This window comes from Leucoraja erinacea, chromosome 6 (genome assembly GCF_028641065.1).
Source record: "Leucoraja erinacea ecotype New England chromosome 6, Leri_hhj_1, whole genome shotgun sequence".
In the NCBI taxonomy this organism is placed as follows: domain Eukaryota; kingdom Metazoa; phylum Chordata; class Chondrichthyes; order Rajiformes; family Rajidae; genus Leucoraja; species Leucoraja erinaceus.
In genome coordinates, this window is record NC_073382.1 from 46,733,092 (window position 1) to 46,877,270 (window position 144,179).

At 42.5% G+C, this 144,179-nt stretch overlaps 2 protein-coding genes across 3 annotated transcripts; one reads left to right on the forward strand and one right to left on the reverse strand.

The window, feature by feature from the left end:
* Positions 1-23,281: 23,281 nt before the first annotated feature.
* On the reverse strand, positions 23,282-43,731 carry si:ch211-140b10.6 (protein POLR1D-like). Its single transcript, XM_055636902.1, has 3 exons — positions 43,557-43,731; positions 27,777-27,851; positions 23,282-24,272 (listed from the first exon to the last, which is right to left on the reverse strand). Exons 1-3 carry the CDS (start codon positions 43,580-43,582, stop codon positions 23,987-23,989), a joined length of 387 nt encoding a protein of 128 aa, XP_055492877.1. The 5' UTR covers positions 43,583-43,731; the 3' UTR covers positions 23,282-23,986.
* Positions 43,732-43,805: 74 nt separating this feature from the next.
* lnx2a (ligand of numb-protein X 2a) lies at positions 43,806-110,667 on the forward strand. 2 transcript variants are annotated; one of them, XM_055636901.1, is made up of 11 exons: positions 43,806-44,314; positions 63,772-64,280; positions 78,000-78,241; positions 86,403-86,537; positions 93,288-93,487; positions 94,191-94,559; positions 94,668-94,817; positions 99,729-99,906; positions 104,070-104,301; positions 105,613-105,771; positions 109,548-110,667. In XM_055636901.1, the coding sequence occupies exons 2-11, from the start codon at positions 63,880-63,882 to the stop codon at positions 109,681-109,683; spliced, it is 2,202 nt and encodes a 733-aa protein (XP_055492876.1). In that variant the 5' UTR covers positions 43,806-44,314; positions 63,772-63,879; the 3' UTR covers positions 109,684-110,667. The 2 variants fall into 2 exon arrangements, with proteins under 2 accessions (XP_055492876.1, XP_055492875.1); XM_055636900.1 differs by having other exon boundaries at positions 43,806-44,309.
* Positions 110,668-144,179: the final 33,512 nt, after the last annotated feature.

Consider the following 144,179-nt stretch of genomic DNA (forward strand, 5'->3'; position numbering starts at 1 on the left):
GCCAAACAAGCTGTGATGCAACCCAACAGTATGTTTTCTATGGTGCATCTGTAAATGTTTGTAAGAGTCACTAGACAGATGCTGAATTTCCGCAGTCACCTCAGGAAATAGAGGTGTTCGTGTGTCCTCTTGACTGTCACATCAACTGTAATGTCCATGTAGACGAGCAGCTTCTTCCCTAGAACCATCAAGCTATTAAATACTACAACCTCCAAATAGGCTCTGAACTACTGTATATAGACTTTGGGACATTATTTTTGACTTTGCACTACTGTTGTCTATTATTTGTCTTTTTTTTTAAATATATACTGAACTTTTTTTTAATTATGGATTTTACAGTAATATTTTGTTTACATATCAGTTGGGCTGCTGCAAGTAAGAATTAAATTGTTCCATTTTGGAACATATGACAATAAAACGCTCTTGACTCTAGATGTGTTTGATCCCCAACAAATTGTAGGTAATACTAGACTAAGTGAGACCCGTTGGGTCCCAGCATCACTCAGGAAGTCTGGTCCCCCAACGCAATATTCCACATCTCCATGAATTTCAATATTGGTGGGCAGTGGAGGGGTAGGGGCTTTCTGGAGCACTAGTATGGATGTTGTGGGCTGAAGGGACTTGTTTCCAGAAGGCTAGTATGGACATTGTGGGCCGAATGGATTCTTGGACTGGGGGCTCAGTCACTCAAGCCTGTTGTGCTGGCAGCTCACTCACTCACAGCTGGTGGGCTGTTCCTTGAAATTCCATTTCAAGCAGGGTGCAAGGCCACCAAATACAAATGCAGTTTCTTACCACTTCAAGCAGGTTGCAAGGCCACTAAAGACAGCGAGCCGTGACCTCTCCCTCCTCCATCTTGCAGAGACTGAGCCAAGCCCACACTTCGGGGTTTGATAGTCCCTCCCAACTCCCACCAGAAGGGGCGTGGCCTTCATGGCATGATTGACAGGAGAGAGAATCTGAACATTTTTAAACACTAATAACTCTTTTATTTTTCTCGATGGGAAAAATCCTCAGCACCTGATCAAACTCTGAGTAAGATGGCCAAAAATCACAGCCATTTTTTTCTAAAATCAATATAAAGCGCAAACAGGAAGTGGTCAAGATTAGACTTTTAATTATATAGAAGGCAAGGCAACTTTAATTAGGCAAGGCAACTTTAATTAGGCAAGGCAACTTTAATTAGGCAACACAGCTTTAGGATTTCAAAAACCAAAGGCAACACACCTTTAACATTCTCAGACTGAGACACATGACCCTCTCACTCCCCCATCTTGCAGAGACTGACTGAGGCACTCAACTCTTTCGGGTTTTATAGTCCCTCCGGAAGGGGCGTGGCCTTCAGGAGAGCGAATCTCAACATTTTTTAAACACTAATAACTCCTTTATTTTTCATCGATGGGAAAAATCCTCTTGTCCTGCACAGCGGAGGGGGACAGATGTCCAAAAATCACAGCCGTAAGTGGCAGCGTTTTTTCTAAAATCAATACCAAGAACAACAGGAAGTGGTCAAGATCAGACTTTTAGTAATATAGATTAAGCCCTAGCAACATAAAGATCTCAATCATTTCCACTTGGGCGCCATAGATGCTGCATAGAACAGGTTTAGAGGGATATGGGCCGAACATAGGCAGGCATGACTAGTGCTGGGGGGGGGGGGGGGGGGGGGGGGGGGGGGGGGGGGGGGGGGGGGGGGGGGGGGGGGGGGGGGAAGGGGGGGGGGGGGGGGATTGCAGCTGTTACTTGAAATTAGATAAATTAAGATGCTGCTTCACCCATTTAGTTTCTCCAGCACTTTGTGTTTTCCCCAGATTCCAACATCTGCAGTTTCTTGTGTGTTTTTGATAAATGCAGCATTGCTTAGAAAGCTCGGCATGTTCCCATAAGCTCTCGCCAACTTCTACAGATGTGCCGTAGAAAGCATTTTATCGGGATGCATCACAGCATGATTTGGGAACAGCTCCATCCAAGACTGCAAGCCATTGCAGAGAATTATGGATTCAGCCCAGACCACCACAGAAATAAACCTCCCTTCCATTGACTCCACTTCATGCTACCTCGGCAAGGTCACAAGCATAATCAAGGACTAGTCTCACCCTGATCACTCCCTTTTCTCCCCTCCCCCATCAGGCGATAGGTACAGAAGTGTGAAAACGCACACCTCCAGATTCAGGGACAGTTTCTTCCCAGCTGTTATCAGGCAACTAAACCATCCTATCACCAACTAGACAGCAGTCCTGATCTACCACTTACCTCATTGGAGACACTCGGAGTATCTTTAATCGGACGTTACTGGACTTTTATCTTATAATATACATTATTCCCTTTATCCTGTATCTGTACACTGTGGACGGCCCAATTGTAATCATGTATAGTCTTTCTGGTGAAGATAGACCCAGAGTGCTGGAGCAACTCAGCAGGTCAGGAGAAAAAGATTGGATGACGTTTTGGTCGGGACCTTTCTTCATACATTGACTTTCAGCTGATTGGATAGCAAACAACAAAAAGCTTTTCTCTGTACCATCACGGTACACATGACAATAAATCAAACACAACTCAACTGTGACTCTAAGTGTGCCATTCACATACTGCCTCTGAAACAGAGGTTCTCAAAGTGAACACTAGTAAGAAAGGGTCAGTGTAGCCATTGGGTGCAAAGTGAGGCTGCTCCCCAATTTGGCATGAACTTTACATGTATACATTTTTAGAAAGCCTCGCCCATTCCACCATAACAGCAAGAATGGTAGGATGTACAACTCTCTTGCCCACCAGAATTATGCACAATCCGCAGACCATGATGCCCATGAACAATGTTAACCTGATGTGTTGGAAGGAACTGCAGATGCTGGTTTAAACTGATGATCTTGCTGCCCATTTGGGCCACGGCAGGGGTACGTTAAACTTGCTTGGAAGCAATGCTTTTGTTGCGACTGTACGGAGTACCAGCACCTCTAAAAGTTAAATAGATTTTCAGATTTTTAATATTACATAAAGATGATGAATGTTTAAAAAATAAAATGCATTAATTAAATTAGGCCGTCAGGCCCTTATACAATTTTTTAAAAAGGACACAAAGTGCTGGAGTAACTCAGCAGGTCAGGCGGCATCTCTGGAGAACATGGATAGCTGACGTTTCAGATCAGGGCACATATGAAGAAAAGACCTGACCCGAAACATCACCTTCTACAGATGCGCCTTAGAAAGCATTTTTTCAGGATGCATCACAAAATGGTTTGGGAATAGCTCCATCCAAGACCACAAGAAATTGGTCCGCAGAGAATTGTGGACACAGCCCGGACCATCACACAAACCAACCTCCCTTCCATTCACTCTGTCTATACTTTATGCTGCCTCGGCAAGACCACCAGCATAATCAAGGACCAGTCTCAGCCCGCACTCCCACTTCTCTCCTCAAGCAAGAGATACAGAAGTATGAAAGCATATTTACTTCCAGATTCAGGGAGATTCTTCCCAGCTTATCAGGCAACTGAACCATCCTATGAACAACTATAGAGCATTCCTGAGCTCCCACCTACCTGGCTGGAGTGCCTCGGACCTTCTTTAATCAGACTTTACTGAACTTTTATCTTGCACTAAATAATAATAATAATAATAATACATTTTATTTTTGGGCGCCTTTCAAATCTCAAGGTCACCTTACAAAGATTAAACAGAAGAGAAAAAAAACATATAGTCGGAGAAAAATAAATAATAAGGACATCATCAATACACAAATTAAAGATAGAAATCGCTCCAAAGACACAAAATCAAAAAATCAAAAAAAAACACAATGTGAAGAGAGAGCAGCGGCTGCTAAAGCGCGCCAGCGTCCACTCTCTCTTCCGACAGCCATCTTGGACAGACTAACAAAGTACCTTACACACAGAAAAATCATCCCCCCACAGTGGTCACCACTGTGGGGGAAGGCACAAAAGTCCAGTCTATTAAGTTCACCCAAAAGTCAGGCCTATTAAGGCCACCGCTGTTGCCTCAACGGAGGCCCGATGTTCCTGGCCGTTCTAGCCGGGTGGTCTTGCCCCGACGTCAGGAGAGTCCTCACAGCGGCTGGGCCACCTGGAACGGCCGGTTCCTAGCAGGGGATTGTCGGCTTCCGAAGCCGACAAGGACGCACCGAGTTGGAGCTCCCAGGCTCCCGATGTTAATGTCGGCGCCGCCCGCTCCGCTCCGCAGACCCGCAGCCCGGAGGTGTTGCTCTCGGCGGTCCAGCTCACCGGAGCTCCAGCGCGTCGATCCAGCGCGGCGACCCAGGCAAGGCATCGCCCGCTCCGCGATGGCGCTCCAGCGCTGTGCCGCCACCGAAGCCGAGGTGCTGGGCGGTCCCCACCAGGAAACGGCGCTCCAAGCCCGCTGGTAGGCCACGAGGACGGGTCGACGGGCAGCCCAGAGAAAAAGCTGCCTCACCGACCAGGTAGGGACCTAGAAGTAAGGTTACCTCCTTCCCCCCACAATAAGAAGTCCATTTCTCCGAAAAAACGACGAACAAAACTAACTAAAAACTGAAAAAAAAAAAATGAATTAAACGGACGGCTGCTGGTTAGCAGCCGTTCCCCAAGATGGCTCCTCCTCCTTAAATGTTATTTCTATGTCAGTACACTGTGGATGGCTTGAATGTAATCATGTATAGTCTTTTTGCTAACTGCATACCATGCAGAAAAAAGGTTTTCACTTTACCTTGGTATATGTGACAATAAACTAAAGTAAACTGAACTAAAACTCTACTTTCCATGTTCTCCAGAGATGCTGCCTGACCAACTGCGTTACTCCAGCACTTTATGTCCTTTTATAAAACCGACATCTGCAGTTCCATATGTCTCCTGAAATAGCTTAAGCAGCAAGGAATGATATACAAACCAGCATATTTTTTGTCCACCGCTTGGAAAGATCAGGGTGACTCCTTACTACCCACACTATATATCTGCATTCAAATTATTTGCAGTTAATTTTCAGTTTTGTTTAATATAAAGTTAAAACCATAGATTCATAGAAGCACAGAACAGCTGAGAAACAATCCCTTCAGCCCAACTTGCACATGCCAAGCGAGATGCCTCATCAACGTTAGTCCCACCAGCCCGCGTTTTACCCTTATGTCTCTAAACCTTTCTTATCCATGTCCCTATCCAAATGTCCTTTAAATATTGTTATAGCATCTACCTCAACTGCCTCATCTGGCAGCCCATTCCATGATCCCACCACCCTCTGTGTGATGAGCTGTTTCCTCCCATATCACAAAGACGTTAACATACTGCAGTTTATTTGGCCTCTGCAAAATTGCCTCTAGTGTGCAGGGAGTGGATGAGAAGGTGGGATAACATAGAACTAGTGCGAACAGGTGATCAATGGTATGAACGTGGTGGGCAGATATAAGCCTGTTTCTATGCTGTCTTTAAAGTAAAACTAAAACAAATTTTGTGGGTGACATACACATGGTCAAACTGTTTTTCAGAACCCCAATGCCTGCAGCACTTTGCTGCTTCACTATATATCAAGTGATTTTTTTTTAAGTGTAAAGTGAGATTAAATATGTTTATATTTGGGGCTTGTGTGTCTGAAATTCGTCTCTTCGGAATATTAGAAATGTATTAGATTTATTAGTCAAAATGGTGAAGTGTGATCATTGCATTAAATTACAGCAGGAAATCTGTTCTCCGGCATATTTTGCAAGATTTTTTCATCATGAAAATCATTCCCTAATCACGACAATCAGAAAAATGAAGAGGATATACATGAGTTTTTCACAAGGTTTTCCAATTTTGGAAAAATCTACATACATACAACAGAAAAAATTCCTAATAAACTTTGGTATTATCCTGAATTCACATTTATGTTACAATTCGATGGCCATTTTTTTTAGTAAGCATTTTTTCCGTGATATATATATATATAAGCATATATTCCTCAAGATTTTTATTGTATTTTTGGTCTTTTGTCTGAAAATTTGCTACATTCATCGATAAGTTACTATTGGTCATACATCTTTGACTTTTCTGCTTATATCTGCATTAAAGCTGTCATTTACGGCTGTTTCTTTCCCTCTGTATTTGACAGCACTAGCTTTCATTAGCTTTTATCTTTTTTCTTCACATTATGATGTAATCTGTGCAAAGTGGCCTGGTTCTTCAGTTCTGATTTGTAAAATTTGCAACATTTTTTCGAGACGGGTCAGTGCCCATTTTTGGTTCCTTTCTTTACTGAGTACCGTGCTAAAACTTTTTTTGCAGATGCCGACTATTCAGGAGCAGTCTGTGGCTACACGCAGAGATGTGGAAAGAAGAAAAGACCTTTCCATTTTCTGATTACCATAGTAACTAGAACATTGCCCATTGCTTGTCACTTAAATGGGCAATAGCAAGTTAATATAGTTTCCTGTGCAGTCAAGCCCTCTACTGGAGATTGTGGCTTGCGTGACATAGGGTTACTGAAAGGCCAATATGGTTGTTTCAATTAAAATCGAGCATTTTGCTTAAAATAATACCCATTTGTATCCATTTTTGTTCACTATAAAACAGCTGCTGTATTCAAGATGACAACGTGGTTGTTTAAAGTGCATCATGTGATAAATTGAAAATGAATTAAAGAATGGTTTCAATCTGATGTTAGATCAGGAAACCCTAAAGCAATTAAAAAAAAGACACATCGTGCTGGAGTAACTTAGCGAGTCAGGCAGCATTTCTGGAGAACCCTTAAACAATATTATGTGCAAAGACAAAGACGCACATTCATATAAACATTATGCACAACACTTAGTTTAGAGATACAGCAGGCCCTTCGGCCCACTGAGTCCACGCCGACCATCGATCACCAATTCACATCAGTTCTATGTTATCCCCCATCTTCTCATCCTACATACTAGGGGCGATTCACATCAGCCAATTAACCTACAAGACAGCACCTCTTTGGGATGTGGGAGGAAACCGGAGCATCCGGAGAAAACTCACGTGGTCACAGGGAGAACGTTCAAACCCCGCACACAGACAGCACCCGAGATCAGGATCGAACCCAGGTTTCTGGTGTTGTGAGGCAGCGGCTCTATCAGCTGTGCCACTCTGCTTAAAATTAAACTTGACACAAAATAGAGGCATTATTTCCAATAGTAAACAGTTAGCTATTTTTGAACTAATTGGTATAATGTAATTATGCCAGATTGCTATAGTTCACCATCTTGTCATTTGAGAATAACAAAATTATACTTCTACTTCAAGCGATCGAATAAACAAACACATTTTACTATTACCTATTTTTCTACATTTTAAGCAAGCAAGTAAACCGGGATACAGATGTGTGGAACAGAGGTTGCTTTTCACACATCACAGACCATTCAGCTACACGAACATGAACATCAAACATGAACCTAGATCTTATATTCCAAAGATACACACAAAATGCTGGAGAATCTAAGCGGGGTAGGCAGCATCTGGAGAAAAATGATCGGTGACATTTCCGATGGGAACCCTCCTTTAGACAATTCAGATTCTCCTTATCATCCAAGTCATTTTTTTGAGATTCATAACTTGCTGAAAATCAAATAATAATTGAAGATGAGAGGTGCAAGATTTAATATGAACCTGAAGGGGAGATTTTTCACTCAAAGGGTGATAGTACATGCAACGAACTGCCAGAGGAGGCAGTTGAGGCAGGTATTATAACAACATTTAAAATACATTTGGACATGTAAATGGATAGGAAATGTTTGGAGGCTATGGACCAAATAGAACTGGTGTAGATGCGACATCTTGGTCGGCATGTTGGGCCACAGCGCCTGATTCTGTGCTGTATAACTGTGATTTATGAAAAACAAATTAATATACTTTTAATTTTCTGTAGACAATAGCAATAGACAATAGCCAATAGGTGCAGGAGTAGGCCATTCGGCCCTTTGAGCCAGCACCGCCATTCAACATGATCATGGCTGATCATCCACAATCAGTACCCGTTCCTGCCTTCTCGCCATATCCCCTAACTCCGCTATCTTTAAGAGCTCTATCTAACTCTCTCTTGAAAGCATCCAGAGAATTGGCCTCCACTGCCTTCTGAGGCAGAGAATTCAACAGATTCACAACTCTCTGGGTGAAAAAAAAATTTCTCATCTCCGTGCATCTCTGGAGAATGTGAAGCAGGTGCCTTTTTTGGTCAGGACCCTACCCAAAACATCACCTATCCATGTTCTCCAGAGATACTGCTTGACCCACTGAGTTACTCCAGCAGACAAAATGTGTAGGAAGGAACTGCAAATGCTGGTTTATACCAAAGGTAGACACAAAATGCTGGAGCAATTCAGCGGGTCAGGCAGCATCTCTGGAGAAAAGGAATAGGTGATTTTTCGGGTCGGAACCCTTCTTCAGACTGAAACATAGAGAAGGCCAAAACAAAACAGGGACAGCGACAGACGATCTCAGGATGGCTGGAGTTAATAATGGCCCATTGTTGACTGGGGAAGATGGGCTAACAACAGGGATACAAGGAGGCAAACAGTGGAAGCAGTAGAACAACTAGGGTGGGGGAAAGGAGGAGAGAGAAAATGGAAATGAATACAGGAATTACATGAAATTAGAGAAATTAACGATGGGTTGTAAGATGCCCAAGAGAAATATGAGGTGCTGTCCCTCCAATTTGTGTGTGGCCTCACTCTGACAGTGGAGGTTGCCCAGGACAGAAAGGTCAGCATGGGAATGGGAAGGTGAATTAAAATGTTTGGTAACTGGGAGATCGCGTAGTCCAAGGTGGACTTACCCCAGCACTCTGTGTCAATCGTTGAAACTAGGTTGGTGACTAGGTTTTGATCAGTTAATTCATCATAGACTATCGAGCAAACCTTCTATAGTCTGAACCTCTATTGGTTCCCATAATCATTGCCTTCATCACCTTAGCAATTAATGTTTCCAGCTTTGAAGTATGGAATTCATGCCATCATAGCACACAAAGTGCTGGAGTAACTCAGTGGTTCATGGGGAATCTCGGGAAAACATGGATAGGTGATGTTTCAGTTTGGGTCTGAACAAGGGTCTCGACCTGAAACGCCACCTACCCATGTCCTCCAGAAATGCTGCCTGACCTGCTGAGTTAATCCACATTTTGCTTTTTTTTTTGTAAAACGTGGCCTTTATATCTTACATAAACTTTGCCCTTCTCACTGTAAAGCTTTGGCCTCTAGTATTTGATAATTCCAGCCATGGAAAATGGTTCTGAGTTTCGACCTAATGGATGCTTCTCACGATATTATATACTTCTGTCAGGTTTCCCATCAGCATTCGACACTCCAGAGAAGGGCTTAATTACTTGCTGAATCTTTCAATCAATCAATCAATGACTCCACCATGGACATATACCTGTGAAAAGGAAAACTGCTGCAAGTTAAAACTCAAGGCTTAAAAAAAACTGAAACAAAAATAGGGAAGATATAATTTCAAGGAATAAAATCAAAACTGGAGGTCTAGATGTGTAACAAATTCAACAAAAGACACAAAGTGCTGGAGTAACTCAGCGGGTCAGACAGTATCTCCGGAGAACATGGATAGTGACGTTTCGGGGCGGGGTCCTCCTTCAGAATTGTATAGGGGAGAGATGGGGGGTAAAATACTTAGTTGGAACATGGAACATGTAAAATTGAAAGCAGGTCAAAGGATATAAAATGGAAATATTACAGTTTCGTAATCAGGAAAACCTTAATTGAAAAATAATGATTTTCTATCATATGTTTTTCCACATTTTTAATAAAATAAAAAGAGCATGGGCAGATAGTAACATAATAATTTAGTAACCATTCACTTTTGCTCAGAACCCTCTGTAATGTTTTGCAGGACAAGAAACTGCGGATGCTGGAATCTGTAGCAATGAATAGGAGATCAACTTGAGGAATTCGGGAGGCCGGGCAGCATGTGTAGAAGGAAATGGTCCAGTTAACATTTCACAATGTTGACTGTCCATTTCCTTCCACAGTTGCTGTATGACCAGTTGAGTTACTCCAGCTGTTCTCTTTATTTATCCCTATTAAGTTAATTAACCATTTAAGACTTTCATTTATTAGAACTTGTATTTTTGCTCCGTTTACTTAGTTTAGTTTAATTTAGAGATAAAGCGCGGAAACTGACCCACCGAGTCCATGTGTTGACCAGTGATCCCAGTACACTATCCTACACACTAGGGACAATTTACTATCTTTACCAAAGCCAGTTAACCTACAAACCTGTACGTCATTGATGAGTGGGAGGAAATTGGAGCACCCAGGAAAAACATATGCGGTCATGGGGCGAACGTACAAACTCAGTACAGTACAGGATCGAACTCTGGTCACTGGCGCTGTAAGGCAGCAACTCTACCTCTGCTCCCCCGAGCCTCCCTACTTCCTTAGTTCTGGATCACAGCACCACACATATATCATTCTTCCTCATCCATATCACTTGTTTTGCATAACTGACATTAAAATACTGTATGTTAAAATATTGACAGCGGAAAATCAAAATGCATTGTGTTTTGTTTACTTTAGTTTCGAGATACAGCATGGAACCAGGCCCTTTGGCCGACGGATCCGCGCAGACCATCGATTATCTGTTCACAATAATTCTATGTTATCCCACTTTCTCATCTACCTACACACTAGGGGCAATTTTACAGATCTATTTTACAACCTGCAAACCTGCAAGTCTTTGTGATATGGGAAGAAACCGGAGCACCCGAGGAAAACCATGCAGTCACATAGAGAATGTGCAAACTCCACACAGACAGCACCCGAAGCCAGGATCAAACCCGGTCTCTTGCGCTGTGAGGCAGCAGCCATACCAGCTGTGATGTATCTAGTTTTGATGTTTTACACTTTCTTTGGCTCATTTAAGTAATTCCATTCTGAGTTTCAAAAAGAATGACAAATTCCACAAATGAATCACAAATCAATCACAATCACATATAAAAAATAACAGATTAAAGCCAGGATTTTTTTTGATCTTTTCTCAACTCTATAGTCACAGTAACCCAGATTATAATATAATTTTAAAAATGTGTCAGCTCAGAACAATCTGTTCAGAATGATCTTCATACAAACATTGAATTCAAAGTGATGTGTAAATGTAAAGATAGGGTGAAGGGAAGTTTTAAAAGGAAAGACAATGAGTCCTTTGTGGAAACCAAAATCAGGGGAAACTCGTGTTAGTCTTATATTACCAAGACTGCTCTTTGAAACACAGTATACAGTATAGTTTATTTTAACAGATCCAATGATTAATTTTGAAGTTTGCTTGACCTTTTTTTTAAATAGAAAACAGCTTCACCATAGTGAAATAGGGGTCCCAGCTGATATAAGCCTTTTACTTTCAAGTGATTATTTTACAAAATGTGATTGTCTCATATATTATTGATTATTTTGTCACCTGCACCAGTTCAGGTTATTATCTGTTATACTATCTGATTATTTTTTCCAATTATATGTGCTAGGAACTTATTCTGCGATTCCAGTCACTCATGTAACACTGGGCTGTTCAGTTTGTTTCCTCTGTATTGTTGCCATAGATACGAGGTTGTGGAACTCCTGATTTAAATCATTTTAATACTGTACTGGATTGGGCTTATTGTTTAAAGTTGTATTCACCTAGTGTTTTGAAGATTTACATTTTTAATGGCTCATTTATGTAATCCCATAAATAAAACACCAGAAAAAAGCACCCTACACAAATGAACGTGAATTGGGGTTTCAAAAGCTGTCGGAACAGGTCACAGAGGGCCTCAGCTGCTGGGCCTTGTTTGGTATGGACTACGAAACCACTATGGCAAGAGACTTAAGACCACCCAGTCAGCCAAAATGGTGATTTACCGAGCAATAGTAGGATGGTACTATAGTTCACTGTCTCTTTTTAAAAAAAGAATATAGAGTTCTGCAGCAAAAACCATTGCCACCTAAAACCCTTTTACTTACTGCTTTGACAGCTGCACATTTCAATCCTAAATGCAGACGAACAGCTCTTGTTTTTGCAGACTTTAATTTTTATTTTTAAGGTTCTAAAAACGCTCAGTGGTGGTTATTCCTTATTAACTTGTATAATTATAGTTTATTAGTCACCTGCTGAAGAAGATTATATGATGGAAGTATAGATCTCTTCCAGTAAATAACTTTCTTCATCATTAGACAACATCTTCTTTGTACTCTTCTTTTATTATCCTGGAAGTGTGAAAATGTATTTAATAATTCTTAATAAGTGTTTTAAATCACAATTATTAATGATAAGTTTAACCTGCTTTTATTTGATGCAATATAAGATTTGTTCATTATTCTTGACAGCACATCTAATGTGAACTTGCAGAGTTTTAATTTGGAATAAAATATTGCAAGTATTTCAAAAACTAAATGTATCACCAAGCAACAATTCAAAACTAAGTATTGAATCACTTAAAATTTCCAACATTTTACTTGACTAACACGGTATTTTAACTGCATTCACTTTAACAACATTTATTTGCAGAACCAAAGTAAAAACCTATTCTATTCCTCAAATCGTGCCTGACAGTCAATTTGCAAGTTAAACATGTAAATATAAATGCATACACAAGAAATTTAAAGAGGATATGATATTCTGCATAAGAGATATTTCCTTATGTTACTGATTTTTTTTAGTCTAGTTCAGAGATACAGCATGGAAACAGGCCCTTTGGCCCGAGTCCGCATCAACCAGCGATCACCCTAATTCTATCCTACACACTACTGGCAATTGGCAGGTCAAATAACCTACAAACCCACATGTCTTTGGAATGTGGGAGGAAACCGGAGCACCCGGAGAAAAACTCATACGGTCACAGGGAGAACGTACAAACTCCGTAGACAGCACCCATAGTCAGGATCAAACCTGGATCTCTAGCGCTGTGAGGCAGCAACTCTTCCACTGCTCCGCTGTGCTGCCCCAAAAGCTAATTCATAAAATATAGGAACAGCATTCGGCCATTCGGCCCATCGAGTCTGCTCTGCCATTCTCCTTAAATTTTTAAAGAGAATTTAAAGGCTGCAGAAATTATTTTCTGGGTACGCAGTATGGTAATTTTCTCCTGAAAAACATGTTGGGCGGTGTGGGCAAGGTGGGACGAAGGGCCTGTTTCCATGCTGTATAACTATAACTATTAATTGTAATGATATTGAATTATATAACCTTTTGTATCTTCTCCCCGACTGCCTGGATTTTCTCTGACTGTTCCAGTTTCATCCCACACTCCAAAGACGTACAGGTTTGCAGGTTATTTTGGCTTTGGTAAAACTCGTACATTTTCCCTAGAGTGTAGGATAGTGCTAGTGTGTGTGGTGATTGTTGCCAGCACGGATTTGGTTGGCCAATGGGCCTGTTTCCGTCTGTATCGCTAAAATTAAACTGAAAAAAAAACTACAGTGCCCTCCATAATGTTTGGAACAAAGGTCCATCATTTCTTTATTTGCCTCTGTACTCTACAATTTGAGATTAGTAATAGAAAAAAATCACGTGTGGTTAAAGTGTACATTGTCAGATTTTATTACATTATACATTTTGGTTTCACCATGTAGAAATTACAGCTGTGTTTATACATTGTCATTATACACTGATATCCGGTAGGTGGCGCGGCTCTGGCCAGCAGCGGCCTCTGCAGCCTGTCCGCGTTTTTGTTATTTTTTGTCTGTGTTTCTGTGTAGTTTTTGTTATTTTATGTTGGGGTGTGTGTGTGGGGGGGATGGGGGGGGGGGGGAAACTTTTGAATCTCTCCCTGCACTGGAGACCCGACCTTTTCTCGTCGGGTCTCAGGTGTCGTTGAGGCCGCAACGAGGAGCGGCCTCCAACGGGAAGAAGCCGGGGACTCTGGTGCCGACTTACCGTTGCCGTCGCGGAGCTGGCCGAGACTGGAGCGGGTGGAGCGGTGGAGGAGCGCTGCCGCTGCCGCTGCTGCTGCTGCCGATGCTGCTGCTGCTGCTGAGTCGGAGGCTGCTACTGCGGGTCTGCGGACGGCGGGAACCGGGAGCCCGCGGCTCCCTGGAGAGAGACCGCTTTTCGGGCTCCTGCAACGGCGAATTCTCCCGCCCGTGTTGCGGGGTCGAAGAGCTCCTGGAGCGGGGCCTAACATCATTGCCCCGCGCGGCTGGAATGGCCACGGGACTTTGCGAGCGCACACCAGGGGCTCCAACACCAAGACCCGGTGTGCGACCTCGCTCCGCCCGGCGTGGCTTCAATGGCCGCGGGACAATCGCCATCGCCAGCCGGGGGCTTTGACTTTGACTCTGACATCGGGGGCGGGGGAGAGTGCAGTGGAGAGATAAGTTTTTTTTTGGCCTTCCATCACAGTTATGTGATGGATGTTTATGTTAAATGTAATTATGTTGTGTCTGGGGTCTATTTGTGTGTAATGTATGGCTGCAGAAACGGCATTTCGTTTGGACCTCCAGGGGTCCAAATGACAATTAAATTGACTCTTGACTCTTGACATAGGGCACCATAATTATTCAGGGCACCATATTGTTTGGGACACATGGCTTCACAGGTATTTGTAATTACTCAGGGGTGTTTAAATGCCTCCTTAATGCAGGTATAAGAGAGCTCTCTTCACCTAGTCTTTCCTCCAGTCTTTCCATCACCTTTGGAAACTTTTATTGCTGTTATCGACATGAGAACTAAAGTTGTGCCAATTAAAGTCAAAGAAGCCATTATGAGACTGAGAAACAAGAATAAAACTGCTAGAGACATCAGCCAAACCTTAGGCTTACCAAAGTCAACTGTTTGGAACATCATTAAGAAGAAAGAGTGCACTGGTGAGCTTACTAATCGCAAAGGGAAGACCTCCACAGCTGATGACAGAAGAATTCTATCTATAATAAAGGAAAATCCCCAAACCCGACAGACCAGAAACACTCTTCAGGAGTCAGGTGTAGATTTGTGAATGACCACTGTCTGCAGAAGACTTAATGAACAAAAATACAGAGGCTGCACTGCAAGATACAAACCACTGGTTAGCCGCAAAAATAGGATGGCCAGGTTATTGCCATGAAGTCCTTAAAAGAGCAACCACAGTTCTGGAAAAAGGCCTTGTGGACAGATGAGATGCAGATTAACTTATATCAGAGGGATGGCAAGAGCAAAGTATGGAGGAGAGAAAGAAATGCCCAAGATCCAAAGCATACCACCTCATCTGAGAAACACAGTGGTGGAGGTGTTATGGCCTGGGCATGTATGGCTGCTGAAGGTACTGGTTCACTTATCTTCATTAATGATACAACTGCTGATGGTAGTGGCATTATGAATTCTGAAGTGTATAGACACATCCTATCTGCTCAAGTTCAAACAAATGCCTCAAAACTCATTGACCAGAGGTTCATTCTACAGCAAGACAATGAACCCAAACATACTGCTAAAGCAACAAAGGAGTTTTTCAAAGCTAAAAAATGGTAAATTCTTGAGTGGCCATCAATCATCCGATCTGAACCCAATTGATCATGCCTTTTATATGGTGAAGAGAAAAATGAAGGTGACTAGCCCCCAAAACAAGCATAAGCTAAAGATGGCTGCAATACAGGCCTGGCAGAGCATCACCAGAGAAGATACCCAGCAACCGGTGATGTCCATAATTTACAGATTTCAAGCAGTCATTGCATGCAAAGGACATGCAACAAAATACTAAACATGAGTACTTTCATTTACATGACAGTGCTGTGTCCCAAACATTATGGTGCCCTGAAATGGGGGGACTATGTATAAACACTGCTGTAATTAATACATGGTGAAATCAAAATGTCTAAAAATGGCCTTTATTAAAATCTGACAACTAAAATCACTTTAACCACATGTGATTTTTCTATTACAAATCTCAAATTGTGAAGTACGAGGCAAATAAATAAATGATGGGTCTTTGTCCCAAACATTATGGAGGGCAATGTAAACTAAATGTCTCGGAAGGGACACAGAAGGGGGAGGAGTCTAGATAGCCTGGAGGCGGAAAACGACCTCACACCCATGGAACGCTGTCACCAAAGCCCAGGGTTGGTACGATGTGTTTGATCTCTTCGCTCTTTGTTTTTCCATCAGTGGTAGAAACTATTGTCAACATGGACCCAAGAGCTGAATTTTGGAGGTAAGGCAAAAGTGACTCTTCATGACATTAAGGTGGTATTTCACTGTGTGCCCCATCAAGATGCCTGATAAAACTGAGGACAATATGACCTGCCAAATAATAGAATGGATGTGGAGGGGATGTTTCCAGTAGTGGGAGAGTCTAGGACCAGAGGTTACAGCCTCAGAATAAAAAGATACACCTTTAGAATGGAGATGAGGAAGAGTTTCCTTGGTAAGAGGGTGGTGAATCTGTGGAATTCATTGTCACAGATGGCTGTGGAGGCCAAGTCATTGGGTATTTTTAAAATGGAGGTTGATGGGTTATTGATTAGGAAGGTCGTCCAAGATTAGGGGAAGAAAGTTGGACATGAACTTGAGAAAGATAGACCAGTCAAGATCAAATGAGCAGACTCGATGGGCAAAATGGCATAATTCTGATCCTTTGTCTTATGATCTTTTGAGTGAGTTTATCAAAGGGAATACATTCCAGTGGTTGATTCATACCTTACACACTTTCTCAAAAAAAGAATGTGCCCAAAGGTTGTCTGGGTTTTGTTGCATGCAGGTGTGGGCTCTGTCTATTGCGGAGGGGTTGTGCATTGTCCTTCCCTGAATGCAGCAAGATCTAGAGAACCATCAGGTGTGGGCTGATAAATGGCAATACACCTGGTATCCTGTGGCAAGTCATCAAGTCATGGAGCACCAACACAGACCCTACACACTAGGGGAAATTTTACTGAGGCCAATTGACCTACTACCCACATGTCTTTGGGATGCAGGAGGAAACTGGAGCACCATGCTGTTACAGGAAGAACATGCAAACTCCACACAGGCGACACTCGATTCTGGGTGTTCTTTGGTTTGCAGAAGGGTGTCAATGCGAAATGTCACCTCTCCCTATGCTCCACAGATATCTGACCTACTGCGTTACTCCAGCATTTTGGGTCATTTTGAAGATTGTTCCAGAAACCATTTACATTTCCTATCAGTAGGTTGGATGGGCACCCACCAGATAAAAGTACAACAGAAACATAGGATGGAGACTTAATGTATCTTTGCTTGCATTGTAAACTATTCTAAGGCTGATTATGAATATAGTATAGAGAGAAAGATTTTCAATTTCAAGAACAGCATTGTTGAGTGTCTTTAACATTAAATTGAAGCTGACATTGTTGATTTCAGGACACCTATTGGTTTGTCTCTCTAGCCTCAGAGTGTGGTACAATAGGTGCAATCTTCACAGCCATTTCTTAAAGGGACACATTACAATAAACAACATTTTAAGCTACCATTGTACATGCAAATGAGATTCAACAATTTTCAGACCAGTGAACTTTAAACGCCCACTGCAAATCAACTGATCCAAGATGGCGCCACACCCAGGCAACTCTTTATATGCTCGTCCCAGAAATGGATCTGCATTCATTCATTACAATTGCTCCACTCTTTTAAATCTTTATTTCATCAGCAGCATTTCTTTCTCTAATTATGCTCTTCTTAATCTCCTCTCAGATGTCGATTATTCATTATTCCCTTTTGTCCTGTATCTGTAACGCTGTGGGCGGCTTGTTTGTAATCATGTAGTCTTTTTGCTGATGGATAGCACGCAACAAAAAAGCTTTTCATTGTACCTTAATAAACTAAACTAATAAACCAAAACTAAACAGATTAAAAGTGTTGGTTATACAAAGGCACAAGAAACTACTGATGCTGGAATCTTGAGCAAAAAACCACGAATCTTCTGGAGTAACTCAACGAAACAGGCAGCATCTGTGGAGGAAAATGGACAATGTTTAATTTTTTATATGCACCGGTAACGGAACACTGAAATATTTACTTGCTGCGACTTTACATGCCCATTAACGAAGAACTCCACAGATGCTGCCCCACCAGCTGATTCCATCAGCAGTTTGTTCATTTTGTGTTTGCTATACCGCAGATAATATAGATTTAGTGGAGTTCCTGGTAAAAGGTGCCCCCCTGGGAACAAATAAATCAGGCTGATAAATGAATCAGTGTCATACAGCAAGGATAAATGCCAATTGCCCCTTCAAGCACCCATTTACATGAATTCAATGCAAACCCATTTTATTCTCCACATATTCCCATCAATTGCCCTACGACTGTCACTAATCTACACACTAGGTGTCCCAATTACCTGGGTCAACATTTTCTGCAGATATTTCACATTATGAGGGGAAAATAGATCAGCCATGATTGAATATTTTATATTATGAAATATTCAATCATGGCTGATCTATTTTTCCCTCAACCCCATTCTCCTACCTTCTCCCCATAACCTTTTACACCCTTAAGGGCCTGTCCCACTTACGTGTCCTTGGCACGCAAATTACGCAACCTCGTGGGCACGTTGAGCCGCGACGGTCCCGCGAAGGTCGCACGCGACTTCATTCGACCGCACAGCAGCCTGGAGCGCGTGACGTCATTTGAAGATAGACACAAAATGCTGGAGTAACTCAGCGGGACCGGCAGCATCTCTGGAGAGAAGGAATGGGTGATGTTTCGTGTCGAGACTCTTCTTCAGTCTGAAAGAACGTCACCCATTGCTTCTCTCCAGAGATTCTGCCGGTCCCGCTGAGTTACTCCAGCATTTTGTGTCTATATTCAATTTTCTTGGCTCTGCTCTGGGAGTAGAAGTGGGGGCGGATCCGGACCTCAAAGGTCGTGAGCCCCAGGCCGAATTCGACGATCGTTTGCCTGCTTCTGCTGCTGTTGCAGGCGAGACGTTGCGTCGCGCCAGGGTCTTGGGCCTGTCCCATATTGGCCGTCAGTTACGCAACAGGCCGTTGGCGAGCGTAAATTTCATTCGCTACAAACATTTCAGAGCCCCACGCGATGTCGCGCACTACATACCCCTCCGCGCTTCTCAGTGGGACCGGCCCCACGTGGCCACACGATGCCCGTATGCCTCAACGAGACCACGAGGTTGCGTAATTTGCGTGCCAAAGACACGTAAGTGGGACAGGCCATTTACCAACTAATCAAGAGCCTATCAATCTCAGCTGTAAAAATACCCAATGTGTTGGCCTCCACCGCCATCTGTGGCAATGAATTCCAGACTCACCATCCTCTGGCAAAATAAAAATCTCATGTCTATTGTAAAGATTTGACTTTCATTCTGAGGCTGTCCTCTGGTCCTGGACTTTTTCACTACTGGAAACATCCTCTCCACATCCACTATCTAGGCACTCTATCTAGTTCCTCTGGATTAAAAATGGCTTTGACCCACCTCAGCTCTCTGGGTTCACTGGAGATCGATGAGGCCAATGAAGGACAGTATACGGTGCCACAAAAGACATATTATAGGTGAGATGGGTGACTGGGTTAAGTGAGGACATGCTCCTTTTATTATATACGCCTAGCATTGACATGCTCCAGATGAAGGGCCTCAAGGTTCACATGCCAAAGGCTCCTGTAGGTAAGGGGTAGAACTGGGTTAATGGTGATTGAATGGGGAGATGGAAGACAGGATATTGGGAGGATAAGTGGATAGGGATGGAAAAGGAAGAAACAGAGTTAGGAGGACAGAGTTGTTGGGAATGGGTGTCTGGAAGAGAATCAAGGTACTGTGGGGATGCAAGGATGGGAAGGAATGGGCACTGCCTTGTCTCCTGTGCATTTTCTTTTTATATTCATGGTTAGCCATTATCTTCTACAAGGACAAAAGATGGAACATTATGGTTTCAATTATAAAAGTGCAAGTAGGCAGTGGAAAAGTGGAAGACATAGCATTAGCTTGATGTTAGACACCCGCACTCCAATCTTCTACTGTGCAGAAAGCCCAATTTATTATGGGCAGAGCAGGGGTTACATTTCTATAAAAGTCCTTTCCTTTGTAATTATCACAGAGGAAGTGCACTAGGGGGCAGGTTGGTATTGGGCCAATTGGTAGAGAGGGCTAGCGTGGGTGAAAGGGAAGAGAATTGCGATGAAGAGAGACTGCTAGGAAAGCCGATGAAGAAACTCTTCCAGGGATAAAGCGGAGAGATGGGTCAGCGGGTGTGGGGGCAGTATTGGTGGAGTTTGGGGAAATGATTAGGAGAAGCAAAAGAGATGACAAGGCAATTGGAGGAATGAACTGAGATGATAGCGGTGTGGAGTGGGGCGATTTAGGGGGTTGAGATGTGATATTGAATGCGTGAGGACTTAACATATTTTGGCCAATTATTATTCTTTCCGAGTATACAAGGATCAGGCAAGAAAAGGCATTAATTGCTGGAACCATAAAAAAATTTGATTGAAACTTCCTTGGATGGTCAGAAAGATGGATCCATAATGAATGGCAATACAACAGAATTCCTGTTGCCAGTGCCCTCGATGTGTTGCAAATTGCCATGAAAAAGGCAAATGAGACCACGGGGAGGTAGAGGTTGGATCAATCAGTGTATTAGAGCAAGCACCTGACCTAGAAAACTCCATGTGACTTAAATATTGCTGACACTTCCAAAGAGGAGAATCCTTAATTTTTCTTGTCAACCAAGCTGTGTCGATAGAGAAGACAACCAAGCTGTTTCGATAGAGAAGAAACAGACAGGCATTGGACTCCATCAACCTAGAGTTAAAAAACAATCCTACTATAGATCCAAGGTCCTGGTTAAAACTTATTTCTAGCTCAGACTAGCATCATACAATTTATCATTCATCTATAAAATAGCCTTGGTGTCTAAATCAAGTTACTGAATTCCAAGCTTCGAATATCTTGACTTGCCAATGAGATAAACTAGACTCCAACCTGCAGTTCAAAAAAAATCAATCTTTCCTGATTTGGGGAAATGATTTTTTGTGCAACCTGTGGGATACCATAACACATGCATTTCCTTTATAACACTCACATTATTATAAATTGACATAGGCTTTGGCCCGCTATCAGTAATGCCATGTGAGATCAGTGCTGTCCACAACTGATTGTCCGGCACCATTGGTTCCAGAGACTTGCTGGATTATCCATTTAACTGGACCAACAGAGGTCAAGGCCACGAGTGGCCGAGATACCAGCCCACAGTTGGCATTGGAAGTCGGCTATGAGAACGGATCTGCAGGCTCCAGCCAGGCCGGAGATCGAGCCTTGGCCACAAGGGGCAAATTCGACCCGCCACAGAAATTCCAATGAGGTCGTGGTCGGCCACCTCTCCCAGATTTGGCGCCAAATTTCCGGGGACTTCCAGGGTGTGGGTGGGGATTTTAAGTGCGCACTCATAATTTTGTCTGGATTATAGGAGGTGCCAGACCACCAGTTGCCGGAAAATCAGTGCCGGACTTGTATATATTTTTTAATCCGCAAGGTTGTCTATATGGCCTTCAGTAATGAAAGTCCGCTTCCTTAAAGTTGCACACATGCTTCATAATACTACTTTTTGGTAACCACTTAAGGAACTCTTGATATGACCATTCATTAATATTGTATTGATTAAGGTTTCCAAAAATATATATGAATATATAATTGGCTTGATGATAGGAAGCAGAGGATAATGGTGGAAGTTTGTTTTTTTGGACTGGAGGCCCATGACGAGCAGTGTGCCTCAGGTATCAGTACTAGGCCATTGATGTTTGACATCTACGTCAACAGTTTGGATGAGAATGTGCAAAGCAAATTTGCAGATGACACCAAAATACATAATATCAAAGATGTAAAGAAAGTTATCAAGAATTGGAGCAGGATCTTGGTCAGTTGGGTAAGTGACCCGAGGAATGGTAAATGGTATTTAATTCAGATGAGTGCAGGATGTGACGTTTTGGGATGCCAAAACAGAGTAGGATTTTCAGTGTACATGGAGGCCCTGGGAGTGTTGTAGAACAGTGGGACCGAGGAGTATAAATACTTAATTTCCTGAAAGTAACATCAATGGTTGAGGGGGTGGCAAAGGCAGCTTGTTAGCATGCTGGCCCTCATCAGCAATGATAGTTGGGACATGGGACATATTGTATTCAGTTGTGATCACCCTGCAAAAGGAAACATACCATTATCCTGGAAAGAGTGCAGATTTGCGAGGATGTTGTTAGAACTCGAAGTACTGAGTTAGAGGGAGAGGCTGAGCAGGCTGAGACCTTTTTCTTGGAGCATAACAGACTGAGACTTGATCATACAGAGATGCACAAAGTCATAAGGGGTACTGATTGGTGAATGCACACAGTCTTTATCTCCAGGGTTGGGGAATCAAGAATTAGTGGGCGTTGGTTTAAAGAGGGGAAAATGTAATAGGAACCCGAGGGACAACCTTTTCCACATAAAAGGGTGGTACATATATGAATGAAGTTGCCATCATATAACTACTGTGTGTGTATGTGTGTGTGTGTGTGTGTGTGTGCGTGTGTGTGTGTGTTCATATGTGATTCACATCTCCTCGAAAACCAGACGCGGTAACGGTGACATTTTTACATATTCCGGTAGATTTACCTCGTGATTTCAAGAATCCCCTCATCTGAAAATTTGATTCATTATTTTCCGTTTTTTTTTTACTAAAATTGTTCACCAATCTTTCATATTTTTAAAATCTAACGTGCTGAAACGAGCTGGATGATGTCACAATGCCTTTGCTCCACACGGCAAGCTGCGCAGAGTTTTCAACGCAAAGCCATGAGCTGCGAGTTACGTGGCCCAGTCGTCCTAACCCCACCCCTGCTCTGGATTTAAGCCGTTGAACACGTGATCAAGTCGTGCAGCATGCTCCGCTGGGCTCCTTCAAGTTCTACAACGTGGCGGCAGCGGTTGGGAGGAGAGGGGGGGTAGGAAGGAGAGGGGAGGAAGGAGAGTGGGGGGAGGAGAGGGGGGGGAGGGGAGAGATCCTCCCTCTATGCCCCATTCCTCTCTGGCCCCCTTCCTCTCTGCCCCCCCAGGGGTAAAAGGAGTGAAAAACAGTGAAAGTGGTTGAGACGGGCAGCATAACATTTGAAAGAAATTTGGAATATGGATAGGAAAGGATTTGTGGGATATGGGTCAAAAGCAGGCAAATATGATCACTGTACATGGCAGTTTACTGTGCATGGACGAATTGAGCCAGAGTTCTGTTTCTGTATTATATGACTGTTTATATATGGCTCGTGCACAATTGAGGGTGGGGGAAACGAAGGAGGATTTTTCTTCTGAAGTGCAGTAAAGTGAAGTGCTCTGACATTTAAAAAAGACTGTATATTTGAGACGCGCAGTCTAAAGACACCACATGTTCAAGAACAAATCTTCATTTTGAAAAAGGTACTTCGTTCCACATGAATAAATTATGATTTATCTGTAAATATTTAATGTTTTGGTATAGTCAGTTTCTACACATCAAACCTTACCAGACTAGCAAAGTTATCCTCAGTTTTGCAACAAAATATAAATCATAACCAACAATTGAAAGCTACTCAATGGCTTGAGCTTCTTACTTTAATATTGACCAGCTCACCATTTTTTCTGTTAGAATTTGTAAGGAAATTGCATAGAAATCACTAAAACCCATCTGGTGTGTGGATGAAAAAAATGTTTCTCTCCCTGGTAAAGCCACTTAAAAGAGCACACAAGTACCATAAAATAACTATAAAAATAATTATCTGTATATTTAATAATCACTATCATATTTGTAGAATGCTATGAATTCTTTATACTTCTGTATTTTATTGCATTATCTCCTTCTATCTCCAAGTATTACTAATGTAAAAGCAATTGAACACTCCAATACTGTATTAATAATTCTGTGTGGGACATTGTTTACCATTGCCACAATTATGTATAACATGGAAGATTTGTACAAAGTGTTATTTAGATATTACAGTGTGTATGCTAAAAGCTCCCCGTAAAGACATTTGCAAGTTGGTCCTGTTTTTAGGACTAAGTCTGAGGTTTTTTTTTTAAACAAATGCTTACTTTCTAATAATTTGAGCACGCTTTTATCTTCTAATCATTTTAGTCACTCATTTGATTTATATAATTTTCAATAATCATTTGTACTCTTGTATTTTTTAGTGTTTCTTTTTGAGTCACTTTCCCTCGGAGATGGAGACCTGTTAGATTTCACTCGAGATTTTGATCCATGTTTATAGGGTTGAAAACTGTTTTTGTGAGTCTTTTCTTTTTTTCTTCGTTCATTCTCATTTAGATTGGAATCCTTAACCTCTTCCCTTTGTCTCTGCTCATATGTTGGCTTTCGAGATGGTATTGTATTCTTAATAGTATTGATGAGAAACCGTTTGTTAGCTCCTGGAAGAGGACACTTCATCCTGTTAAAGCAAAATATAAAGTATTTCACTATTCAGAATACAAGAGAAAAAAAAAATCAGTTAAGAATTAGTCAGAGAATTTAATGGAGCTTCCACTTCAAATCATTAAAGTGAGGCATTGTATAAATTCAGTCGGACTGTCAGTGCTCACAACAAATCAACTGTGAGAAGAGAGTATGAGTTTACACTGGTATAGCATCATTTATATCATGGAAGGTTTTAAACAGATAAACAAAGAACGTAATGGGGGCAAATGGCAGTTTTATAGGATATTGGATAAGTTGCAATTGGAGTATTGCATGTAGTTCTGGTTGTACCATTGCAGAAAGAAGGCAGCAGCTTTGGAAAACAAGCAGAGGTGGTTCACCAGAATAATGCCTGGATTAGGGGTATTAGCTTCACGACTTGGATTGTTTTCATGGAACGTTAAAGGATGCTAGAGACCTGATAGAAGTATATGAAATAATGAGAGGCATAGATGGGGTAGACAGTCAGAATCTTTTTCGCAGGGTGGAAAAATAATTATAAAGAGAATAACTTTAAGGTTATGCAAATTTTAAAGAGGTGCGAGGCAAGTTGTTTTTAAAAATAAACAGAGGTGGTAAGTGCCTGGTACGTGCTACCAGGGTTTGTGGTTGAGGCGGATACAATAGTGGGATGTAAGCCATTTTTGCATAGGCACACAAATGTACAGGGAATGGAGGGATATGGATTTTATGGAGGCAGGTAAAAGTTAGCCTTAGTATCATGGGCTGAAGGTCTTGTTCTTGTGCTCTACTGTTCTATGCAAACTGCTTGGCAAACTCTATGCAGCCCTACTGAACTTCTTACAGTTCTCTTGGGAACAGTGGAGCTTCACAGTTCCTCTTTCCAGCCTAGACCATGCTGCACTGGTCTCACTGAATTGCATGGGAAGTTACATGACCATACTTACACAAGTTGATGACTATGGGGAAACTGGTCAAAGATGTTTACGCCGATGCAGGTTTTGAGAAGACTGATGTAAAAAGGTACTGAAGATTTAAGGAACTAATAGATTAAAAAAAAAAGGGTGTCATATAACCCACGTGTTTCCAGACATTTTGTTGAAAGAGCATAGGTCATGGAACTGGAAAAAAATACCAAAAAAAAGCAGGCAACCAGTGAAGGGATATTAAGTCTGTCCTAGAATTCTGAATTCAAATGTTGAAGGGATTAAAAAGCATGTGAATCCAGAGGGGCCTGGAGTGATGGCATCATATTTTGGATGTAGAAAATACAACCATTTATTGTTCTGATTATTTCATTGTTTAGAAAGGCTCTCTTTTAATATTTAAATCCATATTAAAATATATAAATGTTTCTACTTAATTTTATTCAATAGAAATTACCAAGGATACATGATCATCTTAAAATGTCACAGTGTACATAATATTAGCAATTGTCCTTTTGATTAAGTAGTGGCACACCAAGTCATTAATGCAGTATCCATCTGAAGACTACCACTTGATTGTGATACACAATAATCAGGTATAATCCCTGTGAAATGCAAATTTTGACATTTACATATGAAAATTACAAATCATAAATTATGGTTCAATAAACTTCAATAGCTCTCACGTTTGGTGGTGATAATACAATACAAAAGTTAACATGCTGCGAAAAGGAGTCCCAAAAAGTATAATTACATTTCTGAAAATATGTATTCTAACTGCAGTGAATAGCTCCACATTCAAGTAATATGCATTATTAACAATCAATTTGTGCGGGAAGAAGTTGTTAGGAATTTTGATAGATTTTTAATTACATGTTTGATTCCTTTGTGTAAAAATTTACATGTTAACTGTAATAATGGATCTTGTAATTGTACTTTTCCAAAAATGGAGTGAGGGCAAATCTGGAGAATCATGCTAATTTATTTTCTCAGGCTCATGTTTCATGGGTTCTTCATATACGTTAGTAAATATCAATCTTTGTAGTTTTGCTGTTTTATGAGCTAGTATAAAAAACCCTGGAATAGTTAATAGGTACATCAAAGCTGAAAGGTTTGCGCAACTTCTTGCCAAATACAAAAATATCCCCTGGCTCCAAAACTAAGCAGGTAGTTTCCTGATGTTGCTTTTTACATTAGAATGTTCAAGATTGGAACTTCTCAGATGAAAATAAATGATGTAACCAGATATACCTGTTGGACATGAACCAGTCCTCACCAAGAAAATAGGGATGAAATAAATAATTTTGGAATTCACACTTCATTAATGTTTATGGGGAAAGTGCGAATGGTGTCCAAATATCATCCTAGTGGCTGTTCAAATCAAAGGTGCTCACTTGTGGATGAACCTACCAATTTAATCTTTAGAAATGTTGAGATGACATGTTCAGAGAATAAGTGCGTAGAATGATTACCAGCATGTTATGATACCAAACAGATGCCCCATGGGCTTCTGGTAGGCACAGGGACACTTCACATTTTCAGTAGCAGGCAAAATATCTTCCTTTGGCAGATGTGTTGATGGCAGCTTTCCATCCCAAAAGAAAACATAACTGTAAATTGTCAGTGGCATCACTAAAAAATATAAACTATTACTCAACTGCACTGCTGAGTAGTTCTTTGGAAGTATCTCAATGATAGTATACCACTTGTTATGCTGTGAAGGGCAGTATATCATTATGATGAAAAAACTCTCTTTGTATGTTTCTTCTCACCAACTATTTCTAGGGGATTAAAATACTCCTATGACCATGGGGACCTATTATTTCAGGGTTTGAAAGATAGATGTCATCTAACTACCATTCAGCAAGACACTGTTCTTGCATTTTACTGTAAGGATTGGCCATCGTCCAAAGCAAGTTAGAACTAATCCATGGGGTGATCCTTGCTTGTATCCATTTCAGCACCACCTTGACTTTACCACAATCCAGTAAAGGTCTTGATGCAAGGATTATCTATCCAACCCACCTCCCCCTCGGCAAATTTATTATTGCTCCCAGCATTTATTTTCCTTTTGTCTTGGGTTTAATTCCTTATTCTATTAAATCAAAGATTGCTGATTAGTTTAAGATATCTTTAAAGCATTCAGAATTATTGATCATTTTCCTTCCCAATTGTAGCATCCATATCTCTATAATTATAAAAGTCTGATCGCGTGCGTGTGTGTGTGCCTGTGTATATAATCACATCTTCTTGAAAAATCGTCGCGCTGACGGTAACATTTTTGCATATTCCAGTAGAGATTTATCCTTTGGACTCTGAAATCGTCTTATCTGAATAGTTCATGCATTATTTCTCCAGTTATTAATCAAAATGTTCACAAATCTGAAATAACTTTGAATCTAAACGAGATGGTCTCGCTGATGACGTCACAATGGGTCTGCTGCGCGCGGCCTATGCTGTTTCACGTGCTGCGAGTAGTGCCAATGTTTCTTGTACATTTCATTGTCATGTTATACAATACTTTGAGAATGCTATATAATTTTAATTATTTTGCAACTGGCAAATTTCTTTGGTTTTAAATATATGCTTACCAGCCCATGGGTCCCATTGTTTCAGCCCTGGCTTTTCCACGTTTTGCTTCTGTAAGAAGTTCTTCCACAGCTTTCCTATTTTAAACAAAAAATATTGCTTTTATTGATTAAAAATAGAAAACAGTAAATCTAAACCTATACAATTAGTTTCTTATTACCTTCCTTCTAGCATGTTTCCAACTCCAAAATGCTTGATGCACTTTTTAGTACTAATATTATTCAGCATATTTCAATGAGAAAGTGCAATGTTATACAGTGCCCTCCATGTTTGGGACAAAGACCCATCATTTATTTATTTGCCTCTGTACTCCAAAATTTGAGATTTGTAATAGAATCTTTATACATTTTTTATACCATTTTAATCCATTTTGGTTTCACCATGTAGAAATTACAACTGTGTTTATACATAGACCCCCCACTCACTCCATTTTCAGGGCACCATAATGTTTGGGACACATGGCTTCACAGGTGTTTGTAATTGCTCAGGTGTTTTTAATTGCCTCCTTAATGCAGGTATAAGAGAGCTCTCAGCTTTCCTCCAGTCTTTCCATCACCTTTGGAAACTTTTATTGCTGTTTATCAACATGAGGACCAAAGTTGTACCAATGAAAGTCAAAGAAGCCATTATGAGACTGAGAAACAAGAATAAAAACTGTTAGAGACATCAGCCAAACCTTAAGCTTACCAAAATATCATTAAGAAGAAAGGCTTCTTAGGCTTCTAGGCTTCCAAACCTTAGGCTTAATGGAATATCATTAAGAAGAAAGAGAGCACTGGTGAGCTTACTAATCGCAAAGGGACTGGCAGGACAAGACCTCCACAACTGATGACAGAAGAATTCTCTCCATAATAAAGAAAAAACCCTCAAACACCTGTCCGACAGATCAGAAACACGCTTCAGGAGTCAGGTGTGGATTTGTCAATGACCACTGTCCATGGAAGACTTCATGAACAGAAATACAGAGGCTATATTGCAAGAAGCAAACCACTGGTTAACTGCAAAAATAGGATGGCCAGGTTACAGTTTGCCAAGAAGTACTTAAAAGAGCAACCACATTTCTGGAAAAGGGTCTTGCGTACAGATGAGACTAAGATTAACATATCAGATTGATAGCAAGACCAAAGTATGGAGGAGAGAAGGAACTGCCCAAGATCCAAAACATAACACCTCATCTGTGAAACACGATGGTTGGGGTGTTATGGCTGGGCATGTATGACTGCTGAAGGTACTGGCTCACTTATCTTCATTGATACAAATGCTGATAGTAGTAGCATAATGAATTCAGAAGTGCATAGACACATCCTATCTGCTCAAATTCAAACAAATGCCTCAAAACTAATTGGCCGGCAGTTCATTCCACAGCAAGACAATGATCCCAAACAAACTGCAAAAGCAACAAAGGAGTTTTTCAACGCTAAAAAATGGTAAATTCTTGTGTGGCCAATCACCCGATCTGAACCCAATTGAGCTTGCCTTTTATATGCTGAGGAGAAAACTGAAGGGGATTAGCCCCCAAACCAAGCAAAAGCTAAAGATGGCTTCAGAACATCAACAGAGAAGACACCCAGAAACTGGTGATGTCCATGAATCGCAGACTTCAAGCAGTCATTGCATGCAAAGGATATGCAACAAAATACTAAACATGACTACTTTCATTTACATGACATTGCAAACAGTCATGCTCAAAGGTGGAGGTCTACTGTATGTGCTAAGGGAGCTGCTCAAATCAGTTGTGTGCAGCTGAGGACATAGTTTAAGCCATTCCTTCCATTCATGTAATGTGGCTAAATTATATTGTGCAACCCCATGATGTATTTGATTTAAGATTATAAGAGAATAATTTATGAGGTGTTAATGTTAAGTAACGGGAATAACATGACTTGTTTTAAATATGTTGACTTGAATATTCTGTATTGCATTTTTTAATGATTCAAATATATCTGGAAATTTATAAATATGAAATATGAAAAATACAAAAACATCTTTATCAGTTATCCAATCATACATAATCATGGATTCTGTTATTTTTCAAGCTGAGGGCTAAGGAATTCTCAGTGTAAAGTACAATACCTTCCATAATGTTTGGGACAAAGACCCATCAATAGACAACAGGTACAGGGGAAGGCCATTGCGCCCCTTCGAGGCAGCACCACCATTCATTGTGATCATGGCTGATCATCCCCAATCAGTACCCCATTCCTGCCTTCTCCCCATATCCCCTGACGCCACTATTTTTAAGAGCCCTATCTAGCTCTCTCTTGAAAGTATCCAGAGAACTGGCCTCCACCGCCCTCTGAGGCAGAGAATTCCACACTCACAATTCTCTGTGTGAAAAAGTGTTTCCTCATCTCCGTTCTAAATGGCTTACCCCTTAATCTGAAACAGTGGCCTCTGGTTCTGGACTCCCCCAACATCGGGAACATGTTTTCTGCCTCTACCGTGTCCAAACCCTTAATAATCTTATATGTTTCAAATAAGATGCCCTCTCATCCTTCTAAACTCTAGAGTATACAAGCCCAGCCACTCCATTCTCTCAGCATATGACAGTCTCGCCATCCTGGGAATTAACCTTGTAAACCTACACTGCACTCCCCCAATAGCAATAATGTCCTTCCTCAAATTAGGGGGCCAAAACTGCACACAATACTCCAGGTGTGGTCTCACTAGGGCCCTATACAACTGCAGACGGACCTCTTTGTTCCAATACGCCTCTTGTTATGGAGGCCAACATGCCATTCGCTTTCTTCACTGCCTGCTGTACTTGCATGCTTACTTTCATTGACTGATGAACAAGGACCCCCAGATCCCATTGTACCTCCCCTTTCCCCAACTTGACACCATTTAGATAATAATCTGCCTTCCTGTTTTTGCTACCAAAGTGGATAACCTCACATTTATCCACATTAAACTACATCTGCCATACATCTGCCCACTCACCCAACCTGTCCAAGTCATCCTGCATTCTCATAGCATCCTCTTCACAGTTCACACTGCCACCCAGCTGTGTCATCTGTGAATTTGCTAATGTTACTCTGAATCCCTACATCTAAATCATTGATGTATATTGTAAATAGCTGCGGTCCCAGCACCGAGCCTTGTGGTACCCCACTAGTCACTGCCTGACATTCTGAAAGGGACCCGTTAATCCCTACTCTTTGTTTCCTGTCTGCCAACCAATTTTCTATCCATGTCAGCACTCTACCCCCATTACCATGTGCCCTAATTTCGCTCACTAATCTCCTATGTGGGACCTTATTAAATGCTTTCTGAAAGTCCAGCTACACTACATCCACTGGCTCTCCCTTGTCCATTTTCCTAGTTATACCTCAAAAAATTCCAGAATATTAGTCAAGCACAATTTCCCCTTCATAAATGCATGCTGACTCAGACTGATCCTGTTGCTGCTATCCAAATGTGCTGCTATTTCATCTTTTGTGATTGACTTCAGCATCTTCCCCACCACCGATGTCAGGCTAACTGGTCTATAATTCCCTGTTTTCTCTCTCCCACCTTCTTTAAAAGTGGGATAACATTAGCTGCCCTCCAATCCACAGGAATTGATCCTGAATCTATAGAACATTGAAAAATTATCACCAATACGTCCACGATTTCTAGAGCCACTTCCTTAAGTACCCTGGGATGCAGACCATCAGGCCCTGGGGATTGATCAGCCTTCAGTCCCATCAGTCTAAACAACACCATTTCCTGCCTAATGTGGATTTTCTTCAGTTCCACCGTCATCCCAGATCTTCTGGCCACTGGTACATCAGGATGTACATCAGTGCAGCAAATTTATTTATTTGCCTCTGTACTCCACAATTTGAGATATGTAATATAAAAAAATCACATGTGGTTAAATGGCACATTGCCAGGTTTTAATAAAGACCCATTTTTATACAGTTTGGTTTCACCAAGTAGAAATTACAGCGGTGTTTATACATAGAGAACCCCATTTCATGGAACCATAATGTTTGGGACACTGCAATGTAATGTAAATGAAAGTAGTCATGTTTAGTATTTTGTTGCATATCCTTTGCATGCAATGACTGCTTGAAGTCTGCAATTCATGGACATCACCAGTTGCTGGGTGTCTTCTCTGGTGATGCTCTGCCAGGCCTGTATTGCAGCCATCTTTAGCTTATGCTTGTTTTGGGGGCTAATCCCCTTCAGTTTTCTCTTCAGCAAATAAAAGGCATGCTCAATTGGGTTCAGATTAGATGATTGACTTGGCCACAAGAATTGAGCATTTTATAGCTTTGAAAAACTCCTTTGTTGCATTAGCAATATGTTTGGGATCATTGTCTTGCTGTAGAATGAACCGCCGGCCAATGAGTTTTGAGGCATTTGTTTGAACTTGAGCAGATAAGATGTGTCTATACACTTCAGAATTCATTATGCTAATACCATCAGCAGTTATATCATCAATGAAGATAAGTGAGCCAGTACCTTCAGCAGCCATATATGCCCAGGCCATAACACCCCCACCACCGTGTTTCACAGATGAGGTGGTATGCTTTGGATCTTGGGCAGTTCCTTCTCTCCTCCATATGTTGCTCTTGCCATCACTCTGATATAAGTTAATCTTCGTCTCATCTGTCCACAAGATCTTTTTCCAGAACTGTGGTTGCTCTTCTTGGTAAACTGTAGCCTGCCATTCTATTTTTGCGGTTAACCAGTGGTTTGCATCTTGCTGTGTAGCCTCTGTATTTCTGTTCATGAAGTCTTCCGCGGACAGTGGTCATTGACAAATCCACACCTGACTCCTGAAGCGTGTTTCTGATCTGTCGGACAGGTGTTTGAGGGTTTTTCTTTATTATAGGCAGAATTATTCTGTCATCAGCTGTGTATGTCTTCCTTGTCCTGCCAGTCCCTTTGCGATTAGTAAGCTCACCAGTGTTCTCTTTCTTCTTAATGATGTTCCAAACAGGTGATTTTAATAAGCCTAAGGTTTGGCTGATGTCTCTAACAGTTTTATTCTTGTTTCTCAGTCTCATAATGGCTTCTTTAACTTTCATTGGCACAACTTTGGTCCTCATGTTGATAAACAGCAATAAAAGTTTCCAAAGGTGATGGAAAGACTGGGGGAAAGACCAGGTGCTGAAAGCACTCTTATACCTGCATTAAAGAGGCAATTAAACACATCTGAGCAATTATAAACGCCTATGAAGCCTTGTGTCCCAAACATTATCGTGCCCTGAAATGGGGTGGGGGGGCGACTATGTATAAACACAGCTGTAATTTCTACATGGTGAAACCAAAATGTATAAAAATGGCCTTTAATAAAATCTGAGGTAGACAAAAATGCTGGAGAAACTCAGCGAGTGAGGCAGTATTTCTGGAGCGAAGACATAGGTGACGTTTCGGGTCGAGATTGAAGCAGGATCTCGACCCGAAACATCACCTATTCCTTCGTTCCATAGATGCTGCCTCACCCACTGAGTTTCTCCAACATTTCTGTCCACCTTTGATTTTTCCTGCATCTGCAGTTCTTTCTTAGACATCTTTAATAAAATCTGACAATGTGCACTTTAACCACATGTGATTTATTTCTATTGCATATCTGAAATTGTGGAGTACAGAGGCAAATAAATAAAAGATGGGTCTTTGTCTCAAACATTATGGAGGGCACTGTGGATTCTTGATTAGTACAGGTGCCAGAGGTTACGGGGAGAAGGCAGGAGAATGGAGTTAGGAGGGAGAGATAGATCAGCCATGAATGAATGGTGGAGTAAACTTGATTTGACAAATGGCCTAATACTGATCCTATCACTTATGATGTTATGATCTTATGAAGAACTTGGAACATCAGGATGTCTTGGGTAAACCAGAGGTCATATTTCACTGCACTGACCATTTCCCAGCAGCATCTGTTTGCGGCTTACTAACTTTTACATCATTTCAGGACAAACCCCCACTGGATCCAGTGTCCATTGCCCTGATAACATTTCTTGCAGATCACTGACTAATTGATTTGTGATCAAAGATATTCTGTTGAATAATGTATCCTACAAGAGACATGCTGCAGGATGGTATAACTGAACAAAATGTTTGAAGGCAATGTAGCCAGATCTATTCTTTGCAGCATTGGAACAGACAGAACATATTTCATATGTGGAGAATTTCCAAACACACAGGTTACATCCAAAATATCACGTAAGATACCTCTATTTCAGGCCTTTTACCATGTAACACTTTTTTTTTGAGGGAGTAGGGTACAAAGAAGATATAAACTGCAATGGATATTGCATTAAATGTTTAAAAGATCTAACAGTGAAACAGGTAATTTATCAAAATATCACTTTTGAAGAATAAAAAACAGATTTGTTCATATTTTATAATCACGTTTCTAATATATGCAACAATTATTACAGTGATTGTTGTTAATTATAGCAACTAGCAGTTAATCAATGAGTCAAAAGATGCAATAAATAAACTTAGACAAAACCAACTTTCACCTACACTGTGATCATGCATAACAGAAAATAATTTTCAGAATTACAATAGCAACCTGTCACTCGCTTGGTTAAAGACAGGTTCTGTAGACTAACAGTACCAATCACAAGAGAATATTTGTAGATTAAATTTGAGATCTTATGATTCAATGAACCATTCATTTTACTTTAGTCATCACAAACTTTGCCAAACTTGCACTGCACTTGCTCTATGGAATTATTTATAACAACTGCTAAAGAGAGCAGATGTTTTACCAACATAAAAATCTGATTATGATGGAGCATTTAGTTGTCTTGTGATGAGTAACTATCAGGGGTAACAGCAGTGAAACATATGGTATCCCTGGAACATACAGTAAAAGGTTTCCCACAGACTGTAATTGGTAGCTTGTAAAACTCATATTGTTCATATTGTAGTTTCATTGACTTGCCTTTGTCAATACCAGATAAAGCACAACACAAGAACGGGAACAGGAGCTTGCTCTGCTACCTAATCTTGGCCTGAACTCTACCTTCAGTCTACTCAACCCTTCCTCAAAAGGCAACTCCTGCACTCCAGGAACCGATCAAGAGAACCTTCTCATAACTGCCCCCAATTGCATGTATATACCTCCTTCCATAAAAACTCCAAAACTGTACACAGTACCTCAGGTGGAGCCTCACCGATTTCTATATATTTGAAGCTTTCATACACCACATCCCATTTTAATAAAGGCCATCATTCCATTTACCTTTCCAAATACAGGTTATCCCCATGTAATAAACGGGTTCCATTTCATAGACATCCATTAGTCAGTTTTCTCCATTAGATAGAAACTATACAAAGATCACTCAATATGGCATCTATACCTCCACGGTATTGTAATGAATGGTATCAAAAATAATTTCTAAAAGTAGAGAAAGAGGACACTAGCTTGCTATTTGTAACAATATGTATGCGTCTCACTTTTGAATTTAAGAATATATAACCATATAATATAACCATATAACAATTACATCACGGAAACAGGCCATCTCGACCCTTCTAGTCTGTGCCGAACACGTATTCTCCCCTAGTCCCATACACCTGCGTTCAGACCATAACCCTCCATACCTTTCCCGTCCATATAACTATCCAATTTATTTTTAATGATAAAAACGAACCTGCCTCCACCACCTTCACTGGAAGCTCATTCCACACAGCCACCACTCTCTGAGTAAAGAAGTTCCCCCTCATGTTACCCCTAAACTTCTGTCCCTTAATTCTCAAGTCATGTCCCCTTGGTTGAATCTTCCCTACTCTCAGTGGGGGAAAGCTTATCCACGTCATCTCTGTCTATCCCTCTCATCATTTTAAAGACCTCTATCAAGTCCCCCCTTAACCTTCTGCGCTCCAAAGAATAAAGCCCTAACTTGTTCAACCTTTCTCTGTAACTTAGTTGCTGAAACCCAGGCAACATTCTAGTAAATCTCCTCTGTACTCTCTCTATTTTGTTGACATCCTTCCTATAATTAGGCGACCAAAATTGTACACCATACTCCAAAATTGGCCTCACCAATGCCTTGTACAATTTTAACATTACATCCCAACTTCTATACTCAATGCTCTGATTTATAAAGGCCAGCACACCAAAAGCTTTCTTTACCACCCTATCTATATGAGATTCCACTTTCAGGGAACTGTGCACAGTTATTCCCAGACCCCTCTGTTCAATTGCATTCTTCAATTCCCTACCATTTACGTCCTATTTTGATTTGTCCTGCCAAGATGTAGCATCCAATATTATGGGAGCTTCCTCAAATGTAGGAGTGTGCATATATCGTGTTTGTAACTCAGAGACAGACTGTGTTTGCCGTTTCCACATGCTATTCCAGAAAGTGTTTCCACGTCTCAACATTTTTTTTTCCTGAAATAGATTTCCAAATTACCTGGAATTTGATGATATTTTCTGGCCCGGTAAGCCTTCCCCAACTGCGCACACGCGGATATTGGGCCCTCTACGCATGTGCATCTCAGTTGGCATCTCTATCGTGTCACTGGCACCATTTTCAATTGTAACGTGACTGACGGGCCTCCCCCAACTGCACAGGCATGGATGGTCGTAAATATACAGGCACATACTTTTTTTTCCGCAAATCATCCCACGGGTCTGATTGGACCCTTTGGCGTCTCCCCGCGCATATGCAGTGGTCCCAGATACCGCGCGTGCACAGTTGGGGCAGCAGTCGCACATGGGTTGGAGAAGGCTTACTGGGCCAGGAAATTCCCCGAAATTTGTTCATTTCCCTAAAATTACCCGAAGACAACCGGAATTTCCCGAATTTCAGGTAATTTCCTTCAAAGTGGAAACACTGAATCCAGATTCCCCAGAGCAACATCATACAATATTCTCTCTCCATTTAATATTCTTCTTCCTGCAAATGTTGATGGTCTCGCTTTTCCTCACTTCATCAGAATACTGAACAGTCTTCTCAGGAGATAAGGCTGTAATCCTGATCTTTCAAACCACCTCATTGCAGCCCTTGCACTTTTTTTAAGCCTACATTTTCTCTATCTCTGTAATGCTCTAATGTTGCAACACTATATTCTGCACACTGATATTTTTCTGTTTATACCTGTACCTGTTGTACTTGTGATTTGCTTGATTATTATACTCATGTATAGCATGATTTGACTGGATAGCGTGCAGGCAAAGTTTTTCACTATATTTCAGTACACATGACAATAATAACCACTAAACCATCCACCAGATGTTTGTCTACTCAACCTATCCACCCCCCCTTTGCATATAATGCGTTCTCTTCACAATTTATTTTCCTCACGTATCTTTGCAATATTGAATACCATACATTTGGTGGTGGAATTGTGGCAGAAATCCCTTCATGCAATGTGGTTCTTAATTTGATTCAAAACACACTTATTTGCACAATTATTAGTACCTGGAATAGCCTAAAGAATAGAACGGTGAAACCATTCAAGTAGTAGTTAAATGCTGTGAAGATAGATATACATTTGCCCTTCATCCTGCAGGTGATGTTTAACTTTTAATATTATTCATATCTCCTTCATACATGTATACATTTTCAAGCTTGAGAGAATTGGGTTTTTTAAATCTATCATCCCACAAGGAATTACCATTGTGATGCTTCTCTACACCTCAAAGTTTGATTTTCTAGTTCTATTTAATATTGATGTTGAAATCTGACAAAACAATGGAAAACAAAGTGCTGGAAGAACTCAGCAGAACTTGGACACCCTCTGTCAGCTTTTCATCAATTGCCACTGTAACATCGACCATCTCAACTTCTCCACTCCTTACCCACTCCAATCTTGCACTCTACAAATGCATGGTCCTCCACTCAACTCAGTACCAATCCCAATATTGTCATCAAACCCGCTGACAAAGGCTGTGCCACTGTAATCTGGTGGACTGACTTCTACCATGCCATGGCCAAGCATCACCAGCCATCACCTCCTAAACCACAGATTTTATTGCCTCTAGCAATCTCCGCTCCTTAGCCTCAAACCTTATAGTTACCCAACCCAGCACTACCCGTATCTATCTCCTTCCCAAAATGCAAACAGGACTGCCTTGGAAGGCCCATTACTTCAAACTCATCTCCAGAAACCATGATTCTATGTTGTACCCCCCTGGTCTAGTCCCTTCTCACCTACATCCAGGACACTTTATAAGCTCTTCACTACTTCAATAACTTCCAATTCCTTGGCTGTCATTGCCTTATCATTACCATTGCTATAAAGTCATACAGCACGCAAACATGTCCTTTGGCCCAATTTTCCCCTGCTGATCATGACATCCGATCTGCACTAGTCCCACCTGCCAACGTTGGGCCATCTATCTATCCATACATAACTAAAACTCTGATCTTGTGCTTCCGGTTTGCGGGGTTTTTCTATATGCGCAAAAACAGTACAAGATAGCGCTACGATTTTTTAGCCAGGTTACTCACTGTTCTCTTGTGCTGCGAGTGCAACAAGTTTCATTCCGATCGGTGGTATATTGTAAAGGTTATCGAGGTTTATAAATCTTAAAAACCGCGCATGCGCAATTCCACCAGTCATCGCCACGCAGATTGGTTTCTTCTCCTGTCAGTCAATGCCATGGCAGGGATGGCGACGCCCCTTACTGCCCCACCGGCGGCAGCCTGTCCCGCCTCACTCACAAACTCCTCTCTCCCCTCCTCAAAGTAACTTGTCTATCGTCTCCCCCACCACCGGCGGCGGCCGCCGCGGGGAGGGGGTTCAGTGGAGGCCCAGTAGAGGACCTGGTCCCGTTTCTCTCCCTCATCACTCATCCCTCTCCCCCACCCGCCCTTTGAGGGCAGTGAGGAGGGATAGTGGGGGGGATAGGGGGAGGTGAGGAGTGGGAGATAGAGGGATAGGAGGGGGGTAGGGAGGAGAGAGCAGTTATGGAGGGAGGGAGGAAGTGACTGAGGGTAGGGGAAAGGAGAGAGAGGGAGATGTGAGGGAGGGTTTGGGGGTGCGGAGGAGGAGAGGGGAAAGATGAGGGAGGGTGAAGAAGAGGGGGAGGGAGTGCTGGGGGATGAGGGGAAATGAGCCGTGCCTGCGCAGTCGGGGGCCATGCGCGAGTGGTGCAATATTGCGTTGGAGGGATGGGCTGCATTGGGGGAACGGGTGAGTGGTGGAATATTGCATTGGGGAACGGGTTGCGTTGGGGGGCCTAGGCCTCCCCTGTGACAGGGACCCAACGGGTCCCACTTAGTCTAGTATCCCTTTAAACCTTTCCTATCCATGTGCCAATCCGAATGGCATTTAAATCTTATCATCCAGTCCCTTTACATTTCCGTTCTCCGTCAGTAAGACTTTGGGGCTTCCAATTCTTCCTTGAACAGGGACCCAACCAGTTCCTGATAACTAACACTCTCCTCCACCTGGCAGAACTTGTCCTCAACAACTTTTCTTATTTCCCTCAAGTCAAAGGTAGCCATGGGCACTAGCATGGGCCCCAGTTATGCTTGAATTTTGCTGTCTATGTTAAACATACTTTATTCCAAATATCCGCTGGTACTGTTCCTCAACTCTTTTGCACTACATTGTTGACTGCATAGGGGCTGCCTCCTGCGCCCAAGCAGAACTTGTTGACTACATAAACTTTCCTACTAACTTTCACCCGTGCCCTCAAATTCACTTGGATTATCTCTGACATTTATTACCCCTCCCCTTCTTGATCTGTCACCATAACTGGGGACATACTATCTGCTGACGTGTATTACAAGCTCACTGATATCTACAGCTACCTTGACTGCACCTCCACCCTGCCTCTTGCAAACATGTCATCCCTTACTCTCAATGTCTCCATCTTCACCAAATCTGCACCAAGATTAAACTTTCCATAACTGGATATCCAAGATGTTCTTTCTTCAGTTAACCAGACTTCTGTCTGCTGTTGGGGATGGAGCTTGCACATATCTCCCACAATTCTGCTCTTATTCCCCCTTCCACAGACAGAACAAGGATACATTTCCCCTGGTTTACACCTTCCATCCCACCAGCCTCCACGTACAACACACTATTCTCCACCACCTTCAAAATGATCCCACCAGTCACATCTTCCTGTTCCCATTCTTTTCCACTTTCCGTACATACTCTCTGCCTGGTTTTGATGTTTCATACATAATTTTAATTTTATTAAAACTTCTCTAGTCACAGTTTTCAAACATCTCTATTAGATGCATCACCTAAGGACTAATCAAAATACATGGTGGAGATGACTCTAGTATATGAAGGGCCAGCTTGACCAGTTCTCCGTATAAGGTGCAGCCTAAAGGAGCCTGAAAACTGTAACATCCAGGTTCAGGAACAACTTCATCCCTACAGCCACCAGGCTATTAAAACACTACAACCTCCAAATAAGCTCTGAACTTAGGGGCAATGGTTTTGTCATTTTGCACTATTATTATTTGTTTGTTTTTTGTGTGCGTGCGTGTGTGTGTGTTTATATACACACTGAACTGTCTTTCCTCTTGTTTATTATATTGTTGACAATATACTATGTTTATATATTCTGTTGTGCTGCTGCAAGTAAGAATTTCATTGTTCTCTCTGGGACGTATGACAATAAAACACTCTTGACTAAAGCAAGCATGCAAGCACTAAATATGGTAGCAGGTCAGATCCAAGATGATCTGATGCAATAGAGCTACATGAAATATAGAAGCACACTGAAAGAATTGGTAGGAAAATGCAAGCTCACTGATGGTGAGCTTGCATTTGGTGAAATGCAGTCAATGGTGAAAATCAGTCAACATCTTTCCATCCAATCTTTCTCCACTTTCCACACAACCACTCTGCCTATTTTAAATGTTTCATAAATTATTTTAATTTAATTAAAAATGAGGACAGTATTATTTTATTGTGCCTATGTAAGATTTTATTATAATATGCAAGGTCAAGAAAATGGAATTAGCTGACTGCTAGCAGTTCCGTAGGAATCGGTGAACTCTAACCGCTTAATGGACCTATGTTTTTTGAAAACCACACACTGATGCCAAATGTGGAAGTGTAAACCAGTGCTTCTTAAACTATTTCATGTCATTCACCTTTGAGTCTTTATCACAAAAATTTCATTCACCCTCGACTAAATTTTCTTGTGTTTTTTGATAATTTTCGTCTTATTCTCCCTTGTGTATAATATATAATTAATTTTGTCACATGAGCAAAAAATATAAATTAACTAATTTCTTAAGTGTTTATTTTATTAAACTTTTTGAACATTCTAAAAATATTTAAAGAAAACTAGGAGTGAAAAAAAAAGTTTAATTACCACTGGAGTTGGAAAATCATTCTATTAGAATGATAAAAAAAAACATTCCAATGTTGGGGTACCAGGCCTCCCGCGGGGGCTATGAGTGAGTGGTGGAATATTACGTTGGGTGGAATATTGCCTTGAGGAACGGATTGCGTTGGGGGACCAGGCCTCCCGTGTGACAGCGACCCAATGGGTCCAACTTGGTCTAGTAACTTTCTATAACTCTCCCCGACGAAAGCTCACAATACCACCAAATATCAACTTTGGTAGCTAAATTGCCACAGAAAGTAAAGTTACAGTTCAACAATTGTCTACGGCGATCCTCCAGTGATGCCATTTAAAAATGTATGATCCCACTAGCTCGTCTGATCTTCCCTAAAATTTTATATTACAGTAAATTTGGGAAATATCCTGCTATGTTGAAATTAGAAAACCATACGTAGAGAAAAGAACATATCCAATTTCCAGCTCCACTGCCATTAAAACTAATAAGAGCTTACTAACCACTTTAATGGCAATGCCATTTTTAAGTATAGAAAAAATATATACATATCTGAATAAATTAAGTCATTCACCCTTCATTCACCCCTCTAGTTCGTTCACCCCAAAATAATTTCATTTGCCCTAGGCTGAACCATTCACCAGTTTAAGAAGCACTGGTCTAAATTATCTCAAGATTAGATGTTGGAGAGCGAAGCAGGATGAACTTCACATCCAGCTGCTCAGCTTTATACCAGGATATTTGAATGAGGTCACACTTTCTACAGTTTATAAGATAGATTCCTTTGCTGTGAGGTGAAATATTTTAAATGTTTTAATTCTTGGTTAACATTTTACAATGGTCCTATTCACTTATTTTACACTTAATGTAAGTGTTTTTATATGTTTCCATCAGAGATGTTTAAAAACAGTTTGAAATAAGGCAAAATGTCAGTCATCAGGGCAGCGCATCAAAAGTCAACACCCTGCCAGCAGTCAGCTTTGCTTCATGAGAATCACTAGGGTTCAGAGGGTTAAGTACATTGGCTCTCAGCAATCAGAAATGAGCAAGAGGCCAGAATTAAAATGATCCAGCCCCATAATATTCTACATACCAGCAAAGAAATTGAGTGAATATTATCATAATTTATAAATGAAACAAAAGTTGAGGGTATACAAAATTTTGGAAAAGCGCAATTTGAAATGGATACATTAGCAGAATTGGGAAGATTTACAAATGCTATTTAATGTTTAGAAACAACCAATGTGGCCTAATGCTTACTTAGAGAAAATTTATGGGGAGGTTAGAGAATGGGGTTAGGTGGGAGAGATAGATCAGCCATGATTGAATGGCAGAATAGACTTGATGGGCCGACTGGCCTAATTCTACTATTCCTTATGACATTATATTGGCTGCTTTCCCCCAGGGTAGCGTTGAGTGTAGATTAATAGACAATAGGTGCAGGAGTAGGCCAATCGGGGCCTTCGAGCCATTCAATGTGATCATGGCTGATCATCCATAATCAGTTCCCCGTTCCTGCCTTCTCCCCATATCAACGACTCTGCTATCTTTAAGAGCCCTAACTCTCTCTTTAAAGCATCCAGAGAACCGGCCTCCACCACCCTCTGAGGCAGATAATTCCACAGACTCACAACTCTCTGTTCTCCCGTTCTAAATGGCTTACCCCTTATTCTTAAACTGTGGCCCATGGTTCTGGACTCCCCCAACACCAGGAACATGTTTCCTGTCTCTAGCGTGTCAAACCCCTTAATAAGCTTACATGTTTTTATAAGAATCCCACTCATCCTTCTAAATTCCAGAGTATACAAGCCCAGCCGCTCTATTCTATCAACATATGACAGTCCAGCTATCCCGGGAATTCAATGATGGGAGTCTGGGCGCCTAATAACAGAGGGTAAGAAATTGTTCCTGGCAAGCTAAGTGAGGCAGGCCATACCAATGTGAATGAAACAATGGCATAGGCATCAATTTCTGGTATATAAATTCCCTCTTATTTCGTTGGCATTTAGCTCGATCAAATGTAAAACATTGCAAATGGCACGAAGTGGAAGACTGGAAATATTGATCCTCCCTTGCCCCACAGATGCTGCCTGGTCTACTGTACATTTCTAGCCTAGTTTTACAAGACATTGACCGACCAAAGGTCCAGCGCTGAGGCTGGGACATGTTTTGTGAGGTGGGGGAAACCACCACAGAAAGAGACGCAACGTCACGCCATGCCACCCAGCAGGGACTGAGGTATATATAGATATATAAATACACATAAATGAAGAGATTCAAATAGGAACAAGTCAAGCGATAAGCGGCCTGTGACTGGGAGACAAACGCAGAGCAGGTAATAATAAGGAAGCGTAGCGACCCGAATCGTCTCCTGTCTAATTTCCCTCCACAGATTCTGTCGGATACTTTCCAACACTTTGTGTTTTGATCGAGGAAAAATTGCAATCGTTTTGGGAGGTAACGGGAAGGTAGGAAGAGGCCCGATCAGGCCGCTGCCCGCGTTAACATGGTTCCCATGTCAAGGCGGCCGACAGTCAGTCAGTCACACGCGTTTACCTCTCGAGCTCGCCATCTTTCTCCATGACAACCCTGCGCGGCTTCGGCGGCCGTTTAACCGCCCGCCGCTGGTTCGGTTGCTTTTCAAACCGGCCTGACGGTGCGCGCGGCTTCCAGCAAAGATCCTATAGCTTCCAGCACCAGGCGCGCGCCAGGACCGCTGAAGACCGGAGTGTCCCCGCCCCCTCTCTCTCCTCTCTCCCTCCCTCCCTCCTTCTCTCTCTCCCTCCTTCTCTCCCTCCCACTGAGCAACAAGATGGCACATCTCCCCTGCCTGATCACAAATAAAACGCGCAATGATTCAAACGCCTCCTGTTGTCAGAGCGGGAAGGAACTAAAGCTCCTTGGGGAAATATTCCCTTTCCTTCCCCGCCCCTGAATCTCCTTCTTTCATTCACACAGGCGACGTATGAAGACATAAAGATTCCCTCACGCCAAATTCACCCTGACTTGTTGGAGGAGGCGGGCCCAACGCCTGCCGTTCTGCTCTATGATTTGATGTTCTCCCCTTTTTCGTCATCTAGTGGGCGGGTTTACGAGGGCACATTGCGTTGCCATTGGATGCGTCCCCTGTCATTCTGCGGTGGGAGCGCCTCAAACCCAGCAAGTTTGCCTGACTGGTAATCTTAAAGGATTGAATCGAAGTTCTCGACAATAACTGTTCAGTCTTCGTGAGATATTTAGTTCCTTGCTTGCTTGTAGGCAAGAATTTGAAGTGAAATCGTCCGCCGATGCTATTTACATCAACAGAAGGTAAAGTATGTATTCTTTAAAGGAAAGAATGCCTCATATTTAATTTGCCGTTAGTTGCATCTTGACAGCAGAACCCGTGGGAGTGGAAGCGTGCGAAAGAAAAAGCGAAGACTCTTGTATTTCATTCGCAGCCCCCTCCTCCCAACCCACTTCTTGCTGTTTTATTGTGGAATTACCCCGCTCGGTGAAATGCACCTCCTCCCATAAACAGCGATCGGATGAAGCGGGGTCGAGATTTAAAGCGCCATGCAATGTGTGTTTGTTAAGAGTCCGTGGAGTCGTGGTCGATTTAATGGCATGTGAAGAGAACCCCTTTTGCTCAATTTTTAAGGGATTCTTCATTGGCTGTTTTAATATTTGACATCGTGCGTCTGAATATGTTTAGGTTCATGTTTATTATTGTCATGTGTACTGATATACAGCGAAAAGCTTTGTTTTGCATGTTATCCAAATCAAATCAGATAATACTATATATAAATACAATCACGCTAAACTTGGCGAGCATTCAGGAATATTTAGTGCCCTGGAAATTGAATCTCGGCTAACGGATTTAATGGTATTTTGGAGACGCAAGGAACTGCAGATGCTGGAATCTTGAGCAAAACACAGGGTTGGAGGAACTCAGCTGGTCAGGCAGCATCAAAGATCCTAGAGGAGCTCCTCTATAAACTTTGGGCAGCATCTATGGAGGGAATGGACAGACAACCATCTTCCGGTTGATTGTAGTAGGAGGGAGAAAGCTGGAAAAGAGAGGTGGAGGTGGGACAAAGATAACCTGGTTAGACTATACTACCCAACGGTATGAACATCAAATTCTCCAATTTTAGGTAACTATCCATTTCCCCAACCCCTCTCCTTTCCCACTCCCTCTCTCCCCTGTGCCCCCCTTGGACTCTCACCTATTTATCTCCTCCTCTTCAACCTAATTACTTTTTCTAGCTTGACATTTCACAATCTTCAATTATTTTCCGTCTTTTATAGCTAGAGGTTGGACAGGCGGGGACAATATTCGTTCGAGTGCAGAATGATGCGGGGTGATCTTGAAGGGTGTATAAGGTAATGAGGGGAATAGATAATATGTCTTAGCCGGAGTGGGGTGATCAATAACCAGAGGACATGGGTTTAAGGCGAGAAGGAAAATAACAGGAACCTCGGGGCAAGTTTTTCACACAGAGGGTGGAGGACATGTGGAATGAGCTGCCAGACGAGGTAGTTGATACAAACAATATTTAAAAGACATTTTGACAGGTACATGGATACAAAAGTAGACCTAGAGGCTTATGGGGCAAATGGAGGCAGGTGTGACTAATGGTTGGAATGGGCAAGTTGGGCTGAAGGGGCTGTTTCCGTACTGTATGACTAACTCTAAATAAGAGAGATGTTTCCTTCCATGCAGTCATTAATTGGAGCTTTGGGGTACAACCTACGACCTTAGCTGAGCACTAGCGGAATAAGTGTTGATCAAAACACAAAGTGCGAGGAAAAGTATGCAGGCTAGGCAGTATCTGTGGAAAGAAATGGACAGTCGACTATTTGGTCTGGGACCTTCCTTCAGGCTTTAGGTGGGTTGGTTAGGAAGTTTTCAGACTGCACAACAAATGATAGATTTGTGGACAGTGAAGAAGGCTGTTAAAGCATACAGCACGATTCAGATCATTTATGGATATGGGCATAAAAATGACAGATGAAGTTTAATCTGGGAAAGTGTGATGCTTTGCTCTTTGGGAGATCAAATGTAAGGGGTAAGTATATAGTTAATGGTAAGACTTAACTGCAATGATGTACAGCGATTTGGGGCCCAAGTCCATAGCACCATAAAAGCAGCAACATAAGTAGATAGAGAGGTAGAGATATGCTTGCCTTCATTCACCAGGAAGACATGTTGCAGCTTCATAAAACCTTTTGATTCGGCTGCATTTGGAGTAAAGAATGCATTTCTGGTCACCCCTTAACAGGAATGATGTGGATGATTTGGAGAGGGCACATGAATGCTGCCTGAGGGAATTAGCTATAAGGAGAAGTTGAACAAATTTGGATGTTTGATAAAGAAAGGCTGGAGGAAGCTTGAGTGAAGTTTAAATGCTGGCATGAAAAGGTTGTGCCGATTCACATACTTTTGTACTACATATTCACTATAATCCAATTAAAATTTGTCATTAAGAATGTTGTTGAATGTACAAGTTCAGAATGGCTCAGTAGAGCATTTGGGCATTTAGCACCAACATAGTTGAGTGATTGGGAGATGAGTTACGAAAGAAGGTGAACTGAATGTAGAAAAATAAGTTTAGGGTCGGAAATAATTATAGGGGGGTTGCACGTAAGGTCACTGGGTCATAGGGCTTGACGCACGGAGCCGCTCAATCCATCTGGAGGACATCCGTAACTTCCGGTATATGTTATTAATGCAAGAAATGCGTACTTTCCTACCTGTTAAAAACCGCCAAAATGTTGAATTTTTGCGCTGAAAAAAATTGTGGAAGTCGGGGTAAGTGTGAGAGGCATGTACCCAACTTCAGAATTCCAAAAGTGAAGCGAAATGAAGGTAAAGAGAAGCAGAGCTGAAGGGACCACAGCTGCTAAAGTGCTTGGTGAACATTGGCTGTGCAGATATCGAAATTGAAAATATTGGGAATTATCGCGTTTGCTCACTGCATTTCATCAACAGTAAGGCATTATTTGTGTTTTTTCTTGATTCCTTTGGTATCTAAAAAGTCTCAGAAGTGATAAATCTGGCTGTAAATTTTTCTTCAGATGCGTTTTCATTTTGTATGTAAAAACCCAATTGAGAACCATGGGCGATTTAAAAAATTCACAGCCAGATTTATCACTTCTGAAACTTTTTAGATGTCAAAGGAATCAAGAAAAAACACAAATAATGCCTTAGTTGATGAAATGCAGTGAGCAAACGGCCAATGTTCGCTAAGCACTGGCTGTTGTTGTCCCTTCAACTCTCGCTTCTATCTATCGTCATTTCTCCTCACCTTCGGAATTCTGAAGTAGGCTAAATGTCTCTCATGCTTATCCCTATTTCCATAATTATTTACAGCGCAAAAATTGACAATTTCAGCGGGTTTTAACGGGCCCGCTACGCTGGAAACAATGGTAAGTGCTTACCTGCAGTTCATCGCGTGTACTCCATTTGGAGTAGCGTAGCAACAGTACGGGTCATGATCGTGACCCGACTGCCGTGAAACCTCCCTATTGAATTAATAATGAGAGTACATTTAAAACTATTCACGACTCCGTATTCATATTGTTTACAGTGTACTATGTTTACATATTATGTTGTGCTGCTGCAAGTAAGAATTTCATTGTTCTATCTGGGACATAGGACAATAAAACACTCTTGACTACTATTGGGTTCTAGATAAGGAAGGTTATTACTAATCATTAGAAGTTATTACATTGTTAAAGGATAATGGTTTTATAAATAACTAGATTTGGCTTCCTATGGCAAATTTAATGAAAATTATTTTGTAAATTCAGCAACTTTGTGAGAATTGCATGATGATTAAGCACATGATAATGTTATCACAAGGTAGTGCAAACACCTAGAAATTTATGGTTATAATTTAAAGTAAGAAAGCACTTTATGTTGTGGGGTGAGGGGATTATTAGAGCCAACGCAGATGGGATGGAATCCACAGTTGTCAATAAAGTTCCCAAAAAAAAGAAACTAATGAGATATAGCCATATATATGGGGAGACAGAGAGGGGGAACAAACAAAAGGAATGGTTACCTGAAATTGTTAGATTTGGATAGATTTAGACCAGATCCAAAAAATTGTAGAGCACTCACTTTCTGTATCTCATGAGCCTCCACTGAGGTTAAGCAGATATGGATGATAAAGTTCACCAACGGATTCAGAGTACCATAGCCTATGGCAACTGAATAAAAGTGTGCAAAGAGTAAGAGTTCAAACCCAACACCAAGGTTATGGTCAACAGAGCAAGAGTGATTCCTGTCCTCTTTTATTCTTAGAGAAAAGAACATCCTACAGCAGGCACCTCAAAACGTTGAAAACGTGCAAACAATACTTCTCCATAAAGTCCTCCAAATTAATTGAGAGGATAAGCAAACCAATGTCAGCGTCCTCTCTCAGGCCAACCAACATCCACAGTTCTCATAATTCTCAACCACTTGTGGGCTTTCCACATCCATCATGTGTCTGGCAATGGCCCCAAAACAAACATACAAGCACTCTATTTTTGAGCTCTATCAAGACAAGAGATTTAAAGAAATTCTCAAAATCTACTTGATAAAATTACAGCCAACCAAACTCGAGGGAATCCCTGACCCATGACTATTTGAAGTAGCCCCAGGAAAGCATTGTACGCATGTCTCGATAGAGGATGTACACAGAGCAGGGGCATAAAACGTAGAAGAACAGTGCAGCATTTCAAATAACCCAGCCACACACCTTGTCATGACTCAACCACAGGAGATCGCACACAGCAGACTTTAACCATACAGATCTCACTAGAGAGGGTTATTCAGTCTCAACTCTCCCAAGGGTAAGAAAAAAAGTGGCATTCTACGACATTAATCCATTGCTATTCTCATTCATCACATTGTAAAATTTCCCATATTCTTACAATGAGAATTAACTGTAAAATATTTGTTCATGTGAGGCCATTGATCCTGCTGATTGTGTCAATTACTATACAAGCTCATACTATGGATCATTGATCCGCTGAGTGCTTTTAGTATTTTCTGTTTTGTTTCAGATTTCCTGCATCAGCTGGTTTGTTTTGCTCCAATGATGGTGAACATTGACTGTTTTACAATCATTAAATAAAATTGTGTTGGGCTGTAGAACTGCCCCTAATTTTGTACTGATATAGTTTTGTTCAGAGCATGAAGATTATAGAAAATCTTCCAAATGCCATTGGTGGACAGTGTGGCATGAGTTTGAATCTTTTTTTGGAAATATTGGAAGGAGCTCATTTTTCATGTGACATATGAATCCGAGGTGCTCACAGAAAGACCAAAACATACGAAAATTCAATTCTTCCATTTGTTGCAAAAGTTATCAAACTGAATATTATGGTTAAACAGTGAAATAACTTTCCATTCGCAACCAATGCCTTTGTATTGTTGATTTACATTTTAAATGATAGGCCAATATATCAAATCAATTCTTAACTTGCCATTATAGTTTCTGTTTAAGGCCAATTTGAAACTGCACCAAAGATAAAGTATTGTTCCATATCATTGGTAGCTCCTCCCCAGGTATGGCAGGGTTCCGTGACTGAGAACTGTTTGTCATCTGAACTGTTCATGTTGAAAATTTGTCCACAAACCATGTTCTCATATGGCAGAGGATGCCTGTAGTGATGGGTTGTCCCACAGGAAGAGATAGTCTGCAGAAGCATTTTAAATATCATTTTGCCATTCTTAATAATGAAGCTGAGCCTATCTCTGGCTAATAATAATATTATTTTAAAATATTTTACAGCAGTCAACCTTTAAGTGCTGTTGATAGGCATAAAAAGGACACCACTACTGGGCCTGGATGGCACATTTCTAGATGGGATTCACAAAATAAACATCAACCTGTTAACTGGAATGTATTCCACTTGTGTTTGACGTGGCAAAAGTCCCGTTAGTGTCAAGAACTGTCACCTGCAGCCCTGACAGCAGCCATCAAATTCATCCTGCTGGTCTCCCAAATGCTCATTCATATGTGCAGGCTGTACATAAATTGGGTGTTCTTAAGCTGGTGAAAGCCTATATACTGTTGCAACTGCATTGGAGTTAATTTGCACACAGTTTGTTAGATTAAAATTGAAAACTGCAAACAAAAATCCAGAGAACCCATTAAGGCATTATCATGCTGCAAAATACAAAATTATTTAGTGTTCTAAAATGTTGTTGGATTCTACGTTTAATTGCAGAATCTTTTGTAATTTTATACTGTATCAAAGCACCATGAATTTGTTTTATAAAAATAGTAATGTTAGAAACCACACTAATCTGATTTAGAAGCATTATAAAATTAATTACAGTAATAAATGTTTTGGATTTCTCACCTGCAAAGCGGTATTCAGTGAGCACATCAATGATCAAGGACCATTTATTAAAACAAGAAGCACAGAAACCAGTCTCAGAAATATTATTTAATCCCTTCACTAATCTTCCTTGGTTAATGATGAGTATAATTTTTCTTACGCTAATTTCCTTTTTGGCGCTCTGCCAAATTGTTGCAGCCGTTGAGCTTGTAGGAAAGGTGACTATTTTATTGTAGTAATTGATGAATCGAACAGTTATGAGCATTATATTTAGCATGAAAAAGTCAAATGCCACAATTGATATATAGGCCAATTCTGTGTAAATTGATTGCATTGCGAGGAGCAACATTGGACAAGTGAAAATTATAATTAAGAGACTGAATCGGCAGTCCCCATACTTTGAATGTTGCATCTTTTACTGAAATTGATCTTCTGCACTAATATTTATTCACCATTTCTCTCAATTAAATGCAGTATTGCCTGGTAAATTACAGATCTAATCCAAGGAAGTAGATGAATTAGTGCCAGGTTTAATTGCTGTTTTACCTAAAGGTGGTCACGCTGGTTATCATTTCTGGATGACATTGTGACCGTGACAAAATTAAACCGGGCACTGCTGTGAGCAAACCATGGTTGACATTTTCCAGCTATCAAGTACACACTTAACAATGCCACTATTTGCAGTGCACCCATTTCTGGGCTTAGTGATGTGAGCTCGGAGATGCAGCCTCAATTGGAATCACATTTTGTTCGTATTTTCTGTATTTGTCATTTAAAGGGGTATTTATCTGACATAAAGAGACCAGATTAAACAGCTTGAGAACTGTCTACAGATTGCTCTAACATCTCCCAAAGATTATGCTGTAACTAACGGGGTGCTTTTCCAGTATTTCTCTGCTTAGGTATTCGTGCAATGGCTATTTGAATAATGACAATCTCAGACATAAATAGGTCATCGTGTGATTCACACCTTATTTTGGGGATTTCCGTGGCCCGTCCACGTTGTCTTGTTCAGTGATGCGCAAATGCCAGGGATCAAAGGATCTCCCTGTCAGGCCTTTGGGTGTAATAAGGAACAAGTTCCAGATAATTGGAGTCTGGATCTCTTCAGTCTTCAGTCTCCAGTCTGATTTCAGTTCCATGTGCAGGGTCATCTAGTGCGTATCCTCTGGAGTGCCTGCTTCCTCCATCAGATTTTGCTTTGCTTGTCCAGTGCGACATTTCAGGTTCTAGAAAGCTTAATTCGCCGTCTGAGGAAACGTTTCCAGCGGGATCCTCGAGGAGGAATGGCTCAGTATGAGCTAGAACTGAAAGATACTCACAGCTACTGTAACTATGACCCTCACACAAGAGAGCTTGCAAGAAGAGTCATAGTTTTAGTAGTATCACAGCTAGCAACATTCCACTCCAGCACTAGAGGTGACACTGTCTATAAGTGGTCACTCATGGTACTTCAGCTGTTTGGAGCAGGAGGCAAGGGCATTCCTCTTATCAAAGGGCATACTAGAAGAGGGCCTTTGGACCTTTCAGGGCAATGTATTTCCAAGCTCAGGTTTTCAAAGGTTGCCAACACAGAGATTTGAAATGTTGTGAGATGACCTTTGGCCATGCTCTCAAGTCTGGACTGATTACCCCCCTGAAGGCTATGGTCATGTTAACTTTCAGCTTCCTCACCACATGGTCTTGTGCATCTATATGAAATCTCCTCTCAAGCACCTTCTGCTTCATGGAGAGGACAAATCCTGCTTCTCCAAGGGAAACGTTTATAGTGTACCTTTCTGATATAGAGAGTCATAGAGTCTTATAGTGTGGAAACAGGCCCTTTGATCCAACTTGCCCACACCTGCCAATATGTCCCATCTGCATTAGTCCCACCTGCCTGCATTTGGCCCATATCCGTCTAAACCCGTCCTTGGGTCCATGTATCTGTCTAAATGTTTCTTAAACATCACAATGGTCCCGGCCTCAACTACCTCCTCCGGCAGCTTGTTTCATACCCACCACCTTTTGCGTGAACAGGTTACCCCTCGGGTTTCTATTAAATCTTTTTCCCCTCACCTTAAACCTGTCCTATCTCCCATCAAGAGACTGTGCATCTACCCAATCTATTCCTCTCATGATTTTGTACAAATATATCCCCAGGGCTGCCAACATTGGGTGAGAGTTGAGAGTGGGAAATTGCGAGGGAGCGTAGGGACCGAGGGGGGGAGGGTGTGGGAGGGGGGAGTCCTCCCACGGTGGGAAGTTTTTGCATTTTTCAGCTTGAAATCTGGTGCATTCTGTAGCGAGTCTTTTAACTTACACTTGAATGCAACATTTATGCTTCAAATTAGATTAGGTATGAATAAGGTTAGGCTAAATTACATTCCTAATTACATTCCACAGTAGAGCAAGGCTCTGATCAACAGGTGCAGCACATGAATGACCTTAGTATATTAATGTATGGAAATAAATGATTGCATTTTTTTTCTTGAGGGTGGGGGGAATGAAATTAAATGTATGATTTCTATAACTTTCAATAGACTTTAAGGAGTTCTTTGTACTGATTTAAATTGCTCCTTTTTTCTTCACCTGCTTTTGGCAGCACAGGCATCCTCATGGCTGCTGCAGTTACAGCAAGAGCTGCAAGTTCAGCTTTTCTTCCTGTTTTTTTTAACCCCCTCTCCGCTAAAAAAAATTCCAAAGCATCGACTTTCCATGATATATAATCTTCCAGCTTCATATCTTGGTACTTTGAATCGGCCATGACAAATAGAAGCTTAAAAAAAGACAAAAAATCGGACCCAAAGTATACTCACTGTATCTATAGCGCTGAGATCTATTTACCATTATAGCTTACTACCTTTGGCAAATCCCATGATTCCTTTCGTTTTTTGGAATACCAAACTCGCTTATTTTTTTATCCCTGATTTTTATGAGGTCAATAAAATCCTGCTGTACTGACTCTCAGCGTGAGAGACCATACCCCTGCTGCACATCTCTCTGGTGATCTTCAATTTTTCTTTCTTGGTATTTGCGGCAGGCTTCTTCCCACTATAACAGCCATTTTTATACATCTGCAGCAGCTTACAATCTCCAGCATGTTGTTCAGTATTAATCCATTTAATTTAGCCATGTCCAATTGTTCATTTTTCTTCCTTTGCTTGTGTTATTGCAATTATTTTCAGAATCCATGAAACTTCATTGGAAAATATAATGTTCTTTTACATCATGGAACTGAAATTGAATTGTATGATCTTTACTGATGCAATCATAAGGAAAGCCCATCAATGCCTCTATTACCTTAAGAGATTGAGGAGATTTAGTATGTCGGCAAATAGTCTCTTGAACGTCTACACGTGTATGGTTGAAAACATATTGACTGGTTGCATCATGGCCTGGCTTGGAAACCTGAATGTCCAGGAGCAAAGAAGATTACAGAGAGTGGGAGATACAAATCCGATCCCTCGTTCGTACGGACCTCCCCACCATCAAAGGGATCTACAGGAGGCTCTGCCTAAAAATGGCAGCCAGTATCATCAAAAACCCGCAAAGCCATGGCCACACTTTCATTTCACTCCTACCATCCTACCAAGGTAAAGGAGTCTGTAAACTCTGACCACCAGGTTCAAGAGTGGCTGCTTTCGAACACCCATCAAGCTCTTGAACACTACACAATGCTAACCTCAACTGTGAATTATGGACTGTTTGTGGATGCACCAAAGACTTTGAGTTTTTGTTTTATTACTTGTACAATAGCTCTGACAAATGGGATACAGGTAATCCTGGGTTTGTCATCTGTTGGTATTCCTTGCACCACCCCATTTCCCCATCACTCCCATTATTTTGGGAAGTTAAAGTTCAGCACATTTATCTCTTCTACCCTTTTCAAGTGATTTTAATATCATACCTCCGATCTATGTCGGCCAATGCTACTTTGTAAATTACCTTTTCAGTTGCTTCAAAGCAATTAAGGCAAAAGTGTTGCACCATTTAAAAAAAATCATCATTGGATATTTCCCAGTAGAACAGTCATAGGGACCATATGCTTAGCATTTGCCAATTAATGGAGAGAACCTGTACCTTTTAACTCTGATGCAGTACATTAAAATACTGCATTATCTATCATTAAGCTTGACATTTGAATGTTTATAAATATATAATTTTATGCTGTACTGTAATTCTAATCATTGCAATGTTAAGAGGGAGTAAAGATTTGAAACTATTAAGTCAAATAAGGTTTATATTATTAATTAGTGCACTAAACTATATCTGCTAAAGGAATTACAAGTGGGCAAGAGAAAATTATTAGGGGAACATCCTAAAAATGGAAAATAAAAGGTAATTATGCATGAAACCAAAAAAATAAAATCATTAATAAGTTTTTTGACTGGGAAAAGCCAATACTTATGAAATGAAAATATAACTAGCCTGGGTAAACAAAAAATAAATTGGTAAATTAGGTATTGCTTTGTAAAGGTATGTGGGTGGAAAGAAAGAGCATCTAAGAAGAAGGGGGCAAAGATAAATGGTAATCATTTATTGAGATTCAGCAAAGAATAGTATATAGTATAGCAGTGTACCAAATGGACTGCTATACTATAAAATTATCATTTGATTACCATGCCTCCCTGAACTATTTGTACAATTCTACTTTTACAAGTTGATTTTTAGTGTGAAAATAATGCCAGTTAAAGCAATGTTTGCTATTGGGAATCATTTGAGGTGCACCATATTATCATCTGTATAGATAGACCGGTGCGATGACTGCCAGTGCTGAAAATAGAGGGGAAATATTCACTTTTCTGGAAATGAAACATTGGACAGAGCAACAAAGCCGCAATATAACTTGATGTGACCATGCTTGTGTCTCGTGATCCATCTGTACCACTTAAACATTTAGATATGTTTGTGAAGCAGTTTTTGTTCCTCTTCTAAAAGATGTATTGGGAAGGAAATGCATACTGTCTAAAGCTCTTCAAACTGTGTTAGCGCAGAAATCTACAATATAATGCTTATACTTCAGTGGATCAGATTCACTGAACTAGCTGTGCTTTGGGAGTGTGCGGCCTCCAATGTGGCTGAACAAGAGGTTTTCCATGCACCCCATCCATTGCTAGATGCCTCTGTTTCATCAGCAAGCACTGCAAATGAAACTAATCATATTCCTTGATTATAGCCGTGAGCCTGCAATGCCCCACATTAGTATAGGCTATCCCCAGGTACGTTCTGACTTGTGAAATCTCAACTTTAAAAGAATTTCACAACAATTATTTGAAACAAATTAAGCTTCCCTAAATTTATAGCAGAGTTTCTTCACTGGTGAGTTGGAGATTTTAGAATTAGCCAGTTCAACTGACTGTGTAGCTGTATGCTGCCAAAGCGGAATTAGTGTTTTTTTAGGTGCTGCAATGGCAATACGCATTTCACTACACCAATTGGTGTATGTGACTAATAAATAACTTTTGAACCGTTGAACCTTTGAACTACTGTGCCAACTGTGCTGAGATCTGTATGGGGCAGAACATGTCAGTGAGTTTTTTTTGAGTATTGGGAAGTATTTCCTGGGCATTTGAGAGACCGGGGGGATGGATGTGGATGGATTTGCCGGTTGCCACGGGACTACATGCATCTTATGCCAAGTGGGAACGTGGCGTTCCCATTGCTTTCTCGCCACCCCCAGCCCACAGGCCACAACAATCCGAGCTGGCTCGAGCCAAGCAGAGCTGGGTGTTTCTGTGATCTTCTCCCATGTATTGTTTTTGTTCACTTCCAACTTACAAAAAATCCAGGTAACGAACAGTTCCTCGGAATAGAACCCTTTTGTAACCAGTGGATTAATTGTAGTGGAAATAAATGTTTACTCAGATAAAGGCCTCCATTTGAAGCATGATTCAATTGTTTTAAAAAAAAGTCTAAAAAATATTTGTCTTTAATTCTACATCATCTTCAATATCTCTCTGAAGAAGGGTCTTGACCCTTTCACCCATTATTTACCTTCAGAGATGCTGCCTGTCCCGCTGAGTTACTCCAGCTTTTTGTGTCTATCTATAAAATATTAAAGTGGTTTAAGCTATTCACCGCCTTCAATGATTGCAACCTTCATGTGGTCCGCCCTGTTTCGACGAATGCAATCAACCTGGCATGCACAATCAAATAAGATCAAATAGAACAAGTTGTCCTACAACTTTAGGCCATACGCAAGAAGAAGTAGCTATTCACCCCTCCCCCCTTTCCACTCAACCCAATTAATGAAAGTAAGGGTGCTAAAGCTTACCCCCCTTAGTCTAGTTCAGTCAAACACCAAGTCGAGCACTGGAACGCTAAACATTATTTTTTGAAACAATGACGAATCCCCTATACAATACCTAACCACCGCGGGTTCGGTTCCAAGCCCTTCAGCCTTAGATACCTCCAAACAGTCACAGTCCCAAGCACCCTTCCAGAAGATGGACAACGATCCTCATGGGGACTACCTTTTATAGGTCAAACAAGGCTTCACACTTCAGCCAATCATCAAACAGCGGTACAAACATCCTGCAACATTAATAACAGTATTTACAATCCCTTTGCAGCCTACCAATCCCGATAATGCAACACCTTTGAGGTCCTCTGCAAAGTCCTCATACATTTTAACAATAAAGAGGACATCTGGATCTTTCCCCATCCTGCATATCAATCTAGGGCTCAGACTAGCTGGCGCCATTCACAGCCTGTAACTTTCCACAGACAGAGGCCAAGCAGGCCTTGCAGATGCAAAGATCCTCCATATTAACAAGGACCCAATTTTTATTTTCCGCGTCTCATCCATAATTATTTGAGTTGTTCCTGTAATTTAGCTAGGTACTAATTGTCAGATTATTTAATATATTCCATTAGATTATTTCTTGTAATTTTGTTGATATAAAATAGACATATTATATAAAATATTACAACTATACGACATGTTTAAATATCCCTGTTGATCAGGAATGGAAAACAATGGGTGCAAAAGCACAGCAGCCTATCTCATTCGGAGAGAGACTGGGGAATAATTAATAATTAATCCATCATCACATCTTTTTGCAGAATTTCTTTAAGTACTTTGCAGTAACCCAAGTATTGGTCGATATTATTAGCAGTGGGTCAGAAAAAAAGGAGGCTGGGTAGATCCCAACATTTCTACCTCTGTGAGCATTTGCTTTTAACTTGTCATCGCCTCTTATGCTGTCTAAAATGATAACAGATAACTAAAAAAGAAAGGACACTGAGATTGGCACATTATCTGTACATTGTTCCCATGAGCATAAAGCTCTATCCATCCCTGTCTTGAAGGGCCTGCATCTTATTTTGAGGATGCATGTTAACTTTTAGTGATTTAGGGACAAATACACCTGCATTCTTTTAGCCTTACATTTTTCCACATCACATTCCATCTACTGTGCACATGCCTATTTACTAAACTTGTCCATATGTATCAGAACTTTCTTTGTGTCTGCATCATGGCCCATACACTCACACACACTTCATCATCAGCGAACTTGTATATATTATATTTGATTTTATCCAAGTTATTGATGGCGATTTTGAACAGATGGGACCGCCAGCACCAGTCTCTGTGACATCCCTTGGCTGAACATGACCCATTTATTCCTACTCTCTATTTTCTGCTTGTCAATCATCATCAGTCATCAGCTGATGCCAGTATATTATCCATAATACCATGGACCCTTAATTTTGTTTAATGATCTATTTTGTAGCACCTTACTGAAAACTTCCAAATAATTTGTACATCCAAATACTCCCCATCAACTGGTTTGTGCTTATCTATTCTGCCAGTGACAATCTAAATGAAATGATCAGTAAAAAAAACTCTCACTGACTTGTCGAATATGATTTCCCTTTAATAAATCCACTTTGAATCATCCTGGTCCTACTATTATTTATTAAGTGTCCTGTTATTTAAAAATAGTTTCCAATATTATCCTCACTACTGACGTCAGGCTCATTGATTCACACGTCCCCATTTCCATCTTTGTCTCCAACTTTAAAAAAAATAATGGGGTCACAAATATCTATCCTCCAACATGAGGAAGCCATTCTGGAATGTGCGGAATTTTGAAAGTAGTCTATCATGCATCCATTATCTCCATGATTACTTCCTTCAGAACACACTTATCCAGGTCATCAGGGTTTTTTTTGCTTTTCAATCTCATTCATTTCTTAAATACTAATGTTTTACAAATGTTAAATTTCTTTGAACTAATTATTGCCGTTTACACTTGAAGGTCCCCACTGCGACCGAGATATGTTGTACCTGCATCAGTAAAGAAACACAATATATGTGTATTTTCCTATTCATTTCTTTATTTTTCATGTTTCCTGCTTTAGTCTTTAAGAGACGCACACTAAAGCCCCTGTCCCACTTAGGAGACCGAAACAGCAACCTCTGGTGATCTTGCCCGCCACCCAAAAAAAAAAATCAAGGTCGAGGTGACCTGCAACCTCCTACCACCACCCACGCATGCATATGTTGAAAACCTTCCTTGACTATGAAGAAAACCGGCTTTGACTAGACCTGCGACTAAAAAACTAGCGATTTTTAAAATGGCAACCTATTTTTAGTCTAGACCGGTTTTAATCATAATGAAAAAATAGCAACCTAGATGAAGCTTCGACCATTACCATTAGGGAGAGTGGCCAAAACCTCCGGTGACCTCATGGAAACCTTGGGTGGCAGGCAAGGTCACTAGACATTGCTGTTTAGGTCTCCTAGGTGGGACAGGGGCTTAACTCTATGTAAATATTTCCATTTTCCATTTCTAATGAAGCTTTTACAATATTGTAATGTTTCTAGATGATGACTCTTATCTACTATCCTATTTCTTCTCGCAGCCATGGTTATCCTTTGCTGATTTTTTCCAGTCCTCAACCTTGCTGCCTCTGTCAGCTACATTAAATTCATTTTGATAGAATACTGTGAACTCCACTTGAAATCCATAGTTGGTCATTTCTCTTATTATTTTTTTTGTGTATTGGAGGGATGTACAGTATATGACTTGTAAACTATGATTTATTTAAAGGTTGTCCATGTTTTGTTATGTAATTTCTCAGTTGACATAGCCAACTAATAATACATCATGCCTTATAGTTTGTTTTATTCAGATTGAAGATCATAGTTTCTGATGGAGCAAATTGTTTTGAATTTTTATATAAAATTCAAACTGATTATGATCACTACTCCCTAAAGACCCTTTGACTACCAAATCCTCAATTAAACCTTTCTCATTACGCTAGTCTGATTCTTCATTGATCCTCAACATACCGATTTAAAAAAAATATCTGTTATACACTCCATGAATTTGTCATCCACACTAATACTGCTAATTTGATTTGTCCAATTACTATGTAGTTTGAAATATCCCATGATGATTGTTCTATCCTTGTTGGTGTTTGATAATTTAGACCTCAATTCGAAGACTTGCAGTGTGCAGGGCAGCTATGATGCTTGCCCTCCTGTACATTTCTGAGACTTGCACTAACTACTGCAGAACCACTGGAAAAATATCATTAATGTTATCTCTGCAACATAGAATATAGAATAGCAATATGATTCACTCAGAGTGTGAGGCATAAATCACGATTTGTCACTTAAAGACTAATCTATTTATTGTGGCTAGTACATGCATTGGGTGTACATCAAACATTGATACACATTGTACTCTTGATAAGACTTAAACTGTAGTTACTATGGAAGGAATTGTAAGTCAAGAGTTTAGATGACTAAGTGTAGGGCTTGATGAATGTTAGCAAAATGTGGTTGAATTATGCATTTAGATCATCACTCAATCTTTTATCAACATTGAAGGTATTCAAGCTTTTTCTCTAAATAGAAAGAACAAGTGAATTACACCTACAGTAATCATTAAAATGCTCAAATAGCGAACTGTGAGAATGTAAAGGCATTTCACAGTGTAAACACGGTATTGAAAATGCTCAAACATGTGATTGCATTTGATTGAGACTCGGGACCATTCAAATATTTGCAGCAGCAGTACTCGTACTAATTTACTGCAAAGTAATGCTGTGAGGCAGTTCACCCCTTCCTGTCACCCCCTCCCTGTTCCTCCCCCTTCCTGTCCCCCCTTCCTGTTCCCCCCCTCCCTGCCCCCCCTCTCTGTCCCCCCCTCCCTGTTCCCCCCCCTCTCTGCCCCCCCTCCCTCCCTCCTCCCCCCCCCTCCCTCCTCTCCCCCCCTCCCTCTCCCCCCTCCCCCCCTCCTCCCTCCCTCCCTCCCTCCCTCCCTCTCCCCTCCCTCTCCCCCCCTTCTCTCTCTGCCCTCACTCTCTACCCCTCCCTCCCCTCTCTAAACGTGCCTGCGAGTTGGGGGCTATGCGTCAGTAGATAGGCCGATTATGGGGTAAAAAGAGTAAATTAATAATATTAATATATTAACAAGGGGGGGTAGTTAGCGTGTGTGCGGGGGGGTAGTTAGTGTGTTTGGGGGGGGGGGGGTGCATAATGGGTGTGACGCCACATGCCCCCCCCCCCCCCCCCCCCCCCCCCTCAACTGCCCTTTGGGGGAACAGACGGGTCTGCACTTGGTCAACGGGTCTGCACTTGGTCTAGTATCTATTAAAACTCTGTGTGTGTGTGTGTGTGTGTGTCATTTTGCCTTTGAAATGTATCTCCTCGAAAACCAGATGCCGAAACGGAGAAATTTGTACATATTTCAGTAGAGATTTTCCTTGCGATTTTAGAAATCCACTCCTCTGTACATTTGGTACATTATTTTCCCGACTTTTTAAATTAAAATTGTTGACCAATCTGACTTTTACTAAAAATCTGACCGCTGCCCAGCTGCTGGCATTACAATAACAGTGACATTTTTACATCTTCAGGAAGAAAATTTCCGTATGATTTCAAAAATCCAATCCTCTATAAATTTGGTCGATTATTTCCAGAGATATTTACTAAAATTTATCACCAAACTGACATTTAAAAAAAATATTAAGTTTGCCCAGCTGCTGACTTCACAATGCCTTTGCACCTGGCCCACTGTCTGCTGCCCAACCCCCCCCCCCCCCCCCCCCCCCAGTCACTGAAAAAAACCCAAAAAAACTACGACCAAAAAAAAACAAACCACTCTAACAAAGCCACTCTCTAACACTACCAACACCAAAACACAAAACACATCTGCCAAACCAATACCCCAACTCTCTACTAACCCCTACCTCTAAAAAACAAACAAACAACCCAAAAAAAGCTAAAAACCTAACCCTAAACTCTCTAACTAACAACCACAAACTAATAAAACTAAAAACAACTAACCTCTAACACTACTACTCTCTACGAAAATCTAAAAAATCGAAACCTACAAAACCCGTAACCATAAAACTATGTTGTAGATTCCATTGGTTTTCATTGAAATTAATTTAATTATTTGTCACTTAACATCACTAATTCTTAACATTAACTTTTAATTTCAGACAGTTTAAAAAAAAATAAATTGCTGTCTTCATTGACAGCTTAAATCGGACCCGCTGTGTGTGTGTGTGTGTGTGTGTGTGTGTGTGTGTGTGTGTGTGTGTGTGTGTGTGTGTGTGTGTGTGTGTGTGTGTGTGTGTGTGTGTGTGTGTGTGTGTGTGTGTGTGTGTGTGTGTGTGTGTGTGTGTGTGGTGTTGGGGTGGTGTGTGGGGGGGGGAGGGAGTAAATTTTAAAATCAAAACTGCTGCGTGAGTCACAGTGCCATCTCACAGATGTACAATCACAATGGATGGGACAGGGGTGGGAGATCTCTTGAACCCTCCCTCCCACCCTTTCACAACTGCTGCGTGAGTCCCGTGCCTTTCCCCCACTGGGAGATCTCCCCCCTCCTCCCTCCCTCCCTCTCTCCCCCCCACTCCCCCCATTCTCTCCCTCCCCTTCTCTCTCCCCCCCTTCTCTCTCCCCCCCTTCCTCTCTCCCCTCTCTCTCTCTCTCTCTCTCTCTCTCTCCCCCTCTTCCCCCACCCCTCTCTACCCCCCTCACCCACCCTTCCTCTCCTCCCCCCTCTACCACCCCCTTCCGCTACCCCTGTCTCGCCCTTCACCCTGCCTGCTCTCCTCCCCTCCCCCATCCTCATCCCCCTCTCTCTCCCTTCCCCCTCCCCACTCTCTCCCCCATCTCCCCCCCCCCACTTTCTCACCATCTCCCCCTCCTCACTCTCTCTCCATCTCTCTCTCCCCTCCTCCCCCACCCTCCCCCTCACCCACCCACCCTCCCTCCACCCCCCCCTCTCTCCCTCTGTCTCTTGCCCTTCTGTCTCTGCCTCTCTCTCTCTGTCGCTCCGCATTCTCTCTCTGCCCTCACTCTCTACCCCCCCCCCCCCCCTCTCTAGACGCACCTGCGAGTTGGGGGCTATGCATCAGTGGATAGGGCGCGGTTATGGGGGGTAAAATGAGCAAATTAATAATATTAATATAATATCAAGGGGGGTAGTCAGCATGTGTGTGTGGTGGTGGTAGTTAGTGTGTGTGATGCCACATGCCGCTTCCCCCCCCCCCCCCCCCCCCCTGCCCCGCCCCCCCACTGCATGTCATAAATACACTCCTCGTTAAATTCAGTCAATTATTTCCCCAGAACAAAAAAAACGCACTTTTCAAAATATATATAAATCGTCGCTTGCCAGCTGCTGACATCACAATGCCCACATGCCCACCAATCCAGGCCCACCTGCCTCCTGGCCCCACCGCTGTGGATTAAAGACGCAGAAAGATCGAGAAAGTTCTGCAGAACAAAGATTCTACAGCTCCGTTCTGCTATAGGATCTTTGTTCAGCAGTCTCGGGGCAGCGGCCCTCTCTTCCCCCTCCTCTCTCTCCCCACTTCACACCCTCTCTCCTCCTCTCCCCCCCCCCCCCAGCCCCCCCCCCCCCCCTCAGTTAAAAAATAACTGTAAATGCATTATTTTTTTTTTAATTGCAATCCTTGTAGAAGTGATCAACAGAAGATCTTTTGTGCCACTCTGTGCCGAGGAGGTGCAGAAGACTATATGAACCAGACACAATGTACAGGATGTGGAGCAACATCCTCAGAAACAGGAGCAAGTGCAAGATAAAGGATAGTGATGCCACCAGATTTATGATACCATCTCTTCAACCTATACTTATGATGTAATTCTATGACTATTTGCCCACATGTTCTCACTTCCCCACACCTACTGATAGCCAGACAGTAGTAAAATCTTCCATGAAGCAAGTACAATTTTGCTTAATTCTCCACACAATTCCATATTAGACCTCTTGAAGAGAATGGTAAGCTACTTGGATGTCAGCAAGAGCAATGCATCCATTGAGAGATCACCTTTAAATGTTTTTATTCTTTAATGAAAGCATTCATGTCTGACCCCCATAAATTTATCTTCCTTAGTAAATGAATAAGGTCAAAATAATTGAATAAGGAAGCTATATGCGTTGTTGAAAATTAACGTTATGATTTTTTTCTTCCCCCACAGAACAATGAGGCTCTGGGATTGCTGGGACAAGGGTAGATTTAATGTGAATATCTGACCATGAACTGATGACTAGACGAATAACTGATAGCTGTGCCAAATTTAGTTACCATGAGTACTACCAATGGTGACACTGATGTAGTGGAGCAGGAGTCCACTGTAAACCCATTATGTTTTGCATGTGGTCAGCAGCACTGGACTCAAGAGAATCATCTGTACAATTACCAACATGAAGTGGATGATGACCTCGTCTGCCATATTTGTCTCCAGCCGTTGTTGCAGCCACTGGATACACCCTGTGGACATACATTTTGCTATAAGTGCCTCCAGAATTTTTTGAGACAGAAAGACTTCTGTCCATTAGACCGCAAACAGCTTCACTTTAACTTGTGCAAAAAATCCAGCATTCTTGTTCACAAACTTCTCGATAAACTCCTGGTGTCCTGTCCCTTTGAAAATAATTGTCATGAAGTGATGCAGCGCTGTGACTTGGAAGCACATCTCAAATACAGGTAAGATAACTTGAAAAACAGAAAACAGATTGGTAAAGTCTGTAAATTCTTCAGTGGCAGAAAAACCATATTAAAGCAATGATTCACAGGTGGGTAATGTATGTTTATGTGTAGCTGCTGAAAACTATATTTTGCACTCTGTATCTCTCCCTATTTGTACTGTGTTTGAACTAATTGGATCAATGAATGGTATATCTGATCTGTTTGGATAGCCTGCAAAACAAAGATTTCCACTGTACCTTGGTAATAATAATACTAAAACTAAAATAATAATACTATTAACAATAATAATACTAAAACTAAACCTGCTCTATAGGGCCATAATTTTGAAGTAAACAATTAATGAAATTAATTCGAAGTTAATGTATTCAAGCACTCTTGCAAAAATCCATGCAATAACTTTGATTAAAACGGATACTCATGGCACTTTAATTATCATGTGAATTCTTCGTGAGCAGCTTATATTCTTTTTAATGTCCTCAATATTTGAAAAGTAAGTTGTAAGAGTTCAGATAGGTGATCTGAATTATTAATCCAGAGTGGATGTGTGCAAACATGGCTGTAATCATGGAAAATATTTGCCATGGTTCGTTGATCTTCTACAGACTGATTATCCCAAAGGAGGTTTTTAATCTGTTACAAAAATAATACAAGAATTATTATTTTATCAGGTCCCAAGTTTCACTTGCCTCGTGGCCTACTGAAACCTCATTTGAACCCTTCCCTTTTGTAACTTTATTTTCTGTCGGGTTTTTTTAGTTGTCTATTTTCATGGAAGCCCTGAGTAATTATGGCGGAGAGGATTCATGTAACTACCGCACTCAGTCTGAAGATAATTATTTTTGTTGAGATCCAATTAGCATGTGTGAATGTGGATGCTGTTGGCATTGGAGCGATTAGTTACTCACCCACCCAGGAATATATCCATTAAAATTGGAGGGGAATTTGCCTGGTGATGTTTTATGTTGCATGCCCTTTTGAAATGTGGCATTGCCAGTTGTATTATCAGCACAAAAATTAGCTACTTATTTTCCAGATAATTTTCGTTGCTTGAACACGAGGGTCCCTGTCGTGATAACTTGGTGTAAGATGGACAATTGCATAACCAACTTCCACAATCAATGTCTCACAATCACCAATGCAAAAATCATTAAATAATCTATATTGATGTTGGTTAAGGAGTAAATGGTACTTGGGACACCAGCAGAACTCTGCCTTATCTGAATTTAAATGAAATTGGAGGAAAGCCAAGTTATGTGCCTGGAGTACATGGTCAACACTCTAAATTCTAAGCATGAATCTCAAATCGACGCATCAATGGAAGTCCCTTCAAGAAGTTTAACATCCCCTATAAAGATAAATCTTTTTTCAAAAAAGAAAATATAACTGGAAGATTCATCAATAGACAATAGTTGCAGGAGTGGGCCATTCAGCCCTTTGAGCCAGCACTGCCATTCAATGTGATCGTGGCTGATCATCCCCAAACAGTACCCCATTCCTGCCTTCTCCCCATATCCCCTGACTCCGCTATTTTTAAGAGCTCTATGTAGCTCTCTCTTGAAAGCATCCAGAGAACCTGCGCTATAGTGCCATAATTTTGAAGTAAACAATTAATGAAGTTAATTCGAAGTTAATGTATTCATGCACACTTGCAAAAATCCATGCAATAACTTTGATTAAAACGGATACTTATGGCACTTTAATTCTCTGAGGCAGAGAATTCCACAGACTCACCACTCTGTGAGAAAAAGTGTTTCCTCGTCTCCGTTTTAAATGGCTTACGCCTTATTCTTAAACTATGGCCCCTGGTTCTGGACTCCCCCAACATCGAGAACATGTTTCCTGCCTCTAGCGTGTCCAAACCCTTAACAATCTTATATGTTTCAATGAGAACCTCTCATCCTTCTAAACTCAAGAGTGTACAATCCCAGCTGTTCCATTCTCTCAGCATATGACAGTCCTGCCATCCTGGGAATTAACCTTGTAAACCTATGCTGCACTTCCTTAATAGCAAGAATGTCCTTCTTCAAATTAGGGGACCAAAACTGCACACAATACTCCAGGTGTGGTCTCACTGGGGCTCTGTCAACTGCAGAAGGACCTCTTTGCTCCTATATTCGATTCCTCTTGTTATAAAGGCCAACATGCCATTCACTTTCTTCACTTCCTGCTGTACCTGCATGCTTACTTTCATAGACTTATGTACAAGGACCCCCAGATCCCATTGTACTTCCCCTTTTCCCAACTTGACGCCATTTAGATAGTAATCTGCCTTCCTGTTTTTGCTACCAACGTGGATAACCTCACATTTATCCGTATTAAGCTTCAACTGCCATGCATCTGCCCACTCCCCCAACCTGTCCAAGTCACCTTGCATTCTCATAGCATCCTCCTCACAGTTCACTCTTCTTCCTGATGAGACTGAAGAAGGTCCATCTGTCTCCTCAGATCCTGGTGAACTTCTACCGCTGCACCATCAAGAGCATCCTTACCAACTGTATCACAGTATGGTATGGCAACTGCTCTGTCTCCGACCGGAAAGCACTGCAGAGGGTGGTGAAAATTGCCCAACGCATCACCGGTTCCTCACTCCCCTCCATTGAGTCTGTCCAAAGCAAGCGTTGTCTGCGAAGGGCGCTCAGCATCGCCAAGGACTGCTCTCACCCCAACCATGGACTGTTTACCCTCCTACCATCCGGGAGGCGCTACAGGTCTCTCTGTTGCCGGACCAGCAGGTCCAGGAACAGCTTCTTCCCTGCGGCTGTCACACTACTCAACAATGTACCTCGGTGACTGCCAATCACCCTCGGTGACCCCCCCTCCCAGACACTCCTCCCACAGGAAAAACACTATGACTGTATGCATGTAAATAGATTTATTTATTGAAATCATATTCTATGTCGCTCTTCCAGGGAGATGCTAACTCCATTTCGTTGTCTCTGTACTGTACACTGACAATGCCAATTAAAGTTGAATCTGAATCTGAATCTGATGTGGAGAGATAAAGAACAATGAATGAAAGATATGCATAAAAGTAACAATGATAAAGGAAACAGGCCATTTGTAAGCTGTTTGGAGGGTGAAAATGAGGAACAAGTGCGACGGGTGGGGGAGGGATAGAGAGAGAGGGAATGCTGGGGCTACCTGAAGTGAGAGAAATCAATACTCATTCCCCTGGCCTGTGAGCTGCCCAAGCGAAATACAGTGACAATACGCTACAGAGGCAAATAAATAAATGATGGGTCTTTGTCCCAAACATTATTGAGGGCACTGTATGAGATGCTGTTCCACCAATTTGCATTTAGCCTCACTCTGACAAGGGTGGAGACCGAGGTCATAAAGGTCTGTGTGGAATGGGAAGGAGATTTAAACTGTCCAGCAACCGGGTGATCAGGTTGGTTCAGGCGGACTGAGTGAAGGTGTTCCGCGAAACGCCCAGTCTACGTTTGGTCTCGCTGATGTATCAAAGTCCACATCTTGAACAACGGATACGGTAGATAACGTTGGAGGAGGTGCAAGTGAACCTCTGCCTAACCTGAAAGGACTGTCGGGATCGAGGGAGGAGGTATAGCAACAGATGTTGCTTCTTCTGCGGTTGCAGGGTGGCAGGGTGTGGTTTGGGTGGGAAGGGATAAGTTAACCAGGAAGTTGCGGGGGCAGTGGTCTCTGCGGAAGGCGGAAATGGGTGGTGATGGGAAAATGTGGCTAGTGCTGGGATCCCGTTGGAGGTGGCAGATATTTCGGAGGATGTATGCTGATGGGGTGGAAGGTATGGACTAGGGGGTATAACACTAGGGGAAGGGGGAGCAAGGACGGAGCTGCGGGGTACCAAGGAGACACGAGTGAGGGCCTCACCTATGATGGGAGAGGGGATACCCCCGTTTCCTAAACAATTAGGACATCTCGGATGTTCTAATATGGGACACCTCATCTTGGGCGCTGACGGAGAAATTGGGAGTAGGGGATAGAGTCTTTGGAGATAGCAGGGTGGGAAGAAGTGTAGTCGAGATAGTTGTGGGGGTCAGTGGGCTTGTAATAGACGTCAGTCAATAGTCTATTTCCTGTGATGGAGACTGTGAAATCAAGAAAGGGGAGGGAGGTCAGAGATGGTCCAAGTAAATTTGAGTGCAGGATGTAAATTGATGGTGAAGTTGATGAAGTTCATGAGTTCTGCATGGGTGCAGGAGGTAGCATTGATGCAGTCATCAATATAATGGAGATAGAGTTCGAGGATAGGGCCAGTGTACGCCTGGAACAGGAATTGTTCAACGTATCCTACAAAGGGGCAGGCATAGCTGGGGCCCATGCAGGTGCCCATTGCTACGCCTTGGAGGAAGTGGGAGGAGTCAAAGAAGAAGATGTTGAGGGTGGGGATCAGCTCCGCTAGGTGGAGTAGAGTGTTAGTAAAGGGAAATTGGATGGTTCTGCGGTCGAGGAAGAAACGGAGGGCTTTAAGGCCTTCCTGGTGGGGGATGGAGGTGTAGAGTGACTGAACATCCATGGTAAAGATGAGGGAGTGAGAGCTCGGAAAGCTGAAGTTATGAAAGAGACGAAGGGCATGTGAGGTATCTTGAACATAGGTCGGGAGATTGGACCAGGGGGGATAGGGTGGAGTTGAGGCACGTGGAAATCATTTCCATGGGACAGGAGCAGGCAGAAACAATCGGCATGTTGTGTTTGTGGAAGGTGAAAACGGGCTGTGCGGGGCTGGGACACTATAAAGTTGGAGGCTGGGGAAGGCAGACACCCAGAAGTGATTAAATCAGTAATGGTGTTTGAGATTAAGGCCTGGTGCTCATGTGTGGGATCATGGTCCAAGGATAAGTAGGATGAGGTGTCTGAGAGTTGTCACCTGGCCTCAGCCCGGTCGAGGTCAGAGTGCCAGACTACCACGGCGCCTCCCTTGGCGGCAGGTTAGATTTTCAAAATGTAAAGAAATTCTGTTTTTCAGTTTTGTGTATTTTATTTATTAACTATTGATTGCAGATTTACAATCAGAGCCAAGTTTAAGATATAATGGCAAGGTCATTTAGCACAAGACACATAAAAGCATTGTGAACATTATCAATAACTGGCATTTCATTAGGGATTGCTTGTCATCCTTAAAATACTTTTGTTTCCTTGGACTTCAGAGGTACAGAAGGAGATAAAGTATAACTTCACAACATTATTGTCTATGACTAACACATCAAACATCGTGCACTGGATCTATGAAACATGGTGTTAAAGTTCACACTGCTACCCAGCTTTGTGTCATCTGCAAATTGCTAATGTGACTTTGAATCCCTTCATCTAAATCATTGATGTAAATTGTAAATACTGTAGCTGCGGTCCCAGCAGCGAGCCTTGCGGTACCCCACTAGTCACCGCCTGCCATTCTGAAAGGGACCCGTTAATCCCTACTCTTTGTTTCCTGTCTGCCAACCACTTCTCTATCCATGTCAGCACTCTGCCCCCAATACCATGTGCCATCATTTTGCCCACTAATCTCCTATGTGGGACCTTATCAAATGCTTTCTGAAAGTCCAGGTACACTACAACCACTGGCTCTCCCTTGTCCATTTTCCTAGTTACATCTTCAAAAAATTCCATAAGATTAGTCAAGCATGATTTCCCCTTCGTAATTCCAGGCTGACTCGGACCGATCCTGTTACTGCTATCCAAATATTCGGCTATCTCATCTTTTATAATTGACTGCAGCAGCTTCCCCACCATCGATGTCAGGCTAACTGGTCTATAATTCCCTGTTTTATCTCTCCCGCCTTTCTTAAAAAGTGGGATTACATTAGCTACCCACCTATCCACAGGAACTGATCCTGAGTCTATAGAACATTGGAAAGTTATCACCAATGCATCCACGATTTCTAGAGCCACTTTCTTAAGTACCCTGGGATGCAAACCATCAGGCCCTGGGGATTTATCAGCCATCAGTCCCATCAGTCTATCCAACACCATTTCCTGCCTAATGTGGATTTCCTTCAGTTCCTCTGTCACTCCAGATCCTCTGGCCACTACTATATCAGGAAGATTGTTTGTGTCCTCCTTAGTGAAGACAGATCCAAAGTACCTGTTCAACTCATCTGCCATTTCCTTGTTCCCCATAATAAATTCACCTTTTTCAGTCTTCAAGGGTCCAACTTTGGTCTTAACTAATTTTTTCCTCTTCACATACCTAAAGAAGCTTTTATATCCTGCTTTATATTCTTGGCTAGCTTACCTTCATACCCCATCTTTTCTTCCCGTATTGTCTTTTTAGTTATCTTCTGTTGTTCTTTAAACATTACCCAATCCTCTTGCTTTCCGCTTGTCTTTGCTACGTTGTACTTCTTCACTTTAACACCATGTTTCATAGATCCAGTGCAAGATGTTTGATGTGTTAGTCATAGACAATAATGTTGTGAAGTTATACTTTATCTCCTTCTGTACCTCTGAAGTCCAAGGAAAGAAAAGTATTTTAAGGATGACAAGCAATCCCTAATGAAATGCCAGTTATTGATAATGTTCACAATGCTTTTATGTGTCTTGTGCTAAATGACCTTGCCGTTATATCTTAAACTTGGCTCTGATTGTAAATCTGCAATCAATAGTTAATAAATAAAATACACAAAACTGAAAAACAGAATTTCTTTACATTTTGAAAATCAAACCTGCCGCCAAGGGAGGCGCTGTGGTAGTCTGGCACTCTGACCTCGACCGGGCTGAGGCCAGGTGACAACTCTCAGGCACCTCATCCTACTTATCCTTGGACCATGATCCCACACATGAGCACCAGGCCTTAATCTCAAACACCATTACTGATTTCATCACTTCTGGGTGTCTGCCTTCCCCAGCCTCCAACTTTATAGTGTCCCAGCCCCGCACAGCCCGTTTTCACCTTCCACAAACACAACTGCCCTGGCATGCCGATTGTTTCTGCCGGCTCCTGTCCCATGGAAATGATTTCCACGTGCCTCAACTCCACCCTATTCCCCCTGGTCCAATCTCCCGACCTATGTTCAAGATACCTCACATGCCCTTCGTCTCTTTCATAACTTCAGCTTTCCGAGCTCTCACTCCCTCATCTTTACTATGGATGTTCAGTCACTCTACACCTCCATCCCCCACCAGGAAGGCCTTAAAGCCCTCCGTTTCTTCCTCGACCGCAGAACCATCCAATTTCCCTTTACTAACACTCTACTCCACCTAGCGGAGCTGATCCCCACCCTCAACAACTTCTTCTTTGACTCCTCCCACTTCCTCCAAGGCGTAGCAATGGGCACCTGCATGGGCCCCAGCTATGCCTGCCCCTTTGTAGGGTACGTTGAACAATTCCTGTTCCAGGCGTACACTGGTCCTATCCTCGAACTCTATCTCCATTATATTGATGACTGCATCAATGCTACCTCCTGCACCCATGCATGCAGAACTCATGAACTTCATCAACTTCACCATCAATTTACATCCTGCACTCAAATTTACTTGGACCATCTCTGACCTCCCTCCCCTTTCTTGATTTCACAGTCTCCATCACAGGAAATAGACTATTGACTGACGTCTATTACAAGCCCACTGACCCCCACAACTATCTCGACTACACTTCTTCCCACCCTGCTATCTGCAAAGACTCTATCCCCTACTCCCAATTCCTCCGTCAGCGCCCAAGATGAAGTGTCCCATATTAGAACATCCGAGATGTCCTAATTGTTTAGGAAACGGGGGTATCCCCTCTCCCATCATAGGTGAGGCCCTCACTCGTGTCTCCTTGGTACCCCGCAGCTCCGTCCTTGCTCCCCCTTCCCCTAGTGTTATACCCCCTAGTCCATACCTTCCACCCCATCAGCATACATCCTCCGAAATATCTGCCACCTCCAACGGGATCCCAGCACTAGCCACATTTTCCCATCACCACCCATTTCCGCCGCCTTCCGCAGAGACCACTGCCCCCGCAACTTCCTGGTTAACTTATCCCTTCCCACCCAAACCACACCCTGCCAATGTACCTTCCCCTGCAACCGCAGAAGAAGCAACATCTGTTGCTTTACCTCCTCCCTCGACCCCGACAGTCCTTTCAGGTTAGGCAGAGGTTCACTTGCACCTCCTCCAACGTTATCTACCGTATCCGTTGTTCAAGATGTGGACTTTTATACATCAGCGAGACCAAACGTAGACTGGGCGTTTCGCGGAACACCTTCACTCAGTCCGCCTGAACCAACCTGATCACCCGGTTGCTGGACATGTCAGAGTGAGGCTAAATGCAAATTGGTGGAACAGCATCTCATACAGTGCCCTCAATAATGTTTGGGACAAAGACCCATCATTTATTTATTTGCCTCTGTAGCGTATTGTCACTGTATTTCGCTTGGGCAGCTCACAGGCCAGGGGAATGAGTATTGATTTCTCTCACTTCAGGTAGCCCCGGCATTCCCTCTCTCTCTATCCCTCCCCACCCAAGTCGCACTTGTTGCTCATTTTCACCCTCCAAACAGCTTACAAACGGCCTGTTTCCTTTATCATTGTTACTTTTATGCATATCTTTCATTCATTGTTCTTTATCTTTCCACATCAGATTCAGATTCAGATTCAACTTTAATTGGCATTGTCAGTGTACAGTACAGAGACAACGAAATGGAGTTAGCATCTCCCTGGAAGAGCGACATAGAATATGATTTCAATAAATAAATCTATTTACATGCATACAGTCATAGTGTTTTTCCTGTGGGAGGAGTGTCCGGGAGGGGGTGGGGGGGGGGGGGGGGGGGTGACTGGCAATCACCGAGGTACATTGTTGAATAGTGTGACAGCCGCAGGGAAGAAGCTGTTCCTGGACCTGCTGGTCCAGCAACAGAGAGACCTGTAGCGCCTCCCGGATGCTAGGAGGGTAAACAGTCCATGGTTGGGGTGAGAGCAGTCCTTGGCGATGCTGAGCACCCTTCGCAGACAACGCTTGCTTTGGACAGACTCAATGGAGGGGAGCGAGGAACCAGTGATGCGTTGGGCAATTTTCACCACCCTCTGCAGTGCTTTCCGGTCGGAGACAGAGCAGTTGATTCAGATTCAGATTCAGATTCAGGTTCAATTTTAATTGTCATTGTCAGTGTACAGTACAGAGACAACGAAATGCATTGCCATACCATACTGTGATACAGTTGGTAAGGATGCTCTTGATGGTGCAGCGGTAGAAGTTCACCAGGATCTGAGGAGACAGATGGACCTTCTTCAGTCTCCTCAGGAAGAAGAGACGCTGGTGAGCCTTCTTGATCAGAGTTGAGGTATTGTGGGCGCAAGAGAGGTCATCGGAGATGTTGACCCCCAGGAACCTGAAGCTGGAAACACGTTCCACCTCCGTCCCGTTGATGTGGATGGAGGTGTGTATGCCGCCCCTAGACTTCCTGAAGTCTACAATGAGCTCCTTGGTCTTCTTGGAGTTAAGGGCCAGGTTGTTGTCAGCGCACCATGCTTCTAGGAGCTGGACCTCCTCCCTATAGGCCGACTCATCGTTGTTGCTGATGAGGCCAATCACCGTTGCATCATCTGCACACTTGATGATGGTGTTAGTACCATGTACAGGTGTGCAGTCGTAGGTGAAGAGGGAGTAGAGGAGGGGGGCTCAGCACACAGCCCTGTAGAACGCCGGTGTTCAAGGTGAGGGTTGAAGAGGTGTGCTTGTCTAACCTAACAGACTGGGGTCTGTTGATTAGAAAGTCCAGTATCCAGTTGCAGAGGGAGGGGTCGATGCCCAGGTTACCGAGTTTGGTGATCAGTTTAGAGGGTATAATGGTGTTGAATGCTGAGCTGTAATCGATGAACAGCATTCTTACGTAAGTGTCCGTATCTCTTGTTTCACTTATCCCTAACCAGCTGAAGAAGGGTCTCGACCCGAAACGTCACGCATTCCTTCTCTCCAGAGATGCTGCCTGTCCCACTAAGTTACTCCAGCTTTTTGTGTCTATCTTCATGTATAATTAGTTGACTTGAAACAAGAGGTTAGACTCCAAAAAGACCATGCAAAAGCTGTAAAAAATATATAAGGAGAATCATGAGGGGAGGTATAAGAAACAAATTTGCAATGGGGTAAATTTGTCAGATATACCTCTCAACTTTCATCACAGTAGTGCAGACTGGCATAGCTGGTGGGGCTTTTGCCTCATGGCTTCAGTGATCCATAACAATCGGTCTGACCTCTGCCTCTCTGCCCCCTGTCTCTCTGCCCCCTCTCTCTCTCTCTCTTTGCCCCCTCTTTCTTTCTGCCCGCTCTCTCTCTCTCCCTCTCTCGGCCCCTCTGCCCTCTCTCTGTCTCTGCCTTCTCTCTCTCTGCCCTCTCTCTGTCTCTGCCCTCTGCCCGCCCTCTGTCTCTGCCCTCTGCCCTCTCTGCCCCTCTGCCCTCTCTCTCTCTGCCCCTCTGCCCTCTCTCTGTCTCTGCCCTCTCTCTGCCCTTTCTGACCTCTGCCCTCTCTCTCTCTCTGCCCTCTCTCTCTATCTGCCCTCTCTCTCTATTTGCCCTCTCTCTATAACCATATAACCATATAACAATTACAGCACGGAAACAGGCCATCTCGACCCTTCTAGTCCGTGCCGAACACATAATCTCCCCTAGTCCCATATGCCTATCTGCTCTCTCTCTCTCTGCCCTCCCTCTCCCTCTCCCTCTGCGAGTTGGGGGCTATGCGTGAGTGGATAGGGCGGGGGATGGGGTAAAAAAGGAGCGAATGAATAATATTAATATATCAATGGGGGTGGTTAGTGTAGTGTGTATGGGTGTGGGGGGGGGGGGTGTGGTTAGTGCGTGTGTGATGCCGCTGCCGCTGGCCGCCCCCCCCCCCTCCAGGCCTCTCTTCCATCCCCCTCTCCTGCTCCACCCTCCCTCTCCCCTTCCCCCTCTCTCCCCCTCCCTCCCCCCCCACCGCCCCTCCCCTCGCCTGTCCCCCTCTCCCCTCTCCCTCCCCCTCCCCCCTCTTCCCTCCTCCCCTCTACCCCCCTTCCTACTCCCCCCTCCCTCCCCCCAACCCTCCTCCCCTCTCTCCCCCCATCCCTCCCTCATCCCCCCCTCCCTCACCCCTCTCCTCCCCCCGCTCTCCCCCCTCTCTCCCCCCTGCCTCTCTCTCCCTCCCCGGGCCTCTCTCTTCCTCCCCCGCCTCCCTCTCTCTCCTCCCCCGTATCCCCCTCTCTCCCCCTCCCCCCCTCTCTCTTCCCTCCCCCCCTCTTCCCTCCAATCCCTCCCCCCTTCCCTCTCCCCCCTCGCTCTCCCCCTCCCTCTCTCCCCCCTCTCCCTCCCCCTCTCCCCCCCCCTCTCTCCCCCTCGTTCCCATCTCTCTGCCTCTCTCTCTCTCTCTCTCCCTCTCTCTCCCCCTCTCTCTCTCTGTCCCTTGCTCTCTCTCTCTCTCTGTCATTCTCTCTGTCTCTGCGCCATCTCTCTCTGCCCACTCTCTCTCTCTGTCCTCTCTCTCTCTACCTCCCCTACCTCTCCCTCTCTAGACGCGCCTGCAAGTTGGATACTATGCGTGAGTGGATACGGCAGGGATGGGGTAAAAGGATCAAATTAATAATATTAATATAATATCAAGATGGGTGGTTGGTTGGTGTGTGTGGGGGTGGTGGTTAGTTTCTGTGTGTGTGGAGGGTGGTTAGTATGTGTGTGACTCCGCACCCCCCCCCCCCCCCCCCCCCCCCCGCATTGAGAGGACGGGACCCAATGGGTCCCACTTTGTCTAGTATTTTGTGATGTATATGACCGACTGTAGAAGTAAAACCGGATAAATCCAACGTATAGTTGTGAATAACTACAGTATTGATACTCCATATTAAGAGCATTGATTTCTGTAATAACGTGTCAACGGTAGCAGTGACAATCGAACACCGGTTTTAATGTTTTACGTGTTCACAATTTAATTAATTCATCATTATGGACTAAAACAAATAATAACATTGTGAATTAAAACACATTTGATTGCATTCCGTTATCAAACATAGTCAATGTTCGCTCATTTCCAAGACATTTCCAGCACAATAGGGTCAGAGGGAGTGTGAATCAGTGCGGGGTGGATAGATGGCGTGGGGGGGGTTGAGAAGGCAATCGGTGCGGAATGGATGAATTGAGGCAGGTGAATTAGTACGTGTTGGTTGGAATATGTACTGTAAAATTGTGAGGGGAGAGCACGGGGGATGTCAGTGGTATTGAAGGGGGGGATCAGTACGGGATGGATGGGGGTAGACAAAAATGCTGGAGAAATTCAGCGGGTGAGGCAGCATCCATGGAGTGAAGGAAACAGTTAATGTTTCGGGTCGAGACCCTTCAGACTGTTCTCCCCATTCTTGAATGGGGGTGATCAGCACAGGATGAATGGGGGGGAATCAGTACAGGATGAATGGGGGGGAGGCGGTCAGGATAGTGTGGATCGGAGGGTCTGTGCAGGATGAATGGATGATCACTACAGGATGAATGGGGATCAGTATAGGATGGATGGGAGATCAGTGCGGGATGAATGAGGATCAGTACGGGATGAATGGGAGATCACTACAGGATGAATGAGGGGATCAGTACAGGATGAATGGGTGAATCAGTAAAAGATGAATGGAGAGATCACTACAGGATGGATGGGGGGATCGGTGCAGGGTAAATGGAGGGTGGGTCAGTACGGGATGAATGGGTGGATCAGTACAGTATGAATGGGGGGAGAAGTGCAGGATGGATGGGAAGGGGGGTCAGTACAGGATGAATTGGGGGACTAGTGTAGGATGGATGGGGGGGTGGCAGGAAAATCAATGCGAGGTGGGTAGGGTGATGAATAGATTGGGGGGGTGGGGGGGGAGATGGGGAGGGAGCACAAGGGAAGTCAGTGAGGACTGAATAGAGGCGGGAATGGGGATCAGTGCGGGATGGAGAGGAGGGGTCTCAGGATAAGGGGGGAGTGTGGTGGGGGGCATACAAGAGAGAGAGAGAGAGGGGAAGGGGCAGAGGAGGTGGGGAGGAAGGAAGGTCAGCGCTCCTGGGACAACATCGCCCCGCTGCCTTGGCTGTCCCAGTCCAACGCCAAGTGATGCCGCCAAAGGGGGAGGCTGTTGGGATCTCCTCGCCACCGCCTCACCTCCTCCGCAGGCCAACAGTGAGGTGCGGGGCCAAGAGGTGCAGCTCAAAGATCCTATAGCTATAGGATCTTTGGTGCAGCTGCTTCAGACGGCGGAAGGAGGCCTCTCCCCTCCCTCCCTCCATCCCTACTCCCGGCCTCTGCGTGCGAGAGGAGTTGTTTTGAAAGTGCCGTTGGCAGATTTGCAAGCAGCGGCCACTATCAGGGCGGGCGTTGTGTGGGAGGAGAAGGCGGTGGAGCCGCTGTCATGGCCGCTGCTGCCGCTGTTCGGGGCCCGTCATTCGCTCCGACCCTTCGTCACCACGCACCTAGTATCCTTGCCCCGCAATACAGCCCCCACCGACACGAAACGTCACGTTCCTTTTCTCCAGAGATGCTGCCTGACCTGCTGAGTTACTTCAGTTTTTTGTGTCTATCAGTATAAACCAGTATCTGCAGTCAAAATGACTCGGTGTTTAGGTTGCCCGGCGGCACTTTGGGTGGTCAATGGCACCCGGGCAACCGTTAATTTTGAGCCCTGGCCTTCTCCTCATAACCTTTGCTCATTGGGTTTATTGCGTAGGTTTCCTAAATAACTGAATTTTTAAGAATTTTGCATGTCCTATCGTTTGTATCTTTCAAAACTAGCTGACATATTACATTTTCTGCTTTAATTTAGGTGCTGTGGAGCTTCCAACCACAGGGCTGCTTTAGAAATTCACGAGTCTAGTGGAACTGAGAATGTATGTGAGAGCAAGTCCACCGTTTTAGGGGAAGAAGATCATCCACCATCTGATGCAGACCAATTACAGCTTGAAGTGGCAACTGTGGGATGCAGCAGCTTTGCCACAGCAGCATCAGTTTGCACAGATGAAGCTGACCAGGAGGACCTTGCATTGGAAGGAAGCATTAAGGAAATCAGTGAGTAGTTCAGTTTAGAGATACAGCGCGGAAACATGCCCTTCGGCCCACCGAGTCTGCACCGACCAGCAAATCCCGCACATTAACTATCCTACACACATGAGGGACAATTTACATTTATATCAAACCAATTAACCTACAAACCTGTACGTCTTTGGAGTGTGGGAAGAAACCGAAGATCTCGGTGCAAACCCATGCAGGTCACGGGGAGAACGTGCAAACTCTGTACAAACAGCATCTGTAGTCAGGATCGAACCCAGGTCTCTGGCGTTGTAAGGCAGCAACTCTCCCATAGTGCCGCCGTGCTGCAGTTGAGGTTGACAATAAAAATTCAAAATGCACCTGGATATGCTGATGACAAATGTTTGTCATTTATGTTTTAGAAATGGTTTAATTATTAAGTAAAATTAAAGAGCTGATAGTTGGGGTATTTCTTCTATGCTTGCAAGGAAAACTGTTCACATTTCATTATCAGGAATCATTTTCTACCACTGGTGCAGAGAACAATAAAAAATAAATATCTCTTCAAGGGATACTGATCTCTTTCCAATTCTATTTCAGTATTCCTTTGAAACGATGAAGGACATTTTTTCTCAAGTTTAAATTTTTTTTTTAAGTACGTATTTTGAGCAGTAGCCTAGTAAAAAGTAATATTTACTTTAATTATACCAACCATCCAAATATTGCTTCTGAGTTATACAACTCTTCAAAATTGCATTGGTGTTACAGAGTATACTATTGGGAATTTACCTTTGTAATGTGAGACATTTTTAATACAATAGTAATAATAATTTAATAGTAAGGAATTTCTTAAGTAATTTCCCAATTGTTTAATATGGAAATCTGATTAAGAATAAAGATTTATGTTAGTGTTCTGCGGTTGATCCAAAGAAATTCCTGGCACATATGTTTTCTAATAGCTGTAAATTTTAAATAACAATATACTTCATCAAAGTTACTGCAATACCAGTAATAAGGACCTCCATTATTGTTATGTTTAAGGAAAACTAATATGATATTGGATATCAGGAGGTGCAGAGAAACTAACATTTGAAATCATGGGTTTCAAAGAGAAAACAGCCTCGCAGTGAGTTTATGTTGAATAATTAAATGTTGATGGTTCTCAATATATGTAGAATTGCATAAGTTGTGCTTGTACCCAGAACTTGTTTCCATGTCATTCATAAGGGATGTATTAACAAGAGGTGGTGGAAAATGTCTGATAGTTACCTTGTGATGCACAATGTGACAGTGTTTGATATGGTGATGCACCACAACAATGTTGACAGAAAGAGGGATGAGGTCTTTCAGCTAGATTACAGGATCATAGGAAAGATATTAAAAAATAATCTTTAAGGTTGGAACTTCTAGATTGAAACTACATGATTGCCAGCAGTCCTGTGGCTCGTGTATAAAAATGAGCAAGGTAGTATTTATGATGTGTGGCAGAGAAGATTTGTAGAAATGCAGCTTCTAGCATCTTGGCTCATTGGGTCTGAGATTAAAGAGTGTCCATAAATAAATAAACACATTTCTGGATGGCTAAATAGTAGGGAATTTCGACATTAATTGTGACAAAATAAATACAAAATGTGTAGATCGGTGTGTAGAATTCTTAATTATTTTCTTTAATGCAGCAGGCCAAATAAGCAATGGACCAATTAGAACATAGAACAGTACAGCACAGGTCAGGGCCTTCACTCCATTATAGTCCACCCTGAAAAGCTCCATGAGAAGCTGGTGGCGAGCCGCCTATAATTACATGGCTTGCTAGACCATTCAAGAGAGCATGTTCAAAGTCAAATGAGTCTGGAGTTATCTGAAGCCAGACATTTGGACAAATATATGGAATGAAATGTTTAGGGGAATATTGATCAAATAGACAAATGGGACTAGCTCGATGTGGAAATTTGGTCAGCATGGACATGGTGGGCCGAAGGGCCTGTTTCCACGCTCTGCAGCTCTATGGCTACGTGTCAAACCAGATAAGAATATCAAATTTTACAATAAATGGAGTAATTTTCCTGTGATCATTAATGACTAATTATCTATTATATATATAAAACTCTCGTCCCATCCGACCGCCTGCCGTCCGGCGCCCTTCCTGCCTTTCGATTCGTTCCCGCCGTGCGTTGTCACAATGCCCGATGCTCGCAGACGTCCAATCACGATGCCCGGCGCTCGCAGATGTCCAATCGGAATGGATCCATTTGCATGTACGGCTTCCGGCCGCGTTTCTTCCTTTGATTCCCTGCAACTCCGAAACCGGACGCAGAATCGCCGACATCTTTTCCATTTCGGTAGAGATTTCACTTTTCTTTCAAAGTATCCGCTCCTCATTACATTTCGTCGTGTTTAAGTACACGTTTTTAATCAAATCCTTTACCTCCCCCCCCCTCACCTCAATATTTCTAAAAATAAACTGGCTTCTCACCCATAGAAGCAGCACCAGCCCCAGCCCCTGATGAACGTTCCATCGTGTGATGTCACAATGCCCAATGTTCACATATGTCCAATCGGAATGGATTCATTTACATATGCCTTTGCAGGAGCCCCAGCCCATGGTGAACGTTCCATCGTGTGATGTCACAATGCCCAATGCTCAAATACATTGTTGCCATAGAGAACGCTCAGTGATTATTCAAATTCTTCACTAACTGTCATTCTGACTTTGCTTGTGAAGAGAAAAGTCCTGAATTGCATTTGTCTGATGCAGGAAGATTGTTCCCGATGTTGGGGAAGTCCAGGACAAGCGGGACACAGTTTAAGGATAAAGGGGAAATCCTTTAGTACTGAGATGTGGCCCTTGTGGCTAAAGGGATCAGGGGGTATGGAGACAAGGCAGGTACAGGATACTGAGCTGGATGATCGGCCATGATCATATTGAATGGCGGTGCAGGTTCGAAGGACCGAATGGCCTACTCCTGCACTTAATTTCTATGTTTCTATGTGTCCCTCTCCTCACCCCTCTCCATCTGCCACCCATCTCTCTCTCCCCCAACCCCCTTCCCCCCACCACCCCTCCGTCCCTCTTTCACCACTGCCCCTACCCATCCCTCCCCACTCTTCCACTTCTACCCCCTTACCCCACCACCTTTCCCACCCCCACCCATCTCTCTTCCCCTCCCATCCCCTCTCTCCCCCACCCCTTCCCCTACTCCTCTGTCCCTCTTCCCCACCACTCCCCCCGTCCCTCTTCTACCACTCCCGCTACCCTCTCTACCCCTCCCTCCCTCCCCACTCTTCCACTTCTCTCCCACTCTCTCCTCCCCCTCTCCTCACCCCTCTCCCATCCCTCTCTCCCCCACCCCCTTCCCTCGCTACCCCACCCCCCTTCCCTCTCTCCCCCCCCCACCCTTCCCCTATCCCTCTGTCCCTCTTCCATCCCTCCCGCTACCCCTCTCCTCCTCCCTCCCCACTCCCCCTCCCCACTCTTTCCCCCCACCCCTCTCCCCATCCCTCCCTCCTCCCCACCTCTCCCCACCCCCCCCCCTCCCCCTCTCCCCATCCCTCACCCCCTACCCCGCTCTCCTTTCCCTCCCAAATCTGTCCCCCTCCCGCCTCCCCCCCTCCCCCCCCCCACCCCCCCCCCCCCCCCCCTCCCCCCCCCCCCCGACCCCCCCCCCCACCCCCCCCCCCCCCCCCCCCCCCCCCCCCCCACAAACGTGGGTGTTTGGGGGGTGGTTAATGTGAGTGTGAAGTTCTCAGTGAGAAATGGCCAGGAATATTTGACTCAAATATGATTTATCAATAGTTTAGAAACAACTCTCAGTGCCAAAGTAGTTGGAGGCATTCCAGGAGGTGAAAGCTCAGAACAAATACTGTATGTTCCTGGTTAGAGCAGGTGTGAGACTCCGAAATCTCGGCCTCTTAGAATATTAAAAAATAGGGGAAACAAATGAATCTTCTGCCAAATAAATGAGATCTCGGTGCTGTAGATAGTATAAAGGAATGTAGACAGTGTAGGGATGAAATTATATATTTAAAAATGAAGAAGAGAGTGCCTGAAAAATACAGGCAAATAAGACCAAGGAATGGCCAAGGAAATATGTAAATGTGTAAAAGGGAACCAAAAAAACTAAGGACAATAGGAGAACAAAAGTGTGTGTGTGTGTGAGTGAGAAGGTGGAAGACATGGGATGCTGTAATAAATACATTGTAGAAACAAAGAACTGCAGATGCTGGTTTGTACCAAAGAGAGACACAAAGTGCTGCAGGAACTCAGCGGTTCATGCAGCATCTCTGGAGAAAAAGGATAGATGACCTTCCGGGTAGGTGCCGACCCGAAAGGTCACCTATCCTTGTTCTCCACAGATGCTGGATGAACCGCTGAGTTATGAGTGAGTCCGCTGAATTAATGCATAGTGTTTACTTTCACAAATCAGTTAACTGAAAAAGGCATTGTAATTCAGGATGGAGTGTGAAATATTAGATAACATAAAAATAGAAAGCAAGGAAATATTTTGAAGTTTTGAGTCTTCGAAAACGACATAAAATGTATCCCAGGTTCCCAAATCATCCCTACACTCTCCATATTACTTGCAATATTATCTGCGGCTCTGAGCTGCCAGTTATCTGGCAGAAGATTTATTTGTTTGCCCTATTCTTTATACCGCAGGGGGCTGAGGTTTCAGAGTCTCACATCAGTTCAACCAGGAACATATTTGCTCTGCGCTTTTAAGTCCTGGAGTGGCTCCAGTTACTCTGACACTGAAAGCAGTTTCTAAACTATTGCTAAATCATATTTGTGCCTAGCAATCCTGGCCTGATAGAAACAAGAGAAGATAAAGTAAAGGCTCCGATTATACTTTTCCAATCCACTCAGGTTTCAAACATGTTGTCTGGGGACCAGATATCTGCTGATGTGACACCATTAAGTAATTTGAGAACAGTCAGTCTAACATCGGTAATGGACAAATTCTTCGAAAAAACTATGGTAACAATGTAACTCAAACATATCAAGAACAGCACATTTTGAAATAGAAAATTTTAAAGTCACTAGGGTCCAAGTGAAAGCTCAATTCAAAATTAGTTCAATGGCAGGATGCAGAGGTAAAGGTTATTTGTTCTTTCAAGATTAGAATGAGTGCTGGATATCTTGTTTCTCGCACAGGTGACACAGAGTTAGACATGAATATAGAACATGGCAAGTGTACAGGGGTAGCACAGTAGCGCAGCGACAGAGTTGCTGCCTTACAGCTGCAGAGACCCAGGTCCAATCCTGACTACAGGTGCTATCTGTACGGAATTTGTACATTCTCCCTGTGGCCGCGTGGTTTTTCTCTCGACACTCGGGTTTCTTCTCACACTCCAAGATGTACAAGTATATAGGTTAATTGGCTTTGGTAAAATTGTAAATTGTCCCTAGTGTGTAGGATAGTGCTAGTATACAGGTTGATCATAGGTCAGCGCAAACTCGGTTCCCGAGCTGTATTTCTAAAGTTTAAAGTGTAGGCTAGAGACTGGGATATCCTCTGATGAGTGACTTGCCATCAAAATCTTTTCAATATCTGTAAAGTACAAATTAGATTGTAAGGAAATATGTCTAATTTGGCTGGGCATGTGCTGTTCAAATTGAATTGGTGGATGAAATAATCCCACATCAGTTTTGCTATACTGTACATTAACTCCTTCCAGTGGTGTAATCTACACAATTAACTGCAGCAATTCGAGAAGGTTTCTTCAACATCATCTCCCAACCGTGCAACCTTTGCTAACATTAAAGACAAGGATTACCATCGCAATACCACCACTTGAATATCACTTTGCCTTGACTTGGAAGTATAGCACCATAGTACATTTTGACTGTGTGTAAATACAAAAGCTGCCTGCTAAATAGCACTACCTTCACTAGCCAAACACCAAGAAGTAGTTCAACACCATCATTCAAGGACAATGAGGAATGGGGGAAAAAAAGCCAGTGATACCCACATTTCACAAGTGAATCAAGCTAGCAACAATGCTAAGTAAGGAGGCACAGTTTAGTGTAAAAGAGAGCAGGAAATTATACAGATAAGAAGGCAGACTAAATGTAATTAAAGTCATGAAATGGCAGAAAAATTGAAGAACTTAATAACCTACTTTCATATTTGGATAATATAACTCGACAGTCTTCAAAAGCAATGAAGCATACAACAGTCTAAATTTTTATTAGAGAGGATTTATTTTTTAATTCAAATACAAAGTGCTGGAGGAACTCAGCGGGTCAAGCAAGCATCAATGGCGGGGTATAAAGTAAAGGTTAAGGGAGGTGTGAAAGATACATCTTCTAGTTGCACAGGGATGCATCTACAGTGATGTGACCTGGGGTCATCAGGTGTTTCGGGTCTCACAACATCAGACACCCTCGCCCAGGTGACCCAGCCAGGGTTGATCAAGCCCCGACTTGTTTTCCCAGCAGCAACCGCCCATGGATCAGCCCTCTTAATCCAAAGCCACCTAGTGGCTTTCTCTGCGGCTTCACTTGTGGATTGAATGGCCCTCTTCTTTGCCAGCCCCATAATGCCCAACTGTCTGAGGACTTTGCAGAGTGAGCGTCCTGCAAAGCCTCTACAGCCCACCTCTATGGGCTCAGAAAATGGATAGGCGGCCTTTTGAGTCGGGACCCTTTAGACTCGAAGAAAGGTGAAACGTTGCCTTTCCATTCCCTCCACATATGTTGCCTAACTCACTGAGTTCCTCCAGCACATTGTGTTTTCTAGCATCTTCAGTTTCTTGAGTCTCCAACTATTTTTGACTGAGATGTTGAAGAATGTATTAACATTACAGGTGCACAGCCTTTTATCCGAAAGCCTTGGGACCAGATACTTTTCGTAATTCGGAATTTTTCGGCTTTCGGATTGGAAGATTTTTAGCGTAGATTTCAACGGCTGGCTCAGTGGTAGAGTGCTCGGCTCATATCCGCAAGGTCGCGAGTTTTCGCCTCAATCCCAGCAGTTACTCGATTGCAAGTTGGAGTCTTCAATGTAGTTTTTTCTTGCAGAATAGGAGAGAATAGGGAGGGTTAGGCTGGGATCATTCCCTGCGAGATGATCTTAGTGCGGGAGACAAGTGTAGGAGAGGTGTACTGACTGTGTGGGCAGAACTTTGGAAGTGATTGCCCACCATTCTCAAAAGCCACTGTGTCTCCCTGTCCCTGGGATAGCAGGGACAATCAAACAGCACAATACCCCCCTCCCCCAACTCCAGAGGAATCCGCTTCCCGATGGGCCGCTACGGCGACAAGTGGCAGCTCGCCCACAGCCCGAGCTGCGCCACCCCAAGAACAAGACGTACCTTGCACACCATCAGCTTCTGCCCCTACTGCGTGTTCCTCTGGAGTTGGAACGGGGCTGGGCTGGAGTTGCTGATCTGGGATCTCCGTGCTTGCAGTGGGCCTGGGGGTCGGTGTCCCGATGAGGGGGCGCAGCTCGGGCTATGGGCGAACTGCCACTTGTCACCGTAGCGGCCCATCGGGGAGCGGCTTCTGGTGGTCCTGACGTCTCCGGCCAGTTTGCAGTTTTCCTCTGGAGTTGGAACGGGGCTGGGCCGCTGCTGGCTGTGGGTCTCTGGGATCTCCGTGCTTGCAGTGGGCCTGGGGGTCGGTGTCCCGTTGGTCCTGACGTCTCCAGTGACTGGCACTGACCTGCTGGCATCGCCGACGTGAAGACAGTGCAAAGCCCCCGCGCCGGTGCAATGGGCGGGGAGCTGGAGAGGGGAGGGAAGGGGTCACACACATGGCCGGGAAGCAGAGGGGTGTAGGTGGGGTGAAACTGAAGGGAGCGACAATCTGCTGCTGCCTGCCCACTGATTTAAAAAGTTCCCACGCAAGACTCATGATACACTGTGTATCGTGAGTCTACCGTGGGAACTTTTTAACTCAGCGGGCAGGCAGCAGCAGATTGTCAATTATTAACCCTCCTGCGCAATATACCCTCACCTTCTCTTTTGTGAATGGGGATTTAGTTCCCCTTTCTTCGAGGACCGACCGGAGGTTCCGCTGTCACCTCTGCGGGCCGCCCTCGGTGAACGTCTTCAAGGACCTTTCTTCAAGGACCGAAAAAATGTCCGCTATTCGGAGCTTTTCGTTATTTGGAATTTCGGATAAAAGGTTGTGCACCTGTATATGCTTTTTCTTATGTTACAAGACATTTATTAAATTAATTTATTTCTGGATCTTTAGATATTCATTCCAAGGATGCTGAGCCAATCCATCCTGAAAGGCAGCTGGTAAATCCCAATGTTCATCTTCACCGAACAAACAGCACTGCAAGCTGGGATCTCCAAACTGAACTCCAGAGTCCAACTACAGAAGAAGGTGATATTTCCCTTTGTTCGTTCTCCATTTTTTGTTTTTAATGTTATCTCTTAATTGTTAATGTCAACACCATCTTCCTGTCTTTCATCACTTTGTCTCTTGTGCTTTTCTTGTTTTTCTTTCTTCTAATGTTGTTGGTGATGGGAAGGATGGGCAAACCGAAAATAAACCACGACAAGCTGTATTTGACCGGGTTTGCAGAACTCTTTCGGGTTTGCAGAACTGTTGGTGGCTCCTATTCCCAAGTTTCAATCATCTGTGATTCCATTGTGTTCACTGGCAATACTGTTCATATAATCCCCACATTCCCATTAACATTTACCTTTTTTTTTAACTACCCATCCAAACTCTAATATTCCCTTCCATTTGCTGCACTATTATAAGAGCCTGTTTCCATGCTGTATTTAAAAAAATTAAAAGTAAAACATTTTGGCTATTTAGAAGTGTCAGCTACAGAGGAAAATGACAGACTAAAAATTCTGAGGTTTCGGTGGAATTTGTAGAAACCTAAATGAGTAAAGTAAATCACAAAATGTGGGCCTTTTAACATTGAATCTATCATATTCCAACATCAAGAATTACAAATACCATACCAAATTACAAAAACTAACTATGACATTCAATGAATTCATCCCACATAATATTACATTTAGTACAAAACAGACTTTATCTGTTAATTTGAAAATGTGTTGTTTTGTGTTTTATTCAGCTTTACTAAAAATATGGAGTGCACGTATTATTCAAATAAAATACTGGTAACAAGATACCCTTTGTTAAAATATTTGGTAAGAAAATTATTTGGCCCAACTTTACAAGTCTTTAAATGCTTTCCTGGAGCAAATAGGGTTGACATCATGTTTCAATTCTGGACCAACTAACTCAAGAATATTCTTCTTTCAATCCCCCTTGGTTTGTGCCAAGTTAGCAAAACTCAACCAAAGCAATGACAGGCACTGACTTAATGTTCTCAGATTAGAAAGGGGGGGAATTTACCCTCATAATTCTGCTGTTATAGATATCGAGGACAAGGCAAAGCTTTGTGATGATGTTGTTTCTGCCATCCTCATACATTTCAAGAATCAGTTAGTACCTGGTGACACAGCATAGCTGCTTATGTAAAATACTAGCAGGTTGTCATCTCAAAATTAAAGTTTAGAGGAAATAAGGTGATAAAACTATAAATTTGACGTTCCGCTTAATATTTAGGGGAATGGAGAATAAGTAACGTACAAATCTAGTTCAGAGAAATTAATTCAAATACTACCCATGGCAACTAGTGAGCTAAAATTCAATTGTAAATTTTGGAACAGAATATTATATTGACCTTGAAGCTGTCAAATTCAACTGGCTTACAAACATAATAGAGTAATGGACAAATGCAGCACAGAAACAGTCCATTCAGCCCACCAAATCTTTGCTGACTATCAAACATTCATTTTTACACTAAACCTACCCTACTTTATTCTCCCCATATTCTTATCAAATCTCCCACTGGTTTCTACTACTCATAAACACTAAATTACAATGGCCAATTAGTTTATCAATCTGCATGTTTTTAGGATGTGGAAGGAAACAGGAGCACACAGAGGAAAGACACACAATTACACGGATAATGCGCAAACTGCACACATACAGCGCTAAAGGTTAGTGGCTCCACGGATTGGGCTGCTATCCTTTGGGTAGGAAAGATGTTATCCTTACCTGAACAGATGTCAATGTCCCGTAAAAAATCATCAAAATATTCTCTCTGCTTATCACAATAAACAGTTGTACTCAAAATGCAAATAGTGCTGTCAAAGCAGTTGAATCCTGACTTCTGTCTAATCCTGACGTTAATTATAAATGGGAAATGTATTAAAATTGTCTTAATTACATCCTCGTATAATTCTTCTCATTCATTATTCTCTTACTGAGTATAGCAGGGAAACAGGCCGCTATGCCCAACTTGTCCAGACTGACCAAGTTGGCATATTGGGCTAGTCCCACTTGCCTGCATTTGGCTCATATTCCCCTTTTAATTTGAATCTGCCTATGACCTTTGATCGTTGCAATCTGATTTTCTTTTTCAGACTTTTCTATGTAACCGTATATACAAAATATTAACCATTCTCTCTTAATAATTACTATTATTATGAATTATATTCTTTGCTCCTAAATGTTGCTTTCAATTTATTTGTTCTAATTTCTTATTTTATGGCATATAGATGTATATTTAGCTTGCACTTTCCAGTTAATTACTGCAATTATTTTTGAGTAAAATCACCCTTCGGTTTATATTTTTACAATTGGCATTCAGTGCTGCCATGAAGTAAATTGATCTACTCTCCCAATTGATTTACTCTCCCACATTAATCTTAGTCCCACCTGCCTGCATTTGTCCCGATCCCCCTAAACCTGTCCTATCTATGTATCTCTCTAAATGTTTCTTAAATGTTATGACAGAACCTGCCTCAACTTCCTCCTCTGGGAACTCGTTCCATGCATCCACCATCTATTGTGTGCAAAAGTTTCTCTTGAGGTTCCTATTAAATCTTTTCCACCCTCACCATAAACCTATGTCCTCTGTTTTTTTAATTCCCTACTCCGTGCAAGGACCTCTGTACGCCTACCCGATCTATTCCTCCCATGATTTTGTACAGCTCTATAGGATCACCCCTCCTTCTCCTGCGCTCCAAGGAATAGAATCCTAGCCTGCTCAACCTCTCTCTATATATCAGCCCTCGAGTCCTGGCAATATCCTCGCAAATCTTCTCTGCACCCTTTCCAGCTTGACAACATCTTTCTTATAATATGGTGCGCAGAACTGAACACAATACTCTAAATGCAGCCTCTCCAACATCTTATATAACTGCAACATGACTTCCCAATGTCTATACTCAATACTTTGATGGCGGCCAATGTGCCAAAGGCCTTTTTAACCAGTGCTGCCATGAAGTAAATTGATTTTCACTCCCAATATTAGTTTAGTTTATTATTGTCAAGTGTACAGAGGTGCAGTGAAAAGCTTTTTTTGTTGCGTGCTATCCAGTCAACTAAAAAACTGGATAGCATGCAAAAAATGATTACAATTAAACCATCCACCTTGTACAGATACAGGATAAAGAGAATAGCGTTTAGTGCAAGATAAAGTCTAGTAAAGTCCGAAGGTCTCCAATGAGGTAGATGGTCAGTCAAGACCGCTCTCTTGTTGATGATAGGATGGTTCAGTTTCCTGATAACAGCTGGGAAGAAACTGTCACAAATGCCTCATTAATCAATAATGACCCAATATCTTTAAGGTCATTACTTGAAATCTACATTAGATTATATAACATTCTTGGGGGAAAAAAACCTCTGACTCTACGGTTCCTAAGTATTTAAAATATCCAGTTGGATATCGTCCTTAGACTCTGAAAGCACCACTGGCAAACTTCCAGCAAGCTTGCTCAAATAATGACCTAGATTTTAGAGCTTGTGGTATTTCACTGTGCAAATGCCAGCAAATACAGAATTTCCACATGTCTGTGCATAAAGTCCCCGACATGCTGTCAGCTGCTTAAGGTAATTACTTAGACTGCTATGATTCTTTGGAGAATATTACATGGGAGCACAAAATTGTGGGGATTCCCAGCAATTGTATCAGAACATGGTAAAATATAAACCAGAGACAGCAGTAGTCAAAATTACCTCTCGAGTCTGCTCCCCTTTAAGTAAGATCGTTACCCATTGCACTAATGGCCTTCACATCCTTGCCTAACCCCAACGACAATCTATAGTCCAAATGGTTAACAACATCTGCCTCGAACATCCTCAATAGCAGGGAAATGTATTTACTGGTATGGATTGTGGAGAAAAATACATAGTATAAAAAAATTATACGACCTAGCCATTGGAATTCTTTGATTTCATTGGACAAGAGGGCTTCAAGAGATTAAGCAAAGCGTGTGATTAGATTTCAATTGCGTTTTCTTCAAAGTTAGAAAATAGAACAGGACAGCACAACAGGCCCTTCAGCCCACATTGTCTGTGCTGAACATGATGCCAAGACCATTTCTTATCTTGCTGCATATAATCAATATCCCTACAGTCCTTGTATATCTATATGCCTATTCAAAAGTCTCTTAAATGCCACTATAGTACCTACCTCCCCCACCATCCTGGGCAGCGCTTTCCGGGCACTCGCCGCTTTCTGTGTTTTAAAAACCGTTGGCCAGACATCTCCTTTAAACATTGCCCCTTTCACCTTAAAGCGATGACCACTAGATTTTTATTGTTCCATCTGGAGAAAAAGGTTCTGACTGTCTATGCCTCTCAAAATGTTAAATATGTGCCACAGGGGTCAGTGCATTTATGACTTAGATGACAATGTAGCCAACATTGTTAGTAAATTTGCAGATGACACCAAAATAGATGGTATAGTGGACAGTGAGGAAGGATATGTAAGTGTACATTGGATTCAGATTCAGATACTTTGGATTTGGATGCAGAACTAGCTTGGTGTGGTCTGTGACCAATGGAGTTCTGCAGGGATCTGTTCTGGGACCTCTGCTGTTTTGGTATGTATGAATGAATTAGATGTAAACGTAGATGGGTTGGTTAGTAAGTTTGCAGAGGACACCAAGATTACTGAGGTTGTGGACTGTGAGGAAGGCTATCAAGGTGTACAGCAAGATATAGACCAGCTACTGAAATGGGCGGGAGTAATTCAATTCAATTCAATTCAATTCAAAGCACTTTATTCGTCCCCGAGGGGCAATTTAAAAAGGCGCATTACAGTAGCTTTTTTAAAAAGGGACACAATCAACAAACATAAGCAGCACGCATACTGCACAATCAACCAGCACACGCATTTCACAGACACACTGCACAATCACACATCAACATTCAACACATATCAATAGTTTTAAAGTAATGAGCGGACAGACGGAGTTTAACCTGTTTAATGTTTAAAGTGTGAGGTGTTGCACTTTGAGAGGTCAAATGTATGGGTAAATATACAATCAATAACATGACCCTGGTGTACAGAGGGATTTTGTGGTCCCAGCTCATAACTTCCTGAAAGTGGCCACACAAGAGTAGTTAAGAAGGCATAAGGTATACTTGCTTTCATAGGTTAGGGCATTGAGTATAAGAGTCATGATGCAGCTTTATAGGACCTTGGTTAGGCTGCATTTGAAGTATTGCGTGCAGTTCTGGTTGCCTTTTAGGAAGGATGTGAGGCTTTGGAAAGTATGGACAGGAGGTTTACCAGAATGATGCTTGGATTAGGTGGTATTGGCTACAGGCAGAAGTTGAACAGACTTGGATTGGTTTCTCTGGAATACGTGAGGTTGTGGGGAGACCTGATTAAAGTATATAAAATTATGAAAGGCATCGGTAGCGTAGACAACCAGAACATTTTTCCCAGGATAGAAAAATCAAATAACAGAGAGCATAGCAAAGGTGAGAGGGGCAAAGTTCAAAGGAGATATGAAGGGCAACCTTTGTACACAGAGGGTGTTAAGTGCCTGAAACATGCTGCTGGAATTGGTGGTTGAGGCAGATATAATAGTGGGATTTAAGGGACTTTTGGATAGACATTTAAGGGACTTTTATAGACATATGGATGTGCAGGGAATGGAGGGCTATGTATTAAGTGTGGGTAGATAAGAGATAGTCTTGGCATCATGTTCGGCACAGACATTGTGGACCAAAGGGCCTGTTCTTGTGCTGTACTGTTCCATGTTCTATGTCCATTTCTGCCAAAAAATGGGGATAGATCTGGCCCAACCCTTCTTCATCACTTTGCACGACTATCATGTTTTAAGAGGCCATTGCAACTTGTGGCCACGACAAGTAACAGAAATGTTTCTTGGTTACCAATATAATTATCTTTACATGTTTTTATGAATGTGTTTGTGCCTTCACACACATAAAACCATTGATACCATTTTCCTCGTATTTTTTATATCACTTCCCCCTTTTAAAGCACCATTTACATAGTTCACCAAATCCACACTTTTCATTTACTCTCCACTGATATTTTTGCAACTTCACTTTTCAGTTGAGCTTTCTATTTCGGTAGCTTCAATGCCATCCCTCTCTGGGGTCAACCTGCATATTTTACCAACCCCTCTTCCATACTAACATCAATTGACCACCTCTACTCAGTTTTCCTACTCTGCAGGCACTGTAGTGCCTTTTGGTCATACAGGTAAATGTTGTTCATTCAACAAGGCTTTTCTTGTTTCAACAATCACTCTGCACCACAGGAGGGTCAATTCTTGTCTCTCCTGTCATACATTTCATTCCTTAACTGAAAGAAGATGCAATTTTCAGATTACCATGCCTGAGGCCTTCCTAATCTGCTGCTTACCCTCTCAATCATTATCACTAATGTTACAAATGTTCTCCATCTATATCATAGCTTTCATGTGAATCATTATTTTTCTGCTTTCCCTCTCTTCCCAAAGGGTTTTCTATTTGCATGACTGCTTCACTGACTGTTCAAAGGTAAGATGTGACCTATTCCTAGGATTTGGTTAATACCTCCTTTGATCATTTACATTCTAATCTTCCTCCCCTCGGACAGGTACCATACTTACAGTAGCTACATCTCTTGGATTACATGTATAAAAAGAAGCAATATGTTAAAAACCACGACCTACAAACCTCAAACTTTCACATGCAACTGAACTATAAAACAACCAAATATTTGCCTGAATAACTTTTAAAATACAATAATAAAATTGGAAATGTTTTAAGATTTTTGTTTGTACTTTTTAACTGCAGCACCACCAAAGCAAGCTGGCCTGGCTGAAGGAGAGGTTACCAGTATTGAATTACTTAGGGCTGATCCCAGTATGGAACTAGGCCTGAGCATCGTAGGTGGGAATGAAACTCCCTTGATCAATATTGTAATTCAGGAAGTTTATCGAGATGGCATTGTTGCAAAAGATGGAAGACTTCTTTCTGGTGACCAAATATTACAGGTAATAAACTACAAACAGTGTTCACAGGAGAATTAAGAAACTGCAGATGCTATGATCTTCTTGAGCAAATCACAAAGTGCTGGAGGTATGGCAGATCAGGCAGCATCTGGGGAGGTAATGGTAAGGCGATGCTTTGGGTCTGGACCCTTCTTCAGACTGGTCCCGAAACGTCACCTATCCATTTCCACGTTCTAGGGTCTCTGGCACTGTGAGGCAGCAGCTCTACCAGTTGTGTTACTATGCCGGCCTCCAATTATTAAAGCACTTCCAATTTTGACATGCAGTAGACTTGGGAACAAATGTCAAAACTAAATTAGGACTGGGAGCCTAAGCTTAAATGATATCCTTGCAATAAGAGAACATGTGATGAGTATTAACTAATATGAAGGAATTGTCTTTTGAGGAGAAATATGGTAGCCTAGGCCATAAATGTTATCAAAGCATATAACATTTTTACAGAGTTTGATAAGATAGATGAACGGATTATGCGTTTCTTTTTCCTGTCTAATACCATGTGTTTGTCACAAAAGAATGAGATGACAAGAAATGTTTCACCCTGACAGTGGTGGATCTTTGAAATTCTCTGCACAAGGCACTGCTGCACTCATTAAGGTGCACTAGAATGTCGAGCCATTTGTTCCCTGTTGCACAGATGCTTTATGCCCTGAAACAATGGTGCACTGCTGTCTCTACTTTGTTCCAGATTAATGGTGTTGACATCAGCAATGTACCTCACAACTACGCCAGAGCTGTCTTATCGCGGCCCTGCTCCACTCTACTGCTCATGGTTCTGCGGGAAAGGCGATTCAGTGGATTAACACATTTCCACCCTGACAACAGCTCTGCACGAGAAGATGGCTTTCATGTGACTTTGCTCAAAAGAGAATCCAGCGAGCAACTTGGCATTAAACTAGTTCGTAGACTAGATGAGGCAGGCATCTTTGTCCTGGACCTTCTGGAAGGTGGTCTGGCCGCCCAGGATGGGAGATTGTGCAGCAATGATCGGGTGCTTGCAATAAACGGCCATGACCTGAAGCATGGGACACCTGAACTAGCTGCTCAAATTATCCAGGTACTGTTCTTTCACTGCAGTCAATATGTTGCTGTATGTTTTAAACTTTTGAGGTAAAGCTGCTTTCATTTTTTCTATCAGTAAATGTTTTATTTTCATGCTTTTCAGGGCAGTGGTGAGAGTGTTCACTTCATAATCTCCAGAACAACAAAGAAGCAGTTCTCCAATGTTATTCGAGAATTGGGATCACAGATAAGTCAGCAACATCCTAACCAGTTCACACACCTCATGCCCCATATCAAATCTAATACTCACAAGGTAAGTGGGTACAATAAATACGCAATGATTTTCACTGAATCAGTGAACTTTTGAAATTTAAAAGTAGAAACAAAGAACTGCAGATGCTGGTTTATACCAAAGATAAACACAAGGTGCTGGAGCTATTCAACGGGTCAGGCAGCATCTCTGGAGAAAAGAGATGGGTGAAATTTTGGTTTAGGACAGTCTGAAGAAGGGTCCCGACCTGAAACGTCACCCATACTTTTCCTCCAGAGATGCTTGCTACCTGACTCGCTGAGTTACTCCAGCACTTTGTATCTAAGATCTGACATTTTCTCAGCTGACTTCATATTCGCAAGAAACGCTTTCAAATGATGCTTGATTTTCTATTAAATTAATTATTTACAGTTATAAGCAGCAATATAATTATTCTTCAGTCATTAGTAATCATTTAGAAAACCTTAATATATTTTTCATTGTTATCATTTAAAATAAGTATGATTGATCGTAAAGTAAATGCAGGGTAGCGGAACCAAGATCCAAACGACATAAGTTTAAGATTAGAGGGGCCAAATGTAATAGGAACCTAGTGGCAACTTTTTCACTCAGAGTGATGTATATATGGAATAAGTTGCAGGTGGAGGTAGTTGAGGCAGGTACTATTGCACCATTTAAAAGACACATGGATAGGAAATGTTTAGAGGGATATGGGCTAAGCAGGAATCGGACTAGTTTAAATGGGGCATCTTGATAGGCATGGGTGCTAGGGCCAAGGGGCATGTTTCTATGCTGTACAATTATTCATGAATAATACAAAAAACATGGTTAATAAAATATACTGTAAAATGCATTAAAGGACATCAAACATGTTGCAGAGCTCTGAGCTGCAGCGTGGCAGCCTATACTCAGGCCAGTGATCAGACGATTGGGACCAGGGCAACCACTGAAAAATAATCACAATGGTTTTCCCGTAGATCTGTGATGAATTGTGGAATCGCCACTTCATTCTTCAATATTATTCCTGGTCACAATGTGTGTTGCCTAATGTAATTTGCAGAAGTAATAGAACTTTTATTACATTTTCTCAAACTCATGAACTTCCTAGGAATCATATAAAATGGATTTATAGCTGTGATTCCGTAGCAATGCTCTGACCCTTTGCAGGGAAGGGGCAAATGAACTAGCTGTTTTTGTTAATGTATGGAGAAATGAATAACAACAGCTTCACTGGCAAAGTTAAAGAAATGCGATGAGGAGCATTTTCAATGGAGGAGACTGAGGACAGAGAGGTCTGTGTCGGAATGGTAAGGAGAATTATAAAGTATCCAGCAACTGGGAGATCAGGTAGGTTCAGACGGGCTGAGCGAAGATGTTCCGCAAAAAGATCGCCCAGCCTGCGTTTGGTCTCGTCGATGTATAAGAGTCCACATCTTGAACAACGGATACAGTAGATGAGGTTGGAGGAGGTGCAAATGAACCTCTGCCTAACCTGAAAGGACTGTCGGGGTCCCTGGACAGAGTTGAGGGAGGAGGTATAGCGACAGGTGTTGCATCTTCTGTGGTTGCAGGGGAAGGTATCTGGGGAGGGGGTGGTTTGGGTGAGAAGGGATAAGTTAACCAGGGAATTGCGGAGGGAACATTCTCTGCGGAAGGCGGAGGACCCCTTCTCCTGTCTCCACTGGTCCCACTCATCTTGGACTCCCCAGAACAGCCTTCTTCCCTCTCTGGATCTCTTATTTTTAACTGCCGGCATGACATCAACCGTCTCACCTTTTCCACATCCCTTACCTACTCCATCCTCACCCCCTCTGAATGTACAACCCTCCGCTCACTCTGCAGCAACCCTGACATTATAGTTAAACCCGCCAACAAGGGAGGCGCCGTGGTAGTCTGGCGTGCTGACCTCTACGGGGCTGACCTCTCAGACACCTCCTACTTATCCTTGGACCATGATCCCACAGATGAGCACCAGGCCTTAGTCTCAAACACCATTACTAATTTCATCACTTCTGGCTGTCTGCCTTCCACAGCCTCCAACCTTATCGTTTCCCAGCCCCGCACAGCCCGTTTTTACCTTCTCCCCGAAATCCACAAACACAACTGCCCTGGCAGGCCCATTGTTTCTGCCTGCTCCTGTCCCATGGAAATGATTTCCACGTACCTCGACTCTATCCTATCCCCCCCGGGTCCAATCTCTCCCAACTTGTGTCCAATTACCTCACATGCCCTTCGCCTCTTTAATGACTTCTGCATTCCGAGCCCCCTCTCCCTCTTCTTTATTATGGACGTTCAGTCACTCTACACCTCCATCCCCTCCGTTTCTTCCTCGACCACAGAACCATCCAATTTCTCTCTACTAACACTCTCCTGGTCCTCACCCTCAACAACTTCTCCTTTGACTCCTCCCACTTTCTCCAAGTCCAAGGCGTAGCTACGGGCACCTGCAAGGGCCCCAGCTATGCCTGCTTCTTTGTTGGGTACATTGAACAATCCCTATTCTAGGCATGCACTGGTCCTATCCCCGAACTCTATCTCCGTTACATTGATGACTGCATTGGTGCTACCTCCTGCACCCATGCAGAACTCATGGACTTCATCAACTTCACCATCAATTTTCATCCTGCACTCAAATTTACTTGGACCATCTCCGATACCTCTCTCCCCTTTCTTGATTTCACATTCTCCATCACAAGAAATAGACTATTGCCTGACGTCTATTACAAACCCACTGACTCCCACAACTATCTCAACTACACTTCTTCCCACCCTGCTTCCTGCAAAGACTCTATCCCCTACTCCCAATTCCTCCGTCTACACCGCATCTGCGCCCAAGATAAGGTGTTCCATACTGGAACATCCGAGATGTCCTCATTCTTTAGGCAATGGGTGTTCCCCTCTCCCATCATAAATGAGGCCCTCACTTGCGTCTGCTTGGTACCCCGCAGCTCCAACCTTGCTCCCCCTCCCACTATTGACAACAGAGACAGAGTACCTCTAGTCTTAACCTTCCACCCCATCAGCCATCGCATACAACACATAATCCTCTGAAATTTCCACCACCTCCAACGGGATCCCACCATTACCCACATTTTCCCATCTCCACTCCTTTCTACCTTCCGCAGAGACCGTTCCCTCTTCAACTCCCTGATTAACTCATCCCTTCCCACCCAAACCACCCCCTCCCCAGGTACCTTCCCCTGCAACCGCAGAAGATACAACACCTGTCGCTGTACCTTCTCCCTTAACTCTGTCCAGGGACCCCGACAGTCCTTTCAGGTCAGGCAGAGGTTCACTTGCACCTCCTCCAACCTCATCTACTGTATTTGTTATTCAAGATATAGACTCTTATACATCGGCGAGACCAAACACAGGCTGGGCGATCGTTTTGCGGAACATCTTCGCTCAGCCCGCCTGAACTTGCCTGATTTCCCGGTTGCTGGACACTTTAATTCTACCCAGACCTTCACAGACCTTTCTGTCCTAGGTCTCCTCCATTGTCAGAGTGAGGCTAAACGCAAATTGGAGGAACAACATCTCATATTTCGCTTGGGCAGCTTATGGACAGTGGTATGAATTTTGATTTCTCTCACTACAGGTAGCCCCGGCATTCCCTCTCTCTCTATCTCTCCCCCAGTTGCACTAGCTTCTCATTTTCACCCTACAACAGCCTTTATCCTTTATTAACATTACTTTTTTACGTATCTTTCATTACTTGTTCTATATCTCTCCACATCACCATCTATATCTCTCGTTTCCCTTATCCCTAACCTGTCTGAAGAAGGGTCTCGACCCGAAACATCACCCATTCCTTCTCTCCAGAGATGCTGCCTGTCTCCAGCTTTTTGTGTATCTTCAGTTTAAACCAGCATCTGCAGCATCTTCTTACACACTCCTCTTAAGGGTTCCTATTAAATCTTTCCCCTCTCATCTTAAACCTATGTCCTCCTGTTCCTGATTCCCCTACTCGGGGTAAAATACACTGTGCATTCACCTTTCCTATTCCTCAAGATCATACACACCTCTACAAGATCACCTCTCACCCTCTTGTGCTCCAAGGAATAAAGTCCGACCTTGCCCAACCTCTCCCTGTAGCTCAGGCCCTTGAAGTCCTGGAACGTCCTCATAAATCTTCTCTGCACTCTTCCCAGCTTAATGTCATGGCTGGAGTGAGAAAATTGGCCAAGGACACACAATGATTCATACATTTTTAAATTAAGGTATTGCTGGATCAGAGGATGACATCTTAGAATGAATAGTCAAATTGTCTGCTGAGATTGTGAATGACTTGGTTCAATTTCAGCAGTTAGGATAAAGATGGTGCTCTGGGAACCATCTTTCTTAATAGCTTCAGTCTTCACAATATGCAGTTGAAAGTTCTGTTGATTGATGGCCCAGCAGTATACCAAATCAATATAAGGTTCAACAGAAGTTAACTAAACTGTGTGTTGTCAGCGTGCCCAACATATGTTCCGACATCGTCAGCAAAGAACAGGAGTGAGTGCAAGGATAAATCCTTTTGAGGCCTCTGGAGCTATTAGCAGATATGAAGGAAGACATTCCTGATAATATTTGAGCCATAACTGGAACCACACAGGAATAGAATTAGAAACTAGAAAGGGCAGTTCCAGCCAAACCAGACAACAGAGGTGAATTAAACACAAAGTGCAGGAGTAACTCAGTGTGACAGGTAAAATCTGTGGAAGGAATGGATATGTGACATGAGGTGCTAAATTTCTCAAGTGCGGTGGTCTAACCATGATAAGGAAGGCTAGCCTCCCACAATCACAAAGAATTTCATCTTTGATCAACCAAATTTGTTAGTGAATCAAAAGGTGATGAAATCAGCTACAATAAAAATAATTTCTAATCCTTATAATTGTGTCTGTGGCAGCACCATTTTGATAAATTCTCAATTTAATATCTTGAATGTACTTTTGCCTATTTCCTCAGGACCTGTCCCAATGCATCATTTGTCAAGAAAAGCAGATCACTGTAACGAAAGAGCCTCATGAGTCTTTAGGAATGACCGTAGCCGGAGGACGGGGCAGCAAAAATGGCGAGTTGCCAATATTTGTCACCAGTGTCCAGCCACATGGCTGCCTTTGCAGAGAAGGGCGAATCAAACGTGGTAAGACAACACAATGATCAGAGCCTCACAGGGTTTCTTGTGGTTTTCATTTGTGCGTCTACATTTTAAAGAGCAATTTGCTTTCACCATGCAGGCTAGGGTCTGGCCTACATGTGACTATAAACGTAAACATCTGGTGGGTTCTCAAATACTGTGAAGTTGACTAGAAAGTCACTCGATTTTGCTACTACTGTTACTTTCAAACAGAGAAGGAATTCCTTTGTTATCACCTCTTCCCCAGCCAACCATGGGCCATTATTGGCTCCACCCTTCCTTGGTCATCTGCTGTCGGCCCAGCTTTGTTCTGGCCGTTTCTTACCTCCAGTTCTCTACTTTCAGTCTGAAGAAGGGACCCGTCCAGAAATGTCACCCATCCTTTTTCTCCAGAGATGCTCCCTGACTCGCTGAGTTACTCCAGCACTTTGTGTCTATCTTCAGAGAAGGAATACAACGGATTCAGATAGACATAGTAAAGTTACTGCCAGCCCAGTAATCTTTTCAAAATTCTCCTCACAGACATCTGGATTTGTGTTTAAATTGGAAGAGCTGACCCACAGGCTAGTTAAGCTCATTGTATCATACCTTACAATCTATGATCTACACAGCAGAGTTTTTATGGCTGTGGTTTGCAGACAGTGGATGTTGATATTGTCATCTTTCAGTGTTTGATGGGAACCTGGAATTGTTGTGGGTTGAAGCGAAGGGACTATTGAACTCTTGGCATAATGCAAGTGATATGGAAAATATTGGATCCATAATCGAAAATGTTATAAGAGAATACAACAGGCAATAGACAATAGGTGCAGGAGTAGACCATTCAGCCGTTCGAGCCAGCACCGCCATTCACTGTGATCATGGCTGATCATCCACATTCAGTACCCTATTCCTGCCTTCTCACCACATCCCCTGACTCCGCTATCTTTAAGAGCTGTATCTAACTCTCTCTTGAAAGCATCCAGAGAATTGGCCTCCATTACCTGCTGAGGCAGAGAATTCCACAGACTCACAACTCCGTGGGTCAAAACGTTTTTCTTCATCAATGGTCTATCCCTTATTCTTAAACTGTGGCCCCTGGTTCTGGACTCCGCCAACATCGTGAAAATGTCCAATTCCTTAATAATCTTACATGTTTCATAAGATGCACACTCATCGACCCCCCCATCGACCCCCCATTTGTGTCTTCCCCCATGTTTTAAAAGCGATTTACTATGGCTGCCAATGCCCCGAGCCGTCAGTCCCCACGGCCAGCGTGGGGTTGAATCACCCCGTGTGTGGGTCGGGGACGGGAGGGTGAATCACCTGGTTTGGGGTTTGGGGTCTGATGCAGACCATCCAGCCCTGGTGATTTATCATCCTTCAGTCCCATCAGTCTACCCAACACTATCCTGCCTAATGTGAATTTCCATCAGTTCCTCTGTCACCCTAGATCCTCTGGCCACTAGTACATCAGGGAAATTGTGTGTCTTCCTTAGTGAAGATGGATCCAAAGTACCTGTTCAACTCGTCTGCCATTTCCTTGTTCCCCATAATAAATTCACCTGTTTCAGTCTTCGAGGGTCCAACTTTGGTCTTAACTAATTTTTTCTCCTTCACATACCTAAATAAGCTTTTATTATCCTCCTTTATATTCTTGGCTAGCTACCTGTAGGAGCTGATGGATCTGTTTCCTTGTTGTATCTCTAAACTAAACTAAAAGTTATGTGTGGGGCAAATCTTTGGGGTGGGACAGTGGTGCAGTGGTAGAGTTGCTGCCTTACAGCGCCAGAGGCCCACATTTGATCCTGACTACGGCTGCAGTCTGTATGGAGCTTGTATGTTCTCCCTGTGACCGCATGCGTTTTTTCAAGGTGCTCCAGTTTCCTCCCACACTCCAACAACATGCATGTTTGTCGTTTAATTGGCCTCCGTTAATTGTCCCTAATGTGTAGGATAGAACTAGCGTCGGAGTGGACTCGGTGGGCCAAAGGGCCTGTTTACATACTGAATCTAAACTCAACTAAAATGTATTCTTGGTGTAGAAGTTCACTGCTCACCTGCAAAAGTGGTGTGTAGCACCACCACAGACCAAGTAGCCTGAGTTCTGAAGGACTCTTAACATCTTCCATTTACTTGCTGGCCAGACAACTTGTTTGCAGCTCATCCGTGGGATTATCCTGGATTTACCCTATCAGAGTGAACCCCTCTCCCACCATCCCTGCAGCTTTACCAGTTTCTTTTGTCTCCTTTTAAGTCTCTGACCTGAAACATTGACTATTTCTTTTCCCACGGATGTGGCCTGCATGGATATTTTCTGATTTTTTTATTTTTTGCTCAAAATGAATAGTGCTAGCGTTCTGTTCAACCCTAACAATTTATGCAGAATGATTCAAATGCACTATATTATCCTTTTCTACAAAGTTAACTGTGAGGATGTAGCCGTTAAATATTCAAATATAATCTGAAGAAGGGTCTCGACCCGAAACTTTGCCTATTTCCTTCGCTCCATAGATGCTGCCTCACCCGCTGAGCTTCTCCAGAATTTTTGACTACCTTCTATTCAAATATGTGTATTTTTGATTATTATTATTATTGAACTTCTCTTCTCCTTGCGTATGGCGTGCACAACCTAAAGTTGTAGGACAACTTGTTCTATTTGATCTTATTTGATTGTGCACGCCGGGCTGATTGCATTCGTCGAAACAGGGCGGACCACATGAGGGTTGCAATCTTCCACCCCATTATTATTGAACTAATGGAAGCTAATAACAAGTAGGTAAATTAAAGCTCTTGCAATTATTTACATGTCGCCTGGGCTTGGGAATGGAGAAGTTCGAACATTTGGGTGGAACTGTACATTAGCATCGTTAAATCATTGAAGAAATTATTGTACCAAGTTTATTGTTTATTATTCACATTGTCGGTTTCTGAATGGCAACATTAATAACATTCTAATCTCATTCATTTGTGCTAGTTTTCTGAGCTACTTTACCTTGGGGAATGAGGGCTGAGATCTCTACAAAGTCAGATACTCTGTTCTGAAAGATTTTAATGTTGAGGAAAACACAAAGTGCTGGAGGAACTCAGTGGGTCAGGCAACATCTCTGGAAGGAATGGACAGACAACATTTCGGGTCGGGGCCCTTCTTCAGACTGATGTTGACATTTTTGAACCAAAAATGAGCTTGTTATTTCTCCTAGAGAATTCACACTACAAATCTAAAAAATTAAAATTAAATTAAATTTCCTTCATCAAAAACTTCAAATCGAAAGCTGTACCAGATGTTGGTGAGGCCACGCTTAGAGTAATGTGTTCGTTTTGGTTACCCTGCCATAGGAAGGATGTCATTATGCTGGAAAGAGTGCAGAGATAATTTACAATGATGTTACCAGGACTTGAGGGGCTCAGCTACACTGAGAAGTTTGGCTGGCTAGGACATCATTCCTTAGAGCACAGGAGGCTGAGGATATATCGTGCAGAGGTGTATAAAATCATGAGGGGAATAGATAGGCACAGAGTTTTTTACCAACTATAGGGGAGTCAAGAACTAGAGTTTAAGGTGAGAGGGACAAGATCTAATAGGAACCTGAGGGACAACTAATTCACTCAGAGGGTGGTGGGTATATCAGGGCTCGAAATTAGCGGTTGCCCGGGTGCCACTGACAAGAAGAATGGGGGGAACAGTCTGAAGAACGGTCTCGACCCGAAACATTGCCTATTTCCTTCGCTCCATAGATCCTGCCTCACCCGCTGAGTTTCTCCAGCACTTTTGTCTACCCCCATCCATCCCGTACTGAACCCCCCCATTCAACACCACTGACATCCCCCGTGCTCTCCCCTCACAATTGTATCTACTCCAACCAACACGCACTAATTCACCTGCCTCAATCCATCCATTCTGCATCGACTGCCTTCTAACCCACTGGGATATGGGCCAAATGTGGGCAAATGGGAGATTGGGAAACTTGGTCGCCATGGACAAGCCAGGCTGAAGGGCCTGTTTCTGTGCTGTGTGACTCAATTACTCTATAAGAAAAAGATTTGGGAAGTTTCAAAATGCATGCTCAGTTTACTTGATCTCTGAGTGAATATCTGTTTTTAATCAGTTGAGGAAATGTGGAACCCTGAGGAAAATACGTTTACTCCCTGGAACAACAGGAAGCTGAAGTCTTTGATTATTTTAACAGGGGATGTACTACTGAGTATCAATGGTTCGGATCTGACCTGCCTAAGTCACAGTGAAGCAGTGGCTACGTTGAAAGCTAGTGCTAACTCCCCGATTGTAATACTGAAGGCACTGGAAGTGCAAACAGTAGAAGAGCAGGAACAATCTACAGAAGAGCTTCTGAGCTCAAACACTGAGAATGAGTTGGATGCCAGTTGGTCACCATCATGGATCATGTGGCTGGGGTTGCCCAGGTGGGTGTCTTATTAGATTTTAAACATACAGGCCCTTTGGCCCACTGAGTCTGCACCAACCCTAAACACTAACCTACACACACTCAAAATAATATTAGAACTTACCAAACCAATTAACCTACAAACCTGTATGGCTTTAGAGTGTGGGAGGAAACCGGAGCACCCAGAGAAAGTAGGCTGATTCCTCACCGTGCCAGAAATCTGGGTTAGATCTTGACTATGGGTGCTGTCTGTGTGGAGCTTGTACGTTCTCCCTGAGAATGCATGAGTTTTCTCTGGGTGCTTCATTTTCCTCCTACATTCCAAAGACTTTGTAGGTTTTGTAGGTTAATTGGCTTTTGTAAATTGCCCCTGGTGTGTAGGATGCGAATTGAGAACTTAGGAAATAGAAGTAGTGTACAGATGAATGATGATCGGCGTGGACTCGGTAGGCCGAAGGACCTGTTTCCATGCTGTATCTCTACTTACTTACTTACTTACTGCCTATTATGCCTCCTGGCATGTAGGGCAGCAACGAAGGTCCTCCACTCCTGTCTGTTCTGTGCTAGCTTCTGGACACTACCCCAGGTCAGGTCCATTGTTTTTATTTCCTCCTCTACAGTTCGACGCCAGGTGGTTTTGGGTCTCCCTCTTTTCCTTTTCCCTTCCGGTGTCCAGTGCAGGGCTATTCTTGGGATGCGGTCTGGTTCTCTTTTCATTCTAGCTTATGTCGATAGCCCTGGAAGTCCATCACGCCCAGTAGTGTTGATTCCTTCAGTTGCTGTTTCTGTAACATATTTGTTTTACGAGACAGGGTTGTTAGCCCTGTGCTCAACCCCCGACCTGGAGGACCAGTGGATCGCTCTTCGTCTCGCCTCTACCCTTCGACCTGTCCAGCATGGGAGACCCTAACAGGAGACGAATCTCCCGCTGGCATAGCTCTAGGGGGCACTGAGACACACAAGCTCCCCGACCACGACAAGGTTGCAATCCAACCTCTGTATCTCTAGGCTAAAGTAAACTAGTCTGGCATTCCCACTTTCTGTCCTCCTCCTTTCTTGAGTAGTGTGATAAGTATGCATATAACCGTTCACAAAACTCGACTGACTGCTCTACCACAATCTAGTTTAACCTTTTAGTGCCGTTATATCTTACGGTGGATACTGTCACATAAAAACACTGCCATATACTGTTCAATTTGCTGCCCATTTTCAAAATCTGAAGAATTTCTGATGATAATCTTTGCACCTGCGATCGTGTCAAAAATAAATAATACACAATAGTCAAGTGAAAATACACAATAATTTATTGCAATGCTTGATTTCTTTTCAGCTCTCTTCACGTCAGCCGAGACACTGTTCTACGGAGGAGTAATTCAGGAAACTGGGGCTTTAGTATTGTTGGAGGGTATGAAGAAAATCACTGTAATCAACCTTTTTTTATCAAAACAATTGTGTTTGGAACGCCGGCGTATTATGATGGAAGACTGAAGTAAGTAATATTTCTTTGCTATTTATTTTGGAGGTTGCCATTTTGAAATTAGACTACTTATAGGTTATCACTTCCTTTATTGCCAGGCAGAATTTAATCCCAAATGGATGTTTAGCAAATCTTACAATACCTGTAATTGACTGACACTACAGAAAGAAGCAGTTACATTCCAACTTAGATGTGCATGCCCAAGAGCTGAGAATTCGGTGAATGAGGATGACTGTCTGCACCAATTACATTGTTAAAATTTGACACCGCTCACCTTCATATTTAATCGACATGTAACAGTTAAATCAAAATACGTGAATGTGAGCATTACATTTGTAGCAGTCATTATATTGGGTAGATTCCTACAATGCCATAAGCAACTAATGTAATGTAATGGAGTTTGCAGGGCAAAAGTCTGCAAATGCTGCTAAATTAAAGAGTGATTTTCCACTACATCAAGTGTAGTCTAGGCAGAGCAGGATGAGGTATAATTAGAGAAGGGTATGGAGATGCAATTCATTCACCATTTTGAGAGAAATGTTGTGTCCTTATTTTTATTTGATTATTTTAATTTCCTTTGTTCTACTTATAATGGAACTGCCAATGCGGCATTTGCTCATATCACGATGATTAAATTGCAGTGGTGGGGGAGTGCAATTCCACTGTGGCACTTTACGTTAAGCAGCCCTACATTAATTGCAGTTACAGAAATGTATGACCTTCAGGAGAAGGAAATCAGATGCCCTCAGAGTTTTGCCGAAAAGTGTCTCCAAACTCGCAATAACATGATTGTTCCTTCTGTATCAAAACAGTTATCGTAATGCAGGATATTAATAAAACTGCAGATAGACGCAAAATGCTGGAGCAACTCAGCGGGTCAGGCATCATCTCTGGAGAAAAGGAATAGGTGACGTTTTGGGTCCCAACTCAACATGTCTCCAGTCTGAAGAAGGGTCTTGACTCGAAACGTCATCTATTCCTTTTCTCCAGAGATGCTACCTGACCCGCTGAGATACCGCAGCATTTTGTGTATACTTTTGGTGTAAACTAGCATATGCAATTTCTTCCTACACATCAATAAAATTGCAACAGTTCCAGTCATAATCAGAAAGCAAAGTCACTTCCAAACCAGCCCATCTTGCAAAGTTCAGCACACAAATATATAGAGGCTGGTGTCTAAACCAGGAGAGCAGTCCCACAGGGTTATCTTCTGCGCAAAGTGCAACTTGGAGCTCACGATCCCAGTGCAGAAATGTTAAAGGCAGCCATGCCACAACAAGGAGCTTCATGGAGGCCACATTCGAGCTGCTGAAGATGAGATTCTGCTGTCTGCGTCACTCTATGTTATTCGGAGCCAAGCTTTGTCATCGTCATTAAATGTGTTCACTAACTACCGATGTGGACCAAAGGCAGGGCCATTAGGCAAAACAGCAGGAGTAGCAGGGTGAAGATCCACACCAGAACAACCATGAGGAGATGAAGAAAAGAAAGATGATCAGAGCAAGGAGCCCCTCAATCCAGATCTCCACAATAGGAGTCTCACGAAAGGATTCCTCAAAGTGAACACCTTAGCAGAAGAGCTATAAGTGTGCATTTGATCTCCATATGCCAGATCTAAATACATAGAGATTTTTGGTACACATTTGATTTGCCCCAATTAAACAAATTTCACAACATTCTAACCTGTTAGATAAAACGCTGCCTACATTAAGTTATTTACATTTTTTATAGTATTTTATTTTATTCATGCTTTATATTATTTACAAGCTTTGTAAAAGAACTAGTGAATTATTTTTTTTAAACACCTCAAGGGTTTTGATAGGTGAAGCTCTGCCTCTATCTATGTCAGGGATCTTGGGGCAGGGTCTCACTGGTATGCTGCCAAAGACCTTCATGTCACTGAAGCCTCGCTGCACGTCACAGGAACTCAGTTGTACGGGCGGGCAGGGTCCATAGGTGAGGCCAAATACAGCACAATTCACCAACTTACCCCAGTAACACGTTCGCTGAAAGCTTGCGTTCGGCCTGCCGAGGCCTACGGGATCTCCCAGTTGCTAACCATTTCAACCCATTCCTGCACTGACCTTTCTGTCTTGGGCCACCTACGTTGCCAGAGTGAGGTGACACGTAATTCCTGCCCACACCTCAGCCAAAAATAAGTGGTGTCCCCTGTATGGCAGAGTTTGCAATTCCCATTGTTTCATCATTTGTGTCAGAAGTACTTCACCATCTATACATAACTAAAACTCTGATCTTGTGCTCTTCCAGTTTGCGCGTTTTTTCTATTTGCGCAAGAACGGTACGCAATAACGCTACGATTTATCGCCAGGTTACTCATCATTTTCCTGTGCTGCGAGCGCAACAAGTCGCGTTCCGATAGGTGGTATATTGTAGAAGTTATCAAGGTTTAAAAATCTTTAAAACTACGCATGCGCAGATTCCTTCAGTCAGCTGATTGGTCTCTTCTCCTATCAGTCAATGCCACTGCCGGGATGAAGACGCCCCTTCCTGCCTCACTCCCAAACTCGTCACTCCCCTCCTCACAGTAACTTGTCTATCGTCTCCCCAACCACCAGTGGCGGCCGCGGGGTGGGGGTTCAGTGGAGGCCCTGGTCCCTGGTCCCGTCCCTCTCTCCCTCATCACTCACCCCTCTCCCCCGCCCGCCTTCTGCGGCAATGGCGGGCCCATCTCCCCATGTCCGTCTCCTCTGCCGCCGCCGTTGCGGTAACTCACCTTCACGGCCTTCTCGGAGGAGATCTTCTCAACCAGCTCATCGAAACTCGTGGTGCCCATCGTGATGAACACGGACTCCATCTCCCCCCCCCCGTTCGAAGTCCGCGTTTAACTTCAATCCAACGATTCGATCGACGAGCAACTTTAAAAAATTTAAACGGGAACAGGTTTGCAGAACACAAATTTTCTTCATCACCTAGCAGTCCGAGCAAATTTACATATGGATACTCTCCATTTTATACACATACATATATATTTATACATATGATTAACATGTAGAGGAACCAACGAGAGAGCAGGCTATTTTAGACTGGGTATTGATCCCTGCCCCCTGGGCAAGAGTCCATTAGGCCCCCCCCCCCCCCCCCCCCCAAGGTGACTTGGATAGGCTAGCCTCCGGAATTGCACGCACAGGGTGCAGGAGGCAGATCTGTAGCGCCACTGATGGTAGGTTTTGTAACAATGCTACACTGTTTGCAGGTGTGTCCATGGGATATTTTACTATGGTAAACAAAAAAAGTGTTACACTGGGGGGTGTGGAAGTAAGATACTCCAAAGGTTGCCCTCTCTGGTTAGACACAATGTGCCGGAGTAACTTAACGGCTCAGACAGTGACGTTTCGGGTGTGGACCCTTCATAAGACCCAGAACATCACCCATCCTTTTTCTCCAGAGATCCTGCCTGAACTGCTGCATTACTCCAGCAATTTATGTCTATCTTTGGTATAAACCAGCATCTGCAATTCTTTGCTTCTATATTCTGGCCTCTCCAGTGTTAGGTATCTGCAAGAACTCAGGATATCCCTCTCATTGTGCAAAATCTCAGCTATCATTCACATACAATAATTAAGAACAATATTTTGGTGGGATTTTACACTGAAGAGAATATAGCAAATAGAGGCATTAAATCTAAAAACCTGTCCATGTGAGAGTGTAATTATGTTTAAATATTTTTCTGCAGTTAGATGATACTGAGAATATTTTAACAATAATGGAAACTGCCTTTAAAGACAAAATAAAACTTGTGAAATCTATAACGTGTCGTGTCTTCACAGGTGTGGTGATATGATCGTAGCAGTGAATGGACTCTCAACAGCAGGCATGAGCCATTCAGCACTCGTCCCAATGCTAAAAGAACAACGGAACAAAGTGACATTAACCGTCATATCATGGCCGGGAAGCCTTATTTAAATCAAATAAGAATCATGCATTGTATGAGAACATCAGATTCAAATATTATAAAATATTCACTGAATATTTTAAGCAATCGACATTTAAATGCAAAATCTGAAGTGTTTTCTTAATATTTACATTTGCCGCTCCACTATTTGATCAGTATATCTAATCAAGATTTTAAATTAATATTATTTGTTCATAAATATCAAAAGGACAACAATACGAGAATTTTAAGAGGTACATAATCAGATATTATTCTGAGCAACAAATCATAAAAGCCTTACCAGTCGGATGGTAAATTTCAGACAGTCACAATAGTTCAAGCCTTAGTGACTTTTGAACCTCATGTTACCATGAATGTAGCTTCAATCGTGTGAAACGAATGTGTTGAATAACTGCAAGAAATAGAATACAGCCGATGTTTGAATATATTTCACTGAATCATTGTACTGTATACATATAATTATGTGTATGTTTAATTCCTACTACAGCGCATTTTTGTGAAAGGGTAATGGTTGGCAATACTGGCATAGAGGATATCAACCTCCCAACCTCCAGCATGTTGTATGGGAGCAGAACATTGAGGAACTCAAAATATTTAAACATACAAGTAGGCATTGCTCCGTTTTAATACAATCACTTTTGTAGTTCAAAACCCTGAACTTTCTGACAAACAATTAAGAGTGCCTGTTTTAATCTTATTTAAGAGTTGGCATTTTCTATTTTAACAGTTTCAAAAATATTTTTTGTGTTTTTGCTGAATTATTGTCTCATCACAACAGTTGCATTAAAGATATTAAATAGTGCTTTGATTATATATTGTAAATGAGAATTTACAAAGCATTATGATCTAAAATAAAAACTGTATCTGAGAGGATCAGTAATAGAAAGCAAGCCGCCTTTTTTATTAAATATGCTTTCATTTCATTAAATGTACATTAAAAAAATGTAAACAACGATCTACTTTTGGGGGAGGGAATATAAACATATGTGGGGAGCAACTGCAGATGCTGGTTTAAACCAAAGACAGACACAAAAAGCTTAAGTAACTCAGCGGGTCAGGCAGCATCTCTGGAGAAAAGGAATAGGTGACATCTCAGGTCGTGACCCTTCTTCAGACAGAGTTGGGGGAAAGTAGAACAAGAAATATAAACGGTGCTTAGGACAATATTCATACCGCTGGATTGTAAGCTGCACAAGCTAAACATGAGCCTGGGCAGCATACAACCCAGTGGTATGAATATTAATTTCTCTAACTTCAAGTAACCCCTCTCTTCGTCCCTCTCCCAACATAGCCGCTGTACCAGTATTACTGTTAATTCCACTGTCTGTATAATTTGTTATCAACTATCCCACAGCCGACAATGGATCATTGTGGGCTCCACATTTCCTTGATTATCGTTGATTTTTGTATATCTTCCATTCATTTGTGCTAAGTACTGTTTATATCTCTTTTTCCTGACTCTCAGTCTGAAGAAGGGTTTCGACCTGAAGGGTTTTGACCTATTTCTTTTCTCCAGAGATGCTGCCTGACCCGCTCAGTTACTCCAGCTTTTTGTGTCTATCTGCAGGAATATTTACAGTTGGAAATGCACATGTGGGCAGACAACATTTAAAAAAAGGATGACATTATGCATAGGGTCTTTGATCATAACTTTTTTTATTGAATTTTATTGTTCCTCTCAAAATATGTTTTTTCTTTCATTTTCACATGATGGCTTGTACAATTGCATAACTTCTAGTTTTCATTTTCAATATCTTCCATTCACAGCTTTTTCTTCCTGTCTAAGATTAGCAAAAATGAACAAATAAATTATTAGGACTAAAGGTCAATGCATTTCCTTTTGTAGCTCAGGTAAACTTTAGAAACATGATAGAAAGCATTACATTTATCTTTCTAGTTCTCATGTAGGGCATAAATGTAATTGAGTTAAACAATACCTCTGGATACGTTACCTCTGCATACATAATCCATAGTTTGGTTTAGTTTAGTATTGTCACGTACCAAAGTACACAGAAAAGCTTTTGTTTGCATGCTATCCAGTCAAAGAAAAGATCATAAAGTGCTCTCCATTATGTTTGGGTCAAAGACCCATAATTTATTTATTTGCCTCTGTACTCCACAATTTGAGATTTGTAATAGAAAAAATCACATGTGGTTAAAGTGCACATTGTCAGATTTTATTAAAGGGTATTTTTACACATTTTGGTTTCAACATACAGAAATTACACCTGTGTTTATACATGGTCTCCCCATTTCAGGGCACCATAATGTTTGGGACACATGGCTTCACAAGTGTTTGTAATTGCTCAGGTGTATTTAAATGCCTTATCAGAGCTCTCAGCACCTAGTCTTTCCTCCAGTCTTTCCATCACCTTGGGAAACTTTTATTACTGTTTAGCAACATGAGGACCAAAGTTATGCCAATGAAGCCATTATGAGACTGAGAAACAAGAATAAAACTGTTAGAGACATCAGCCAAACCTTAGGTTTACCAAAATCAACTGCTTAGAACATTATTAAGAAGAAAGAGAGCGCTGGTGAGCCTTACTATTTGCAAAGGGACTGGCAGGCCAAGGAAGATCTCCACAGCTAATGACAGAAGAATTCTCTCTATAATAAAGAAAAATCCCCAAACACCTGTCCAACAGATCAGAAACACTCTTCAGGAGTCAGGTGTGGCTTTGTCAATGACCACAGTCCACAGAAGACTTCATGAACAGAAATACAGAGGCTACACAGCAAGATGCAAACCGCTGGTTAGCCGCCAAAATAGGATGGCAGGCTACAGTTTACCAAGAAGTAGTTAAAAGGGCAACCACAGTTCTGGAAAAAGGTCTTGTGGCGAAGATTAACATTTCTTTGATACGATTTAACATATATTGAGACGAAGATTAACGTATCAGAGTGATGGCAAGAGCAAAGTATGGAGGAGAGAAGGAACTGCCCAAGATCTAAAGCATACCACCTCATCTGTGAAACACGGTGGTGGGGGTGTTATGGCCTGGGCATGTATGGCTGCTGAAGGTACTAGCTCACTTATCTTCATTGATGATGCGACTGCTGATGATAGTAGCGTAATGAATTCTGAAGTTTGAATTCTGAAGTGTATAGACACATCCTATCTGCTCAAGTTCAAACAAAGCCTCAAAACTCATTGGCCGCTGGTTCATTCTACAGCAAGACAATGATCACAAACATATTGCTAAATGATTTTTGTAACGCTAAATATTGGTCATTTCTTGAGTGGCCAAGTCATTCACCCGATCTGAACCCAATTGAGCATCCCTTTTATATGCTGAAGAGAAAACTGAAGGGGACTAGCCCCAAAACAAGCATAAGCTAAAGATGGGTGCAATACAGGCCTGGCCACAGTGGCGGACTGGGTCTAAAAATATTGGTTGCCAGGAACAAAGGGGGCCCACTTCATCAGGGACCCATTTGATATAAGGGGCCCACTTCATCAGGGGCCCACTTGCCGTCTGGCAAGCTGACACCCTGGCCAGTCCGCCACTGCTGGCAGAGCATCACCAGAGAAGACACCCAGCAACTGGTGATGTCCATGAATCGCAGACTTCAAGCAGTCATTGCATGCAAAGGATATGCAATAAAATACTAAACATGACTACTTTCATTAACATGACATTGCTGTGTCCCAAACATTCTGGTGCCCTGAAATGGGGGGGACTATGTATAAACACTGCTGTAATTTATACATGGTGACACCAAAATGTATAAAAATTGCCTTTATTAAAATCTGACAATGCACTTTTACCACATGTGATATTTTCTATTGCAAATCTCAAATTGTGAAGTACAGACGCAAATAAATAAATGATGGGTCTATGTCTCAAACATTATGGAGGGCACTGTGCATGAATGCAATCAAGCCGCCCACAGTGCATAGATAAAGAATAATGGGTAGATCATTGCAAAATATAGCATGGAAGTTCGATAAAGTCAGATGAAAGATAGTTCAAAGGTCTCCAAAGTGGTTGGTGGGAGATCAGGACTGCACTCTAGCTGATGAGAGGACCGTTTTGTTGGCTGATAACTGCTGGGAAGAAACTTCCTGAATCTGGAATTTTCAAAATTCTGTACATCTTGGCTGATGGGAGAGGGCAGTAGAGGGAGTGACCAGGGTGAGACTGGTCCTTGCTTATGCTGATGGCCTTGCTGAGGCAGTGTAAAGTGTGGATGGAATTAATGGAAGGGGGGCTGGTTTATGTGATGGTATGGACTATGTCCACAATATTAGCCCTTTATTCTCTGCATATCCATATGTCTATTCAAAAGTATCTTAAGTGCCACTGTTGTATCTGCCTCTCTGGCAGTGGGTTCCAGGCACTCACCACCCATTGTACAAAAAAATACTTGCACATCTCCTTAAAACTTTGCCCCTTTCACCTTAAACCTATGCCCTCTAGAAATTGATTTTTTAATCCTGGGAAAAAGGCCTATCCTATCTGTACCTTTCATAATTTTGGTCTCCTAATTTGAGGAAGGACATTATTGCTATTAAGGGAGTGCAGCGTAGGTTCACCAGGTTAATTAATGGGAAGGTGGGACTGGCATATGATGAAAGAATGGGTCGACTGGGCTTGTATTCACTGGAATTTAACAGGATGAGAAGGGATCTTATAGAAAAGGCCTAGATGCCTATCTGTCGGGGGGGAGTCCACCTTTTTAACATAAGGTCATTTGGACTCTCCTAAGTTGAGGAAGGACATTATTGCTGGATATAAGGGAAAGTGCAGCGTAGGTTCACCGGGGTTAATGTACCGGGAAGGTGGAACTGGGTATGATGAAAGAGATGGCGGTGCTGGCTCGAAGGGCTGAATGGCCTATGGGTAATTTTATATACGATCTCCCTGCCACCTTTGGCGTTCCAGAGAAATCAATCTGGTCCAAATGCTCCAAGTAGTATTCACTGGAATTTAACAGGTATGAGGCAAGGGATCTTATACAATACATACAACATAAAGTCTTCAAAGCTGACTGACTTCCTGACTCAGGCTTTTTGGAGATGCATTCAGCTGGAAAAAAATGTTGTTCCCAGATGAGCTAAAAAAGGTTGGGGCAAGGAGTCCTTGAACCAGGGGGTGACAGAAATTTAACAAGGTAAGGCACAGAGTCCTTTAGGTAGAGGAATTAGGAAGACTGAGAGAGAGGGCAAGACTTAATACAAACACGAGGGTCAACTTTTTCACACAGAGAGTGGTCAATATATGGAATGAGCTGCCAGAAGAGGTAGTTGAGTCAGATGATATTACTGCAGTTAAAAGAAACTTGGATGGGTACATGGATAGGAAAGGATTATAGGGGTGTGGGCAAATGGGACTAGTTTAGATGAAGCATCTTGATTGGCATGGGGCCTCTTTCTGTGCCATATGACCATGATTCTAGCTATGGAAAAGAATAAAAATGGACCTACTATCACAACATTTAAGAAACATTTGGACAGGTACATGGATAGGATAGGTTTAGAGGAATGTGGACCAATTGCAGGCAGGTGGGACTAGTGTAGATGGGGCATGTTGGATGGCGTGGGCAAGTTGGGCCAAAGGCCCTGTTTCAATGCTCTGAGACTCTATGACCAGGAGTTAAGTTCTTGACTTAGCTAACTCCTTTTCAGCGTCAGACAGGTCCTGGCACAAGTAGACTAGACAATAGACAATAGCTGCAGGAGTAGGCCATTCGGCCCTTCAAGCCAGCACCGCCATTCAATGTGATCATGGCTGATCATCCCCAATCAGTACCCCGTTCCTGCCTACTCCCCATATCTAGCTCTCTCTTGAAAGTATCCAGAGAACCTGCCTCCACCGCCCTCTGAGGCAGAGAATTTCACAGACTCACCACTCTCTGAGAAAAAATGTTTCCTCGTCTCCGTTCTAAATAGCTTACTCCTTATTCTTAAACTGTGGCCTCTGGTTCTGGACTCCCCCAACATCAGGAACATGTTTCCTGCCTGTAGAGTGTCCAAGCCCTTAACAATCTTATATGTTTCAAACTAGCCACAGTCACGTGCAGGTGGGTCTATATCCAATACGTTGGAAGTCAATTGTAGCAAATTCAGGTCTAAAATGTTGGAAGGGTGGAAGGTAAGAACAACAAATTCCAGAAAGCCTGCATGTCAATTGCTAGAGGGTGGAATAAAGACATTTTAAAAAGCAAATGGTGGTGTAGAGGAATGAAAAATGAAACCCAACTGGAAGTGTGGGGAAAACTTAAAGGAATAAGGATGTCAAAGAGGATGTCAAATGCTACCGGAAGGCAAAATGAAACAAAATCTCACAGTATTGCATGTGTAAGGGGCATATTAAGGGCAAGAGGCTAACCAGGAAAAGAGTAGGACCTTTAGGGGGGGCAATCAATATATGGAGCCAGAAGTCTTATATTAATATCTATCATCTACATTCACTAAAGATGTTGGTTGGTTGAATACCCTGTCCAGTAAACAGGAGGTCTTGAGTTCGAATATGAAGAAAATAAGCGTGGCACAGTGGTGCAGCGGTAGAGTTGCTGCCTTATAGCGCCAGAGTCCCTGGTTCGATCCTGACTACGGGTGCTGTCTGCACGGAGTTTGTACATTCTCCCTGTGACTGCGTGGGTTTTCTCAGGATGCTCCGGTTTCCTCCCACATTCCAACGACAGACGGGTTTGTAGGTGAATTGGCTTCTGTAAATTGTCCCTAGAATGGAGGATATAATCATGGTTGGCGCGGATTCAGTGGGCCGAAGGGCCTGTTCTCATGCTCTATCTCTAAACTAAACTAAACTCAACTGTGGTTACAATCTGGACTGCACTGTCGGAGTGAGTGATGGAGCAGGAGACTATCACATTTAAAAAATATGTGGACAAGCACTTGAATCACCTAGCCATAGAAGACAATATGCCAGAAAATAGGATTTGTATAGACAAGTACTTGAATGGCCAGCACAGGCATGGTGGGCCGAAGGGCCAATTACTATGCTTTATGATTCTATGACACCACTTTAGCAATAAGCACTAACCAAGGAAATATGGAATATGTAACAAATAAAAACACATGATAGGAATTGATAGGGAAAAATGCACAGTCTTATACCCAGACAAGTTGGGGCATTATTCTTTGGAGCGCAGAAGGTTAAGGGGGGACTTGATATAGAGGTTTTTAAAATGATGAGAAGAGTTGACGTGGAAAACTGAGAGTAGGGAAGATTCAAACAAGGTGACATGACTTGAGAATTAAGGGACTGAAGTTTAGGGGTAACATGAGGGGGAACTTCTTTACAGAGAGTGGTAGCTGTGTGGAATGAGCTTCCAGTGAAGGTGGTGGAGGCAGGTTCGTTTTCATTTATCCATTGGACTACAGCAATGGATCATGAAGCTAGAGGACATAGATTTAAGATGGCACGCTAGACGGGGGGGGGGGAATTTAGTAGGAACCTGAGAGGCATTTTTTGTTTTCACAAAGGTGGTAGGCATATGTGACAAACTGCCAGAGGAGGTAGTTGAGGCAGGCACTAGCTCATTTAAAAAACATTTGGGCAGGTACATGGATAGAATAGGTTTAGAGGGCTAAATGCAGGCAGGTGGGACTCGTGTAGATGGGGCATGTCATTCAAACAAGAAACACACATAAAGGTTAAAGTCAGTGATCATTAATATCCCAAGCTCAATGATGATGTACGCCTGTTTATCATTAGTATTCACTGTCAACAATTTCTAAGTAACTACAAGTAGACGGCACTGATTTATGGAAGAGCATCAATTTATACTTGCTAAAAATCTTCATTGCTAATTGAAAACTTTCAATCATGTATAGTGACATTTTGATGGATTAATAGCTCTGGGGAAAATATCTTATAAAGGTACTTAACACCATTGTAACCAGTAAGCAAACTGCAATTATGTAACGGATAGACATACTCAATGTTGTGCAGATTAATATCTGATTTGATTTATAAAACATTATATTTAATGCAACCTATTCAATTAATATGTGGTAATTACATTTTACAGCATACTTTATTCCTCTCAGAATTAATCAGTTTTGTTTTACATCATCAAGTTTTAGAGCTTGAATAGGTGCACCAAATTTTTCAGAGAATAGTTGTAACTTCAGGCGCTGGCCGTTATTTAATGACCTACCAATGATCTTTCCGCTGACTGATTAGCACACAACTAAAACTTTTCACTGTATCTCGGTACACATGACAATAAACTAAACCAGAACTCAAAATATACATTTTAAGCTTGATTTTAAAAAACAAATTTTCAAACTTATACATCAATTACATATACATCTTCAAAGTTTGCAGTTTCAGCAGTGAAATTCAATTAAAAAAGACTAAAATATTTAACTAAATGATTCTGATCTAATGTTGCCCTATAATTACTCAACCAACAGAAAGATGTTTTGTGCCAATAAAATATTTAGAAACTATAGAAAGACGTAAGTTTATGTATTAATAATTTAGTTTACGCAGTAAATTGTAGACATCTTAAGTTTAATGTAAAGCATTTGAAATACATTTGTTATGGGTGTGTGTTATTACTGGTGCCCCAAAATCAATGTACTGTAGTAAAAGATTCAAGGTTCAAAATTCAGTTTCATAGCAAGCAGTAAAGGCAAGTGAAAGTTGAAATCAGTACATTTCAAAAAATGTATGACTGTTACTAAATATACTTTGATACTAAAGAGGACAATGCCCCTTAAGAGAGGAAGGTTAGTATAAATAAACGAAATAGTGGATGTGTATTAAAATAATAAAATCATTTCGCTGAACACTAACACTCGGTCTGCCATTTTAACTCTTCTTCCCATTCCCTTTTCTGGGCCTCCACCAGTGCCAGAGTGAGGGCACATGCAAATTGGAAGAAAAGCACCTCAGATTTCACTTGGGCAGCTTACAACCCAATAATACAATCAATATGTACTTTGATTTTTTTAAAATTTTGGGTAACTTCTCAATACACTCCCATTTCCTCAGCCCTCGCTCTCCCCCTCCCCCCCCCCCCCCCCCCCCCCCCCCCCCCCCCCCCCCCCTCCCCCAGCCCCCTTTTCTCAACTAAAAGTTGGTTGAACAGTTCTACAGTCTGCAACGATGTATGCCTCTGGGATCACAGTCCCTAGCTAACAAATGGCCTATCAGAGAACCATCCTGCCTGAGGCCATCTGTTGCCGGCCACGATTTGTCCTGGTCTTTTCTTGCTTCCAGTTCCCTCCGTCCCCCCACCCCCCTACAATCAGTATGAAGAAAGGTCCTGAGTCGAAACGTTACCAATCCACTTTTCTCCAGTGATGCTGCATGACCTGCTGAGTTACTCCAGCACTTTGTGTCTACCGGATGTGTATTCCTCCCTTGCCAACTGGAATCTTTTCAACCCATTAACATAGTTGGAACTAGCTGAAACCAGTCAGTAGATTTAGGCAAAATATGGTTAACTTTCCCTAATTTTTTCCTCTTACCAAAAGCCACACACTGCTATTTTTAATGAATACTACATACAGATGCAGATGAATTTCTAGTGTGATGCAGCAGAGTTAATGGATTCCCAGTTGCCTACATTCTATATCAATGTTTTGAATATGGGGCCCAAATGTAATACATCCTAGAAATATAGAGACTGCTGATGCTGGAATCTTCAGTAAAGAGCTAAAAAAAAACAAATTTTAAAACTGGGTTTAAAACTGAGAAGAACAGACAACGTTTCAGGTTGGGACCCTTCATCAGACTCTGAAAAAGGGTCTTCACTCTGAGGAAGGATCTCAACCCAAAATATTGTCTAAGAAGGAACTGCAGATGCTGGAAAATCGAAGGTACACAAAAATGCTGGAGAAACTCAGCGGGTGCAGCAGCATCTATGGAGCGAAGGAAATAGGCAACATTTCGAGCCAAAACCCTCCTTCAGACTGAGGAAGGGTTTTGGCCCGAAACTTTGCCTATTTCTTTCGCTCCATCGAACCTGCTGCACCCACTGAGTTTCTCCAGCATTTTTGTGTACCTCCAAAATATTGTCTGTTCTCCGGCTGAAACTAAGTAAGATGAGTAAGATGAAATTGTAGCTGCTGGTTAATACACAAAACGACATAAAGTGCTGGAGTAACTCAGTAGGTTAGGCAGCATCTCGAGAGAACATGGGTAGGTGAAGTTTCGGGTCAAGACCCGGAATGAGGGATCTGTTAGGGAAGGGAAATGCCACATTTTATGTTGAACCACCAAATGGAAAAGTGGAAAATCCATTTGATGCATCTGTAAAATAAAAAACCATAATATAAATATAATAAAATTATATAAAATATTATATATGTAATATAAAATTACGTTAACCATAAATAAAATGCCAGGAAATAAACTGTCATGCCAAATTTACCTGGAACAAATAATTAGGGAAAAAAATGTCACATGTAAAAGCTAGATGGATTTTATATTTTAATGACTGAATTACAGTTAAAATAATCTGCCATCAGTATGAACCATTTGCTTCTGAAATTCTTTACATAATTTTACTTATGTAAATCTAAAGTTTAGAAACATCCACTGACAAATTAAAATAATCTAATGTAACCATTACTAATTGAATGTTAAGTTTTTCCTTAAGATTTAAATATGTAGGAAGGAACTGCAGATGTTGGTTTATACCGAAGTTAGACACAAAATGCTGGAGTATCTATGCGGGTCAGGCAGTATCTGTGGAGAAAAGGATTAGGTAACATTTTGGGTCTGAAGAAGGGGTTCCGACCCAAAACCTCACCTGTTCCTTTTCTCTAGAGATGCTATCTGACCCGCTGAGCTACTCCAGCATTTTGTGGGTCCATCTAAGATTTAAATTTGTTGCTTATTTCAATTTGAGAAGAGGTTACATCGGAAATGTTAAGCAACTTCCTCTGCCAATTACTTAATAAATAATTGATTTATTTTTAAAAATCTACTTTATAATTCTCCAATCAATGATGGCATTTTATTTTTCTGTAATTGTTACTTTTTTTTAATAAAGAGGCAAAGAAAAGTTAAGCTCGACCCAAAATAACAAACTGCAAGCATTTCCCAGCCGCTGCAGTGTCTCTGCACACAAAAGCCACCAGCAGTCCTCATTGTAACAGCCTGGCCGCTACTCCCACTGCATGCCCACTATGTACAGAATGTTAATAGCCCGCAGTGGATGAATAGGCTTTGTGGTGTACTTGAAACATATAAAAATGGCCTAAGCATTAAACAAGATAAAAGGGAAAAGGGCAGTAATGAATTTTGTGGAAAATGAACATTAATGGTACTAGCATTACTCATGTTCCATATAACAAATTATTGGAAATTTGACAAGCACACCAAATTATCTACTCATCTACTGCTGTAAGCCCTTTGGAGCCATCCAAAGCCAGCAGAAGCAAGACAATTTAAGCTAATTTTACTATTTATAACAATAGAGTAGACCATTAAGACAAATTAATGTCATTATCAAGTTTCTATGAAAATGACAAATACCACCGTTTCAAGCAGCTTTAGAGGCTGTTGACTATAATGAAATTGCCTGAACAGGTACTGAAAAGAAACACTCCAAATAATTATTTTCTAGTAGCTTGTTTGTCTCCTGTTCATTCATTTGCCTACACTACAATTAGTTCTACACACAATATATGGACACTAACAGTCAACATTATGCAGCATTAGTCCTAATTGGGCAATTACAGTGCAGTTTTCCTCTTTTATAGCCACTGAAGAGAGAACCATATACACATTCTGAAGGGCATGAACGGGCGTGCTGGAGTAACTTGAAAATGATCAATTTCTGTTCTGCTATTTTATCTGTGCTCCCCAGCCTTGTAACAAAGCTCTTATTATGAGTCCATAGGTAGGGATTCATTCATGATTATTAATATTCAGTCTTAGCTTTTTATCATGCTCGCCGTAATATTAAAGATACAGTTTATGCAAATGTTCAACCAATATCAGCAATGGGGTGTGAAACACCTTGCGTTTAATGCACTAGAACGAAGAAATGTCATATTTGAAGAGACTGCTTGATATTAAAACCCTGCACAAAAGTCTTCTTTTAAGACGACAACTTGAATTCAAATTCTACCGATTTAGCTTAAAAGATGGATATATCTTTTGATTTTCACCCAAAGGCAAAATGTATCTTTAATGTATCTGAACTTTCATTACTGTTTATCTGCTCTACGGTTCATTTTTATTTGGATTTCAACCATTAGATGAATAATTAGCTTAAAACGTTCAACTCATATGTGTCAGATTTCCATCAGCTTCAATTTACTGTGCCCATCAAAAGAACTTCAGCAAAATAAAAATAAAAAGCAGTAACAAATAGCAATCGTGACACCAAGGCATAATACAAAGTTATCAACTAAAAGGGTTTATAGATAGACGCCTGGATATGCAGGGAATGGAGGTGTAAGGATCATGTGCAGGCAGATGAGATTAGTTTATCTTAATGTCATGTTTGGCACGGACATTGTGGGCCGAAGGGCCTGTTTCTGTGCTGTACTGTTCTGCATTGTACGTAGATGGGCAGGATTTACATGGACCTGCTTGACAGAGAGAATGATGAAATGGATCGATTTTGGCTGAAATGGCGGACTTTGCTCACCCTGGTCTTTCCTTTCACAAGAGTCCTCATCTGAGCTAGCACTACACACACACACACACACACACACACACAAAAGGACAGAAGAAACCTAAAAATAATTAAAATTGCCTTGTTGCTTAACCGCAGCTGAAGATCGCTAAATAATTAATTCACTTTTTGTACCAAAAGATACAGCCTTTACTTCATGAGAAAACAGCCAGCATGCTTTATGGGATAGTAGTTGTACAGAATTAAACCTTCCTGGGTAAACTTATCAGCTGTCATCCAAAATAGTATGGCCACAATTACTGTCATTCCACCCATTCTGTTAGTGAAGATGGCCTCTATAGCTTTAGTGGAGCTGCCGCCAGTTTCTTTCATTTAATTAATTGACAGGAAACGTATTGTTAACACCGTTCTGCGCCTTGTGTTCTGAGGCTGAAAGAAGTGGATATCTTTTCTTGTCTTTACAACTACTAAGCATTACTTTTTTTTTAGTAGTCAACGCAGTGCAAGTATTACATAAAAGAGTGACACATTGAAATTCAGAGCGGAATCTGGCTTGGGGTGTGCGTTAGCATTGCTGACAACTTCATTTATTTGCAAGTAAACATCAGCATCAGCTCATCTCTCACAATCAGCGTCATTATGCATCAACTAATTAAACTCTCTTCCACAGCATTTATTCTATTAAGTGCCTCTGAGTGTATCATGCATTAGTGTAAACCATGGTATCTGCATTTAAGATAATGGATATATTTTTATTGAAGTGAAATATGGGCTATTAATTACTGCTATCAATATTGTTGTTGAGCAGCATTATTAACTCACACAACAGTCCGCAAGCAGCACTCAGCCTCAATATTCTCCATATAATATTTTCGTTGAATGGAAGCTTTATTGTCACACCGAAATGTTTCTGCTTATTAAAATAATTATCTCGTGGTAGAATATTACATTCAAAATGACATTTTATAATGATTATGAATGTTGTGGAAGAAAATGTATGCATATTCTATTAAATAAGTACGTATCATTGACACAAAAAGACAAAGGAAAAATATTCAACCTGTCTCATAATACAAATACAATTAACAAAATAGTTTAGGAGCTGAATAGAATACCTAGACAATAAAATGGAATATTTAAAAAAAGAATGAAATGTCCAGAATAATATTTTCTGCCAAATTAGCAGTCTACTTTAAATTAATTAAAAAAAAAAAATTACAGGTATATAGAAATACAACTACTAATTCAGTATTTACAAGCAGAAAATGTATTACTTCAAAGATTTTAAAAGGTTGTTGATAAAATAGATTTCCAAGGTAATTTTACTATAATTAATGAATACTGCTAACTGGTGGCATTTTCAGGTAACTGGTTAAATCCAAAGTATGTGTGAAAATCTAAACCAAAAAATAAGTTAAATTGAAGAGATGTTTTCTTTAAATATATGCATCCATTCGGCTGTGTCACATTTAAAGCAAGTCCCATGATCACACCAGTACATCAACGGTGTAATTATAAAACCAACTAACTAAGCATCAGGAAGCCTTCTTTTCAAACGTGAATAGGCTTTCATTCTGTTCCATAGTTAAACTTTTTAAATCTGCTGAACCATGCCTGCAGCTCCCCACCTGTTTGAAAGAAACCCACACATTTAATGAAAGCTATCTTTTCTATTTGGTCGTATAAACATTCAACGTATTAACTGCAACTTCCATCTTTTGTCAACCTCCTGCTCTCCTTCTAACATTCCCCACCACCCCAAGATCAGCCTTCCACGGCTCTTTTGAAGGCACCAGTCAGTCTTTCAGTCATATGAATCGCTTGCTATGCCCGGTTTTATAGAAGAGCTGTATTGAAATCACAAAATAGTCTCTGATATTAATTTAAATATTACATAATTGTAGATTTTTTTTAATAAACTTCACAGTGTGTTGTGACAGGAAGGCTGGAAGGATAGCTGCCAAACTGGCCATTCCTTTTCCACTCTTCTATTGACAGTCATAGAGTCATACAGCATGGAAACCTAATTTACCCTAATTCAACCTAGCTTGCCCGCGCCGACCAAGATGCCCCTATCTACGTTAGTCCCACATGTACACATTGGGCCCAGATCCCTCTAAACCTTTCCGATTCATGTACCTCCCCAAATGTATTTTAAATGCTGTTATAGTACCTGCCTCAACTACCTCCTCTGCATCTCATTCCATACATCCACCATCCTCTGTGCAAAGTTACCCTTTAGGTTCTCATCCCATCTACCCCCCATTATCCTATATATCTCCCTGGGAGTAGATGAAAGAGCAGGGATATTCCAGGCTTAAAGGTAGCATCTTCCTTCATCTCAAAGTATCCTTTATTGTCATTCAGAATTTTCAGTCTGAACGAAATTACGAACCTTGCAGTCATAACATAGAATAAAATAACAACACACACAATGAACACAGTTTAACATCCACCATAGTGAGTCTACCAGGCACCTCCTCACTGTGATGGAAGGCAAAAGTCTTAAAGTCCTTGTCTCTTCCCTCCTTGTTCTCCCTCTGCGTTGAGGCAATCTAGGCTTCCGATGTTGGGACCCCGCAGGGTGATGGTAAGTCCCGCGGCTGAATCCGAGCTCCGCGAACGGGCCGGTTCAAACTCCGCAGCCCGGGGCGGATGAAGCTGCCACCCTCCAATCCAGCAGACGAAGCTGTTGTTGCGGGAGCTCCGGAGAACCGGTCACCAACCAGAGCTGCCGACGATGTCGTCCACTGGGCCCGCGGCCGAGTCCACTGGACCCGCGGCAGAGCCTCCGAGGCTCTGGTCGGGTTGCCGCAACGCCACCACAGCCCCTATCCAACTCCTGAACCTATCACCTCTTTTACATCTCATTCCCAGAGATATTGCCATGTGCCTTACCTCATTGGTTATTCCATTATTATAGACAATAGATAATAGGTGCAGGAGTAGGCCATTCGGCCCTTCGAGCCAGCACCGCCATTCGAGCCACATGGCTGATGATCCACAATCAGTAACCCCGTTCCTGCCTTCTCCCCATATCCCCCGACTCCGCTATCTTTAACAGCCCTATCTAGCTCTCTCTTGAAAGTATCCAGAGAATCAGCTTCCACCACCTTCTGAGGCAGATAATTCTACAGACTCACAACTCTCTGTGTGAAAAAGTGTTTCCTCATCTCCGTCCTACGACCACACATTTCACTGTACCAATTGGTACATGTAACAAATAAATGTATCTTGTATCTTGTAAATGGCTTACCTCTTATTCTTAAACTGTGGCCCCTGGTTCTGGACTCCCCCAACATCGGGCATATGTTTCCTGCCTCTAGCATGTCCAGACACCTAATAATCTTATGTTTCAATAAGATCCCCTCACATTCTTCTAAATTCCAAAGTATACAAGCCCAGCTGCTCCATTCTCTCAGCATATGACAGTCCCGCCATCCCGGGAATTAACCTTATGAACCTACGTTGCACTCCCTCAATAGCAAGAATGTCCTTCCTGAAATTTGGAGACCAAAACTGCACACACTACTCCAGGTGTGGTCTCACCATGGCCATGTATAACTGCAGATGGACCTCTTTGCTCCTATACTCAACTCCTCTTGTTATGAAGGCCAACATGCCATTCGCTTTCTTCCATGCCTGCTGTACCTGCATGCTTAATTTCATTGACTGATGAACAAGGACCCCCAGATCCCATTGTACTCCCCTTTTCCCAATTTAACACCATTTAGATAATAATCTGCCTTCCTGCTTTTGCTACCAAAGTGGATAACCTCACATTTATCCACATTAAACTGCATCTGCCCACTCACCCAACCTGTCCACATTAAACTGCATCTGCCATGCATCTGCCCACTCACCCAACCTGTCCAAGTCACGTTGCATTCTCATAGCATCCTCCTCATAGCATCCTCCTCACAGTTCACACTGCCACCCAGCTTTGTGTCATCTGCAAATTTGCTAATGTTACTTTGAATCCCTTCTTCTAAATCATTGATGTAGATTGTAAATAGCTGCGGTCCCAGCACTGAGCCTTGTGGTACCCAACTAGTCACTGCCTGCCATTCTGAAAGGGACCCGTTAATCCCTACTGTTTCCTGTCTGCCGACCAATTTTCTATCCATGTTAGCACTCTACCCCCAATGTCATGTGCCCTATTTTTGCCCACTAATCTCCTATGGGGGATCTTTTCAAATGCTTTCTGAAAGTCCAGGTACACTACATGCACTGGCTCTCCCTTGTCCATTTTCCTAGTTAAATCCTCAAAAAATTCCAGACGATTAGTCAAGCATGATTTCCCCTCCGTAAATCTATGCTGACTCTGACCGATCCTGTTACTGCTATCCAAATGTGCCGCTATTTCATCTTTTATGATTGACTCCAGCATCATCCCCACCACCGATGTCAGGCTAACTGGTCTATAATTCTGTTTTCTCTCTCCCACCTTTCTTAAAAAGTGGGGTAACATTAGCTACCCTCCAATCCACAGGAAATGATCCTGAATCTATAGAACATTGGAAAATGATCACCAATGCATCCACGATTTCTAGAGCCACTTCCTTAAGTACCCTGGGATGCAGATCTTCAGGCCCTGAGGACTAATCAGCCTTCAGCCCCATCAGTCTACCCAACCCCTTTTCCTGCCTAATGTGGATTTTCTTCAGATCCTCCGTCACCCCAGATCCTCTGGCCACTACTATATCAGGAAGGTTGTTTGTGTCCTCCTTAGTGAAGACAGATCCAAAGTACGTGTTCAACTCATCTGCCATTTCCTTGTTCCCCATAATAAATTCACCCCTTTCAGTCATCAAGGGTTCAACTTTGGTCTTAACTAATTTTTTCCTCTTCATATACCTAAATAAGCTTTTACTATCCTGCTTTATATTCTTGGCTAGCTTACCTTCGTACCTCATCTTTTCTCCCCGTATTGCCTTTTTAGTTATCTTCTGTTGTTCTTTAAACATTACCCAATCCTCTTGCTTCCCGCTCATCTTTGCTATGTTGTACTTCTTCTCTTTGATTGTTATACTGTCCCTGACGTTCCTTGTCAGCCACGGTTGCCCCTTACTCCCCCTGGAATCTTTCTTCCTCTTTGGAATGAACTGATCCTGCACCTTCTGTATTATTCCCAGAAATATCTCCCATTGTTGTTCCACAGTCATCCCTGCCAGGGTATCTTTCCAGTCAACTTTGGCCAACTCCTCCCTCATGGCTCCATAGTCCCCTTTGTTCAACTGTAATACTGACACCTCCGATTTACCCTTCTCCGTCTCAAATTGTAGATTAAAACTTATCATATTATGGTCACTACCTCCTAATGGCTCCTTAACCTCAAGTTCCCTTATCAAATCCGGTTCATTACATAACACTAAATCCAGAATTGCCTTTTCCCTGGTAGGCTCCAGTACAAGCTGCTCTAAGAATCTATCATGGAGGCACTCCACAAAGTCCCTTTCTTGGGGTCCAGTACCAACATGATTTTTCCAGTTTATCTGCATGTTGAAATCTCCCATAACAACCATAGCATTACCTTTACGACATGCCAATTTTAACTCTTGATTCAACTTGCACCCTGTATCCAGGCTACTGTTTGGGGGCCTGTAAATAAGACCCATTAGGGTCTTTTTACCGTTACAATTCCTCAGTTCTATCCATACTGACACCACACCTCCTGTTGTCACCCCTTGCAAGGGACTGAATTTAATTCCTCACCAACAGAGCAACCCCACCCTCTCTGCCCACCTGTCTGTCTGTAAGATAGGAGGTATACCCTTGAATATTCTGTTCCCAGCCCTGGCCCTCTTGCAGCCATGTCTCTGTAATTCCCACAACATCATACATGCCAATTTCTAACTGAACCTCAAGCTCATCCACTTTATTTCTTATACTTCGCACATTCATATACAACACTTTGACTTCGGTATTCACCTCCCCTCTCACTCCGGTCCCTATTGGCCCTGACCTTACTCTCTTATCCCTTCTCAAACTTTCCTTCCCATTAATTTGGGAGTCTTTTGTAAATTTTCCTGTACTCACTTCCCCTTTAACTCCATCTTTACACTCCCAATTTGTCAATCCCTCCCCCCCACACTAACCCACATGTGTAGCACTAGCAAACCTGCCTGCCAGAATGTCGGTCCCCCTCCAGTTCAGGTGTAACCTGTCCCTTTTGTACAGGTCACCCCTACCCCAGAAGAGATCCCAGTGGTCTATAAATCTAAATCCTTGCTCCCTGCACCAACCCCTCAGCCACACATTCAGATCCCCTATCTCCCTGTTCCAGCCCTCACCAGCACGAGGTACTGGAAGCAATCCAAAGATAACCACCTTAGAAGTCCTGCTTTTCAGACTTCTTCCTAACTCTCTAAATTTGCGTTGCAGAACCTCCTTCCTCTTCTTCCCAATGTCGTTCGTGCCCACGTGCACAACTACTGCTGGTTGTTCACCTTCCCTTTCGAGGATGTTCTGAAGTCGGTCTGTGATATCTTTACCCCTGGCACCAGGGAAGCAACAGACCATCCTGGAGTCTCGGCTGCAGCCACAGAATCTCCAGTCCATGTACTTGTCTTTGTAATGTAAAAAGAAACGGGAGCACTCAGAGAAAATCCACGCAGGTCACAAGGAGGGTAGAAAGCTCCGTACAGACAGCACCTACGGTCATGGCACTGGAAGGTGGCAACTGAGGTCTCTGGCACTGGAAGGCAGCAAATCTACCGCTGCGCCACTGTGCTGCTCTTTTTGAACTACAGTGTTGTATCATTCCGCTGTTTTTCAGTCATCATTGCATTTATTGTGATATTTATCATTGCTGCTGCCACATAAGCTTGCTCATTGATTATTCCATTGTTAAACTTCAATATATATCAATTTGGGGTGGCATTGTTGCACAGTAGAGTTGCTTCCTTAGAGCGCCAGAGACCCGGGTTCGATCCCGATTATGGGTGCTGTCTCTACAGAGTTTATGCTTCTCACTGTGACTGCGTGGGTTTCCTCTGGGTGCTCCGGTTTCCTCCCACATTCCAAAGACGTGCAGGTTTGTAGGTTAAGTGGCTTCAGTAAATTGTCCCTAGTGTGTAGGATAGAACTAGTGTACTGGGATCACTGGGCCGTGAGGACTCAGCAATTTCAACTCTGCAATTCTAAACTCAACTAAATTGAACTATTCTTTTGCACCACTCAGTGCACTTTAATTTGCACCAATCTGCTGTTTTTCATTTGTCATTGTATTTATAATTGTAATAACAGTATCGTATATTTATGCTTTATACTATGTGAGCCTCTTGTGAAGAAGGAATTCAATTGCAGCCTGGTATATAAGGCAAAATAATCATCTGTACCAATGCTGAGGGACTAACAACCATACAGATAAACTTCAGGCTTGAACCCTGATTGTGCTGAATTAGTTGGGCCCGGCGATGTAGCATTGTAACAATTGCACAACATGCTCCAAGGTTACCAGGTGAAAAACCTGTATAATTTCCTGTCCACCACTGCTGAATCTATCACGTGACAATTTGCAAGAAGGGAGGAGAGAAATTATGAGAATATAATTCTAAGGAATTTTGTTCTAGCTTATTTTAGTGCATTCTCACGACATTATAAAAAAATCACAATTCTCTTCTTAATTTAACACCCGTGAGCAGAACTCAAATTGTACCAGAATTAAGATATTGAATAGTGCTGCATAATATTAGAGACAATGACATGGTGGAAATTCAGTGGGGGAGGTGGGGGGGAAGTCGGTTCTGTATGATAGACCGAACTACATCGTCAACTCTCTGCAATTTCTTGCAGTCTTGGGCAGAGCTGTTCCCAATCAAGCCATATGCATCCTTACAACATGCTTTTTATCATGCATCTGTAGATGTTTGGAAGAATCATTGGAGACACACCAAATTTCTTCAGTCTTCATAGAAAGTTATGGCACTGGTGTGCCTTCTTGGCTGTTGTACCAATCTTGTTGGTCCACAATATATTGTTAATTATATTTACACCAAGGAATATGAAACTGGAACAATTCGGCACCACTGAAGTCAGGTTAACCTATTGTCCTCTGCCTGCATATGATCCATATCCCGCCATTCCCTGCATACCCATGCGCCTGTTCAAAGGTCTCTTAAATGTCACTATCGTATCTGCCTACACCACCATCCCTAGCAACCCATTGCAGGCACTCACCACCTTCTATGTGAAAAAATTGCCTTGCACATCTCCTTTAAATTTTGCCCTTGTGACCGTTTGAAACACTTCACGCTGCCTCAGCAAGGCCACTAACGTAATCAGGGACGAGTCTCACCCTGGTCACTCCCTCATCTCCCCTCCCCTATCAGGCAAGAGGTACAGAAAACGCACACCTCCAAATTCAAAGACAGTTTCTTCCCAGCCGTTATCAGGCAACTGAACCATCCTATCACCAACTAGAGAGCAGTCCCGACCACCCATCTACATCATTGGGAGGCCTTTGGAGTATCTTTAAACGGACTTTGCCTTGCACTACACTATATGTAATTCCCTTTATCCTGTATCTGTATACTGTGGATGGCTTGTTTACAATCACATATAGTCTCTTCACTCACTGGGTAGCATGCAAAAATAGCTTTTTACACGTGATAATAATAAACTAAATTAAACAAAAAAGTTCACCATTTCAGAACTGTATTTTACTGTCAACAATCTACTCCTTACAGCCACCAATGTTTTTTCTGAACGGTACCATTCCAGTTCTGCCTCACTTCTGACTAGGCCTCATTGTCAGAAACCATCATTAGAATTATATCTCACAGAAATCTACTTCACACTAATTCCCAAGTGTAATGTTATGGTAGAAATCATGAACCATTTTCCATTGGCTTTTCGTGTTAAAATATGTGGATAATAAATATTGATGAGGCCATAACAAGGCAAATTACTGTTACACTAATGTTTTATTGCATTTTTTGGATATCCCTTGTCACTGTTTATTATTTTAGGGCTTTAAATGAGCGGTTCACTCTAGTTTTAATTTGCTAGGAGGCTTTAAACATATTTTGTTTCTTGAGCAGGTGACAAGGGGGTGTTTTACAACTCATTTATTGATAATACTGACAATGCCAAACAAAGAGGGGAATTGGCAGGTATAAATCACTATACTTTTCTCTTTGCTATTTAGTGAATCTTTACACACTGTTAACATTTTCCTAATATTACATTTCCACCAACATGTTGATATTCTTCTCCTGTAAACAACTGTTGTGAATGCAGGGCAGAATGATTTTGTGGTCAGCATGAATATTAATGCAGTTGCAACCTAATCCAGTGGTCAGACATATCAGAACTGTGCAGCAAATGAAACCAACCATGGCATCATGCCAGAACAGCTATAGATGTACTCTGGTACTCTCCCAGTGAGCTGAAGGCCAACATGTCATATTGTTTGCTGCTTCTAACAACAGGCAGAATGCACTAATTATAAAATGCTTGCCACAGTGCAAAGTGTTTCTAATCAAAATACACAAAGTTTTTGAAGTTGTCATAGTGGGGATGGGGGAGCAGGGAATTATATGTAGAATCTTTACAACTCTCTGGATGAATGTGCTCAGAAAATTGGACGAAGGATTGAAAAAGGATGACATACACTCTTTCAAATGTTGTCAAGACAATGAAGTAACTTATTTTTGAAGATAGACACTGTTGTGAGGCAAATGAAAAATTCTAAATTACTTAAACTTTATTTAAGCTTTAAGCAACTCATTTCTGTAACACACATCTTCAAAGCGCCTGGAAATTATCGCTGATTCCACAGGCTTCGCCGGGCCGAGACCCCGTACATGCGCACATTTCAATCTCCCCTCCTATTTATAAGTTGAGACGGTCAGGAGGTTTAGTACGTCTTGATGACTGGAGCATCAGGAGATAATGGTGTTTCAATAGCTGGTGGTACATATATTGCTTGGTCATCAACTTCACTCATATTGTTATTTACATTTTCAATTTTAGAATTACTTATAGAAGTTTCCATAGGGGATGATGGGAGTGTTGAAGGAAGTTCTCGATTAATATTATCAAGGAGTGATGGAGCTGATGGAGAAGACGGACATGGTGCAAGGTCACGAAGTGAGACAGTTGACTGACATCCATCCTGATACTTGTTAGTTGCATAAGAAGGGTTGACATCAGTCAGTTCAACTTCATCAACAAAGGGCTCATTCTTATTTGATCGGACAAAGCAACACAGGCCCAGGGCTCGACAACCATGATGGCAGAAAAGTACCACTAGAAGAACGCCGTTTGAAGTTGAAGAACCGCTCGTGTGGAGTAGTATTGGTATCAATTGACAGTAGAGATCTGATGGAGTGTAATGCATCTGGTAGAACACATTCCCACTGCTGATCTGGTATGTCATTTGACTTTAAAGCCAGTTTCACTGCTTTCCAAATGATTCCGTCATACCTCTCAACCTTACCATTTCCAATAGGATGATATGGTGTTGTTTTACTTGTTGCAATTCCTCTATTTGAAAGGTAGTCCCTATCAGAATGTATGTAACTTGGAAATCCACAGAATGAAAACAGTTGATCAAAACATTTGATAAACATAGCAGCTGACATATTTGGACAAGGAAAGGCAAATGGAAACCTCGAATATTCATCAACTATGGTAAGTATATAAACATTTCGAGAGGAGAATGGTAAAGGCCCTTTGAAGTCAATACTCAAACGTTCCATAGGTTGAGTAGCTTTGATCAATCGTCCTTCTTCAGGACGGAAGAACCTTGGTTTTAATTCAGCACAGATTCTCCATGAAGCACACGTCATCTTCACATCTTCTGTAGCTAAAGGTACGTTTTTGGAACAAACATAGTGTAACATACGAGTGACTCCAGGATGACACAGCCCATTGTGAAGATCAGTGAGTACAGAAGAATGAACAGAGGCACGAAATGCTCGAGTTAATGTATCCGGAGCAACATTATCCATACCAGGGCGGTACTCAATTGAATAACTATATGCAGATAATTCAATCCTCCATTCATGAATTTTACTGTTTTTAATTTTCGTTCGTTTACGATTATCCAGCATAAAAGCTACTGAACGCTGATATGTTATCAAAGTTAAGTGCTGGCGAGCAAGGAAATGACTGCATTTCCTCACTGCTTCAATAATTGCTTTAGCTTCCTTTTCGACAGGTGGGTAGTGCAATTCACTACCTTGGAGAGTACGAGACATGAAAGCCACTGGTCATCCTCCTTGATTTAATGTAGCTGATACAGCTAAATCAGAGGCATCACATTCAACAACAAAGGGGAGATCCTCATCGATGGCATGTAATGTCGCAGATTCCAATTGTTTCTTGAAAGAACTAAAGACACCAATTGCTGTAGAGTCAAGGGGGAAAGATTTTTCTCTAATCAAAGGTTGAATTTTGTCAGAAAATGTTGGTATCCATTTAGCATAATATGCAAACATACCAAGAACCCTTCGTAGAGAGTTTAATGTAACTGGAACAGGTATCTCTTGAAGTGGGAGGAGTCTTTCTGGATCAGGCTTGATTATATCATTTCCAACCCAATAACCAAGAATATTAATTGATGACACTGATGTTATTGACTTAGCCTTAATGTTAGATTTTTAGAATGTACAACTTCTAAAAACCGTTGTACATTTTCGTCATGTTCTTTTTCGTCTTTTCCTGCAATAGTTATATTATCAAGATAAGGGAAAGTATCTTTAAGGTTTTCCTAGTTCAACAAGTTTGTCCATCTCTCTCTGAAAAACAGCCACACCATTAGTTACACCTAAAGGAACTCTGCAGTAGTGGTATAATTTCCCATTTGCTTCAAATGCAGTGTATTTCTTCTCCGATTCCTTCAAAGGAATTTGGTAGTAAGCACTTTTTAGGTCAAAAGTAGAGAATATCTTATACTTAGCTAATGTATTGATATGCATCAAGCTCCGTGAACTGGTTTATAGTTTGAGAGTAATCAATGCAGAATCTCTTTCTATGTCTCTCCAAGGGGTCCTTAACCATGACAACTTGTGCCCTCCAAGGGGAAGAGCTGGGTTATATGATACCTTCTCGTAAAAGATGAGTTACTTCTGTGTTGATGAGTTCCTATCATCTTTACTAAAATGTCTTGATTTTGTAGCAATTGGCTTGCACTTAGAGGATAAATTAGTGAATAATGAAGAACATTCAACAGATGCAGCAGAAAAAAACACACAATACAAGATCAGGCATAGTTCCTTCATACATTATTTGAAGTAATCTGTGCTGTTTCTGAAAATCCTGACCTAGAATTATATCGCTATACAAATTTTTCAAAATACCAAGACATACAGATTTATAACTAGTTTTGTTCAGAAGTCTACAATATAAGATCCAATAATTTGAGTATTGAGAGTTGTCAGAGCCATCGAGATTTCTCAATTTGAAAGAATTATAGTGAGATTTAGTCGAGACACAACTTTTTCACGTAAAACTTTCTGAACTGCCAAAATCAAGTAGCACATTAAGTGTATGGCCATTGATGGATACTGTTGTAGCTGCATGAGACAAGCTCTGAGGAAATGCAGCTGTAATTGCACATAAAGAAGACACATACATGGCAGCTGTCCCACTTTTAGTAGTTGCTTTGGATTTGCATACTCTAGAATAATGTTCCTTCTTGCCACAAGTTGCCTCTCGAGCAGGACATATCTCTCTATTATGAATATTACCCCCGCAAAAGTAACACTTCCTTTTTGAATAAGTATATGCTGCAGCAAGGGCAGCAGGTCCATGTGCCCTGCCTGCTTCAAAAGATCCACCATTGTATCAGTGCCAAAGAATGCCTCTCCAGCTTGCTTGAATGGCTACCGACGGTAGCTCTCACCTTGGTGGTTATGAAATGCTTCGAGAGGTTGATCAAGAACCACATCGGCGCCATCCTCCTTCGCAACATGGACCCGCTGCAGTTCGCATACCGTCCAAACAGATCCACAGATGATGCGGTCTCCCAGGTTCTGCACACCGAGCTATCTCACCTTGACAACCATAATGGGGGCTATGTGAAGATGCTGTTCATTGACTTCAGTTCAGCTTTCAATACGATAGTCCCCACCTGACTTGCTGAGAATCTGTTGAAACTGGGGCTTAACACTCCCGTGTGCCTGGGTCCTGGACTTTCTCACCGTCAGGCCCCAGGTGGTCAAGATGGGGAGATATACATCCAACACTCTGAACACAGGATCCCCCCAGGGTTGTGTCCTTAGCCCTCTACTGTACTCCCTGTACACACATGACTGTGTGGCCAGGTTCAGCTCCAACTCCGTCATCAAGTTTGCTGATGACACTGTGGTGATGGGCCTGATCTCCGATAACGATGAGATACCAGGAGGAGGTGGCTGATCTGGCACTCTGGTGTCAGGACAACGGCCTCTTCTTGAATGTCACTAAAACTAAGGAGCTGATTATGGACTTTAGAAGGGCACAACATCCAAGGACGTACACGCCATTGGAGATAAATGTTCACTATGGGAACTACACTCGCCCCCCTGCAGGACCTATACACCAGGAGGTGTAGATCCAGACCCAGCAACATTATGGGGGACCCCTACCACCCCAGCAACGGACAGTTCCAGCTGCTAAGGTCAGGCAAACACTTTCGCTGTCATGCTGGGAAAACAGAGAGGATGAGACGGAGTTTCTTCCCACAGGCCAAATATCTTAGAGATAAGCAAGATGGTTCACTCCGCGAAAAAGCTGTAGTAGCTGATGGGTAATCTTCAGCAACATTCCTGTAACTGGCTTCTGTCATGGCGGCGTCATCTACAAGCGGATTTTCCTTGCTAAAGGATTACCTGCGACACTAACAAAACCTCAAATCCTCTGTACGCTGGATCAGACATAACTCAGGGCAGTTAGTCGATATTCACGATGATGTACCTTAATGTCAAGGATAGACACGAAAAGCTGGAGTAACTCAGCGGGTTAGAAGAAGGGTCTTGACTCGAAATGTCGCCTGTTCCTTTTCTCCAAAGATGATGTCTGACCCGCTGAGTTGCTCCATCTTTTTGTGTCTATCTTCGGTTTAAACCAGCATCTGCAGTTCCTTCCACTTTAATGTCAATGCTCCGAATTTATTTTATAGCAATGTCTGAGATTTTAAAAATCAAGTCTGCAATTTATCTTCGGTTTAATTTGAACCAGCATTTCATATCTCAAGCAAAAAAGTTATGGCCATTTTCATACTCGGAAATTAGCATCTTGTTCCCTAATGGACATCAAAAAAGTTTCAAAAGGCCCATTTCTTAAGAAAGATTAACATTTTTAAATAGCCCAAAGAATTTTTTGAGCGCAAATGTTTTTATATCTAATTTACATTAATTTATAGGCCATTTAAATCCCATTTTCGGCTTTCTAGTGGGTTCATGTGAAGCGCGCTGATTTAGAACGTTGACAGCGCGCTGGATTAGTGCCCTCAAATGCCGAGACCGGAAATTGCCCAAATGACAACTCGCTATAGATAACTTGATATTAGGGTTATATATATGCCAAATTTAAGGTACATACAGTTTGCTACCATCGTGTTGGCCTAAAAACTAATAATACCTTTTGCGACCGGGTGCACTGTTATTCTATACCTGTTAGTACCCTAGATCCGTTTTATGTACCTGTCTAAATGTTTCTGTAACATAAAAGTTACGATAGTTCTCACCATATTTTGCAAAAAAAAACTTGCCTGACCCCTGGACCTAAACCAAACCCTTGATCCTGTCCCGCTAACCTTTGGGTTCATTGATATTTTATTCACAATATTAGGATTTCGTACAGGGAGAGAGAGAGATAGGTTGAATGAATGAACGAAAGAAAGAAAAAGGTTGCTCAACAAATAATTAGAGATCACAAGAAAGAAACAAGAGAATATATATATGTGTTATATATTTATGTACGTATATGTCACACGTATATATATGCATTATATATATAATGAATATATATGTGTTTATATATAAGAAACTAGAAAAATATATGTGTGTGTTATATAATTATATGCATCTATATCACATTTATATATGTATATATGTACAAAAATCAATTCAAACACAGGACATGAGCCATTTATAAAGAAAATTTTAAAAACATTTTAAAACACACAAACTGCTCCCCCGCAAGGCTGATTACAGCAAGTTTAATACAAAAATCAATTCAAACACAGGACATGAGCCATTTAAAAAGAAATTGTTTAAAGCATTTAAACCATTTAAAAACACGAAACTGTTCCCCCGCAACACTGATTACACTGCTAGAGGCATAACTAAAGTCGGGTCGGGATTACTGAAATGGCGGAAGTTACGCTCCATTGCGTACTACACGGGGGAGTGGAACATCTTGGTCAGCTCTAAGATCTTTGATCAGGACTGTAAATTCTTATCTCACCTGGGACTAATTTACTATACTAATTTACTGTTGTGTTGTGTCTTTAAAAAAAAATTATTTTCTAACGTAAATACTGATTCTGTTCTATTCCGTTCTGTAGTTTTTGCACAATCCACAGCCATTGCCACTTTCATTTCATTGCACATCTTATATGTGTATGTGACAAATAAAGTTGACTTGACTTGACGACATTTATCAGTAGAAATTGTTTCAGCTTGCTCCATATTAATACTTGGGTGAGATTCTTTTATAGTAGTTGCAGCAGAATACACATTAGATGAGCCATAAGCATCTGAATTTTTCTGAGCCAAGTCTAATGAGTAAGATTGATTGTAAGCTTACTGTAAATCCAAAATTCTGTTTACGAATAGTCTCTGTCATATTAAAGGCGATGCCAAACCATTGATAAAAGAGTCTCGAATAAGTTCCTGTCGATATTGATCAGCTGTAACTGCTTTGAAGGCACAGTCTTTACTAAGTCTTTGAAATTCTTGTAAAAATTCATCAAGTGACTCACCAGGTTTTTGTTTACAAGTAGCAAGGAGGTGTCGAGCAAATATTACATTGGGTGTCTTAACGAAGAGCCTGCTTAGTACTTCAATAGGAGAATCATAAGTTGTACATTCCTCTATGTAATCATATACATCATAAGAGACAGAGCTTATTAATGTCCTGAATTTGTCTGGTGCATTATGCCACACTCATCAAAGAAGTTATTTAGTGTATGAAGCCAGTGCTTCCATTCCTTTGCAGTAGTAGGTGTTGGGATCCAGATCCAAACGTTGTCGTTTCAATAGTTTCTCCATCTCGATGTCACACTGCTTAACTTCTGAGATTGAGTTGCTTAAATTGTTGTGAGGCAAATGAAAAATTCTAATTTATTTAAACTTTATTTAAGCTTTAAGCAACTCATTTCTATAACACACATCTTCAAAGCGCCTGGAAATTATCGCTGATTCTGCAGGCCTCGCCCGCCCGAGGCCCCGCACATGCGCACACTTCAGACACCAAATGTTGGAGTAACTCAGCGGGTCAGGCAGCTTCTCTGGAGAAAAAGAATAGGTGACGAACCTATCTACCTATAGGTCACCCATTCTATTTCTCCAGAGATACTGCCTGGCCCGCATTTTGTGTCTATCTTCAGTATAAACCAGCATCTGCAGTTCCTTCCTACACAAGTGTTATTTTTGGCCTGTTGTAATATGTAAGCCACCATAACTATCAAGTCATAGATTCATAGTGCCACAGAATCAAGAAGTCACACAGCAGGGAAACAAGCCCTTTGGCCCATCTCATCCATGCCAACCCAGATGTCCCAACTAAACTACTATTTCCCCGTGTTTGGCCCATATCCCGCTAGACCTTTCCTATCCATGTACCTGTCCAAGTGTCTTTAAGTGCCCTTTAGGAAAATAATAATTATATTTTATTATAAATGAAAAGTTACAACAATGCTGTTTTGGGAGTGAGTGACAAAGCAATCTGCCCAAAGCTCATCTTTGATCTCCAATGTTCTCTGGTTTGTTTTATGTGGGGGGAGGTCGGAGAAAAACTTTGCCTTGCCGGAGATGCGATTGTGTTCCGGATCGTATCTCTGGTGACTCTCCGGCCTAACATCATGAAGCTGGAGGCCTTGCTCGGGACTGACTTAGAGCCCCACTGCGGTGACGTGGACATACCACCAGAGCCGATTCCTTGCCTGGGATTGACGCCCAAAACCGCAGCCTGCGGATTTCACCATCGAGAAGCTCACAGTCTCGGGTAGAGACCGATATCGGGAGCTCCAAACAACGCAGAAGGTTTCGACCAGCCCCGACCCGGGGTCAGATCACCCGGCGCGGGGGAGCTGAGATCCCCCGATGCAGGAGCTTGATTGCCCTGACGCGGGGGCCCAAACGCCGCCGGCTACGAGAGCCAAGATCGCCCCGTCTACGGAAGGCTCAAGGCCCCCGACCGTTGGAGAACAGAGAAGGGAAGAGATTGAACTTTTATTCACCTTCCATCACAACGAGCAATGTGGAGGAGTCACGATGGTGGATGTTTATGTTAAAATGTATTTTGTGTGTTCTGTTGGTTTTATTGGTATGACTGTGGTGGCAAATAAAATTCCTCGTATGTTGCAAAACATACTTGGCTAATAAAGTATTATTATGATTGTGAAATCATAAGAGTACTGGCATACATTCTAATTGTTTGGATTAATGACTAAGACAAAGTAGCTCATTTTATTTGGACAACTTTGTCAGATTGCTTTCACGGGGGAGTCAAATATTATCCTGATAGTGATGATTCAATACCATTCATCATTAAAATAAGTTAGTTGTAGAGCTGTACAGCACAGAAGCAGGCCCCTCAGCCCAACCCATCCATAATGACCTTAATGCCTATCTACATCAATCTCATTTGCCTGCATTAGGCCCAAATCAAGCTACTATTTTCTTATGGAAAGAATCTATCCAAATGCCTTTTAAACATAATTGTTCCTGCCTGTACCACCTTCCATATAACCACCACCCTCCGTGTGACAAACCTGTCCAAGTTACACACACACACATTGATATTGGACCAATAGTTAACAAGACCAAAACAGATATGTTATCATACTACCCATTCCAATGCACGGAAGAGGTCAGTAAGCCAGCAATGTCTTTGGAGAACATGGATAGGTGACATTTTGGGTTGGAACCCTTCTTCAGATTGATTGTAGGGGAGGAAACTGGACAAATGTTTGAGCAGGACAGAGCCTGGTAAGTGATAGATGGTTAGCAGCGAGACAGGGTCTTACAGAACTCCCATCGGAGAGAAGAGAACTTCTTCAAATTAGGCAAACCTGGAGGAGATTTTGTAGTGGAGCAATAAAATGGAGAAACAAGGAAATGTAGATTTTAGTTTTGGTTTAGTGTAGAGATACAGAGCAGAAACAGGCTTTTCGGCCCACCAAGTCCATGCCGACCAGTGGTCCCCGCACACTTACACTATCCCATACACACACTAGAGACCATTTACAATTATACCAAGCCAATTAACCTACAAACCTGTACGTTTTGGTGTAGGAGAAAACGGAATATTCTGGTGAAAACCCACGCAGGTCACGGGGAAACGGAACAAACTCCTTCAGACAGCATCCGTGGTCAGGATTGAACCCGGGTATCTTGCACTAAGGCAGCAACTCTACCGCTGTGCCACCGTGCTGCCCAGTTTTAAAACATCACACAAAGTGCTGGAGTAACTCAACGGGTCAGGCAACATCTCTGGACAACACGAATAGAACTGAGTAAGTACAGCACAAGAACACGCCCTTCAGTCCACTACATCTGTGCCGAATATGATGCCAAGACCATCTATTTTCTACAGGGATGGCATAGCGGTAGAGTTGCTACCTTTCAGCACCAGTGACCCGAGTTTGATCCTGACAATAGGTGTTGTCTGTACGTAGTTTTATGTTCTCCCTGTGAACACAAGGGTTCTCTCCGGGTGCTCTGGTTTCCTCCCACATTCCAAAGACATGCAGCTTTGGCTTCTGTAGAAATTGTCCCTGATGTGTATGATGGAACTAATGCACGGGTTATCATCGGTTGGCGTGGACTTGGTGGGCCGAAGGGCCTATTTCCATGTTGTATCACTAAACTGTCTACACATGATAGTTACATTTGGGGTCGGGACCCATCTTCAGACTAATTAGTCTCAGAATTTCTCAGGATCTTGCCATTGGGGGGTTGCACGTAAGGTCACTGGGTCATGGAGCTTGACACATGGAGCCGCTCAATCCATCTAGAGGACATCCGTAACTTCCGGTATATGTTATTAATGCAAGAAATGCGTACTTTCCTACCTGTTAAAAACCGCCAAAATGTTGAATTTTTGCGCTGTAAAAAATTGTGGAAGTCGGGATAAGTGTGAGAGACATGTACTCAACTTCAGAATTCCAAAAGTGAAGCGAAATGAAGGTAAAGAGAAGCAAGAGCTGAAGGGACAACAACAGCTAAAGTGCTTGGCGAACATTGGCCGTGCAGATATCGGAATTAAAAATATTGGGAATTATCGTGTTTGCGTAAATCTGGCTGTAAAATTTGCTTCAGAGGCGTTTTCTTTTTGTATGTAAAAACCCACTTGAGAACCATGGGCGATTTAAAAAATTTACAGCCAGATTTATCACTTCTGAAACTTTTTAGATGCCAAAGGAATCAAGAAAAAACACAAATAATGCCTTAGTTGATGAAATGCAGTGAGCAAACGGCCAATGTTCGCCAGGCACTCTGGCTGTTGTTGTTGGCCCTTCAGCTCTCGCTTCTATCTATCCTGCTCACCAGACTCAAAGACCTCGGCATTGAAGGCTCTGCACTCAACTGGCTCCGTTCCTACCTTTCCAACAGATCCCACTTCATCTCTCTCCACTCCCACACCTCTGTTACAACCACAGTCACTCAAGGCGTTCCCCAAGGCTCCGTACTCGGCCCCCTCCTCTTCATCATCGACATCCTCCCCCTTGGTCAGATACTCCGCCACTTCAACCTGGACTTCTACTGTTACGCCGATGACACCCAGATCTACCTCGGCACCCAATGCCCCCACAACTCCCCCCTCTCACATATCAACTCCTGTTTGTCAGCTATAAAAACCTAGATGCAACATAACATCCTCAAACTGAACAGCGATAAGACAAAATTCCTCCTCATAGGCTCCAAAGCCACACTCAGCAAAATCAATAACCCCACTCTCACCATCGACGGCACCACTGTCTCCCCATCTCCCCAGGCCCGCAACCTTGGCGTGATCTTTGATTCCACCCTCCCCCTTGAGCCTCACATCCGCCATGTCATTAAAACCTCCTTCTTTCATCTCCACAACATCGCCAAACTCAGACCCTCTCTCACACTGCCCGCTGCTGAAAGACTCATCCATGCCTTCATCTCCTCCCGACTGGACTATTGCAACTCACTTCTCCTTGGCATCAGCTCCACCTACATCAACCGACTCCAACTGGTCCAGAACGCAGCCGCCCGACTCATCACCCACACCAAATCCTGGCATCACATCACTCCAGTCCTCAAACAACTTCACTGGCTTCCCATCTCCCACCGGATCACCTACAAAATCCTGATCCTCACCTACTCACCTGATCCTCATCTACCCTCCACCATCTGGCCCCCCCATATCTCACTGACCTCCTCTCCCCCTACCAACCCTCACGGTCCCTCAGATCCACATCAGCCGGTCTCCTCTCCATCCACAAGTCCAACCTCCGCAGTTTTGGGGACAGAGCCTTCTCCAGGGCAGCTCCCAGGCTCTGGAACTCCCTCCCCCAACTGATCCGCAATTCCGTGTCCCTCACCATCTTCCAGTCCCGCCTCAAGACCCATCTCTTCACCTCTGCCTATCCTTAGCCCCACGTCCCCCTCTCTTTTCATCTGTGCATTAATTGCCTCATATTGTGTTTTGAATTGAATTCTGTCTTTACTTTGTGTACTAGTCATGTCTCTACTATTTATTTCATTCCCCTTACATGTTTTTCCTCTACCTGCTCAATTTTTGTAAGGTGTCCTTGCGACTCTTGAAAGGCGCCCATAAATAAAATTTATTATTATTATTATTACCATCATTTCTCCTCACTTTTGAAATTCTGAAGTAGGCTAAATGTCTCTCACGTTTATCCCGATTTCCATAATTATATACAGCGCAAAAATTGACAATTTCAGCGGGTTTTAACGGGCCCGCTGCGCTGGAAACAATGGTCAGTGCTTACCTGCAGTTCATCGCGTGTACTCCATTTGGCGTAGTGTAGCAACAGCACGGGTTGTGACCCGACTGCCGTGAAACCTCCCCCGGATACATCATCTTTGCCATACACCTGGGGACTCAGTGACTCCCAAGCCTGAAGTGACCCTTGCTCTGCTTGCATAGAGTCAGTGTGGAAATGGGCCCTTTGGCCCAACCTGTCCCTACTAACCAAGATGCCCACAGATGCCCACGCTGCCATTTTCCTGTTGCCGGAGTATAAACAGAGGATAGTTCGGGAAGCGGTAGAGACGAGGGACGTAAAGCGGTGGTCCGACCAGTCAGAGGCCATGCTGCAAGATGCACTGAGGGATGTCGACTGGAATATGTTCGAAGCAAGTTCCAGTGACGTCAGTGAGTTCGCGGAAGCAGTCATGGACTTCATCGCAACAGTAACCGACAACATCGTCCCCACGGTAAGGGTAAGCACCTTTCCGAACCAAAAACCCTGGGTAGACAGGTCTGTTCGTGTGGCCCTGAATGCTCGCACCGCTACCTACAACTCGGGCCTGGCATCAGGAAACATGGACGTCTACAAGGCAGAGTCCTACCGGCTGCGAAGGGCGGTGAAGGACGCAAAGAGAAGGTACAGGGACAAGATGGAGTTACAGATGGAGCAGCAGGACAACAGAAGCCTGTGGCAGGGGTTACGGATTGTAACCAACTACTGGAGCACCCCTTCCTCATCCGCATGTGCCGGCACCTCCCTAGCTGACGACCTGAACTCCTTTTACGCTCGTTTCGAGAGGGGCAACAC

Coding starts and splice junctions, on each gene's coding strand:
- lnx2a (XM_055636901.1), top strand. CDS start 63,880: ATGAGTACTACCAATGGTGACACTGATGTAGTGGAGCAGGAGTCCACT. Junction 104,302..105,612: donor ATGTGGCTGGGGTTGCCCAG/GTGGGTGTCTTA, acceptor ATTTCTTTTCAG/CTCTCTTCACGTCAGCCGAG. Junction 105,772..109,547: donor TATTATGATGGAAGACTGAA/GTAAGTAATATT, acceptor GTGTCTTCACAG/GTGTGGTGATATGATCGTAG.
- si:ch211-140b10.6 (XM_055636902.1), bottom strand. CDS start 43,582: ATGGAGAAAGATGGCGAGCTCGAGAG. Junction 27,852..43,556: donor AAAGATGGCGAGCTCGAGAG/GTAAACGCGTGT, acceptor TGTTTAAAATAG/GAAAGCTGTGGAAGAACTTC. Junction 24,273..27,776: donor ACAATGGGACCCATGGGCTG/GTAAGCATATAT, acceptor TTGCTTTAACAG/GATGAAGTGTCCTCTTCCAG.